The 112371-nt window shown below is 36.9% G+C and overlaps 1 protein-coding gene across 5 annotated transcripts; it reads right to left on the bottom strand.

Annotated features, from left to right (window-relative positions):
• Window positions 1–14666: 14666 nt before the first annotated feature.
• TEX15 (testis expressed 15, meiosis and synapsis associated) lies at window positions 14667–105980 on the bottom strand. Of its 5 annotated transcripts, none has more exons than XM_027600420.2 (11): window positions 105898–105980; window positions 92790–92865; window positions 72667–72817; window positions 61010–61175; window positions 45464–45701; window positions 40512–40658; window positions 39078–39240; window positions 25184–32532; window positions 22600–22658; window positions 18940–20174; window positions 14667–16155 (listed from the first exon to the last, which is right to left on the bottom strand). In XM_027600420.2, the coding sequence occupies exons 3-11, from the start codon at window positions 72803–72805 to the stop codon at window positions 16118–16120; spliced, it is 9534 nt and encodes a 3177-aa protein (XP_027456221.1). In that variant the 5' UTR covers window positions 72806–72817; window positions 92790–92865; window positions 105898–105980; the 3' UTR covers window positions 14667–16117. The 5 variants fall into 5 exon arrangements, with proteins under 5 accessions (XP_027456221.1, XP_027456223.1, XP_027456224.1 ...); XM_027600422.2 differs by lacking the exon at window positions 105898–105980 and adding an exon at window positions 104849–104861; XM_027600423.2 differs by lacking the exon at window positions 105898–105980 and adding an exon at window positions 104803–104843.
• Window positions 105981–112371: the final 6391 nt, after the last annotated feature.

Here is a 112371-nt window from a genome sequence, read left to right as displayed (position 1 = left end):
TCTGGGAACTTAGACCCACCTTGGTCTCCTGCAGTGCTATTTCAGCGCTCTGGAGAGGAATTGGCAACGTTGTCTCCCCAGAGTCTAGCACTCCTCCGTAGCAAGCCTTCAATAATACTGTTTATTTGGTGTATGAATTCTTTCTAGGCTTATCTCTGCCACTAACTAGCTGTGGACCCTAACATCTTGAAGCCTCCATTTCTTTTTCTTTCTTTCGTTCTTTCTTTCTTTCTTTCGTTCTTTCTTTTTTAAGATTTTATTTATTTGAGAAAGAGCAAGCGCTAGTGGGGGGAGGGGCAGAGGGAGAAGGACAAACAGACCCCGCGCCAGAGGGGAGCCTGAAGCCGGCCGGATCCCAGGACCCCGAGATCATGACCCCAGCCGAAGTCCCTTAGCCGACTGAACCCTCCCAGGCGCCCCTCTTTCATGATTTTTCTGTATAACAATCTGTGTCCCTTCCAGCTCCAGTATTCTTTGCTGCATTTTCTGCGGTGTTTACTGAGTTCCAATGATTTGTACACTCAACAAATATTTATTGAGCAACTGCTAACTGCCACGTCCCTTGTAGAGCAGATGCTAAGCACATACTACTGCCGCTCAACGCAGGTGAGAGGCAACATCCTCTGTCAGAAGGCAGGTCGTCTGATCTTGGCTTTGCCAGCTTCATAGCTGTGTCCTTGGGCAATCACTAAATCTCCCCCAACCTCAGATTCCTCATCTATTAAAAGGGCTCAGTAAGGCCTACCTTTTCAGGTTATGAAGAAACATTTTACAAGTGCCTATCCAATAGGACAGTATGAGAACAACATAGTAAATGCCTTATGCCTCTGGGCAACAGTTACAGAAAGCTTTAGGAAGGTGGCATTTGAACTGAATTTTGAACCTTCTTCCCAGGCAAAACCTTGAAACTGCCTGAAGAGGAAAAAAAGTTGCAAGGATTTTTTTTTTTTGTAAAGAACACATGTGTTAAATATTATGGTCTGAAAAGCTACTTCTATCAATAGAAATAGGTCATGTGGCTAGAAATGAGGCTGGAAGACATCCTGATATCAAGTGACTTGTAAATAGTACCAAACCAAGTGAAGGACAAACCATGAAAAGGTGATGAAGAGAAGGAGCACCTATATCATTTCAATAGATATTGCGGTCCTGGAGGATGTTAGTTTATAAAGGTTTAAAGGAGGTTGAATTTCAGCCAAACCTGGAAAGCTCACAATGCAAATGAGGATGGTATTTTCAACGTTCCTAGAGAAAATGGATTGAGAACAGTAAAAAATGCCTGGAGAAATGGGAACTGTGGATAGTGTTTGGGGAGGGAGGTCCTTGAGGTAGAAGCAAATGTGTTTGGAATTCATGTGACAGAATGTTCTTAGAGTTGGAGGTAGGGAAACAAGTTTGTGAAAATAGTGCATCTGAAAAGTTTAGTGGAGTTATACTGTCAAAAACGAATGCTTTTTTGAGTCTTTCCTAGATGCTACATGTTCTACTTGTATCTTCCTGTTTAATCCTTCAGTAATCCTATGACACAGGTACTACTATTTTCCTCTATTTTATAGATGAAGAAACAGACGTAGAGGGGTTTTATTTATTTTTAAAAAGATTTTATTTTATTTATTTGACAGAGAGACAAGGACAGAGGGAACACAAACAGGGGGAGTGGGAGAGGGAGAAGCAGGCTTCCCGCCAAGCAGGGAGCCCGATGCAGGGCTTGATCCCAGGACCCTGGGATCATGACCTGAGCCGACCGCAGACGCTTAACAACCGAGCCACCCAGGCGCCCTGTAGAGGGGTTTTAAAACACACCCAAGTCACACAGATAGTAACTGTGGAGTAGGAATGCACACCCAAGTCTGTCCCATGCTTTATGTTCTATGCTTTATGTTCTATGACCTCTGCAGTCTGATGGAAGTCGGGAAAGCTGAGGTTGGTAGAGCAGTCAAGGGACTTGGTGATTACATTATCAGTTTTTGGTATTTTGGTTGTAAAGTCATCTTACTTAAAAATAAAACCTATAATTCTTAAACATCTTTCTTTTTTCTTTGCTTCTGTCATGCATGTATATATGTGCATAACCATCTGAGCCACCCATTTTGAAGCCACCAGAAAAAAGCAAGAGGTTAAAGACCACATGTTAGGGATAGCTAAGAAGAAAGAGAAAAAGAACTTGGGTTCCTTATGGCGATATGAAACCAGAATAGCAGTCTGGACCGCTTACCTCCAAACTTATCATCAGGGGAAAAAACCTCTCATATCTGTTTAAGCTTCATCTGGGGGTTTTGTTACTTCTAAACACAAATCTGTCTGATACATCCAGATACTATTCATTGTATGCTTTGACTAAATGATAGGTGGGAAATCGAATGATATTTTGACAATTAGTGAGGTTGAGCAATTTTTCATATTTTTTTGACATTTAGATCATGTATGTGAATTGAGTGCTCATTATTTATTGTTTTTCACTTCCTTTTTTGGGGGGGTCACTTCCTTAGTACTGATTTATAGGCTGCCTGATATACACGTTTCAAATATTTTACACATTGTGTTACTTGGGTACAAAAGCATTTCATTTTATTTTTAAGAAAAAAGGATTTTATTTTTAAGATTTTATTTTTAAAAGATTATTTATTTGAGAGAGAGAGCACAGCAGGGAGGGGGAAGGGAAAGGGAGAGAGAGTCTTTTTTTTTTTTAAGATTTTATTTATTTGACAGAGAGAGACACAGCGAGAGAGGGAACACAAGCAGGGGGAGTGGGAGAGGGAGAAGCAGCCTCCCCACCGAGCAGGGAGCCCGAATGCAGGACTCGATCCCAGGACTCTGGGAATCATGACCTGAGCCGAAGGCAGACGCTTAACGACTGAGCCACCCAGGCGCCCCGGGAGAGAGAGTCTTAAGCAGACTAAGCTGATCACGGAACCCCACACGGGGCTTGATCCCACAACCCTGAGATCATGACCTGAGTGGAAACCAAGAGTCAGATACTAAACCGACTGCAGCACCCACGTGCCCCTTTTATTTATTTATTTTAATTAAAAAAAATTTAAAGTAATCTCTACACCTGACATGGGCCTTGAACTGACAACCCCAAGGCCCAGAGTCACATGCTCCACTGACTGAGCCAGCCAGGTGCCCTCATTATAACCATTTTTAGGCATACAATCCCATGGCACTAAGTACACTCACAACGTTAAGCAACTCTCACCGCTATCATCTCCAGAGCTTTTTCATCACCCCAAACAGAAACTCTGTACCAATTAAACAATAATCTCATTCCCCCTAATATACATATACTTTTTAACAAAAAAATATTCAGTTATTTATCTTAGAGAGTGTGCGTGCGCAAGTGGGGGAGGGGCAGAGGGAGAGAGAGAGAGAGAGAGAGAGAGAGAGAGAGAGAGAGGAAGCAGACTTCCCCCAGTCTCACAACCCTGAGATCAGGACCTGAGCCAAAACCAAGAGTCTGCGGCTTAACAGACTAAGACACCCAGGTGCCCCTACATATACTTTTATGTATTATTTATCATAAGCTTCAGGAGAGCCCTTTCTCTGACAGCCTAGGAACCTTTGGTGCTTATTCTAATACTCTTGAGTTATCTGGATTATTGCTTTAACTCTAATTTCCATTGATTCTAAGATACTGTGTGTGTGTGTTTTTAAAGATTTATTTATTTGAGAGGGAGAGAGAGCACAAGCAGGGGGAGTTGGCAGAAGGAGAGGGAGAAATAGGCTCCCCGCTGAGCAAGGAGCCTGATGCAGGGCTAGATCCCAGGACCCTGGGATCATGACCTGAGCTGAAGGCAGATGCCTAACCACTGACCTGTCCAGGTGCCCCTTGTTGTTGTGGTGGTTGTTTTACTTCATAGTGTAACATCTCTGAAATTGAGTCCCATCTTAATATCAGTGACATCTTAGATCAGTCAAATCCCTTTTAGAATGAGGGTTTATAGCCAAAGTGCTGTGTTCAAGTTATTTTGGTTTGGTCTCTCCCCACTCTTCATTTCAGTGTGGTTATTGTATTCATTTAACAAGTAATTTTAGGGGCGCCTGGGTGGCTCAGTCATTAAGCATCTGCCTTCGGCTCAGGTCATGATCCCAGGGTCCTGGGATTGAGCCCTGCATCAGGCTCCCTGCTGGGCTGGGAGCCTGCTTCTCCCTCTCCCACTCCCCCTGCTTGTGTTCCCTCTCTTGCTGTGTCTCTGTCAAATAAATAAAATCTTTAAAAAAAAAATCTTAAAAAAATAATTTAAATCCCCCAAAATATAAAATGTAAATATATTATTTGTAATTGCAAAACCTTGGCAATTACCTCAATGCCCAAACATTTAGGCATAGTTGAACAAATTATGTTACATACACCAGTAGAGGACTATGCCGTTGTAAACAGAACGAGGACAATCTATATGAACCAACAAGGAGTGTTTTCCTATGAAATATTACATTGAAAAAAGCAGGGTACAAGAGAGTATATTACCTTTCGCATAAGAAAGAAGGGGAAATATACATGAATATTTTTGCATAAAAGAACACTGGAAAAAGACAACAATGAAGCTGGTTACCACACAGAGAACTGGGTGAAAGGGATAAGGGAAAGAAGGACATTTTTCTGAATTCACTTTTTTGGATAAATGTTACTTTTGAAAGTTTATATTATGTTCTACATATGAAAAAGAAAATTAAATCAATAAGGATAGAAGTAACTTAAACTATATGCAAGCAGAAATAAAATTACTTTTTTTTTTTAAAGATTTTATTTATTTATTTGACAGAGAGAGACACAGCGAGAGAGGGAACACAAGCAGGGGGAGTGGGAGAGGGAGAAGCAGGCTTCCCGCCGAGCAGGGAGCCCGAGGTGGGGCTCGATCCCAGGATCCCGGGATCATGACCTGAGCCCAAGGCAGATGCTTAACGACTGAGCCACCCACGCGCCCCTTGGGGGATTTAAATTCTTGAAAGTAGGGCTACTGGGTCAGAGAGTAAAGTATGTAGTTTCATTAGATATTGACTTCTGCTCTGCAACCTAACACTCCCACAGTGTATGAGAGTGCCTGTTTCCCCAGACCTTCTCCAACAGAGTACACGGTCAAGCTTCTAAAATTGTGCTAATATGATAGGTGAGAAATGGAATCTCGATGTGTTTTTAATTTGCATTTGTCCTTTTTTCATTTTTCTCCCAAACTAGGTTACTATGACTGGCATAATTATGGATAATTCCCTAGGTCTGGAGCAGGGATGTATCTTCTGCCTATTTCAAGGGCTCTCCATGCAGTAGCTGAACAAAATTGGGGTTTAACAGCAAAGAAATGCATTTCTAACTAAGAATGACTGTTGAGTAGGCAAAGAACAGTCTGTCACAAACACAGAGGGTATATCTACTCAAATTTCACTTATGCATGTTTTCTCACATGAGCCTTCAAGGAAATTAAGATGCAAAAATCCAGTAATTAAGAAACATGCTGGTACATTTATTAGTGCTGATGCTGACAGGCAAGGTAGGGAGTAAATGTCGAGTTGGATGGGTTAGGTGTACCTGGGTGGCTCAGTTGGTTAAGCATCTGCCTTCAGCTCAGGTCATGATCCTAGGGTCCTGGGATCCAGCCCCGTGTCAGGCTCCCTGTTTGACAGGGCACCTGATTCTCTCTCTTCCCTGCTCGTGCTCTCACTCTCTCTCTCAAATAAATAAAATCTTAACAAAAACAATTGGATGGGTTATTTTTAAAAAATAATAAAATTATTTAAAAATTAGTGTTGAGATAAACTCTGAGTCAAGATCTGAAAGCTTTGAATGATTGGAAATTGGAAACTGGAGGTGCCTCAAGTAATCAAAAACCAAAGTACTGGGTACAAATAACCAAAAAAAGCCTGAAGTGGGGACAGTCTTGTGAAGGACTCTGCACTTCACTTGAGGGGTCTGTGCTAACACCATGTGGTGTCAGAATTGAAATGAATTGCAAAACATCCATTTAGTGTCATGGAATTAGTGACAGAACAGTGCAACACATTAACTTTTTATCTTAATACATCTTTTGACAGGTGAACTTATGACATTTACAGTCTTGGTTACAACTATATTTAGCTTATTGTCATCTTAACACTTTAAGAAATAAAGTTGCCATAGTTACATAATTTTTTAAGTTCATGGAAATAATTTATATCCTTTCATAGTTTGCTATGGAAATTAACTCCCCACTTTCTTTTGGTTCTCAGACGCACAGGTATACTTAATCCTCTTATTTAATGGCATATGGTCAACAAGTCTGCAAAATCCTCACTTTCCTCTTTCATCCTGGATACAGAATCTCATTTCTCTCCTTGAAAAGTATCCTTTAATGTATTTGACATATATCCTTAAATTAACCATGTAAAATATATAGTATTATGCCTCATATGCATAGAAATATATTGGTATTGTGCTATGCATTTATTTCTAACTTCACTAAATGGTGACCATTATTGTATTATTTAGCTTCTAACTTTTAATGTATGGTATTCCACTATATGAATCCACTATAGTTTATCTATTTCCCTAATGATATTATCTACCTTTATGATTTTTTTTTAAATTCTGAGGAGTATGAAGTGGTATTTCATTATAATTTGCATTTCTCCTCTACAAGTTAGTTTGAACATCTCATTATACATTTGTTGGCCATGTGGGCATCATCTTCTGGGATTTGCCTATTCAAATCACAGGAGGCTCAATATTCTTTGTTTGATTTCCAGCAGTAAGTTCTGTATGTCAATCCTTAGTTTTGCGTCAAGTAACTTTTCTCAGTCTGTCATCTCTCTGTGGAGTTCTTTGAATAGAAACTGTTGTTGCTGTCAAGTCCATTTTGTTTTCCTTTCTGTGATTTTTGGGTCTTAAATCATTTCAAGGCTACATTTTAGTTTATTAACTCTAAGTATAGGTTTGTTCACTATGAAAAGCAGGGGTCCAGATGAAGATGTAATCATGAGGAAACACCACACAAACTCAAACTGAAGGACATTGTATAAATTGTTTCAAATGTGTCAAGGTATTAAAATCAAGGAAAGACTGATGAGACATTCTAGACTAAAGAGAGCTGGCCATGAAATACAACATGTTTTTGTTTTTTAAGATTTTATTTATTGACAGAGAGAGACACAGCGAGAGAGGGAACACAAGCAGGGGGAGTGGGAAAGGGAGAAGCTGGCTTCCCGCAGAGCAGGGAGCCCGATGCGGAGCTCCATCCCAGGACTCTGGGAATCATGACCTGAGTGGAACGCAGACGCTTAACAACCGAGCCACCCAGGTGCCCCACAACATGTGGCTCTAATCTGGATCCTTTTGCTGTAAGGCCTACTCATGGGACAAATGGTGAAGATTACATGGGGTCTAAGGATTAGATGGTAGTAAGATACTGGTGTCAATTTCCTGATTTTGATGATTGTACCATTATGTAGGAGAATTTCCTTCTTTGTAGGAAACACACACTGAAGTATTCAGGAGTGGTGAGGCATCAGTTCACTAACTTACCCTTAAACGGTTCAAGAGTAAAAGTTTTTCCAACTTTTCTGTAAGTTTGTGACTGTTTAGAACACTTTGTTGTTGTTGTTGTTTGGATCCAAATAGAGGTAAAATCAGTAACCCTTACCTGAAAACAAGGTCATTCTGCATCAATAGGAGCCCATTTTCCAATTTTCTAAATGGGAAAAATTATAATGCACATGTCAACCCCAAATTTCCTAAAATGTAACAAAAACATGATAAATTACCCATGTACAAATAACAGGCTCTCATGTTTCAGTGTAAAATGCTTGAAACATAGATTTCTGATCACCAAACAATATGGTTTTAATAAACAGTAGCTTTGTATATCAGTTATCTTCTTGTCTATCTGCAATTTTCTTCAATGTGCTCTCATCCGGGATAGTACTCACAACATGTTCTAGACAAACTAAGGGCTACACATGAAAAATAAATGCGAAAAAAAAAAAGCCTTTAGGACAAACATGCAATAGTTGACAAAGGTTCACACTGAGTATTAGCTGTGATATCGAGATACTGATCCTATTTTTGATACCTGGGGCACTTCTAAAAATGTGATTCTAAATGGTCTATGCATTTGGAATGTCGTAAGACTTTTCTATACATCATGTTGTTAAACATTACATCGAGTTGGGGGACATATTTTTTCCAATATTAAACTGGCTGAAAAAAATATATATAATATGAATTTGGGGAGTTAAAAGCAAAATAGGAGCATTGGGGAAATGAAAATCAAAATTCAAAGATATATCATCTCATATCCATTAGGATGACTACTACGAAAAAACAAAAATAAAAAAAAGAAACAGTGGAGCACTTGGGTGGCTCGATCAGTTAAGCATCAGACTCTTGATTTTGGCTCAGGTCATGATCTGAGGCTCATGAGATGGAGCCCCATTGGGCTCTGGGCTCAGCAAGGAGTCTGCTTGGGATTCTCTCCTTCTCCCCCCCTTCCCCCCAGTGCTCACCCTCTCTCTCTTAGAAAAAAACTTAAATGATACAGCAATAACAAGTGTTGGTGAAGATGTGGAGAAATTGAAATCCTCTTGCACTGTTGGTGGGAATGTAAAATAGTGGAGCCACTATGGAAAACATTATGGTAGTTCCTTGAAAAATTAAAAATAGAATCACAATGTGATTTAGCCGTAACACTTCTGGGTATACATCCAAAATAATGAAAAGCAGTCTTGAAGAGATATCTGTGCACCAATATCCATAGCAGTATTATTCATAATAGCCTAAAAGTGGAAGCAACACAAATGTTCAAGGGATGGATGGATGAACAAAATGAGGTATATGTATACAATTGAACACTGTTCAGCCTTAAAAAGGAAAGAAATTGTGACACGTGCTACAACATGGATGGGCCTTGAGGCCATTATGCTAAGTGAAATAAGTCAGTCAAAAAAAGACAACTACTGTAGGAATCTGTTTCTGAGGTATCTAGAGGAGTCAAAATCAGAGACAAAGTAGAATGGTCGTTCCCAGGGACTGGAGAGAGGAAAAGGATTAATCGTTTAACAGGTTTAGTTTCAACTTCACAAAATGTAGAAGTTCTGGAGATGGGTGGCACTGTCTTCAAAATTGACTCTGTCCCCACTTATTCTCTTCAAATGCTATGCTGAAGCTTATTCTGCTCCATATCCCTTATGAGAGGCAGGCTCTCTACCTTCCTTCCCTCTCTCATTATCCCAAGACCATTTACTTCTGTGATAATTTCCTGGGCCTATACCCACCCTCTTAAACCTTTCTTACAGATAACAAGTAATGTTTCAAATATGTCATCTATTGAAAATGCACACATATAACCTGCTGAGCCAGCTATGTTACCTTTGTGATCTTCCACTAATTTTTCAGGGCAAAATATTGGGACAGACTAAAGACTAATTTTCTCACCCTGCTTTTTGGGGTCTTGATCTAGGAACCTACAATGATGAAAAAGTTTCTCCTATAACCTTCTGTGAGCATCCATCAAATGGCAAAGTAAAAACAATTTGTTAGCGAATATTTTATTCTGAGTGTTCCTTTTAGATGTCAGAGTAAAAAAAAAAAAAAAAAAAAAAAAATCCAAAAAAGATTTGAGGGTAGGAATGACAATAGTTTATTTTTGAAGACAAAATGAAAATCCATTCCACTCAGTATAAATATACTCCACGTTACAAACAGCAAATGTATATTAAGCATCTTCTATTGCTCAGCTCAGCAGTGGACATTTGGAATTGGAGAATCAGTGAGATATTTCTGGCTTGAAAGCAGCTCACAGTCTTTGTTAAGAGTGGGGCAGACAGGGGCGCCTGGGTGGCTCAGTCGTTAAGCGTCTGCCTTTGGCTCGGGTTGTGATCCCAGGGTCCTGGGATTGAGCCCTGCATCGAGCCCTGCATCGAGCCCTGCACCGGTCTTCCTGCTCGGCGGGAAGCCTGCTTCTCCCTCTCCCGCTCCCCCTGTTTGTGTTCCCTCTCTTTGTCTCTGTCAAATAAATAAAAAATCTTAAAAAAAAAAAAAGTGGGGCAGACATGCAAAAACCAGCCATTAAAACAAAGTGAGGTAAATACTGTGAGAGATGCTCCCACTTGCTGTTAATAGGTTTTAAAAGACGACTACATAATTCATCCTACTGGAATTTAGGAATACTTTTAAGAGTAAGGCAACCCTTAGCTGAGTCTTGAACAATCTTTTTTGAGTTATACTCATTGAAAAGTTGAGAGGTCTTTAGCTAGAGGAGCTAGAGGAGACACGTGATTAAAACCTAAAGCATTCCACTGACATTATGTGTCTGGGTGTATGTGTTATGGAGAAGTAAAAGGGATACACATCACACCCCATCTCCCACGGAATGATTTGAATTGATAAAGAGAAACAATAGACTTTATATCCTAGATAAGGTCTCAATGTAGCATAGTAACTTGGCATTATCCCTTGGCTGAACCCTTGGCTTAACACAGGAGTGAAAAGAAGGACCAGGACATCCCATAGAACATATCCCTGGCTAAAGTATTCCTGTTAGGATTCTTCTCTATTTTTTAAATTGTGAAATATACATAACAAAATTTACCACCCTATTCTTCAAGTTTACAGTTCAGTAGTATAATATTTTCATTAATATTCAGACATGGTTTCAAAACACCTTGGTTGGGAATCTGTGGATTAGGAGTCATTAGTTACTTGATTTAGAAGAACTCCCAATATGAAAAATACATTCACTTCTCAATACAACTAAAATAATCCTAGCCAAAGGACTAAAATTATTTGTATGCACAGGGCAATTATCTTTTAATCAAACATGCAAAAATCTCAAATTACTGTTTTTTGCATATTCTATAATTCAAATTTTAAAAGATTATGTATTAGGTACATAAACTGATGTCTGGAATTAAAAAAGCAAGTGACATGTCAAAGAAGAGAAACTTAAGACAGATCTTATATTCTTTTCAAACCAACAATACTGGAAACTATTAACTGATGTTCACAAAGATGAGCTGAGGAATAAAAATACCTTGTAGGGACTTCTGAATGAATGCATTATAAAATAAGCAAATAATGCTTCCCTTTATGGGGTTGATACAAAGATTAGTTGATGCACACGCAGAGAGAACAGCATACTTTTAGCACAGGTGAGATGTTCAATAATTGCTGCCTGAATGTAAGTGCAATCTTTTAACCAAATAAGCTCAATTGACTAGACTAGCTTTCTCAAAACAAAGATGTCCATAATTTAAAAAAAAATGAATCTGGGACGCCTGGGTGGCTCAGTCGTTAGGCATCTGCCTTCGGCTTGGGTCGTGATCCTGGGGTCCTGAGCTCGAGCCCCGCATCGGGCTCCTGCTTGGTGGGAAGCCTGCTTCTCCCTCTCCCACTCCCCTGCTTGTGTTCCCTCTCTCTGCTGTGTCTCTCTCTAATAAATAAAATCTTTAAAAAAATTAATCTGTCATAAATCTAAGTTATTCTTACCTAATAAAGGAACATAGCTTTTAAAAATGAAAAGTTACAAATCCCAAGATATATGCAGTTTCCTGTGACAAATTAGAATGCAGTGTATTATGAGATTAAGGGTTCCATAGAATATTTCAAAGGAAGCTTCTTACAAACACCAGAGGGATTCTTTAATGGTTACAAGATTCAGAAATAAGAAGGTAACAGTAAAGCAGGCAGCAGAGCTTACACCTCAAGAAATGAGGATTTTGGTCTCACAGAATTTTGTCTTAATCTTTCTTTTAATCTTACTTTCATATTGCATTACTAAGCAACCTCTTACTTTCTCAGTTTCTTTTCATTAGCTAGGAATCTCTAGTCACTGCTCTTACAATTGTACTCATCAGAATTTAAAAAGTGTTTGTTTTTCTGCAAAGAAGACATCCAAATGGCCAACAGACACATGAAAAAGTGCTTAACATCACTCGACATCAGGGAAATCCAAATCAAAACCTCAATGAGATACCACCTCACATGTCAGAATGGCTAAAATTAAGTCAGGAAACAACAGATGTTGGCGAGGATGTGGAGAAAGGGGAACCCTCCTACACTGCTGGGAATTCAAGCTGGTGCAGCCACCCTGGAAAACACTATGCAGGTTCCTCAAAAAGTTGAAAATAGAGATACCCTATGACCCAGCAATTGCACTACCAGGTATTTACCCCAAAGATACAAATGTAGTGATCTGAAGGGGCACGGGCACCCCAATGTTTATAGCAGTAATGTCCACAATAGCCAAACTGTGGAAAGAGCCTAAATGTCCATCGACAGATGAATGGATAAAGAAGATGTGGTGTAAATGGAATATTATGCAGCCATCAAAAGGAATGAGATCTTGCCATTTGCAACGACGTGGATGGAACTGGAGGGTGTTATGCTGAGTGAAATAAGTCAGAGAAAGACATGTATCATAATGACCTCACTGATATGAGGAATTCTTAATCTCAGGAACAAACTGAGGGTTGCTGGAGTGGTCGGGGGTGGGAGGGATGGGGTGGCTGGGTAATGGACATTGGGGAAGATATGTGCTACGGTGAGCGCTGTGAATTGTGTAAGACTGTTGAATCACAGATCTGTACTTCTGAAACAAATAACGCAACATATTTTAAGAAAAAAGAAAAAGAAGAAGATAGCAGGAGAGGAAGAATGAAGGGGAGTAAGTCAGAGGGGGAGACGAACCAGGAGAGATGATGGACTCTGAGAAACAAACTGAGGTTTCTGGAGGGGAGGAGGGTAGGGGGATGGGTTAGCCTGGTGATGGGTATTGAGGAGGGCACGTTCTGTATGGAGCACTGGGTGTTATGAACAAACAATGAATCATGGAACACTGCACCAAAACAAATCATGTAATATATGGTGATTAACATAACAATAAAAAATTAAAAAAAAAGATGTGGTGTATATATATACAATGGAATATTATGCAACCATAAAAAACCCGAAATCTTGCCATTTGCCATGACGTGGATGGAACTAGAGGGTATTACGCTAAGTGAAGTAAGTCAGAGAAAGACAAGTATCATATGATCTAACTGATACGAGGAATTCTTAATTTCAGGAAACAAACAGGATTGCTGGAGTGGTGGGGGGTGGGAGGAGTGGGGTGGCTGGGTGATATACCCTGGGGAGGGTGTGTGCTATGGTGAGCGCTGTGAATCATGTAAGACTGTTGAATCACAGATCTGTACCTCTAAAACAAATAATACAGTATATGTTAAAAAAAAAAAAAGAAGATAGTAGGAAGGGAAAAATGAAGGGGGGGAAATCGGAGGGGGAGATGGAACCGTGAGACTATGGACTCTGAGAAACAAACTGAGGATTTTAGAGGGGAGGGGGTGGGGGGATGGGTTAGCCCGGTGATGGGTATTAAAGAGGGCACGTACTGCATGGAGCACTATGTGTTATATACAAACAATGAATCATGGAACACTACACCAAAAACTAATGATGTAATGTATGGTGACTAACATAATAAAAATTAAAAAGAAAAAAAGAATTTTAAATATTTTTATATAACATACACTTGATATTTAAACATACCTCTGTATCCCTAAAAGTTTATATATTTAAATTCACTAAAAAACTGTTTTGGGAATCTTCTCATTGCGAAAATGGGGGATATAGCCTTTTATTTGGCTAGATTTAGAACTTAAGTTTTAAAGGCATTTCTATAATATATATATTATTGGAAGGCAGAGTGATATAATTAAAACGTAAGAATATAGAAGTTAGTTTGATTACCTCCCTGATTATCTCAGCTGATGTATCATCCAATCATTCTGTTCCATTACTTTATTTTGCTTTTTCCATATATTTCTCATGTTGTGAAATGAATTACTTACATGTATATTACTTACCCTCTTGAATGGCATGAGAATTGCATGAAGGCAGGGACTCTGGCTTGTCCTATGGAACTCCAGGAAGTAAGAAGTTTGTAGAGTGAGGGGGAAGGAAGGAAGGACATGAAAGCAAAACCAAACTGCATGGAAGGAGGGCTCCAGCAGTTTGTTTAGTCATCTAATTAAGTCAGTTCTTTGTGGGTTGTTTTTCATGTAATGGGTATGTGTAAACCTAGGACCAATCATATATTTGCTCATTAGTGAAGAAACACAAAAGGAAAAAAAAAAAAACAACTGAAACTAGAAGGAATTCAGTTTATTCAGGTAACTCTTTTAATTCCAAAACAGTAATATTTACATATAACCAGTTTTTTTTTTTTAAATAACGTTTGCCTAAATTTTAATTTGTTTTATTTTTACTTTTAGAACTAAAATACGTATTTGGGGGGACGGGAAGAAAATGCTCTAGTTTTTCATGTTCTGTTTCAAAGTGCAGATTTTAAAATGTAACTGAGTATTTAGGTAACATGTTTTTCATTTTTTTGGAAGAAATCAAAACTCATGAAATAAAATTATCACAAGACAGTATTAAGAGAATCTGAACGTTGTTTAAAGAAAGCATCCTTTTAACATTTAACTTTAACTTCTGGTTTACCTAATAAGAGGCATTTTTAATAATAAATTTGTAACATCTTTCCATAATTAAGCATAAACCAAATGACTCAAAGTCATTTTTTGAGTAACAGTATTACTGTTTTAATAGCTGTTCAGGAGTGCAGATTTTACAAACTATTTTCAAATAAAACAACTATATGGACAAACCCCCTATCCCACCCTCCCTCCATGTTATTTTGATATTGCTTAAATCCTATAGTCTTCGAATTCCTTAGTTCTTTCAGGTGCAGTTCTTTGCTCTTTTAAAGATCTGTTAGAGAAGAACCTTAAGTACTCTGAATTCCATCCTATTTGGTTGTGAGTAAAGAGGCTTATCCTGGGGGTTCTTAGTGTTTTTCTAAATTGAAAGATTGGTTATTCTACAATAAATTTGGCTGAATTGTACTCTTTTTGGAGGCCTATGCTAGATAACATAAAAAGTCTACTAACATAGAAACTTTGAGAAAACACTAAGGGCTCTGCTATCTGTATAGATTGAGCTAATGCAAATTTCTTGTCACATTTTTGGGCCCACTAGCACTTTTGAGAAAGGTCCATCCAGTTGTATGGGATCTTTCTAGCTGTAATTTTACAGAAAACAGGATTGGGTGTTGGTGGGCAGAGAGGGTGGCTCAAGACCATAGTTACACACTATAACCCCTGTTGTTCTATGATGATTATTTCTGAGACACTTTATACTTTTGTGGAAGGTTGGGGAAAAGGAAAAAAAAATCTATGACCACAGCATTAAAAAACTTCTATTTGTGCTGTTATTTTAATTACTAAAATGTGACTAAACATTTAGCATAAGCTAAAGAAATTGTTCCTTATTATTTAAATGCTACAAAATCATTTTTTAAAAAAGTTTGAATTGTGAAATACAAAAAAATAATCTTGTGGAAGAGGCTCCTGGGAAAACGTGTTAAATGTACTTTAATTTCAATACAATGATATAAAACTACTTCAAACATAAAAACTATAAAAATCTCTACTCAAGGACAAACACTGAAAATATACAAACCAAATTCCCTATTAAAACATATTTTGCAAGTAAAAAGTAGAAAATATTGAAATTAAAGGAGTTTGTCACATCAGATACAGAATTGTAAATTATATGAAATATCAAGAATTATAAAATTATTGGCCTGATTGAACAATCCAAGTAAAAAAAAAGTCCTTCTTTAAGCCAAATGGCACAATGCTACCATAAACAATATATAAAAAAATATCAGACAGAAAAATCTTATTTTAAAGATTTTACTACCATTGCTTAACTTTAATATTAAATGTTACATTTACTCTCCTTACTCCATTAGAATAATCTCAAAAGGATCTTTATATTAACAGCTGCGATGGAAACATTTCAAAATATGTTTCAAAATATTGTTAATGTTTCTGATGGATATTGAAAATAGCCTACTACCATTCACTAAAATATTGCATGGAAATAATTTTGGTATTTTAGATGTCAGGAACTGATTTCCAATTGCATTGTATGATACACTGTTGCATTTAAACATTTTATAAAGGGCTATATGGTTTCTATTTCCTACATTACATAATTTTAAAATGTAAAAATAAAAAAATTAAGTAAAAAATACTTGGAAAAACTTGTTAAACCCCTTTTATTTCAGTAGACAGAAGACTTTTTTCAATGTCCTGGCTGAAAAGGTTCTTGTTGCCATGGAACTGAAAGAAAAAAACCCACAAAGATTTGAGATAAGTTAACGATGCAGACTAACAGTACATAATGGTACAGTGGAAGACGTGAATTAAGTTAGAACTAAAAATATTAGAGTTCAAACTGCACATCTGCCCTTTAATAGCCATGGGATCTTAAAAGTTATTTAAGGCTCTCCATGGAGTACTTTCCTTATCTGTAAAAGAACAATAATCTCTACATCTCTCTCAGATATTCTGGGAGAGTTAAATGGAGTAAAGGATGTAATAATGTGCCTCGCACACAGGGCTCACTTAACCCCTTCTCTTAGTTCCTTTTATGGCACTGAATATAAGCATCAAGACCAAAACATCAAAAAATGGGTCACAGGGATTTTTCAGATGTTTAGAAGGATGTAGTTCCTTGAAGCATGAGAGGTGATCTCTATAGATTATTTGTATTCAGGAAAACTAAATGAGGTGCTTATTGCCTCGCAATATTTTTAGAGTTATTTTTGAATAATACAATAGGTAATTGTTTCTTTTCCTTTATTTTCACTTGACTAATATAACCAAGTAGGTTAACAATTAAAATTTTTGAGAATCAAAGCTGGATTTGATTCCAGAGATATCTTTTTAAGCATCACCAACAGCTTAATTATTAAAAACACGAGAAAGCTCAAACTCTGAGAACCTTTATGAAACAATTACATTCAAGATTTCCTATTTCAGAAATGCAAATTTCTAGTTTAATTCATAGGCTTGCCACATCTACTACGTTTGGTGTGTTTATTATAGCAGCAGCAGTGCGTCAAACTAATTGCAAAGGAAAAGCATAGTCATATACTTCCCCACTTCCACTATTTCTTTCTCCTCTCCTCTACCGTTTTTCTTCTGTTTTAGGTAAACAATTTCCAGTCCTGTTTAAACTCATTTGGTGGGCCACAATGGGAAGGGAAAGATACACAGATAATTACAATGCCATATAATACTCACATGCCTTATCATGTAAGAAAGGCACACAAAAAGTTCTATGGGAGTACGAGAGGAATTCTTACATGAGAGAACAGTGAGAAGTTCAATGTGGCTTGAATACAAAGTTGGAAGTGATGGGAGATGAGGCTACATAAACTGTGAAGGACCCTGCATTTCAAGCTAAAGTATCTGAATTTTATCCTATAAGACATAGTGTCAGTGGCAACTCCAATATAAAGGTGCTGTGATCAGATTTTTTAATTAGAAACAGAACTATGCTAACAAGCTGCTTCTTATCCAATTAGGACCAATGAAAGAATAAATGAACTCAATTTTTTCTACTTACTAATTTGTAAGAGAATCTATTGGGAAACAATTTTTTATTTTATTATTTTTAAAAGTTTATTTACTTTTAGTAATCTCTATACCCAATGTGGGGCTTGAACTCTCAATCCTAAATCAATCAAGAGTCACATGCTCTTCTAACTGAGCCAGGCAAGGGTTCCAGGAAACGACTTTTTAATTTGAAAGAGCTTATTCTCTTGCATTTCTCTAAGATCTTAAAAGATAGTTAACTTTACTTACAGTACATATTACCTCTGATGGTTGAATATTGGAGTGTTAATGGATAATTGTAGTTTTTGTAGGATTATTAATAATTGTTTTTGGATTTTGCTATATACTGGTAAATATACATTTCAATTTAATTTTAAAAATCTATGTTCTAATTATATTTTACAAATAGAATTGCACTTAAGAGAAAAAATTTCAACTTCTAGTGGCAAGTTACCAAGTTGTTCTTCTCACTTATGCCCAGATATTATATTAGAATACCAAGAGAAAGGTGGCTTTATCGGATTGAAGTTTCTTTTTCAAACTTGGTTTTTCACTCTATTTTTTCTCCATTTATCAAAATAATGTATTTTCATAGTAGGAAATCTAGAAAATATTAAAAACTCTCTCCACAATCCCCCAATTTTATTACCCAGAGGCAGACTAGTTAAAATGTTGTGTATTTCATTTCAGTATTTCTAGGCATTTATTTATACAGTAAATTTATATGGCATAGTTTTAAAAACCGTTATTAAAAACTTATTTAGGGGCGCCTGGGTGGCTTAGTCGGTTAAGCGTCTGCCTTCGGCTCGGGTCATGATCCCAGGGTCTTAGGATCGAGCCCCGCATCGGGCTCCCTGCTCAGCAGGAAGCCTGCTTCTCCCTCTCCCACTCCCCCTGCTTGTGTTGCCTCTCTCACTGTGTCTCTGTCAAATAAATAAATAAAATCTTTAAAAAAAAAACAAACAAAAAACTTATTTAAGGGGTGCCTGGATGGCTCAGTCAGTTAAGCATCTGCCTTCAGCTCAGGTCATGATCCCAGGGGTCCAGCCTGGGATCCTGGGATCCAGCCCCACATCGATCGGGCTGGCTCCCTGCTCAGTGGGGAGGCTGCTTCTCCCTCTCCCTCTGCATCTCCCCCTGCTTGTGCTCTCTGTCAAATAAATTTTAAAAATCTTGAAAAAAACCCACAAAATTATTTAAACCCTGTGATTGTTGCACCGTATTTTGTGGTATGGATTAACTATAATTTACTTGATTACTCCCCAAAGTTGGGTTTTGTTGAAGGACGTATTAGTGATATTACCAATTCTTGTTTCAATCTCTGACAACCAGATTCCAATGTGACAACATAATTCAACTCTGCCTAAGATCTGAACAATTCTGCAAGTCTGCACAGAATAATGACTGCTATAGATCACCTGCTATAAGTTTCATTTACATAAATGGACAAAGAGAGAAAAGTAAAAACTAAATAAAGTGAGCACTAAAACTTATAAAACTCACCATAAGTCCAAGGAACTTCTGGAAGTACACCTGAATCATCAGGAGGGTAAGGGTATACAGCTTGTGGGAATGGTTGATGGGGAGCATACTGTGAAAAAATCGGCTGCTGAAAATTGTAAGAAACAGGCATTTGAGATTGAAAATACCCATTCACTGGCACAAAGTCATTTGCTTGTGGCTCCCTAGCAAAGGAGCCAAAGTATTGAGAGTATAAAATATTAGAATGTGTATTTTGAACAGTGCTTGCAATTGCAGTCAACATCCCAGAAGGAGGTGGCTGTATCCCACCATATGTCTGGGTAAGGGAACTGCCGCCGCTGCTGCTGTAATGATAAACACACCAAGCGTAGTAAGGATATGCAGTTCCAAATGAATGTGCAGAAGAATTATATACTGGGGTACATGCAGACTGCGGAAGTTCATTCCAATATGCAGCAGCATTCTGAGTTAGGACTTTTGAATTTTCATTATTCTGTTCAGAAACAGAGTACTCTGTTTGATTTACATTACAGGTTATGTTCCCAGATGCTCCAAGAGGTACAGTACTAGGACTCAAGGTATCCTTCATGTATTTTTCTTTTAACTCAGTTTTTGCAGGCTGTGTTTTTACTTGCAGAATAGGAGACTTGTTCTGGATAAATTTGGATTCTGAAGAATTGGTGCATGCAGAATTTTTAATAGATGAATTTAATATTTCATTATCTTGAAGTTCAAAGACAGTGTCATTCATTTCTAAATTGGCAGGGATGTCCCTAACAAAACGGAAAATAGGCTTTGAGAGCACTGATGCAGCAGGCAGAGGAGAAGCATCAGTTCCTGGTTTTATGTCTGAGGGAAAAGATTTCTCTGCAGGATTAAGAAATCTCTGTGAAGGCATCTTGTAGTCTTTTGGAAATATGCCATCTACACTTCTTTGTTCACAAATTGCAAAAGAACAATCTTTCTTATCACTCTTTGTTTCAGTAGCACTAAAATTCACATTGTTTTTCTTCATGCTATTTAAGTTTCCCTGTTGTCCAGTGAAGTCTTCCGAAGTATCAGATGAAATATTAGTTAGATCTATTTTGCCCTCTGACTTTGATGTGCAAGTGTCTTTTAAGTTCTTTAAAGGTAATAGTGAGCCAGGTAGTGATCTTTCCACCTCAACCATTTTTGGAGATACATGGTTTCTTTTCAGATTGTCAGATGAAGTTGGTCCTATTACACTTTCACTTTCAGGATGAGATCTTGTAGTCCTATTAAGTATAACACATACATAAAAACAACTTTATATGTATGGAGTCCCCAAAACTTAATATAAACATGTATTTGAAGTTTTTATTTAGGAGAATTCTTAACATTTACATTTTCTCTATCAGTAGTATATATGTGTAACTTATTTCCCCAGTTTTATTCCCTTGCTTTGAATTGAGATACTTTCCCTGCTGAATGTGATACACTCCACATTTCAAATGTATTTCCAATACATTTAGAAATATATACAGTGTGGTCAATATTGTAATTATTTTATGCATTGGACATTTCCTAACAGAGGCTTTTAGAAGGAGGAAACTACATCCAATTTTTTACTATAGTTTTGCATTCATACACTTCCATGATCTTCTTTACTTGTAAATGGCTATATATAACTGACAAAATTACCAAGCTCTGCCCTGCCCCTGCCAAAAGGTCATCTTCTTTTATCAGGAACTACTAAGATATTTTGTCCGTTCAAGGTTGAGAAGAGGAAACACAGACCTCCAAAATATTATGCCAATTATTTATTTGACAAGAGAGAGAGAGGGAACACAAGCAAGGGGAGTGGGAAAAGGAAAAGCAGGCTTCCTGTCCCGCCAAGTAGGGAGCCCGATGCAGGGCTCAATCCCAGGACCCTGGGATCATGACCTGAGCCAAAAGCAGACGCTTAATGACTGAGCCACCCTATCATGCCAATTTAATATCCTTGACATTCCTACCTAAATTTAGAGAGTCTCAACCAGGCTGAAGGAAGCATCCACTATGGAAATGTCTAGAGCCAGAGAGTTATAGGTCTCCAGGATGATTATATTTTTTGGTGTCTCATCAAATTCTTTAAATTACGAGTGGAAAAGAACATGTTGAAAAGAAAAAAAGTAATCACTCCTCCCCAGGCAAGAGATATTAATCTTTGGCCTGGAATTTATATATATTTAGTTTCAACTCATGAAACTAAAAGCCCCGTATTTTAATTAATCCAGCCTCTCTAAAAGGTATTTTAAGCTTTTTTTTAAATTAAAGATCTTATTTATTTGAGAGAGTGAGAGAGAGAGATGAGAGAGCACACAGAGGGAGAAACAGGCTACCCACTGAGCAGGGAGCCTGACATGGGAGTCCATCTTAGGACCCTGGAATCATGACCCGAGCCGAAGGCAGACTCCTAACCGACTGAGCCCAGACACCCCTCTAAAAGGCATTTTAGTGACAACCAACAGCATCATCATCCAATCCTGTACAATACTTTGACATTTTGCAGAAAGTACAATTTTGACTCTATCACATTTCCAATGATGTTTCAGTGATGTCTCAACCCTACACATTGACAGCTGCCTATAGGGTCACTTTTTTATGCATTCTCTTAGAGAATATTCTTCCATGTATCCTGTATTAATCTTATATTTGGATTCATTCTCCTGATATGTGAGCAGGAAAGTTTGATTCTTTGAGTAGCAAATACCACCTATATTTAGTTACCAAAACTAAGATGATTATAGAACTGGTTTATCCCTTTAAAAGCCTATTCATCTTGGTGCCACTAACACAACTATTCAAAGAGTCTAGAAAAGGATTTTAGAAATGCAGTAAATAAAATGTATAATTAAAGAAGCAGAACCAAGTAAGACAGAAATGAGAATCTTTTTTCTATATTACCCATTTTTTCATAAAATGGAAAAAATTGGACAAAATGAAGCTTGTCATAAATTGAAAATCTTAGAGAGCTAAATGAAATGAGATGGTCAAAATGTCCAGTGGTGCCACTTCATGTCAGAATGAAAAAATACAAACCATGTAGGAAGTTTTTCATAAAAATAATCCAGTTTAAAGAACCAGCCTTTATTTTGAAATCATGTTCCTCCTATATCACGTTGTTAAACATCCTTTTATGAAACTGTAGTATATTTATAATACATGGATGTTGATGAATAAGTCTCCATTTAGTAATATAAGTTAGCAATTTCTATCTTTTTAACCAATTTTGAAATCTGACTGGTCTATAGTACCAAGTTTAAAAAAACTCAATCTAATCACTTGTCATATTATCTCCTTTTTAGCAAACCAGTTAATCCCCATGAATTCTTTCAACAATGTCTGTCAAATATGAATTTTACTTTATTCTATAAAACATCACTATTCTCTAACTTAGTACTACTTCTACCTCTACTCAGAATCTCCTTATCCTTTAAATCATTGAAAAAACACATTTTACACGATTATACCTTCAATACTTACAGAACGAAGTTCAAATTCCTTAAACCTTAAAGCACTGCATAATCTGAAACCTTACTCTCCCCCTAACCTTACTCTTGTCCTCTAAATTACATGTATGATCCAACAGAGGTATATAAATAAATGTTAGTATTGTTCCTTAATATGTGCTTAATTTTGTTTAGTTTGTCTTCAGATAGGGCTGATGGCAACTCTTACCTTGGATGCTTGAATGCTGCCTCTTCTCTGTTGGTTTTTGTGACATCTTTCATGTCAACCTATGTTTAAAAGTTACAAAGAAAACCTACATTGGTAATGGCATAAAATACAATATAAATATTATTTTCACATCACATCAGATACAATTGCTTGTTGTATCATCATCTAAAATGCTCGGTCTAAAGCTACATTCATTGGGCGCCTGGGTGGCTTAGTTGGTTAAGCGTCGGCCTTGGGCTCAGGTCATGATCCCGGAGTCCCGGGATCCAGTCCCAATACCTTGGGCTCCCTGCTCAGCAGGGAGTCTGCTTCTCCTCCTGCCCTTCACCCTGCTTGTGTTCTCTCTTGCGCGCTCTCTCTCAAATAAATATAAAAAAAACCCTACATTTATTAATTCTCCCCCCTTCTAAAATCAGTGACTCTGCTGGACTTCCCATATGTCACAAGTGTTTGGAGAGACTTATCTAAAAAGGTATTTTGCAATATTATTTCTATCCTCATCTTTTATAACAAATCTTGGGAGTCCATTTATGACTGCTCTTTTATATACTCTTTTTAGTAAACCAGTCATTAAGTCCCACTTTTAAATAATTGTCAAATATGGACTTTCTTTTCTTATTCTGTAAAACAGCACCCTCTTCTAAGCCCTGGATGACTTGCTACTTCTAATTGTACTCAATCTCTACCCTTTAAATCACTGAAAAAACACATTTCACAGGACATTACCTTCAGTATATGCAGAATAAAGTTCAAAGTCCTTGGGCCTATATTTAAGACATTTTTATAATCTGAAACAATATTCCTCTCTATCCTTAGCTTACTGGTATTGTCCACTAAATTAAATTCTTGTTCTAGACTTAATTTTAAACTCATTTCTCAAATAATGTCAATAAACACTGTGTCTTTGTTCATATATTTTCCATAACTTAGATACCCCCTCTTTATTTTAACCTTCATCGGACAACATTTTTTCCCAATTTAAGGCAAAGCTTTGGTCTGTGCTTTTCACTGAAATTAAAAAATAAACCTTTAATTTTTTTTTTTACTTTTCAATACTTACAACACCTTTTTTTTTTTTTAAGATATTTATTTATTTGACAGAGAGAGAGAAACAGCGAGAAAGGGAACACAAGCAGGGGGAGTGGGAGAGGGAGAAGCAGGCTTCCCGCAGAGCAGGGAGCCTGAAGCGGGGCTCCATCCCAGGACCCTGGGACCATGACCTGAGCTGAAGGCAGAGGCTTAACAACTGAGCCACCCAGGTGCCCTTTACAACACCTTTTTAAGTATTATCCTCATTTTACTCTTGATGTGGCGTACACAACTTGTATTCTTATTGGAAGTATGCTTACAAACTGCTTGTTTAGTAAGCATTTTTCTATAAACAGTGAAATAAATGATTGGTTTCCTGGTCTCCAGAACTAGTTTAACAAATACAATTACAGTAACCCAAGAAAAAATTCCTACTTTTCATTTTGCATATAGGATTCTCTTTACTTCTGAGCTGAGAATTTCTCAGAAAATTTTAAGAGAAGCCTCTGAGAGTAGGTTAGGTTAGTATGGGCTCTGGAGCTAGACTCCCTGGTTTTACATCTGGGCTCACCCATTTACTAACTCTGTGACCCTGGTAAAGTTATTTAACCTTTCTATACTGTTTTATACCTTTAAATAAGATAATAATTGTACCTACATCATAAAGATTTTGTGAAAGATCAAGAAGTTAATATTTGTGCAATCATTAGAACAGTGCCAGGTACAAAATAAATGTTTTCTATAATTTGTTAAATAAAATGTGTTTATGTAGGACTTCTTGTAACTCCTTCATAATCATCTATTTAAAAATATCTGTCCTAGGGCGCCTGGGTGGCTCAGTTGGTTAAGCGACTGCCTTCGGCTCAGGTCATGATCCTGGAGTCCCAGAATCAAGTCCCACATCGGGCTCCCTGCTGAGCAGGGAGTCTGCTTCTCCCTCTGATCCTCTTCCCTCTCGTGCTCTCTTATCTCTCAAATAAATAAATAAATAAAATCTTTAAAAAAAATAAAAATAACTGTACTATTTTTCCGTGTGGATGATAATGGTCAAGAACACAGGCTCCATTAGCCAGTTTTAAATATTCACTACATTAAGTATAGCCTTGTTATATAGAAGCTACTTAATAAATTACTAACTTACTCACATTCACATGAATTGGACTATCCCTTAAGAAGTTATATAAATTTATATCCTTCCAAGAAATATCTTCTAAATTAAATTTTTAGTTTAAAAATAGACATTTGCAAGGTGTTTCTCATATATAGAATCCTATCACTTTATAGATAATAGGAATTATTTAATCCAATTCTTTTTTTTAAAGTAAGCTCTACATGCATCGTGGGGCTTAAACTCATGACCCCAAAATCAAGAGCTGCATGCTCCACTGACTAAGCCAGCCAGGTACCCCCCCAATCCAATTCTTTAGTTAGTAAATTCATTTTGCAAGGCAATATTCAAAGCATTTCCAATTTTTACCAATGTGCAAACTGTTTGAAGAGTAGACTTGTTCTCAAAAGTAATACTTACATAGGTTTTGTTTCAAACATTTGTTACCTTTTGTTTTTTACAGCTGGAAACAGTAGTGTTTTTCTCTTGTTCCTGAGAGTCTTCACATTTGTCTGCAGTGATAGATCGTTTTTTAGAGGAATTTGAAACATTTTTCATTAGGCACTCTGAAATGGAGGGCACCTTCATAAAAGTACTAGATTTACTGATACTCTTCCTAGGTTTTACATGCATATTCATTTTTTCTTCTCTCTTCAGTTGGAAAGTCTTCTTTCTGTTATGTAGCATTTGGCACAGAATAAAGGAAATGGTTAATTCAGCATTTTTAGCACATATTATCTTCATATGTTCAATAGTTTTCATGACTTTCATAATATGAGCCATTTTCCCTAAATCTTTCTGAGGGGCATCCATTATATTTTTGAGCAGTGTAGAAAACTGATTGTAGTTGTATTCTAACTCCATCATAGTGCTTCCATAATTTATGGATGCTATACATGGCACAAAGTCAATGTATGTAGAAATGGAATATTCAGACTTCTTTATAAGTTTTTTTATTTCGGAAAGTTCTTCAAGTTCTCTTGAGAGCAAATGAAGAGCATATGAGCAATTAACTGCTTCACTATATTTGTAAATAATATCCAGATCTTTCTTAAGTTCAGAAATAGCAGTCTCTATGACCTTCCAAAGGCAATCTGTTGAGTTATCTTTAAGAAATGAAAAAGAAGCCATTTTTTCTTGGCAGCAAACCAGCTCAGGAAGAAGTGACAAATCAAACCAAAGCATACCTCGAAACCTCTGTTTGTCTAGTTTCTTTGCCATTTTGTTTTTAAGAAAGTGAACGGTTTCTGAAAGCATGACAATTTCAATATAGGTTTCAATGGCTGCAGGTTTTAAAATTATGGCCCCATGGTTGTGGTTTTTCACCATGTCCAAAACATTTTCTTCTGTGATAAAAATATTATCAATGTTCTCTTCTTGAAGCATCTGAAAATATTTTCTTAAAATTTCTAGGTGTTCAGTACATCTCAAAGTGAGTTCCTGTAATTTCTCAGAGTCTGCAGATTCAGCCTGATCCAATATTTCACTAATACAACAGATATCTGGGTGCGAAAGCAAAGTACTGTTAAACCTACAGTCTTCTATGTTAACTGTAGCTTTGTTTATTAGATCATCTGTCTTTCTGGAAGCAATTTCAGTATTCTCAAGCCCAATACTGGAAATTTGTTCACTGCTTAAATCTTTAGACAACATATCATATATCTTTTTCAACTTAGAAAAAGCATACTGATTCATTTTGAGTGGCATTTCTTTATCCTTCCTTCCTGAGTATTTTTTGCTGAAAGACTGTCTCCTCTCTTTCCAAACAAGACTTTTTGCAGCATCAAAAAAGATATGTTCCAGACCATAAAGAGATATTTTAATACTTACTGCCTCACTGTTCTTAATAAAATTAACTTTTGAGGAGATCATTTCTATGATAATCCATAAATGGTCTTGTTTTCCTGGATAGGAATCTTTAGGAGAGTCCCCATACATATCAATCAGCTTTAAAGTACTTTTTCTTAAGGTTTCTAGGTCTCCCAAACTATCCCCAATGTTAACTCCACAGGTAAATGGAACAGAAAGAGAAAAGTCAAAGCAATCAGAACAACGTTTCATTATTGCTTCACACTCATTAATCTGTCGTTTGTATTTTAAGAATGCATAGTATGAATTGTTTTCCCTTTTGGTTTCTTCAAACAATTCAATTAATTGATCATGATAGTTTTGCAACTCACAGAACGCATTATATTTTAACCTTCCTTGAAAAGCAGGATAGAAATTGGGTTGTTGTTGAAATCCACGCGGTCTACCAAGCAGCTCACCATACAATGTTTCATCATACCAAAGCAAGCTTCGGAATGTTGGTTCACCTCCTAAGAGCCTTTTTTTGTTTTCAATGAATTGAATAGTTTCCATCATCATTTGGAGTTCTACCAAGGAGTCAACAGCACATGGTTTTAATTTGTGTTTGTAATTATTCCACAGGTGTTGTTCTGCCAATAGTTCTCTTGAAATCAGGATTTGTTCATGAGAACATTCCTGCTCTCTTTCAAAAGCTTCAACAAATAAAGGGAGAATATTTTGACAAGCCTTAGTTTCTTCCTGTAGAATCCGCAAAGATGATGTTTCATCTGCCCTTCTCAAAATTTGAGCTAGCCTAGCTATAAAAGCTGAATGATTAGCTGAGCAATGTTTTTCTTTTAATCCATTCATGTTTGCTGTAGGCTTCTCCTGAGGAGTAGAGGCTTCAGAGGTTTGAGAGTGTATATGTAAAACAGGCCTATGATTCGCTCCTATAATGCCTGGTTGGGAATTACAGGCTATTTCTGAATGCAATGCAGAGTCAGAGTTATTACTAACTTTAACTCCCCCTTCTTTCTCTCTTTTGCTAAGATGATTAGAAACTGGGTTATTCAAAGAGACTGCCTCAGTAATATCTTCAATGCTTGGATGTGAATCAATCACATTATTTTTAATTCTTTTCTCACTTAAGTAGGAGGATTCTTCTAAGATCTTATTCTTTTGAATTTTGTTCTCAGTAGCAACGGATCCTTCAGTCATGCTTTTTTTGTGAAGTGAATCTTTTGCTTTTTCTGCTTGTTTAACTTTCCACATTTTTCTGTCCTGAATGTCTTTCTTTGCCATATGTTTTTTTGAAGAAGAACCCTTTATATTATCTTTTAAGAGCAAAGAACTACCATTGGAAAATAGATTCTTCATTGCATTTTTCCTACAGCTTTTACTTTCTTCAGTTACTAATTTGAGACCCAACTCAGAATTCTCAAGAACATTTGATTCATTCGCATCTATATAGAAGCAATTACTTGAAGAGCATTGTTCTTTTAGAAGTTCCCTTCCACCACATCCTGGCTGACACTGTGGCACATTGGTGGATGTTGCAAAACAATCTATAGAAAAAGTTCTCTGTTTATCCAAGTAAGATTTTGAAGATTCTCCTTCACTATCTGTTATTGTAGTGGTTGGTAACAATTGAGGAACACTGTTACACTTTTTGTGGGTTATAAGAGTTGGATTTAATGGGTCCATAAGGATGTCTCCTGAAATAATGCCTGGTTTGGAGCTCTGAGTGGGAGCTGTCCATTCTTCTATAGGACAATTTACTTCCAGGTTTCTTTTATAACCAGATAAAATAAGGTTATCTGGTTTATAGATATCAACATTTAAAAAGTGCTTCACATTTGATTCTAAAACTGAAATAACTATGTCAGTTGTTACCTTTGTGTGCGTTATACAAGTTGCATCATAATTTTTGTCTCTGCTAAAACTTATGTTGTTTTCTTTTATGCAATTTAAAGATAACGAATTACTCTTATTTATTATTTTATTAGTCTCAGAATTACTTTCTTTCATTGCATCCTTAATTTTATTATTTGCTGAATGGTTCTCAGGCTTTTCATATTTACTAATGTTAGATAAAAACTTTGTGCCAATTCGATTTTCTTTTTTAGTTAGTTTCTCATCTGGGCAGGATGGGGAAAACAGACACCCGGTTTTTCCAGAAAATGGCTGAAGTTCTGATGATCTTAGACTTTTCATACTACTCTTCTTATAAGCTGATAGACTTGTACTTTGGGCTGTAGAGCACAGGGCTAACTGTGATTCAGGATACTCTTGATCACAAAATTCTCTCACATGAATAGCGGTATGAATTCTGGAGACACTGCTGGCCATATTTTTCTTAGAAAGGCACTCTGTGATTCTCTCTCTCTTTGCTTTGTAAGACTTGTGCTTTGAAACATGAGTTAATGATTTATCCACTTCAAATCCCAAAGCTCTTTTCTCTCCTAGCTTGTCATATTTTCTTTTTGACAAAAAATGTTTAGTGGAATAATATCTTCTTTCAGACACAGAGCTATAACCTTGAAGGTCACAACTTTCCCAGAAATTATTGCGTATTATGGCATATGATTTTGGTAATGGGCCCTTCCTTTTTTCTCCTACTTTAGCTATAAGTTGCAAAGACGTGTGAACTCTCCTATGAGCTTTTTTTAAGTGAAGAACGGCTCTGTCAAGTTTTTTGGAAAGGCGTTTGCTTTTGCATAAAGATGCTTCACTATTTAGAATATCTAGGACACTCCTAATGTGTTTTTCTGACTTTGAAAAGGTTTTAATTCGTCCTTGGGATAATGAAGAAAAACATTCAGATGAGTCTTGACTGGTTAGCCTCCTCTTCTTTCCATAAATTTCATGATGCCTTAAATCCTTATGTGGCGTGTTCTCATCCCTAAAAGGTATATTTGGTTTTCTTTTGCTAATTCTTGATTCTGTGTCCTTTTTACTTTTAGTATTGTTACCATCAGTTTTTGACTTTGTCAAGGAACAACTTCTTTCATTATTTAATGCTGTGACATTAGAGGGTTCAGTAAACAAAGGTCCACTGTTTTGTTTTTCAGAAGCATGATTACCTTGTGTATTATGATTCACATCAAGAGAAAGTGAGATTTCAGATTTACTCACTAGTCCTGATTCTTGCCTTGTATTACCAAAATCATCTTCACATGGATAATGTGAATTTTCACCAGAACACTGGGAATACATTTCAAATCCTGGCACTTCCCCCTCATCTGTTTCTGGTTCTGTGGCTTTAGTTATGTTTTTGCAAAAATTATCTTTCAATGCAGGGGATTCAAAAGTGGGACTGAATCCTGGCATAAATATATTAGTGATTTTCACTTGTAAATCTGGAAGTAAAATTGGATTGAAGAGCTCTTTGTCTTTTTGTGTAGAGGAGTAAGAACAATTACTTTCCTCAGAGTAATGTTGATCATTATTCTCCCTTCCTCTGGAGGTTTTCAAAACTTCCCTCTCCCCATTATTGCCTCCCAACAGACCTTCCCAATCAATACGAGACTTTAGAGCCTCATATAAGGCCCCAAATTCTTCATACAGAACATTTCTATGGCCAGGAGTATCTTGTTCAATTAGAAAAACATCACCACACTGTTCTGATCCCACTTCAATATTATTTTCCAATTCAAAACTATGAAGAACTGAGCTGTCACTTACTGACTGATGAAATGAGTCACGTAATTTATTGTTATCCATATCCATTTCACAATCAGAAACCTTATGTTGTACTAACAAACCAAAATCTAGACTCTCAGAACAAGTTTGTTTAATCTGGTATCTTTGGTGATCTTCATGATTTGTGCCTAATGTAGGCATCACATCACCAGCTATCTGTACTGCAGCATTTGAGGCTACATGCACTGAAGATGCTACAATTTGGGGAGATGTTGTGGGAGCCAAATGCTCTACACTTCTACCTGTATTTTGAGTATCTTTTTGTTTTATGGCAGTGATAGTATCTTCATTTTCTAAAAATGTAGTTTCTGTTGATACATATCTTTTCCCCCAAGTCAAATTAAATGTACAAAATTCTTCAGAACTCAGCATTTCTACGTTGTTGTAATTTTTGTTTTCCCTTCTTTCATCTATATTGGCATAATTTTTGTTTGTATTAAAACCCTGCTTCTCATCTTCATATATATATACTCTGTTTTCTGTAGACAAAGCAATGTCTTCCTCTTTAGGCTCATTTTCATTTTCTTTATCATTATCTCCTTGTTCTTTGAGATCAGTATTCAGGTGTGTATCATTGTACAACTCTGCACTACAGAACAGAGTATGACCTTGACCTTTATCAGCATCTTGAAAAGTTTCTCTGCAGTCTCTTTGCATGTTCTCCAATGACACTGGATCATTCTCATTTTTCCTATGGACACATATATGTTCTCCAGCTATGCTGCAATCTGAATTGTCACGAGTTGTTTCAATGTCATGAGATGAAGTAACTCTATCAATTGGCAGTTCTTTGGCCTGGGGAATGTCATTTTCTTCCTGGAAAGCATTAGTCATAATGCTAACAGAGTTTTGATTTGGTTTTTCCAATTTTAGTTCCATTAGTTTTTGAGAAACTGCAAAACTTGTATGAATGTTATCTTCATACTCCAAAGAGGGTTGAGGATGCTTTTGTGAAATTTCCACTCTTGGAGTAAGATTGCTTTGTAATTCCAATGCTAGATGATCTAGCTCATATTTATCCTTTGTGGTAGATGCGGAAGATTTTGGTATTTCTAATTCTTGGGTAATTGATATTTGATCACAATTTTTTCCAAAAGAATACAGACTCTCATTCTCTTTGTATTCTTGGCACAAAGAAATGTAATTATCTACTGGACTGATTTTTGCTTCATTAGTAAAATCAATTTCTTTCCACAAAATTTGCTTTTCTCCATGTTTGGAATTATCTTCTGGGCCAGTGAAGTCTCTCATTTTTCCAATATTTTGAATGTACCCATGTATGCTTTCTTTCCTTTGGAGAGGAAAAACTGTAGACATTTGCTGACCAGTCTGATATACAGTTTCTAAATTAGAAGACCATGATTCCTGAGAAATGTGACTACTGTATCCTTTTGTACAAGTATTCACTGATTCAGAAGAGTTATGTGGTTCACCTTTTTCTTCAGTTGAAAGTGGGATGTTGCTTCTCTGTTGGGATCTCTGGACTTCTTCCTCACTGTGTTTTTGGTTCTCAACTTCTGAAACTACATTTGGCAAACATATTGGAAAGGAAAAATTGTCTTGGCCTTTACACTGTCCTGCCATGGTAACTTTATTGGGAGTTGTATAATCATTGTTCTTAGAGCCCAAGTTGTGAGCCTGTGACTGTGAATCATCAAAAGAAATTTTGAAGCAAGGGGCGTCCAAACAATTAGTAAGAATAGAATGATCACCAGGCACAACTTCAGATGAGGAAGCAGAATTATTTGGCATAGATGATAGGTTTATTTCTAAACTCTTCTCAAGTGGCAAAATCTCATTTAAGCCTGTACTATTACTATGTTTTCCTATGCTTTCTTCTCTCCTCATCAGTCTTGGATCTTTAATGAGTTTTGAAGTAATAACTGTGCTTGAGCCAGTATTGTTATGAAGGGGAAAAGCAGCAGAAAGACCATTTAAAACATTTTTAAGCTGTGTCAAATTTAACATGAGGTCCCCATTAACACTTTTTCTGGTATCACTGGGAAAAAATGAAAGACCTGAATCATATATATGTACTTGAGAAGTGTCTCTACATTCTGCTAAATTGTGCTCCATCTGTCCACTGTATGTTTCATGTACAGAAATGTTTCCATTTTGCACATTTCCATAGGAATTAGAAATATTTGCATTGGAAGGATTTATCTCTGAATTTAGGGCCCTGCAAGAACAGTTTTCCTGAACAAATGGATCTACAGGTTTCCTGAAATGCTCAAAGATGACAGTAGCATCTTTTCCTTTTCCAATTCTTTTGGCCACTGTACAGTTATTCAGAGAGCATGTTCTTTCTGTGGAAATAATAAAAAAAATAAGAAAAAAATAGGAAGGAAAAGGGTTTCTACATTGAACTCTTAATATAAGTAAGCTGTGTCACAACTGGTTTTAGCTGAAAGTTCATTATGATTATGATTAAAGTAGGTCTCATCAGAAAAAGGAGAGAAGAGGATGAGTGATAAACCAATAAAATAGAAATGATGCAACATGGAACTCTGTCCTGGACCCCTTAATAAAAAAAGTATTTACCATAAAAATTTGAATTCTGACAAATACAAAGAAAGAGAAAAATTAAAAAGGAGTAAAAGCATGTTGCTGAAAGACATTTCTTATATTAATTCCCTATATTCATATACTTAATAACAGAATCTACATATTAATAGGCAAAAGTGTTTCCCTTTTATCTACTGTTACCTTGCTTCTTTTCTCTGTCAGGAGACAACAAAAACAGAAAGAAAAGGGGAACGAGTTGGGAAACAGAGGAGAAAAGTACAAAAAGGTTCCATAAAATCCTTCTCAGGAGCAAAGCAAAGCACTACCCTTGCTCCATAGTGAAGTATTCCTGCAAATAATATATATAAATAAAAATCTGGAAAATGAAAACAAATTTTCTTTTATAATTTATAGGAATTTATTCCTACAATTTCATAAAGAACTAAATGTAATAACAAAGGAACTTATAAAAAATGTGTATTTACCAAATAAAATGCTCACAAAACATTCATAGGTAATACCAAAAAATAACTTTATTAAAACATATTAATGATGAGAAATTGATGGTGATTTATGCTGGGTATGAAACTATAATCGTATTATTGGGATGTACCATGAGATTCTTTATCACAATATTTTGAAAGATAGCTTTGTTGAAGACTTCCTAATTTTATAGCCACATGTAATTATACTTTTTAATTATAGTAAGCTGTAGTGGAAATATGACAATAGAGATGTAGTTCTTGAGAGTAGGAGATGCAGTGGACAGACAAAAAATGGTGGATCCCTATACAGCTTATACCAAAATAAAATAAAATTCATTGAAAAAAACCCCATAAAAGTATTAGAAGAAAAGATGGAGAGAGGGTTTTATAATCCTGAGATAGAAACTAAGTACTTTTAAGATAAAAAACTGGATATCAGAAAACCAGAAATTAAAAAATGATGCCAATTACATGTAAATACCTTAACAGGTCAAAACTCATGATAAACAAAACTTGGACAAACTGGTGAAAAGTATTTCCTGAATTAGCAAGCTTAGTACATAATTACACATATGTTGGAGTACGTAGAGCATACGGACATCTTCAAAAGATTAATATATGAACAAGAAAATCACAAAAATTGTGAACACAAAAGGATGTCCAACTCCACTAAATAAATAATAAGAGTTGTATTAAAAAACTGCTTAGATTGGCAAAGACTCTGAAGGATATCCTGAAGATGTAAGCACTCATACTGTTCATGGGAGTATAAACTGGTACTAATTTCCTGGAAAGTAAATCTATAGTTTTCAGCAAAATGTAATGTATAATCATCTATACCCAGTAAATCTACTTTTATGCAAGGATTTTTAGTACAATAATCCAAGACTGCTGAAAGCTAGAAACCTAACTATCAATATCAGACTGGTTAAGATTTCAAAATATACTACAATGCTATAGTAATCAAAATAGTATGGTACTGGCACAAAAAGCAAAACCTTCCAGTTATGAAATGAGTAAGTCATGGGAATAAAAGGCATAGCATATGAAGTGCAGTCAATGATATTCTAAGAGTGTCGTATGGTGACAGATGGTAGCTACGCTTGTGGAGAGCACAGCACACTACAGAGAAGTTGGATCACTATGTTGTATACTTGAAACTAATGTAACATCATATGTCAACTATACTCAAATAAAACAATTTAAAAAATGAGACTGGTTAAATAAATATATCCTATCATAATATATATATCATAATATATATAATATAAAAGTACTATATTTATGTGCTATAACAAATGCCTAGAAACATAATGTTATGCAGCTATTACAAATATTAAGATAAATTAATACAAGCCAACATGGGAAAAGAAACCTAAATCACTTGTTTGTTTAATGATCTGAATTTCATAAATATATGGTAAATGTATATTAATATATATATATAATGTTAACTAACAAAGTATTTAATGTGGATGGCAGGTATGGTTTTTCTGAGTGCCTTATGCACATTAATTCATTTAATCTTCACAACATTCCCATTTTATTGATAAGAAAGTGAAGAGTAATTTGCCCAGGATCACAAATTATAAGGAGTAGAACCTTAATCACTAGGTTACATTTTTGCTTAAACTTAATAAGGGCACTTTAAATTTATTCCCATTTTTGGCAATCCCATCACATAACATATGAAAAATGGAGAACCCAGCACCCTCAATAATATAAGAAACTATAAGAAAATGAAATTACAGTCAACAAAGCAAACTACCAAATAGTTATTAGCATCATGTCATTCTGTGGTGATGGAAATGTTCTTTATCTATGCTATCCAATACAGTAGCCAATTGCCACATGTAGTTACTGACTTGAAAGGTGGGCAAGTATATAAACAAGGGGTGGTGTGAATAAGGAATTGAAATTTTAATTTAATTTTAACTAATTTAAGTTTAAATAGACATATGTGACTAATGGCTACTATACTGGATAGCACAGGTCTGCAGTACTCTAAAGGGAGATGAATATGCTAATAGTCAACACATGTGGTCTTGACCCTGGGCATAATACAGGTATTCCTCAAAATTTATTACCCTGAAAGGTATCATTGTTTATTGTTTTTTTTTTCCAAATGAGGTATAATTGACATACAAATTATATTAGTTTCAGGTGTGCAACATAGTTATTCGACACTGAATACATTGCAAACTAATCACCACAGTAAGACTAGTTATTACCCATCATTCTTTGATTAAAATAATTAGCATAAGATTGTGGATGGGTAGGAGTAAAAGTAAGGAAAATCCTTATTTTACTGTCTCCATTTTAAGTCTTCTGGCTGAGGAATAATGTAGAGAGAATGACTAGGGAAAAGATCATCAGGAAAACAGAAAATTGAGCAAACTATAAAATTGAGCAAACTATCAACTAGACCTAACAGACATTTACTGAACTCTCTACCCAACAAAACCAAAATTTCCATTCTTCTAATAGTGCACACAAAACATTCTTCAGGACAAACCACATGATAGGCTCAATAAATTTAAAAGGATAAAGATAGTACAAATTATATTCTCCAACTACAATGGAATAAAATTAGAAATCAGTAACAGAAAAAACTCCAGGAAATTCACATACACACAGAAGTTAAATAACACATTTCTAAAAAAACCCAATGGGTCAAATAAGAAATCAAAAGGGAAATTGGAAAATAATTTGAGATGAATGAAAATAAAGACACAAAATACCTAAACTTACAGGATAGAGCTAAAAACAGTACTTCAGGGAAATTTATAACTGTAAAGAAGATCTCAAATCAATAACCCAAACTTCCAGCTTAAGACACCAGAAAAAGAACAAACTAAACCTGAAGCAAAAAGGAGGAAAATAAGACCAAAGAGGAAATTAATAAAATAGAAAACAGAAAGATAGAAAAAAATTAATGAAATCAAAGTTGGTTCCTTGAAAAGATCAACAAAATTGACAAACCTTCAGCCAGGCTGACCAAGAAAATAAAGAGGGAAGACTAAAATTAGCAGAATGACAACTGAAAGAGAAAATATTACTACAGGCTTTACAAAAAGAAAAAGGACTGTAAAGAAATACTATGAACAACATGACACAACTAAATTAGATAAGTTTGATGAAATGGACAAATTCCTACAAAGACACAAACCACTAAAACTGATTCAAGAAGAAACAGAAAACCTGGATAGAGATATAGTAAGTGAAGAAATTGAATTAGTTAATAAACAACCTACTCAACAAAAAAAAAAAGGCCCGAATGGCCTTTTAAAATTTTTTTAAAAAGATTTTATTTGAGTTAGAGCATGAGCAGTGGGAGGGGCAGAGGAAGAGGGAGAAGGAGACTCCCTGCTGAGATGGCAGCCTGACATGGGGCTCTACCCCAGTTCTCCAAGATCATGACGCAGTCATGCTGAAGTCAGACACTTACCTGACTGAGCCACCCAGGTGCTCCCTGAATGGCTTTAATAGTGAAGTCTACCAAATGTTTAAGGAAGTATTAAGGTTAATTCTTCACAAACTCCAAAAAAATGGAAAAGGAAGAAACCTTTCAAACTATTACTCTGATACCAAAACCAAAGACATCAGAAGAAAGCTACAGATCAATGTATCTTATAAATGTATCTTATAAATAAAGACACAGAAATCTTCAAAAAAATTTGTAGTAAACCGATTCCACCAACATGTAATAGAAATTACATACCCGACTAAATGGGATTTGTCTGAGCAATGCAGTTTACTTAACATCTGAAAATCAATTAGTGTGATACAGCACAGTAAACGGAGTGAAGACTAAAAATCACATGATCATCTCTACAGATGCAGCAAAAGCATGTGACAAAATCCAATACCCTCTCATGATAAAAACACTCAACAAACTAGGAACAGAAAGGAACTTCTTCAACATGATAAAGGATGTCAAAAAACCCCATAGCTAACATCATACTTACTGGTGAAGGATAAATGCTTGCCCCTAAGTTCAGGAACAAGACAGGATGTCTATCCACTCTTACCACTTCTATTAAACATTCAACTGGAAGTCCTAGCCAGGGCAATTAGACAAGAAAAAGAAATAAAAAGCATCCAGATTGGGAAGGAAGAAATAAAACTAACTCTATTTGTAGGTGACCTGGTTTTGTATATAGAAAATCCTAAGGAAATCGCTAAAAAAACCAGAATAATGAGATCAGTAAGGTTACAGGATATAAGACCAATACACAAAAATCAACAATAGTTCTATATACTTAAATGAAGAATACAGAAATGTGATTGAGAAAACTCTACTTACAAAGGTATCCAAAAATATAACCTTGGGAGTAAATTTAACAAAAGAGCATAAAACTTAAACCCTGAAAACCTTTACCTCACATCTACTGTGGTGGCTATAAACAAAAGTCAGATAGTAACACAGGAAGTGGAAAATCCCAACACTCATACACTGCTGGTGTGCATGTAAATGGTGCAGCCATTCTGGAAAAACAGTTTGGCAGTTCCTCAAATGACTAACACAGTGCCGTCGTATAACCCAGCAATTCCACTCCTAGCTATCTACCCAAGAGACATGAGAACACGTCTGCACCAAACTTGTACGAGAACAATCACAGCAGAATTATTCATAATTGCCAAAAGGTGAAAGCAACCCAAACATCTTTCAACTGATGAATAGAGTATATCTATTCAATATTATTCCATAAAAAAGAATGAAATATTAATACGTTACAACATGTGAGAACCTTGAAAATACTGTTAAGTGAAAGTCACTAGTCATGAAAGGCCATGTCACTTCACATATTTACGACTTCCCTTATATGAAATGCCCAGAATAGGCAAATACAGTTGATCCTTAAACGATACAGGTTTGAACTGTGTGGGTCCACTCATACATGGATTTTTTTCTATTAATATATTGGAAAACTTTTGGAGATTTGCCACAATTTTAAAAAAACTCACAGATGACCCACATAGCCTAGAAATGCCAATAAAGATTAAGAAAAAGTTAGGTATTATTGTTAAGAATACAGTATATCAAATATATAAGATACAAAGTAGATGTTAATCAACAGTCTATGTTCTGGGTAAGGCTTCCAGTCAACACAAGCTATTAGTAGTTAGGTTTTTCAGGGAGTCAAAAGTTATACATGGATTATTTTTGACTGCAAGGGGGTTGACATCTCTAACTTCATGTTCAAGGTTCAGCGATACATAGAGACAGAAAGTAGGTTAGTGACTGCTTAGGGGCAAGGACCTGAGAGGAAAGGGATATGACAACTTTCCAAGGGTACATAGTTTCTTTTTGAGGTGATGATGATAATAGTAAGCTGGAAAAAAAAGACATTTTTTTAAAAAAGTTTATGTGTTGGCAAGGATATAAAGTAATTATGTAACCTGATACAACTGCTTTTGAAAACTGGTTGATATCCTCTTTGAATTAAGTTGCACGTTTCTATGTAGATATATAATATTCTACACAAAAACTTGCACATATGCACTGAGACACATAAAGGTTTAAAACAGCAATGTTTGCAATATGAAGAAAACTGGCAAGTATCCAAATATCCCCAGAGGAATAGTGTGTAATCAACAAATGGAATAATGTGTGTGAATACATATATAAGAATGAAAAAACTACAGGTGTTCTTATCAGCATAGAAGAATCACACAAACATAATACTGAGCAAAAGGAGTCACAAAATATCTGCATTATAATTCTAGATACACAAAATAAAAAATAGATTAAAGCACAACTATTTTGCTTACAGATTCATAATGTATTAGAAAATAATACTCAGAAGTTCTAAGACTAGCACAAATGCCACTGAAGCAGAGTAATATATGTATCTTACCAGCCCTCTTAGGAAATCCAGTTGAGAGGAATCTCAAAGATGTCATAAGGTGTCCATTATCTACTTTTTGACCAATAAATTTTACTGTTAATATTGCATATGGAAGACACTGCCTAGGTTTATCTACTGGCTTTGAAAGTACATTGTATTCATAGAAGTATACCTGAAAGATAAAGAAGGGAGAAAAAAACATTTTAAGCTAATTAGTGTTAGCAGAATTGAATAAGCTCATATTTTAAAAAGCTATGTAACTGCATGATGTTATTTATTCACTGGCTTCCATTTACCCACCCCTTCTCCCCATTCTTCAACCCTAGTTTGTTTTTTAAAGTATAAATTTTTCCCCCAACCACATGTATTTTCCTTGGCAGGGTATCAATGTGGGCAGCAGCAGAAACAATCTGTTTTTAAACAAAGAAGTATTTTTCCATTAAAAGTTCAATGTTTTGTATATGCTATGAACACTCGTACTGTTTCAGTTGGAAGAAAAAGTTAATTATGAAAATAATAATAGCACAATACATTTACATGTGGGAACATATACTTCTAGAAAATTTATCTTCATTTAAACATATATATGATGATATTCAATGTTTATTACACATAATTTAAAGTCTACTGTTTTAGCAATTTATGATAGAAAATTAATGTTTCACATGTAATGAACACATAAGCCTTTCTCCTGTTGCAAAGTAGAGAATATCAGTAACATTATTTCAAAATAGCTTGTTATTAAAAAGTTGGCATGTTTTGCAAGTTAGGAACTAATCTACGGAACAACTAAATAAAAGAAAGCATCCACTGTATTCTGAACACAGTTAAATGCAAATTTGGAAACTTCTTTACTAACATTCCTAGATCACAAATATTAAAGCAGCTTTCATTATTTATTTAAGGTTTTATTATATTGAATAAATTAAGAGATTTAAAAAAAATTTATTATGTTAATCACCATACATCACATTAGTTTTATTATATGTATTTTATTTATTTTATTATGTTATGTTAATCACATTATTACATCATTAGTTTTTGATGTAGTGTTCCACAATTCATTGTTTGCGTATAACACCCAGTGCTCCATTCAATATGTGCCCTCTTTAATACCCATCGCCAGGCTAACCCATCCCCCCACCCCCTCACCCTCTAGAACCCTCAGTTTGTTTCTCAGAGTCCATAGTCTCTCATGGTTCGTCTCCCCCTCCGATTCCCCGCTTCATTTCCCCCTTCCTACTATCTTCTTCTTTTTTTAACATATAATGTATTATTTGTTTCAGAGATACAGGTCTGTGATTCAACAGTCCTGCACAATTTACAGCGCTGTGAATTAAGAGATTTTCATTTAATATTTTGAGAAGCTGTTTTAAGTCATGTATCATACAGTGTGAAGCATGTCACTTCCAAATAGTCAAACGGTCCAAAAAGTTAACATACCGCTGAATTGTAGGCTTGTAACTCAATGGTATCTTTCAGAGAAGGTATGTTTCTTGACATATGGCAATCAAAATTAGGAGAAGGATCCAAAGAAACTTTGTTTTTATCCACCGAAGGCTGAATTTTCTTCACTTTTCCAAAGAGAACCTAAAAAAAAAAAAGGCAAAAAGGTCCATAAAAATACACCAGAACATTTTAAACTCCCATGCTAGAACATAGAGTAAGGCTAACTCTTTTTTAAAGAAACAAATACAAATGGAGAGATAATCCATGTCCCAGAGGAGTAGGGTGACTTATTATAATCATGCCAATTCTTTCTAAATTAAACTCTATGGCTATAGTAATTGTAATTAAAATTTTAGGAAATCTATTTGTAGAAATGAATTTTAGTCTAAAAACTTATCTGGAAGACTAAACAAACAAGAATAGCCCAAAAAATTTTGAAAAAATTTTTTTAGAAAAAAATGTTGGGTCAGAGATAAGAGACTGATGGAACAGGGCAGGTGACTTGAACTTCCAAGGTATTAAATGTTTTTGTTTTTTTAATTTTTAGAGAGAGGGAGAGAGAGAAAGTGATATCAGGGGAGGGGCAGAGACAGAGGGAGAGAATCCCAAGCAGGCTCCACGCCCAGCACAGAGCTTGATGCAGGGCTCGATCTCTGGACACCGAGATCATTACCTGAGCCAAAATCAAGAGTCAGACACTCAGCTGACCGAGCCACTCCAGAGCCCCAAATGTTTTTTAAAAGGATGGTACTACCACAAAAAAAGGCAGAGGGGGGAAAATGAACAAAATAAAAAGCCCCAGATAAATCCAAGCATCTATAAAAATATAGTATAATGTTAAAAGTACCATTTGAGATAAGTGAAGCAAAAACAATAAATGGTGTAAGACAACTGAAAAAATTAAATTCCCTTAATATATAGATCAAAATAAATGCCAAACAAGTTAAATATTTAAGTAATGCAAACACTGTAGAAAGAAATGTCACTATCTAATTTCAAAGTGAGAATTCTTTTCTAAGCGTATATGCCATGAACCCATAAATCAAAAACATAAAGCTATAAAATATTCCAAAACATTTATTTATACATCAAAAACAAATAGGTATACTAAAAGACAAGCTACTGATTGGGAGAAAATGTTTGCAAATGACATATCCAACAAAGAGTTAGTATCCAAAATATATAAAGAACTTAAAGCAAACTGATACAGCCACTGTGGGAGACAGTATGAAGTTTCCGCAAAAAAATTAAAAAGAGAACTACTCTATAACCCAACCATTGCACTACTGGGTATTTACCCAAAGAATACAAAAACACTAATTCAAAGGGATATATGCACCCCTCTGTTTATTGCAACACGATTTACAACAGCGAAACTATGGAAGCAGCCCAAGTGTCCAACGACAGATGAATAAAGATTTGGTGTATATATACAACTATTATTCAGCCATAAAAAAGAATGAAATCTTGCCATTTACAATGGATGGATCTAGAGTGTATAATGCTAAGTGAAATAAGCCAAAGAAAGACAAATACCACAGAACTTCACCCATATGTACAATTTAAGAAACGGACAAAGGAAAATGAAAGAGAGACAGGAACGCTTGGCTGGCTCAGTTGGTACAACTTGCGACTCTTGATCTCAGGGTTGTGAGTTCAAGCCCCATATTGGGTGTAGAGTCTACTTAAGAAAAAAAAAAAAAGAGAGAGATAAACCAAAGGACAGACTCTGAACTACAGAAAACAAACAGATGGTTATTGGTGAGGGGGAGTGGGTGAAATAGGTAAAGGGGATTAAGAGTAGCCATCTTTTTTTGGGTGGGAGACGTGTGGTGCCCAAATACAGGGCTGGAACTCACCACCCTCAGATCAAGACCTGAGCTGAAATTAAGAATCAGATGCTTAACCAACTGAGCCACCCAGGTGCCCCGTGAGTACATTTATCTTGATAAGCACTAAGTAATATATGGAACTTATGAATCACTATATTGTACACCTGAAACTAAAATAACACTGTATGTTAACTATACTGGAATTAAAAAAATAAAAAAACAATGAAATAAGATGTGTCATATATATATTAATATATTAATTTGGATCAGAGTGAAGATACTGGCATTGAATAGGATATACCAAGAACACTTATGTGGCTGTGTATGGAAAACAAAACAAGGGGAGCCTGGGTGGCTCAGTTAAGCGTCTGCCTTTGGCTCAGGTCATGATCCTGGGGTCCTGGGATCCAGCCCCATGTTGGCTCTGTGCTCAGCACAGAGTCTGCTTCTCCCTCTCCTTCTGCCCCTCCCACTCCCCGTTTGTGCATGCTCTCTCTCTCTCAAATAAATAAAATCTTTAAAAAATACCAGGAACATAATTAACTGATAAAAGGTGGAAGAAAGTACAATTAATAGGACAAGTACACATTTTATTTAAAGTCAGCAATTCTATTACTGTTATTTTTCAATATAATAATACATTCATTCGAAATTAAAAACAATACTAAATGTAATGTGGTATCCTGCATTTGGGTACTAGAAGAGAAAAAATAGTAGAAAAACAGCCAAAATCCAAATATAATTTAGTTAATGGTATGGGTACCAATGTTAGTCTCTTCATTTTATTATTTTTATTTTCTTCCTGAAATATAACTGACATATACAATGCTAGTTTCTTAGTTTTGACAAAAGTGCCACAGTGATGTGAAATGCTAACATTAGGGGGACAGTGAGTGAAATGTATACAGGAACTTTCTGTACTATCTTTGTAACTTTTCTGTAAATTTAAATTTATTCCAAAATGAAAAGTTTATTTTTTAAAAAGGAAAACATTAAGTGATAAAGTATAATTGAAAGTATATTCAAAATATACTTTGATGAACTGATAATGTTTACAAATCAACTAGAAAAAAAGAAAAAAAAACCAAGTTGGCAAAGGATATATATCGGTAACTATTGTTTTTTTATTTAAAAAATTTTTTTATGTTTAAGTAGGCTCCATGCCCAATGTAGGCTTTGAACTCAAAACCCTAAGGTCAAGAGTCACATGCTCCACCTGAGCCAGCCAAGTACCCCTCACTAAATATTGTTAATAAATATATGCAGAATATTTAAACTCAGTAGTAACTATGTAAAAATATTGTACCAACAATGAGAAACTGTTGCATATAAGACTGACAAAGATTAAAAAAAAAAGTATAATATATAGAGTGAGGGCGTGAGATAACACACATTCTTACACATTGTGGATAGAAATGTCAATTAAAGGGTGCCTGGGTGTCTCAGTCAGTTAAACGTCTGCCTTTGGCTCAGGTCATGATCCCAGGGTCCTGGATGGAGTCCCGCATTGGGCTCCCTGCTCGCACAGAGCCTGCTTCTCCATCTTCTTCCTGCTCATGCTCTCTCACTATCTCTGTCCCTATCTCCGTCTCTTTCTCTCAAATAAATAAATAAAATCTTAAAAAAAAAAAAGAAATGTCAGTTAACATAACCCTTCTCAGGACAACTGGGCATTACATATCCAAAGCTGTGAAAGTATACATAGCTTTGGCTCCTAATCTGATTTCTCGGGAGGAATTAACCAATTAATTCTTAGCAAATAATCACAGGTGTGTGTAAAAATACACTCACATAAGGATGATCAAAATAATAATTAAAAGTACAAAACAAAAAACCGAGTAATTTATATCCCTAAATTAAAAAATGTGTCATGCAAATTTATGATAGAGCTATATAGTCGAATACTATGTAGTTAGTTATTCAAAAGGCTATTAGAAGGGTGCCCGGCTGGCTCAGCTGGTAGAGTATGCGACTCTTGATCTTGGTGTTGTAAGTTCGAGCTCCATGTTGGGTGTAAAAATTTTACTTAAAAAAAAAAAAAAACTTAAAAAGGCTATTAGAGAAGAATAATGCAATGAAAAATCTGTCTTATAATCAATGAAAAAAGTTATGTATATAAAGAATATATTTTAATTACCATTATACATGCATATCTGTATAAATAAGCAAAACTACAGATATAAAAAAAATTAACTGTGGTTATTGATGGGCTTTTTGGAACCTCTTAGTATGCACCAAAATTCCTAAAATCAGTATGTATTACTTTTTAATATAAAAATTGTGCTTTATGAATTTGATATTTGAGGCTTAAACACATAAGGAATTATTCCAAGGGAAGCACTGGTTTTATATGTACCCATATGTTACAAACCTGAGGATCCTGCCTACCTAGTGTGATTTTAATAGTCCTGGCAAAGCTACAATTAACTATAAAAGTGTATCTTAACCAGTTTGTTGATGCTTAAGATTTGGTAAGACTTATTTCCTTTCAATTTTCAGTAATTTTAGACTTTCAGAAAAGTTGGGAAACTAGTTCAGAGGTCCTATATACTTGTATCCATTTTTCCTAAAGTTAACATCTTATATAAGCATGGCAAAATTATGAAAACTAAGAAACATTGTTATGTTGTAACCTGAAACTAATGTGACATATAATGTATGTCAACTAGACTTCAATAAAAAGTTAAAAAAAAATAACATTGTATAATACTATTAACTAAAATAAAGACTAAGAGTTTAGTAACTAGTTTAAGCTAGAATTACTATAACCTATGTTTTGGAGAAAAACACTTAAAGCACTGTGGTATTAACTATGGTCTGAACAAGAAAGAGAGAGAAGGGTCATTTAAGACAGAAAAAAATATAAATTGGAAAGACAAAGATGATACAAGCTGTGTTTGCTTACTTGGGAGTTTTGTTTTATGCTACATACCCAACTAAAGTCAGAAATAGGGGAAAATTTCAAATGACGATGATGATGAAAGTAACATATATATTATTTATTTCATATAATGCAACTTAAAAAAACTAATAATTCATACTGAAAGGAAAATACGCTCAGATCAATTTAAAGCAACTGAATATAATATTTAGTAATTGTTTTCTGCTACCTACCTTAAAAATTACAATACTTTCTACAGTAATGCTTCTACTATGAGCATAATTCAAAGCAACATCAACATGTCTAAATACATAAATTCCAAGAAGAGGATTTCCTAATATCTTCAATGTAGATGTTCTAGTACTTATCCCATTTTGATATATTTCAGCCACATCATTCTGAGGAAGTGCTAAAAAGCAGAAATGTTCTTCAAGTTCTCTGCCATGTCTTCCACTCTCACGCATCTCTGACCTAAAGCAAAACAAACTGTGTGTAGTTAAATGAGAATATTGACTGAATTTTCAAGAAGATAAATATTTCAGCTTCCTACAGTTAGAAAGACAATTACTCATAACATTCAGAAACATCACTATCCTATGGTAACAAGTTAGGCTGAAAATCATCTAAGGAAAGAACTGAAGTAGATAACTACTCATCCAGAATTATGGACTACATTCTTTATAGGCCAGTGATAATAAGGGCTAACATTTCTCGAATGCTACTGATATACCCAGCATGCTAAGACTTACCCTTTATAAGCATTTCTGTAAAATTTTCCCGAGTTTTCCAATAATTGATTGCTATTATTATTTTATTGTTTTTATATCCATTTTTTCCTCATCCCCCCTCGCTTCTGTTACACTCATTTTTAAAATGAGGAATACGAAGTTCAGAGAGTTAAACTCACCAAAATAGCAAGGTGACAAGAGTTGGAATTATTTATGTGAACTCTTGTCCACTAAGTTCCAGAGCTCAAGTTTTCACTTACTTGTCTATGGATGAAAGAACAGGCATTTTCTTAAATAAATATATAGAGAAATACATATGGTAAATTATTAGGGACATTCTCCATTTTTCAGGGATCCAGACAGCAGGTGGAAGAAACAAGCTAGGATTTGATTAGAGTACTCCTATCATAGAAGTAAAATTATAAATCATCCTCAGAAAAGATAATCTGAAGTACACACACTTAAAATTTTGACTATACTCCACAACAAGAACGACTTAACTGGGGGTGCTAGAATGGCTCAGTCGGTTAAGTGTCTGCCTTTGGCTCAGGTCATGGTTCCAGGGTCCTGGGATCAAGCCCTGCATCAGGCTCCTTGCTCAGTGGGGAGTATGCGTTTCCCTCTCCATCTGCTCCTCCCCCAGCTCATGCTCTCTCTTGCTCTCAAATAAATTAATCTTTTTTTTTTTTTTTTAAAGAACCACTTAATCATATAGACAGGCAATCTATCTGGCTTGCTCAAGTGTAGTAGCTGCAACAACTGCCACACTAGGTGATACAGTAAAGAGGTCCGATTGCCAGAATAGGACAGAGGTGTGATTCCAAACCATCATCAGCAGTGGAGAACCTCAGAACTTAGAAAGTAATGTGTATACTACAAAAGGAAAATTTTTCTTGAATACCACATGCTACCAATATTCGTTATTTCCTGGAACACCACTCACAGAGTTTGTATAAAGTATACTAAGCACATTAGCATATTAGTATTTATTTGCATGAATAACTTACTGTTTACAGTACAAAGGGCCACAAACCACATGGCAACAGTTACAAGCAAAACTAACTGATTAGATCGTGACCACTTTGTCCTAGTTCCTGGAAATGTCAACTCCACATATCATCATCTCCTGCTCTTGCTTGCAACTTGACATCAGTAGATTCTATGACCCACTAAGATCTCATGTAGGTAACATTTAAAATTCACAGAATTAGAGTACTTTTTTGTTTTCCCAATTTCTCAACTCGTTTTTCCTAGAATCTGGAAAAGCATTAATTTTCTGAGCATGCCTAGGAGTTCCCACATGGGAGTACTAACAACAATAGCACAAAGCATGGGAGGAAGGAACGAAGATGTTCATTGTTGTGAGGTTCTTATACTACATATGAATATAACATTATGTGAAGGTACACTGTGTAAACCCTAGAGCAGTGTTTCTCAACACTGGCACACACCATTGATATTGCGGGCCAAATAATTCTTTGTGTTACCTAGTCACCTTACTGGCTTAACATTATATTCTCTTAAAGGACTAAAATGTAAAAATATAACTTGATATTTGACCCAGAGCCCCCAAAACTTTTACAAATTAAAGTAGAAAATATTCCTTGAGTTTCATATTAGTAATAATACTGAATACTGTTTTCAATGTATGTTTTCAGAATAACATTTGAAAAACATTTAGAACTAAATATGATTTAGACAAAAGTGAGCAATAAAAAATTACTCTAGAAGTTTAAAAAATTTTTTAATTCCAGTGTAATTAACATATAGTGTTATATTAGTTTCTGTTGTGTAAGATAGTGATTCAACAATTCCATACATTACTCAGTGCTTGTCAAGTAAGTGTACTCTTAATCCTCCTTGCTTATTTCACCCATCCCTCCCCACCTCCCCTTTGGTAACCATCTCTTCATTCTCTATAGTTCAGAGTCTGTTTTTTCTCTCCCCCCTTGTCCTTTTGTCTCTTAAATTGCACATATGAGTGAAATTCTATGGTATTTGTCTTTCTCTGACTGGCTTATTTCACTTAGCATTACTCTCTAGATCCATCCATGTTGTTGCAAATGGTAAGACTTCCTTCTTTTTTACAGCAGAATTAATATTCCATTGTGTGTGTGTGTGTGTGTGTGTGTGTGTGTGTGTGTGTGTGTGTACACATCTTCTTTATCCATTTAATCTGTCGATGGACACCTGGGCTGCTTCCATCATTTGGCTGTTGTAAATAATGCTGCAATAAACAGGGGTGCATATATCGCTTTGAATTAGTGTTTTTGTATTCTTTGGGTAAATACCTAGTAGTGCAATGGCTGGATCGTAGGGTAGTTCTATTTTTAATTTTCTGAAGAACCTCCATACTGTTCTCCAGAGGGCCTACATTAGTTTGCATTCCCACCAACAGTGCAAGAGGGTTCCCCTCTCTCCACATCCTCAACCAATACCTGTTGTTTCTTGTGTTGTTGATTTTAACCATTTTGACAGGTGTGAGGTGAGATCTCACTGTAGTTTTGATTTGCATTTCCCTGAAGATGAGTGATGTTTAACATTTTTTCATCTGTCTGTTGGCCATCTGTTAAATGTCTGCTTATGTCTTCTGCCCATTTTTAAATTGGATTATTTGTTTTTTTGGTGTCTTTAAGAAGTTATTTTTAAAAAGGTTGGCTCTTCAGAGTTATCAGACACTAGGATCTATGTTAACTTATTAAAATGACTGAAGCTCTGAGTCTCAAGACTTCTATTTCAGATATCACAGGTAAAATGAATTTGAATAGTCTTTTGTGTTTGTAGGGACATGTAATCAAGTAAGAATATAAAGACCTAGTACATACAAAGTGACCAATTACTGAGAGAGGAAAGCTGAAGAGACTCCGTTTTTAGAAAGTCTCCTTCTCTGCTGCTCTTCTGCTAGGCCCCACTTCCTCATGTTCTATATTTTGCATCTGAGTAAACCAAAGAAGCTATGTTCCCACCCTAAGTGGGAAACAAGAAAGTTAATCATTCTTAGTTTTGTCCTAGGCCCCCAAACAACAGATAACATCTAAGAGCTGGATCCCAAACACGTTCCAGGCTATTTAGCTTCAAACAAACCTCAGCCAGTGCTGGCATCAATAACCCCTACCTTCGATGATTTATAAAATACACCTATTATTCACCTGTTACTTGCCTTTGACTGGACTCTACCCCAGATTCCTCAACCCCTTTCCAATATAATTGCCTAGCCCCAAACGATGAGACTCATTCTCCTTTCCTTTCTGAATCTCCCAGATATTCTGTCTGCTACTCTGCCTGTCACTTACGCTATTCAACAAACTCTGTTTTCACTTCCTGGCTTGCACTTGATTTCTATCGGGTGCAAAGTCAAGGACCATCCTGGATGGTCCTGTGGGACCCCTCTCTGTGTCCAAGAACCCAGCCTATCTGCATTATTACCAAGAAACATTAATGCCAATCAGATTCTATGCTAACAGAATATTTATATTATCTTAAATATAAAAAAACAAATAATAGTTAAGAATAATTTTTCAGAAATATTTACTCATGTCTTTATGCAATAATACTAATAAGGAATAAGTATCACAATCTGTCGGCCCCTGTACCTTAAACATACTTTAAGCTCTGGAGTGGAAAGTTCGAAATCAACCGAGCACGCAAGTGTTAAACCTGTAGATATACTCTTGGTGGTGGGTTAGTCATTATTTTTTTTAACCACTATTTTATTAAACCTTAACTAAATAAATGTAAAAATTTAAATAAGAAAATTCCTATGGACAGAAAAGTTATGTATAAGTTAACACAGCACAACAAATGAGAGGTAGAAACAAGATTAGAATCCTGGATATCTTTTGGAAGACCATGAACTTAGAATTGACTGTGTGCTACTCTGATGCTTACCTACTGAAACCAACTACAACAAAGTGTAAGTGCCTCAGATGGAATGCCCATGTAATAATTAATTACATTACACAGGATAGATTTCCAAGATACCTTGTATATAATAGGTAGTGAATAATTTTTTGTTGAGTAATGAAACACTTTCAGTGTATCTCAAAGTTTAACTGGAAAAAAAAAAGAACTATTTAGCTACTGGGGTGTGTGGAGGAGAGAATACAAGTATTCAGTTAAGTATGTTTTTTGTAAAATAATTAAAGAAAATGAAGTAATTGGCTTTGGAGAGCTGGAAAAAGAATTTAATTGTTTTCAAATCCATCAGACTGCTGATAAGTGATCAATCTCTAGTTGGCACGAAGTATAATATATGAAAAGCAGTATAAATAAGGTAAGAAAAATTGGGATTTAACTAAGTTTACAGAACAAGTAAATTGCTTTAAAAAAAAAAAGGTTTTGGGCGCCTGGGTGGCTCAGTTGGTTAAGCGACTGCCTTCGGCTTAGGTCATGATCCTGGAGTCCCTAGATTGAGTCTCGCATCGGGCTCCCTGCTCGGCAGGGAGTCTGCTTCTCCCTCTGACCCTACCCCCATCTCATGTGCTTTCTCTCTCTCTCATTCTCTCTCTCTCTCTCAAATAAATAAATACAATCTTTAAAAAAAAGGTTTTATTTATTTGACAGAGAGACAGAGCACAAGCAGGTGGAGTGGCAGACAGAGGGAGAGGGAGAAACAGACTCCCCACTGAGTAGAGAGCTGGACGTTGGGCTCGATCCCTGGACCGTGGGATCATGACCTGAGCTGAAGGCAGAAGCTTAACTGACTGAGCCACCCAGGCACCCTGTAAATTTCTTTTTCTTTCTTTCCTTTTTTTAGAGAGGGGGAGAGAGAGAAAGTGGGGACAAGGGGGGGGCAGAGGGTGAAGGAGAGAGAGAATCCCAAGCCCAGCACGGAGGCCAACATGGGGCTTGACCCCACAACCCCAAGGTCATGACCCAAGTTGAAATCAAGAGACAGATGCTTAACCGACTGAGGCACCCAGGCACCCCAGAAGAGGTACATTTTTGATTCAAGGGTAGTGATGTCACAAGGCAGAGTAGCAGAACCCACCCTCTGGCCCCCTAGCAAAGATCAACCATTAGATAGCTACCTATAAACAAAAAGAGCTCTGAGAGAGCTTTGGAGTACACTTAAGAAACTTCAGCAATACAGTGGCATAAAAAGCCAGAGAGTAACTGCACAGAAAGGACGGATGAACGGTTTCAATTTTCCTGTACCATCCCACACATTGGGCTGGCATTGCTCAGTGCCAAGAAGAATCTCTCTAGATAGAAAGAGTTCCCTTCACCAGGAAAAGTGAGAGTGAGGTAACCAGTTTCCCCAGCCCTCTGGGGCACTAACATGAAGGATCAAGGATCTGCTTTGGTTCTGCCCCAACCAGAGGATGGCAAAGCTGACACAAAGAGACTGGTAGGAATAAGGAAGAAAAGCAGAGGCTACCAACAGGAGCTATACAGCAGGAGCAACTACCATCCCACTGACTGCTCAGCAAACATCAGTAGCTTTCACTACTGAAGAAACCAACAACCAGTGTGGCTGCAGCATACCTCTGCAAATTTCACTAGTTTCCAACCCACAGGTATTTATATTTGTTGACACCAGCCACCTGAGTCTCCCCACCCGCCTTCCACCAGAAGTCAGCCAAAGACTCTCTGGCTTCAAGAGTGCAACAACCAACTTAGATTCCTGCAGCTGACACCAACATGCAGGTGCTCAGGGCTAGCTCCTCCAGCTGCATACTTATATGCTGTTGGCTAAACACCTGTCACCAGCCTAAACTGCTGTGGGCACACGATGGCAAGATCCTGCAGCCACATTAGGCCACACCCATAGCGAAGGCCCCTACAGCTTCATGTGGGCCCAGATCAAGCCCTATCTTATGTCACTGGCCTATATCACTAGGGTCACCTGCAGCTAGCCACTCCAGCTATACACCTGAATACCCTCTGGCCCAATCCCCATCATTAACCCCCACACTGTTATGTGTCCAGGGCAAGATACAGCTAACACAGTAATGTAAATAGCCAGGAACCCCACAGCTGCCAGTGCACATGCCGTTGGCTGGCCCTTGTTGCCTGCCCTGGTACCCACCACTACATGTGTGTTAGCCACTGGACCCTGCCACAACATAGGCACCTGCAACTGAGTGTGTGCATATGACAGTCTCAGGCCTCTACCGCTGCTTACTCTGGTCTCTAGTTGGTGGACCAGCAGGAGATGCTGAGAACCCCAACAGCCCTTGCAGCTTATGTGAATGCCTGGCAGCACTCACCAAAGACCACACAACTGTCAATAATGTACAGGCCAAGGCCTGATCCAGTGAGTTGTCATCCACCCCCCTAGACCTGAAGCAACTACATGCCCTGCACTTGGCACCCTGTACCATAGCACACTCTAACATGACCCTATCTGCAGGTGAAGGTCTATACTTGTCAAAGTTCAGTGTATAAAGTCTGGGAGGGAAAACCACTTCTTCAAATTTATAGACACCTATGCAAAGCTATGAAGATTATGAAGAATCAGGGAAATATGACTCTACCAAAGGCATACAGTAAACCTCCAGTAACGTGCGCAAAGAAATGGAGATACAGGATTTTTCCTACTAAGAATTCAAACTTGCTCTAAACATTCAAAATATTGAAGTCCTATCTAGAAGAATTAGGCAAGAAAAACAGATAAAAGGCAACCAAATTGGAAACGAAGAAGCAAATACAATCCCTATTTGCAGATGACTCTGATATTACACACACAAAATCTAAAGACTTCACCAAAAAACTCTTAAGAGTAAATGAATTTAGTAAAGCTTCAGCATACAAAATCAATATACAGAAAATTGTTACATTTCTATACACTGAAAAGATCAGAAAGAGAAATTCAGAAAATCCCATTTGCAACAAATTGAAAAGAATAAAATACCTAGAAATAAATTTAACCAAGAAGGGGGAAAGACCTGTACACTGAAAACTGACACTGATGGATGAAACTGAAGAGGACACAGATAAAAAGATATTCTGTGCTCGTGAATTGGAAAAATTAACGTTTTTTAAATGTCCATACAACCCAAGGCAATCTATAATTCAATGCAATCCCTACCGACATTCCAATGGCATTTTTCATAGAAATGGAATAAATAATCCTAAATTTGTATGGAACCACAAAGACCACGAACAGCCAAAGCAATCTTGAGAAAGAAGAACAAAGTTGGAAGCACAATGCTCTCTGATTTCATTTTTTTTTAAAGATTTTATTTATTTATTTGAGAGAGAGAGAGAGAAACAGCATGAGAGGGGAGAAGGTCAGAGGGAGAAGCAGGCTCCCCGCTGAGCTGGGAGCCCGATGTGGGACTCGATCCCGGGACTCCGGGATCATGACCTGAGCCGAAGGCAGTCGCCTAACCAACTGAGCCACCCAGGCGCCCAATGCTCTCTGATTTCAAATTACAGTTTAAAGGTATAAAAATCAAAACAGCATGGTACTAGCATAAAAATAGACACACAGAGCAATGGGACAGAATAAAGAGCCCAGAAATAAACTCAGGCATATGCAGTCAGTTAATTTATGACAAGGAAGCCAAGACTATACAGTAGGAAAAGACAGTCTCTTCAATAAATGGGGTTGGGAAACTGGACAGACACAGGCAAAAGAGTGAAACTAGATCACTTTTTTACACCATACACAAAAATTAACTCAAAATGGATAAAAGACTTGAATGTAAGACCTGAAACAATGATCTCCTAGAAGGAAACATAGGCAATAAGCTCCTGTACATTGGTCTTGGCAATGATTTTTTGGATCTGACTCTAAAAGCAAAGGCAACAAAAGCAAAAATAGCAAGTGGTACTATATCAAACTAAAATACTTCTGCACAGCAAAAAGAATCAACAAAAGGAAAAGTCAACCTATGGAGTGGGAGAAAATTTTTACAAACCATATATCTGATAAGGGGTTAATACCCAAAATACATAAGGAGCATACAATTCAAAAGCAAAAACACAATCTGATTTAAAAATGGCAGAGAACTTTAATGAACATTTTTCCAAAGAAAATGCACAAATGGCCAACAAGTATATGACAAAGTGCTCAACATCACTAGTCATCAGGGAAATGCATATCAAAACCATAATGAGAGATCATTTCATACCTGTCAGAACGGCTATTCTCAAAAAGACATGGTAAAGAGTGGTGGTGAGGATATAGGGAAAAGGGAACCCTGGTGCATTGTTAATTGGAATATAAATTGGTGCACCACTGTGGAAAACAGTATAGAGATTCCTGAAAACATTAAAAATAGAACTACTATACGATCAAGTAATCCCGCTTCTGGGTATGTATCTGAAGTAGATGAAACTGCTATCTCAGAGAGATATCTGCACCAACCATGTTCATTGCAGCATTACTTGCAATAGCTAAGACACAGAAACAACTTAAGTATCCATCAACAAATGAACTGATTAAAGAAAATGTGGTACACACACACAATGGAATATTATTCAGCAATAAAAATGAAGGAAATCCTTCAGTCTGCAACAAAATGAATGAACCTTGAGAGTATTACAGTACAAGGTCAGAGAGAGACAAATACCATATAATCTCACTTACACGTGGAATCTAAAAACATCAAATTCATAAAAACAGAGTAGAATCATGGTTGCCAGGCCTGGAGAGTGGCAGAAATGGGGAGATGCTGGTCAAGGGTACAAACTTTCAGTTATAAGATGAGTAAGTTCAGAGGATCTATGGGACAGCATGGTAACTGCAGTTAATAATACTGTATCATATACTTGAAAGTTTCTATAAGAAGAGAGCTTTGGGACACCTGGGTGGCTCATTTGGTTAAGTGTCTGTCTTCCGCTCAGGTCATGATCCCAGGGTCAAGTCCCGCATCAGGTTCCTTGCTCGGCGGGGAGCCTGCTTCTCCTCTGCCTGCTACTCCCCCTGCTTGTGCTTGTGCTCTCAATAAAATCTTAAAAAAAAAGTTAGCTTAAAAAAAATAGAACAGAGCTTTAATGTTCTCACCATAACAACAAAATTGTTAATTATGTGAAGTAAAAGATGAATTAACTAACGTTATCGTAGTAGACATTTCATAATATATATTATACACCTTAAACTTACACAGTATTATATGTTAATCATATTTCAATAAAGCTGGAGGGAAAAAATTTTCTAACTCACACAAGAAATCTAGAGATAAGGCGGTATTAGTTTTCTATTGCTGCTGTAACAAATTCCCACAGACTTAAGTGGATTGAAACAAATCAAGTTGTTTTTTTTTCCCCCCCAAGATGTATTTATTTTAGAGAGTGCGAGCTAGGGGAGGGGCAGAGAGAGAGGGAGAGGGAGAATCCCAGAGCACACTTGTGGCTTAGGGGAGCCTGACAAGGGGCTCCATCCCAGGACTCCAAGATCATGACCTGAGCCGAAACCAAGAACTCAGCCGCTTAACCAATTGAGCCACCCAGGTGCCCCAACAAATCAAGTTTATTATCTTACAGCTAAGCAGGACATAAGTACAATATAGGTCTCATCGTGTTAAAATAAAGGTGTCATTTGGATTGTGTTCCTGTCTCAAGGTCTGGGGGAATATCTCTTCACTAGTTAGCAAAATTTATTTACTTTCAGATGGAGGACTAACATACCATTTCCTTTCTAGCTGTTAGCTGTAGGCTGCTCCCAGGTTCTAGAAGTTACCCGAATTCCTTGAGTCATAACACCTTTCTAAAGCCAGGAAAAACAGGGGGCGCCTGGGTGGCTCAGTCATTAAGCGTCTGACTTCGGCTCAGGTCATGATCCCAGCGTCCTGAAATTGAGCCCTACCTCGGGCTCCCTGCTCTGCGGGAAGCCTGTTCCTCCCTCTCCCACTCCCTCTGCTTGTGTTCCCTCTCTCACTGTGTCTCTCTCTGTCAAATAAATAAATAAAATCTTTAAAAAAATAAATAAATAAAAAAGCCAGGAAAAGCAGGCTGAATCACTCTGAAATTTTTCTTCTGTCTCCTCTCTCTGACCCTCTTACATTTCTAAGAGCTCATATCCTGAGTTCACTCACTCATATTGGGCCCACTCAGGTAACCCAAGATAATCACCACCTGCAGGTTTGTGATGTCAACGAGATCTGAAGAGTCCTTTTTGTTATGTAAAGTAACATATTCACAGATTCTAAGAATCAGGATGTGGGCATCTTTTGGGGGTGCACTATGCTGCCTACTGCAGGCAGATTCTGAATTTATTCAGTTCCCCAACAGTATTAAGAATTTAAGTTTCTTTGCCTTGATTCCCCACACTGCTTTCCACAGCTTTTATCTTTGTCTGGCTCCTCTAAGTCTTAAGAAGGCTGCCAAGCAGCAGCTAGATCTATAAGCTTCCTTGCTTGCAGTCCTTAATAGAGACCCTTGACTTCATCTCAGGATTTCCAGGAAAATCTCATGCCGTGTTCTAAGGAGCCATACAGACTAGGCTCGTACATTAGCAAACCAATAAAAGAGAATAGGACAAAGAATAGTTTAAATTATGTAAGATGACTTAGAATTGTTAGAGAGACTATAGTCTACTAACTTGATTATCCTATACATCCTTCTTCCAACCTATATACTTTAAAAAGCACTCATGCTCACACAAAACACTTTCGATCCACCTTGCAAAAAGGGAACCGCCCAAAGTGTCATCCAGTTACTGCATCTAACTTCAGATCCATGTTGGGAGTAATATGCCTTCATTTCTAACAGGTCTGGATATAGACCTATATAGTTAAACATCCATTTAGGCAATATATAGCTACAAGATTAAGTTATCTACACCCAAAAATACATTGGTAAAGTGAAAAAATAGGATAACTACTATTAAATTCAAAAAAGTGAAAAATGACACAATAATGGTGTTAGCTGGCCCTGAACAACAGTACATCCTTTTGAAAAGCAGCAGCTAGGATTCTCTATCCTCAAAATTCCGAAGGCTAGTAACCATAGCAAGATCATGTTTAGACAATGGTTGCAATTAGGACTTTCAGTCTCCTGGCAACAAGCCTCTGAAACCTTTGCATCCTCCAAGGCTCTGAATTTGAAATGGCCTTTAGCTACTGCATTCCAATTCGAAACTATCCATTTCTTCCCCCAAATTGCATTTAAAATATATCTTTATTGTATAAACCTGAGTACTTTCCATTTACCTGATAGAAAATACTTAAAAGGAGGTATTGGGAAAGTTGAAGGCAACAGACTTGTGCTTTGCAGCATACTTATTTCCTGTTAAATCTTCTTAAACCCAAATTCAAACTAACTTCTGAAAAGATGAATTCTTTACCTCAAGCTAATCTTATGAAGCTGATCTGTGATACCAGATCATAAGAATAAAGGATCTTTCTTATGAAGTCTTAATTTTAAAGGCCTTTTGCATCTAAGACATGGCCGAGGCACTTTAACATCCTGAATTTTCTGTATAATTTCCCCCAAAACCAAAACCTCATGAAACAAATGGCTGTGCCCAAGGTATAAAGGATTATCACCAACTTCTCAAGTTGGCACCCTTACTGCCCAATCTCCAAGTTAAATCCATAGTGTAGAATCTATTTGCCAGTACCCCTTTGCAGTATGAAATTCACTATCAGCTGGAATATGGTTGACTTCAAGTATAAAAACTTGCTCAGTTTGGCTTAAAAATAAGCTGACTTCTTATAACAAGAAATGCAGAAGTCAGGCAGCATTTATCAGGGTTGACAGATGCCATGGCTCCAGATGTCATCAAGGATCCAGGTTTTTTCCATCTCTTTGTCCTTCTGTCCTCAGCTTTAGGGTCATCCTAACACTAGTCTTTTTATTACCTCACAAGGGTGCTATCAGTAACTTAAACATGCTTCCTTGGTTCACATCCAAATGGCTTCTCTTTCCCAGAGACCCCCAAGACAATCCATCTTGAGTGTGTTACTGACCCAAACTGATTTATTTCTGCCCACCCTTGGAACCAATCATGATAAAGTAAATGAAATTAACCACAGATGGCTCAGACTACATCTGGAGTGAAACATAAACAGATCTCAAGTACTAATTCAACCACAACATTTAGCCGGGTACTGACAATCTTTAAAATGATATCCTTTCATATAAATTTGAAATTTTTATTTTTATTTTTTTAAAAGATTTTATTTATTTGACAGAGAGAGACAAAGAGAGAGGGAACACAAATAAGGGGAGTGGGAAAAAGAGAAGCAAGCTTCCCACCAAGTAGGGAGCCCGATGCGGGGCTCGATCCCAGGACCCTGGGATCATGACCTGAGCCAAAGGCAGACACTTAACAACTGAGCCACCCAGGCGCCCCAAATTTGAAATTTTTAAAAGTAATTTTAAAACAAAAAGGGTCAAACTGATACAAATAAGCAATGGACTTAAGAATAACTCAGTTTCAGTTTCTCTTTTACCCATTAAGACCAGCTCAAGTTTCTTAACTCTTCAAAGCATCTCTCAAAACTCTTAAGATCAGTCCCTCATATGTGTACCTATATCTTTATTATAACATTATATTTTATATTTACTTCTAAACTAGAATGTGAACTCTTTTAGACAGGAAAAAACATTCATTGTTCTTTGAAGGTTATCAAATATAGTGTCTGACATAGTAAGTACTCAAATGTTTAATGAATGATTGAATACACAGATGTTTAGTTTTTTTTTTTAAAGATTTTATTTATTTATTTAACACAGAGATAACAGTGAGAGAGGGAACACAAACAGGGGGAGTGGGAGAGGGAGAAGCAGGCTTCCCGCTGAGCAGGGAGCCTGATGCGGGGCTCATCCCAGAACCCTGGGATCATGACCTGAGCCAAAGGCAGATGCTTAACGACTGAGTCACCCAGGCACCCTGATGTTTAGATTTTTAATGCTTTTGCTGATTTCAGACTTAAGAAGTGGTAGATGGAATGTAGATAAGAAGTAGAAATTGGTATCCTTTTGGAAATACTTGTTTTTGCTGGGCCCATAGATATAATAACTCCTCTAAAGGGAGTGACAGAAAGAAAAGCCAAGGGGCACCTGGGTGACTTAGTCAGTTGAGCGTCCAACTCTTGGTTTCAGCTCAGGTCATGATCTCAGGGTTGTGAGGTAGAGTCCCGCATCAGGCTCAGTGGGGAGTCTGCTTGAGATTCTCTTCCTCTCCCTCTGCCCCTCCCCCTACTCTCTCTAAAAAATAAAATCTTGAAAAAAGAAAGAAGAAAGAAAGAAAAGCCAGAGACAGTCAATGTTACTAATACATTTTCTTTTCATTCTATTATTTTCTTCTAACCATTTTTTTTTTAAAGATTTTATTTATTTATTTGACAGAGACACAGCGAGAGAGAGAACACAAGCAGGGGCACAGGGAGAGGGAGAAGCAGGCTTTCAGCTGAGTAGGGAGCCCGATGCGGGGCTTGATCCCAGGACCCTGGGATCATGACCTGAGCCGAAGGCAGACGCTTAATGACTGAGCCACCCAGGTGCCCCTAACCATTTTTTTAATTTTTTTAATTTTCTTTTCCACCTGTGTCTTAAGGCTAATTAAGGGCACTTTATAGCATCACCGGTTTTTAAAAAATGAAATAAAAATTTAACAATTAAGTGCCCACTGTGTTGCCAGCTTCATACTATGGACATAAAAACAAAGAAGATAAAACTCACAATGCAGGAGAATCAGACGAAACCAACATATGGTAGTAAGACCTATAAAATGAGTATAAAGTACTATGGGAAACAAATGAGTTTGTCTAATTGGCAAATAACTAAGAAATCAATAAATCCTACACCTGTTGGTTATTTGCAATGTTCTAACATGTCATGTATTGTTGGGTAGTTGTTCTAATTTCTCTAAAATCAATAGGTTGTAAATTAAGTGTTGGGCAGGGGAACAATACAAAAAAGGACAAAATTTTAAAATGCCTAAAAGAACTAAAACCAAAGAACAATACCAGGAATTAATTTTTGATCAAACTCTTATTTCAATCTGGAAGTTGCGGGATATAGCCAGTCCACTGCACTTTTGCTCAAAACTGTTGTTTTCTAGATGACAGAATATGCTATCAACTAAATCTGTCATTCCTACCAATTCTCTCAAAGTGACATCAGGGGTAAGTATGTTTAAGTCAAGAGGAATGAATTCTAAAGCAAAAAAAGAAACAAAAAACATTCCAAAATGAGTTCTAAGTGTGGGTCCTTGATCAAGCTACAGTTAGGTTTTAAGTTAATTGTCAATTAGTGAGGAGGAAAAATCAGAAAATGAAAAAGGTAAACTGTGTTCACCTAAGATCTAGATCTATAAACACAAAATGTTTACAATGAGAACTTTGCATATGCTTTTCTTCTTTCTTATGAAAACAAAATAATGGACTACGCCTTCCCAAAAAGTACAAGTAGTACTCAAAAAAAAATTAAAATGAAACTAATTTAACACTCTATGTTAACTATATTCAAATAAAAAAAATTTTAAAAGAAAAAATAGGGGGTGCCTGGGTGGCTCAGTCGTTAACCGTCTGCCTTCGGCTCAGGTCCTGGGATCAAGCCCTGCATCGGGCTCCCTGCTCTGAGGGAAGCCTGCTTCTCCCTCTCCCACTCCTCCTGCTTGTGTTCTCTCTCTCACTGTGTCTCTCTCTCTCTGTCAAATAAATAAATCTTAAAAAAAAAATAAAAATAAGAGAAAAAAAATAGTGGCTCTAGAATAGCTGGAAATAGCCAGATACAATCTTGCCAAATTGAAACATCAACTAAGTCTCTGAACAACTGAATCAAGGAAAAAAAGTTATTTTCTGGATAACTGCTGTTTTATATATGCAGGATGCACGAGGGATCTGTAAAATGGGTGCTTAATAAACGTGCTGATGTATGCTTCTCAAAAAATTTATCAAGATTAAAAAATTACAAGTGTGTGAAATCTGGCTACATTAACCTGTAAAACTTTATTAATCAAAATCTTACACTTAGCTCTTCACTATTACACAAGGCTATGAGAAGCCAACAAAATAATAAACAATCTCTGTACTTATTTTCTTAGTAATACTTACCAAATCTCAAATGGTAGAAATTACTCATTCATATGACTTCATAGTAAAGACAAAAAAACCCCAAAATCTCAACCTTCTTTAGGTCGTAGTAACTTACCTCTTAGAAGTAAAATTTTTTTCCAGATCCTCATTGTGAACCAATTTTGTATCCCCAAACTGCCATGCTGATTGCAGATCACAGCCTACATCAAGCTGGCACTGGTTAAGAGTATCATGTATGAAACTATACTCTCTAGTATTGGTGCAACAAGGTGACAAGTAGACTAAAGACAAAGAAAAGGGAAATGGTTATTTGACTTTAAAATTCTATCTTTGTACATCTACAGAATAACATTAATAACTATAATATCAAAACCAGAAAAATGACATTGGTAAAATCCACAGATGTTAAGATTTTAACAGTTTTACATGCACTTGTATGTGTATAGTTCTGCACACTTTTGTCATATGTATAGATTCATGGCAACCACTATAATCAAGATACACAAGTGTTCCATCCCACAAAGATCTCCCTTAAGCTGTTTTAAAAATAGAATAGTACTGACAACTGTATTCTCCTTCTCTGCCTCTAAGTCTTGAAAACTACTAATCTATTCTCCATCTCTATACTTTTGCCATTTCAAGAATGTTTTGTAAGTAGAACTTTGTAGTTGTGATCTGTGGACATTGGCTTTTTTCATTCAGGATAATCCCTTTGAGATCCAACTAAGTTGTTATTTCAATAAATGGTTTCTTTTTATTGATGAATAAGTACTCTATGATATGGATGTACCATAATTTAACCATTCACTAGTTATAAACCAAGGTGGTTGCCAATTTTTGGCTATACAAATAAAGCTGCTATGAACATTTGTGTATAGGTTTTTGGGTGGATGTACGTTTTCATTTCTCTGGGATAAATGCCCCAAAGTGCAGTTCCTGGGTTATACGGTAGTTGCATGTTTAGTTTTTAAAGAAACTATTAAACTGTTTTTCAAAGAGTGGCTCAGCTTTCTGGTTTCCGCTGGTTGTATGACCGATCTGGTTTCTCTGTATCACTGCTAACATTTGGCATTGTTATTCTTTTAATTTTAGCTGTTTTAACAAATGAGTAGTGATATCTCATTGTGGTTTCCATTTCCGTAATGGCTATGATGTTGAACATCTTTTTTTGTGCTCATTTGCCATCTGTACATCCTCTTTGGTGAAATGTCTGTTCATGTCTTTTCCCTTACTAATTGGATTGTCTCACCTCCCTTTTTTTTTGCTTACTAATGAGTTTTGAAAGCACTTTATATGTTCTGAATATGAGTTCATTTCATATACATGATTTACAAATGTTGGTGAGGATGTAGAGAAAAAAGTACCCTTGTGCACTATTGGTGGAAATGGAAGTTCTTCAAAAAATTAAAAATATAAATACCATATGATTCAGTAATTCCACTACTGGGTTATTACCCAAAGAAAATAAAAACACAAATGTGAAAAGATACATGCATCCCTATGTTTACTGCAGCATTATTTATAGTAGCTAAGATATGGAAGCAGCCCAAGTGTTCAACATAGATGTATAAAGAAGATGTGATACACACACACACATATATATACCCATGCATATACATACACACAATGGAGTATTACTCAACCATTAAAAAGTTGAAATCTTGCCATTTGCAACAACATGGATGGACCTAGAGGATATCATGCTAAATAAGTCCGAGAGAGAAAGACAAATACCATATGATTCCACCTACATGTGGAAAATGAAAAAACAAATGAATAAACAAAAAGCAGAATCAGACCTATACATAGAAAAACTGATGGTTGCCTGAGGGAAGTGGGGTGGGAGAATGGGCAAAATGGGTAAAGGGGAATGGGAGATACAGGCTTCTAGTTATGGAATGAATAAGTCAAGGGGAGAAAAGGTACAGAGTAGGGAATATTGTATTGTAATGGTATTTTAATAGTATTGTATGGTAACAGATGGGAGCTACACTAGTGGTGAGCACAGCATACAGAATTGCTGAATCACTACGTTGTACACCTGAAAATAACGTAACATTGTGTGTAAACTATACCCCCCAAAAAACCGCAAATCCCCATTTTCTTCCACTCTAAGTTTTCTTTTCATTTACCTAACAGTCTTTCAGAAAATAAATTTTTAATTGTGATGAAGCCAATTTACCAATTTTTTTAAAAAGTTATTTATTTTACTAATCTTTACACCCCACATGGGGCTTGAACTCACAACCCCAAGATCAAGAGTTGCATGCTCTACCAACTGAGCCAGCCAGGGGCCCACCCATGATTTATTTTGAGTTATTTTTTTTTTTGTGTAGGGGGAAGTTCCTTTTCTTGCTTATGGATGTTGTCCAATTGCTCCAGCAACATCTGATGAAAAGACTACCTTTCCTCGACTGAATATACCTTCGTAAAAATTAATTGAAAGAAAATCAAATGAGCATATTAATGTGGGTCTATTTCTGGAATCTCTATTCTGTTCCACTAATCTATCTCTCTGCCAATGCTACACTATCTTGATTACTGTAGCTACAAAGTAAGCCTTAGTATGGAGCAGAGTAATTAGAGTTTCTTTTTCTATTTCAAAATTGTTTAAAGCTATTCTACTTTTTTTGCCTTTTCATGTAAATTTGAGAATAAATTTGTTTATTTAGAAAAAGACTTGCCAGGATTTTGAGAAAAATTACAATAAATCTAAAGATAAATTTGTGGAAAACTGGTATCTTTATCATGTTGAATTTCCTAAACTATAAGTATACCTCCCTAAATAACAGATTCTCCTTGATTTCTTTCAGCAGCATTTGCAATTTATTTATTTATTGAGAGAGAGTGCTCGTGCAAGCAGGGTGAGGGAGGAGCAGAGGGAGAGGGTGAGAGAGAATCTTAAGCAGGTACTTGATCTCAGGACCCCAAGGTCATGACCTGAGCAGAAATCTAGAGTCCAACGCTTTTTTTATTTTTTTTTAAAGATTTTATTTATTTATTCATGAAAGACAGAGGAGGAGAGAGAGAGAGGGAGAGACAGAAGCAGAGGGAGAAGCAGGCTCCCAAGGAGCAGGGAGCCCGATGCAGGACTCGATCCCAGGACCCTGGGATCATGATCTGAGCCGAAGGCAGACGCTTAACCATCTGAGCCACCCAGGCGCCCCCAACGCTTTTTTAAAAAAAACGATTTTATTTTTTAGAGAGAGAGTGCACACTTGAGAGACAGCATGAGTGGGGGAGGGTTGTGGGGAGGAGAGGGACAGAGGGAGAGGGTGAAGTATTTCCCTGCTGAGCAGGGAGCCATATGTGGGGTTCCATCTCAGGACCCTGGGATCACGACCTGAGCTGAAGGTGGATGATCAACCGACTGAGCCACCCAGGTACCCCCTCAAGAGTCTGATGTTTATGAGCTACCTAGGTGCCCTAGCATTTGCACTTTAAAGCATAAAAACACTGTACATGTTTTGTTAGATTCATACATATGTATTTCAAGTTTTGAGCTATTATAAATGGCATCATGTTTAATATTTTGATTTTCATGTATTCTTTGCTAATATATAGGAATTCAATTGATTTTTCTATTTTTTCTTTTTTAAGCTGAAACATAGTTGACATACAATGTTATATTAGTTTCAGGTATACAACATAGTGATTCAATAATTATATTCATTACAAAATGCTCACCACAGTAAGTGTAGTTACCATCCGTCACCATACAAAATTACAATATTACTGACTATCCCCAGGCTGTACTTATCATCCCCATGACTTATTTATTTTATAAATGGAAGTTTGTACCTCCCTCTCCTCTGGCAACTCCTACTTTCTTTCCTGTATTTATGGAGTTTATTTCTGCTTTTTGTTGGTTTGTTCACTTGTTTTTTTAGAATTCATATGTAAATGAAATCATATGGTATTTGTATTTTTGACTTATTTCACATAGTATAATACCCTTTTATGTCCATCCATGTTGTCACAAATGGCAAGATTTTATTCTTTTTTATAGCTGAGTAATATTCTTTGTGTGTGTGTGTTTGTGTGTGTGTGTGTGTGTGTATACATACACATACAACATCTTTATCCATCCATCCATCCATGGACACTTAGGTTGCTTCTACGATTTTTCTATTTTGATCTCGCACCCAGTGACCTTGCTGAACTTATTAGAGAATTTTTTTCTTTTTTTGTAGATTCCTTGGGATTTCCTATGTAGACCATCATGTGATCTTCAAATAGAAACAGTTTTATTTCTCCTTTTCCAATCTCTGTTTTTAAGTTAAATTCATTCTTTCTTGCACTGGCTACAATTTCCAGTACTATGTTGATAAGAATGGTAAAAGAGAATGTTCTTGCCATCTTCTCTTATTGAGAAAGCTTCAGTTGTTCATCATTAAGTGATGTTAGCTACAGGTATTTTTTAATATACTCTTTATGAAGTTGAGGAAATTCCCCTGTTCTTAGTTTGCTGGGTCTCTATCCTGAGTGTTGAATTTAGTTGAATGCTTATTTTGCATTAATTAATATGATCATGTAATTGTTCTTTATCCTTCAAATACAGATTCACTTTCAAATATAAAACCAAGCTTGCATTCCTGAAATAAAACTCCTTTGGAGGTAGTATAAAATGCATTTTATATACAGTACTGCTGAATTCCATTTATATAAGATTTCCGCATCAATGTTCATGATGGATATTGGTATGTATTGTTCTTTTTTTGTATTACATTTGTCTGGTTTTAATAACAGGGTAATAGTGGCCTCATAAAATTATTTTCTATGTTCTGGAGGAGGTTCCGTAGAATTTGTATTAACTCTTTCTAAATGTTTAGAATTCTCCTGTAAAACCATCTGGGTCTAGAGATTTCTTTCCAACCATATTTTCAATTATGAATTCAATTTCTGTAATGATTATAAAAAAGGGTATTTGAATAATCTATTTAGTATTGTGTGTTTTGTTACTTTGTACTTTTTGACAAACTGGTCCATTTCATCAAAGTTGTCAAGTTTATGTAAGCAGATCTGTTCATAGTATTCCCTTTTTAAACTTTCAATGCCATGGGTCAGAAATGATTTCCGTTTCATTCCTGATAGTGGTAATTTGCGGCATTTGTATCTTCTGTCAGTCTTGTTAAAGGTTTGTCAATTTATTGATCTTTTCAATCAACCAGCTTTTTTGTTTCATTGATTTTCCTTCTTCTGCTTGTTTTACGTTTGTTATTTTCTATTTTCTTAAGGTGGAAGCTAAGATTACAGTTATGAAATCCTTCCTATTTTTAAAAATTTAATTCCAGTACAGTTTACATACAGTGTTATATTAGTTTCAGGTGTACAATATAGTGATTCAATAATTCTATACATTATACTTAGTGTTCATCATGATAAGTGTACTCTTAATCCCCCTAACCCACCTCCCTCTGGTAATCATAAGCTTGTTCTGTATAGTGAAGAGTCTGGTTTTGGTTTGTCTCTTTTTTTGTTCATTTCCTTAAATTCAACATACGAGTGAAATCATACGGTATTTGTTTTTCTCTGACTTATTTTGCTTAGCATTAGACTTTCTAGATCCATCCATGTTGTTGCAAATGGCAAGATTTCATTTTTTATGTTTGATTAATATTCCATTGTGTGTGCGCATTTGCGTGTATACCACATCTTCTTTATCCATTCATCTATCAGTGGACACTTGGGCTGCTTCCATAATATGGCCATTGTGAATAAGACTGCAGTAAACATAGAGGTGCATAGATCTTTTGAATTAGTGTTTTTGTATTCTTTGGGTAAGTACCCAGTGGTGATATTACTGGATGATATGAAATCCTATTTTTTTTTTAAGATTTTATTTGACAGAGACAATAGCAAGAGAGGGAACACAAGCAGGTGGGAGTGGGAGAGAGAGAAGCAGGCTTCCTGAGGAGCACGGAGCCCGATGCAGGGCTTGATCCCAGGACCCTGGGACCATGACCTGAGCCGAAGGCAGACGCTTAACGACTGAGCCACCCAGGCGCCCAAAATCCCTATTTTCTAATGTAAGGATTTAGTGCTATAAATGTTAGCAATGCTTTAGCTGTGTCCCTCAAATTTGATATTACATTTTAATGTTTATTTGTATTTTTATTTCCCTTGAAATCTCATGAGTATTTAGAAATGTGTTATTTTCCATATGTTTGTAGACTTACATAATACTTTATATTAATTTTTACTTTATACATGACCCCAAAACACATTCTGTATGACTCCAATTCTTTTAAATATGTTGAGATGTGTTTTGTGGCCCAATAGATGTCTATCCTGATGGGTGTCAAATCAGGACTTGAAAAGAATGTCTATTCTGCTGTTGGGTGAAGTCACGTACAAAAGTCAATTAGATTCTGTTGCTTGACAGTATTAAGTTCTTCCATATTTTTGCTGATTTTCTGTCTTGACATGGGGCTTAAACTCCTGGGGCTTGAACTCATGACTCTGAGATAAAGACCTGAGCAAAGATCAAGAGTTGGACGCTCAATCAACTGAGGCACTCAGGCACCCTAACTGCTGATTTTCTGTCTTAATAGTTCTATCAATTTTTTTTTAAATTTAAATTCAAGTTAGTTAACATATAACTGTAGTATTGGTTTCAGGAGTAGAGTTCGGTGATCATCACTTACTTAAAATACCCGGTGCTCATCCCAACAAATGCCCTCCTTAATGCCCATCCCCCATTTGGCCCATTCCTCCACTGGCTCACCCATCCCTCAACCCCCCGTTTGATCTCTATAGTTAAGAGTCTCTTGTGGTTTGCCTCCCTCTCTTATTTTTCCTTCCCTCCCCTATGTTCATCTGTCTTGTTTCTTAAATTCCACATGTAAGTGAAATCATGTAATATTTGACTTTCTCTGACTTCTTTTGGTTAGCATAATACACTCCATCTAGTTCCATCCACATTGTTGTAAATGGCAGGATTTCATTCTTTTTGATTGCTGAATAATATTCCATTGTGTGTGTGTGTGTGTGTGTGTGTGTGTGTGTGTGTGTGTGTGTGTGTGTGTGTGTGTGTGTATCATATCTTCTTTATCATCAGTCAATGGACATTTGGATTCCTTTCCATAATTTGGCTATTGTTGATGCTGCTATAAACATCGAAATGCATGTGCCCCTTCGAATCAGCTTCTCTGTATCCTTTGGATAAATACCTAGTAGTGCAAGTGCTGAGTCACAGAGTAGTTCTATTTTTAACTTTTTGAGGAACCTCCACACTGTATTCCAGAGTGGCTATACCACTTTACATTCCCACCAACAGTGTAAGAGGATTTCCCTTTCTCTACATCCTTGCCAACATCTGTCGTTTCCCAAATTATTCATTTTAGCCATTCTGAGAGGTATGAGGTGGTATCTCATTGTGGTTTTGATTTGTATTTCCCTGATGATGAGTGAGGCTGAGCATCTTTTCATGTGTCTGTTAGCCATCTGGATGTCTTCTTTGGAAAAATGTCTATTCATGTCTTCTGCCCATTTCTTAACTGAATTGTTTTTTTGGGTGTTGAGTTTGATAAGTTCGTTATAGATTTTGGGTACTAACCCTTTAGCAGAAACGTCATTTGTAAATATCTTCTCCCATTCCAAAGGTTACCTTTTCGTTTTATTGTTTCCTTTGCCCTGCAAAAGCTTTTTATATTGATGACTGCTGAGGCTAGAACTTGCAGTACTATGTTGAACAACAGTAGTGAGAGTGGACATCCCTGTTGTGTTCCTGACCCTAGAGGAAAAGCTCTGATTTTTTTCTCCATTAAGGATGGTATTAGCTGTTGGTTTTTCATATATGGCCTTTATGATGTTGAGATATGTTCCTTCTATCCCAACTTTCTTGAAGATTTTTATCAAGAAAGGATACTGTATTTTGTCAAATGCTTTTTCTGCATCTATTGAGAGGATCATATGGTTCTTATCCTTTCTTTTATTAATTTGGTGTATCAAGTTGATTTGCAGATATTGAACCACCTCTACAGCCCAGGAATAAATCCCACTTGATCGTGATGAATAATCCTTTTAATGTACTGTTGGATTAAATTAGCCAGTATCTTGTGGAGAATTTGTGCATCCATGTTCATCCGGAATATTGGTCTGTAATTCTCTTTTTTATCGGGGTCTTTGGTTTTAGTTCTATCAATTGTTGAGAGAGGTGCGCTAAAGTCTCCAACTATAATTCTGGATTTGTTCATTTCTTCTTTCAGTTCTAACAATTTTGCTTCATGAATACTGAATACACATTAAGGGTTGCTATGTCTTCTTGGTAGACTGAACTTTTCAACATTATGTAATCTCTCTCTTTGTTCCTGGTAATTTTCTTTCCACAGAAGTCTACTTTATTGGATATTAATAAAGCTACTCCCACTTTATTTTTAGTGTTTGCATGGCCTATCTTTCTGCTTATGTTTATTTTCAAAAAATGTGTATCACTATATCTGAAGTGAATTTATCAACAGTATATACTTGAGTCATGTTTTTTAATATATTGTGCCAACTTCTGTTTTTTTTTAAAATTATTTATTTATCTGACAGAGAGAGACATAGTGAGAGAGGGAACACAAGCAGGGGGAGTGGGAGAGGAAGAAGCAGGCTTCCTGCTGAGCAGCGAGCCCAATGCAGGGCTCTAACCCAGGACCTTGGGATCATGACCTGAGCCAAAGGCTGATGATTAACGACTGAGCCACCCAGGTGCCCCTCAACTTCTGTTTTTTAATTGGTCTATTTGGAACATTTACACTTAATATAACTGATATGTTAGGGCTTACGCCTGCCATTTATCTGTTTATTTTATTTTTTCCTTCATTGTTCAATTCTCTATTTCAGTTTCCTGACTACCTATGGGTTACTCGGACATTTAAAAAATTCATTTTGATCTATTTTTATAAAAACGTTTAATTCTGAGGTTAACTGTAGATTCACATGTAGTTGTAATATACAACAGAGAGAGCCTGTACCCATTCACCCAGTTCCCTCCAAAGGTAATATCTCACTTTATAATTATTTCCTCTATATTCCCTGAGAATCACATTAGAGAATTATAATTTTTCTCCAACTGTCAAATACAATTAGAAAACTCAAGAGGGGGTGCCTAGTGGCTCAGTTGGTTAGGCATCTGCCTTTGGTTTGGGTCATGATCCTGGGGGTCCTGGGATCAAGCCCCACATTGGACTCTCTGCTTGGCGGGAAGGCTGCTTCTCCCTCTCCCTTTGCAGTTCCTCCTGCTTGGGCTCTCTCTCTTTTTTTCTCTCTCAAATAAATAAGTGAAAAAAAATTTTTTAAGATTTTATTTGTTTGAAAGAGAGACAGAGAGGGAACACAAGCAGGGGGAGTAGGAGAGGGAGACGCAAGCTTCCCACTGAGCAGGGAGCCCGATGCGGGGCTTGATCCCAGAACCCTGGGATCATGACCCAAGCTGACGGCAGATGCTTAATGACTGAGCCACCCAGGCGCCCCAAATAACTGAAATCTTAAAAAGAATACTCAAGAAAACGATGGCCCATTAAATTTCCCTATATTTTGAAACTCTTCCTATTGTTCTTTCTTCATTCCTAGCGTTCCCAGCTTCTTTCTTTTGTCATTTTCTGTTTAGGGAACTTCATTTAGCCATCCTTTCAGGGTGCTGATGTAAAATTTTTAGTCTACTTCATCTGACAATGTTTACTTCTATTCTTGAAGGATATTTCTGCTAGGGACAGAACTCTGGGTCGACAGTTTTCTTTCTACACTTGAAAAATGTGCCAATTCCTTTGGACTCCATGGTTTCTAATGAGAAATCTGTCATTAAAAAAAAATTTTCCCCTATAGGGGTACCTGGCTGGTTCACAGTTTGTACAGCATGTGACTCTTGATCTTGGAGTCATGAGCTCAAGCCCCTATTGGGTATAGGGCTTCCTTTAAAAACATTTTTTCCCCCAGAGGAGCCTGGGCAGCTCAGTTGGTTGGGTGGCTGACTTTTGGTTTTCAGCTCAGGTAATGATCTCGGGGTCCTGGGACTGAGCCCTGTGTCGGACTCTGCACTCAGCGAGAAGTCTGCTTGAGGCTTTTCTCCCTCTACCCCTTCCTCCGCATGCTCTCTAAAAAAAAATAAATCTTAAAAAAATTTTTCCCCCTATAGATATATGGTTGCTCTAGTTGCTTTCAAGAATTTTCTGTCCTTAGTTTTCAGAAGTTTGATTATGATGTGCTGTAGCATGGGCTTTTTTGGGGTTTATCTTATTTATTAAAGCTTATTCAGCCCCTTGACTATATAGGTTTATGCCCTTTGCCAAATTTGGGAAATTTTTCGCCAATATTTCTTCAAATACTTTTCCATACTCTTTCTCTTTTACTTTGGGGACACTGAAGACAAAGATGTTTAATCGTTTACTATTGTTCCACATATCCCTGAAGCTCTTCCAACTTTTTTTCTGTGTTGTTCATGCTGAGTAATTTCTATTGTTATCTTCAAATTCACAGACTCTTCCCAATGTCTTCTCAATTCATCTCTGGAACCCATCCACTGAGTTATTTCAATTATTGCATTTTTCAGTTCCAAAATTTCTACTTGGTTCTTCATTACATTTTCCATTTCTTTGCTGAGATTTTCTATTTTTCTTTTGTTTCCAGAGTGTTCATAATTGCTTACTGAAACATCATTATAATGGCTGCTTTAAAAGTCTTGCCAGATAAATCCAACTTCTGTTTCATCAGAGTATTGGCATTTCTGGATTATCTTTTCTCATTTAAACTGAGATTTTCCTGATTGGTGGTAAATGAATGATTTCAAAAAATTATATCTTGGTCATTTTGGATGTTAAGAGTAAGAGACTCTGGATCATATTTAATCTTGGGTTTTAGCAAGCTTCTACTGAAACTGAGCAAGCAGGGGAATCTGCCAGTAGGGAAAGGGCGGGGGTACCGATTCTTTACTACCAGGTGGGACTGAAGTCCTGGCTCTCCACAGGGTCTCCAATGACACTGTGGGGGGATGATTTGTTACCACAAGGAAGGAGTGGAAGTCACTGCTCCTGACTCAGCCTCCACTGACAAAGTGGGAGAGGGACGGGTGCTTTGTAGGTGTCACAGAAGTCCAGGCTCCTTACTTGGTCTTTATTGGCTCTACTCCAAATGAGAAGGGGTGGCTCATCACAGGGCAGGGTGGAAACCATGGACACTGCAGGGGCAGGGGATGGCAGGGAGGGGAACTTGTTACTGCCATGAAGGTGAAAGGCATTTAGTGGAACTCTAAGTCCTCCGCTTAAGTCTTTGCTAACAAAGGTGTACAGGTTATATTTTCACCCCTAATTTTTTGTAGGAGTAAGGTATTTATTGTCAACCAGGTTTCTATTTTTCTAGGATGTGCCTTTCCCAGTCCTTGGCAAAGGAGAACAGACTTTTTCTTGGGGCTTTCTGTGTCTGTTTCAGATGGCATTCCTGGACTGTTGGCATCCAATCTAAGACATGGAGGAAACAAACAAAAAAACCCAGAGAACTTACTGCAATAACATTCCTTGATTCCCAGGGTCCTTAGCTGGTCCATTTTCTCTAAATCTTTCCAAGTCTTCTAATATTTGTTTTATGTATGATATACAGAATTTTCAGGTGTACTTAAGAGACACGTCTGTTCTATGTACCTTTGTGTGGATACATGTGTGTTTAAGGAATTAAAGGCATGATTTAACCTAATTTTATATAGTCAAAACAGAAGACAAACATAAACTAAGAATCAGAGAAATGCAGTAATAGTTATGAAATAAACTCATCTTCCATGGAGATAGTAAATATTACCTTTCCCAGCTGTCCTCCTGATCTTGGGAATAGTGAATTTTTTCAGAGGATTGACTTCTACACCAGTGACTAATAAAGGTTCACTGGTTGAGTTCATCTTCCACAGTGTCTTGTGTTTAGCAATCTCTTTCATTTCCATTTTGTTGGTGGCCTAAAATCAATCCCAAGTTATTAAGCAAAAGGTCAATAAACACATAAAAGGCAATGGCAGTGAAACGGTTTAAAAATTCTTACATGGAATTGAATATATATTATTGGTCACATTCACAACAGATTCCAATCTCAATTTGCCAGGTTACCCAAAATAAAAAATGAATTAACAGCTTTAGCTTTTATGTAATTTTTTGAATATTTATCTTGTAGTTTCTAATAGATCTTTTCTGTATAATTTATGTAACTATAATTGGGTAACCAGAAGTCTGTGTTCCTGAAAAGCTTAGTAACTTACAATTATTAACATTTAGTAAAATTCTTGCCAAATACTATATTTTTAAAAGCATTTTGCCGACACATTTCTGTGAATAGAATGATATTCTTGAAATCAGAATCTCTGCCTTTGGAAGAAACTTATTAAAGTTGTAAACCAACTGCTGCACAACTATCCCTACGATTGCCTAAACAATCACCCATTGCCTATTGTTCCATAGTATCATTCTATAAATGGATTAAGACCTCATATATTGTCATACTAGTAACAGATTTCTTTCCTTCCCTCCTCCTTTCTCTCTCCAGCCTTCCCTCTCCCCCCACCCAACACAATGATTCTTAACCTTTCAAGTAGAACTCATATTAGGTATTGAAGGAGAGTAATGGAGCCTACACAAAGAGAAATATATGTAGACATGGATTTTTCATACCATTTCATAATATGATTCATGGGCCTCCTGATAGCTATCAACTGCTTAGTTCAAACTTAGATCATAATCTACATTAAGAGTTGCCAAAATTCTACAGAAGGATCACAAAGGAGAAGATTCTACAGAAAGTTCACAAAAGATCTTGCCCTCAATCTCCACTCCACCCTTTATGAAAGATAATCTTACAGCCTCCCAATCAATGGATCATGGATCAGAATAGGGAATGGACAGAGACCTCTGGAAATAGAAGAAAATCAGTCTTTTTCTCATCCAGCCTCACTGATAGACACCAGTAGTGTTGCCTCCTAACAAGAATACCCTTAAGATACACTAGCTTGAGCCAGAGTGCCTGGCTGGCTCAGTTGGTAGAGCACATGACTCTTGATCTTGGGGTTGTGAGTTTGAGCCCATGTTGGAAGGGAAGAATAACTTATTTAATGACTTAAATTACAAAAAAAAAAAAAAAAAACCAAAACCTCTTCAATTAATCATACCTACCCTCTGACCCAGCAATTGCACTCCTGGGTATTTACCCCAAAGATATAGATGTAGTGAAACGAAGGGGCATATGCACCCCAACGTTCATAGCAGCGAAGTCCACAACAGCCAAACTGTGGAAGGAGCAGAGATGCCCCTCAACAGATGAATGGATAAAGAACATGTGGTTCATATATACAATGGAATGTTACTCAGCCATCAGAAAAGATGAATACCCACCATTTGCATCGACATGGATGGAACTGGAGGGGATTTTGCTAAGTGAAATAAGTCAAGCAGAGAAAGTCAATTATCATATGGTTTCACTTATCTGTGGAACATAATGAATAGCATGGAGGACATTAGGAGAAGGAAGGGAAAAATGAAGGGGGGGGAAGTCAGAGGGGGTGATGAACCAGGAGAGACTATGGGCTCTGGGAAACAATCTGAGGGTTTCAGAGGGGAGGGGGGTGGAAGGATGGGTTAGCCCGGTGATGGGTATTAAGGAGGGCACATGTTGTAATGAGCACTGGGTGTTATACGCAAATAATGAATCATGGAACAACATCAAAAACTTACGATGTACTGCATGGTGACTAACATAATAATAAAAAGAAGAAAGAAAAATCAATTCTAAAAACTTCATGAATAGTTAATGCACAGGGCACGGCACATATTAGGTCCTTAACAGTCGAATGAATGACTGACTGAATGAATGAATGAAAAAGATCAAACAAATCAAAAGGAGAAAGGTTCCCTAACAACTAAAACATATATTCATATAGGACTTGTATATTATGAGCAGATTTAAGCTAATACATTTAAGGATTATACAAGGGGCACCTGGGTGGCTCAGTCATTTAAGCATCTGACTCCTGATTTCAGCTCAGGTCATGATCTCAGGGTTGTGAGATCCAGCCCTGAGTTGGGCTCCATGCTCAGCACAGAGTCTGCTCGAAATTCTCTCTCCCTCTCTGTCCTTCCCCCTGTTTGCGCTCTCTCTAAATGATTAAAATCATTAAAAAAAGGATTATACAAAATAATACATTCTAAGAAAAACTTATTAAAACTGGGTTAGCCTGGTGATGGGTATTAAAGAGGGCATGTATTAAATGGAGCACTGGAGTGCTCCATTAAATGGAGTGTTATACACTCAAACAATGAATCATGGAACACTGCACCAAAAACTAATGATGTAATATATGGTGATTAACATAACAATAAAAAAATTAAAAAAAAAACTAATGCACTGAATGGAGCACTGGGTGTTATATGCAAACAATGAATCATGAACACTACATCAAAAACTAATGATGTAATGTATGGTGATTAACATAATGAAAATAAAAAAACTGATTCAAAGAAGAAATTAAATGAATTCATCATCTTAATACTATTAAGAAGAAATTAAATTAGTAGTTACAAATGGATTCAAAAAATAAAAATGATATTAATGTATCACAAACAAGTGGAGTTCATCCCAGAAACGAGGGAGATTTAGCAATAGGAAATATGTACATTTCATTTACTACATAAACCTTTTAAAAAAGAAAAATCAAGTGATTATCTCAATAGATGCAGAAAAGCATCTAATCAAATTCAAAATTCACTTATATATATGTATTTTAAAGATTTTATTTATTTTGACAGAGAGAGACAGTGAGAGAGGGAACACAAGCAGGGGGAGTGGGAGAGGAAGAAACAGGCTTCCTGCTGAGCAGCAAGCCCAATGCAGGGCTCGATCTCAGGACCCTGGGATCATGACCTGAGCCAAAGGCTGATGCTTAACCACTGAACCATCCAGGCACCCCAAAATTCACTTATATTTTTAAAAATGTTTAGTAAAGAGGAATTGACAAACATTCATAATTTGATGAGTATCTACCAAAAATTTACAGCAAATTGCTAAATATCAGAAGTACTTTTTTTTTAAAGATTTTATTTATTCATTTGAGACACAGAGAGAGAGAGCATGAGCAGGGGGGAGAGGCAGAGGCAGAGGGAGAAGCAGGCTCCCCACTGAGCCAGGAGCCTGATGTGGGGCTCGATCCCAGGACCCTGGGATCATGACCTGAGCTGAAGGCAGAAGCTTAACCATCTGAGCCACCCAGGCGCCCCCAGAAGCACTACGTTTTAAATTAAGAGTGGTGGGGGGTGGGAGGGATGGGGTGATAGACACTGGGGAGGGTATGTGCTATGGTGAGCACTGTGAATTGTGTAAGACTTTTGAATCACAGACCTGTACCTCTGAAACAAATAGTACGTTATATGTTAAAAAAAAGAAGATAGTAGGAAGGGAAAAATGAAGGGGAGGAATCGGAGGAGGAGATGAACCATATGAGAGATTATGGAACCTGAGAAACACACTGAGGGTTCTAGAGGGGAGAGGGGTAGGAGGATGGGTTAGCCTGGTGATGGGTATTAAAGAGGGCACGTATTGAATGGAGCACTGGATGTTATATGCAAACAATGAATCATGGAAGACTACACCAAAAACTATTAATGTAATGTATGGTGACTAACATATCAATAAAATAAAAAAATGAACCAAAAAAAAAGAGAATAAAACAAAAATAGCTTTGTTTCCCTTATCTCTGCTTCCTTTTAACAGTAGGCTGTTACGATTTTTTGCCTAAGTAAAATTCATTCTTCACCTGTCTAAAACTTCATCCAAGTTTTCTCCTTCAAGCTGAGACTCATACTCTTTCAGTCCTAGAAATTCCCAAGCCCTTTTCCTTTCCTCTTTAGCTTGCCTCTATACCTTTTATTTCACAGGGGCAAATGGCAAGAAAGGCAAAAAAATCATAATGCTTTAAATTTTGGTTCTACCATTAATTAATATTATGTTAGGCAAAAATGCCTAACTTCTCTGAGGCTAGAAATAGTATTAATACCTCACATGGAGGTCTAAGTCTATTTTATTTTATTATTTTTTAAAAGATTTTATTTATTTATTTGAGAGAGAGAATGAGATAGAGAGCATGAGACGGGGGAGGGTCAGAGGGAGAAGCAGACTCCCCGCCGAGCAGGGAGCCCGACGCGGGACCCGGGACCCGATCCTGGGACTCCAGGATCATGATCCGAGCCCAAGGCAGCCACCCAACCAACTGAGGTCTAAGTCTATTTTAAAAGAATACTTGGGGGTGCCTTGGTGGCTCAGTTAAGCGTCTGCCTTCGGCTCAGGTCATGATCCCAAGGTCCTGCGATCGAACCCCACGTTGGGCTCTTGGCTCAGTGGGAAGCAGCCTGCTTTTCCCTCTCCCTCTCCCTGCCGCTCCCCTGCTTGTGCTGTCAAATAAATAAAATCTTAAAAAAATAATATTTGTACTGAGTTTCCTAAGACCATCGCCAAACATTAAGGACTTGAATGCTTGGGAGATTAGGGATTACTGAATAAACCTCCAAAATCTTTTATCTGATTACTGTCAGAGTCTTAATAACAGAATTAGGTGTTTCAACTGAAAAACTTAAGAGAGCCCTAGAGTTTAGTAAGTTTCAACTATCACTGATGTAAAGGTTTCCTAACATAAAGTAACTGATGATAACTGCAGATACACAAAGCATTAATGAGAAGGTTTTTTTTCAGTTCTCCTTCAAACTTTTATGAGTCAGCTTGTTTTTAACTTTAAAATCTCTAAAAGTTTGCTGATCTCTCTTTAACAACAAAAAATGACTCAGTTTCAGAATTTTCTGGCAAATAATACTGTTCTATTTTATTTTTACAATTACCTTTTATTTGTGCCAATACTGATTTTCTATTCATTTTCCATCCAAAATATACTTAAGTAAAAAAATAAGTATTTTAGAATATTACAGTAATTATTGTAATGATGATATGTAATGATGATACAGCAAAGATCATTCATTCCTCTTCTAGTAATCTCAGGACAGAGTTCCTGATGAACAAATAAATGATGAATAAGCAATATTCTCAGAACTTTAGTCACAAAAGTAAATTCTGTGTTCTTCTGTAGAGTGCTAAATGGTTCAGACTAAGAATTACTTCTGATAAACAAATGGTTAAATCAGATCATACATATGATAAACTACATATACACTTAGTGAAATTAAGCCAAGAATCCCTCAATTAAGACTACACAGTGCAGACGTGAAATATATTTTTGTCCTATTTTTCATTTTACAGATCAGGGATTGGCAAATTATGGCTATTAGTTTTCATAGGAACTACAAGCTAAATGACTGAAAAAATTGAGAATAGTATTTCATGTCACTTAAAAAATTATATGAAATTCAAAGGTAAGGGTCCATAGTAAGTTTTACTGGGACAGCCACACCCATTCATCTATCTATCCTCTACAGCTGCTTTAGTATTAGAAAAGCATAGCTGAGGGGCACCTGGGTGGCTCGGTCGTTAAGCATCTGCCTTCGGCTCAGGTCATGACCCCAGGATCCTGGGATCGAGCCTGCATCGGGCTCCCTGCTCAGCGGGAAGCCTGCTTCTCCCTCTCCCACTCCCCCTGCTTGTGTTCGCTCTCTTGCTGTGTCTCTCTCTGTCAAATAAATAAATAAATAAAATCTTAAAAAGAAAAGAAAAGAAAAGCATAGCTGAGTAAATGTGACAGAGACCCTACAGCCTACAAACACTAAAATGTTTACTATCCGGCCCTTTACAGAAAGTCTGCCAACCCATTAGAGATGAAGCAATACAACTAAATATCAAAGAATTGGGGCAATAAAACCAGGTCTCATGATTTCTCCATTTCAAGGCTCTTTTTCCTATTCTCTCTCTGCTGTATTCTGAATTTCATCCCTACTCACTACTTTCTTGGCATCCTGCCCAAAATCATTTAAAACAAGCTCCAACCTGACCATTTTAAAAACAAAACAATCTGCCAGGATCATATTTGTCCTTATCTAGATCACTTCCCACTTCCTCCTCAATCTATTTCGATTTCCAACTCCACCTCAATAGCAATCTTCAGTCACCAGTGATTTTTCACATCAGTATCTCACTCATGTAAAGTACACTCTGGCTCATAACTTACTTGGCCTCTCTACATTTAATACTCTTGACCAATCTGGTCCTGAAATAATATACTCTTTCCCTGACTTCTGTGACTTCTTAACCCTGATTTCAGGTGGTGCTTTCTCAGTCTTTTAATAATTCATCTTTATTTGGATTTTATTATTGTTTTAATTAATTTTTACTTATATAAGGGAAATAGAATATTCTCTTCAGATTTTTTAGTATTTTATCAAGCTAATTTTAGTCAACAAAAACAGAATCTTGTGGTTTTAATTTGCATTTCTTTCATTACTAGTGAGGTTGAATAATTTTATTTTTTTCTATCACTTGTTCCCATCTTTTTCTCCATTTTTTCTTTTTATAGGTTAAGATGGTTTTTAAATGATTTGTAAGGACTCTATATACAGAGAAATTAGTTTTTGTCTGTCATGAGTTTTGCAATATTTTCGTCTTAGTTTCATTTATGGTATTTGCCTCCCATGGCCAAATTTTAATTTTTGTGTAGTTTTAAGATTTTTATTTATTCATGAGAGACAGAGAGAAAGAGAGGCAGAGGGAGAAACAGGCTCCCTGCTGAGCAGGGAGCCCAATGTGGAACTCGATCCCAGGACCCTGGGATCATGACCTGAGCCGAAGGCAGATGCTTAACCATTTGAGCCACTCAGGCGCCCTGTGTAGTTTAATTTCCCAATCTATTATTATACTGGATTTTATCCTATTACCAGCAGTGTGTTACATATCCTCACCGCATTTGATATTGGCAGACTTTAATTTCTGCCAATCTTATATTTGCAAATGCCATCTCACTATGGTTGGTTTGCATTTGTTTGATTTTTGAGGAGACTGAGTATATTTATTGGTCATTTGTGTTTTCAAACCTGGGATGTGCCTGTTCAATTTTTTTTACCCACTTTTCTATGAGGCTGTTCATTCTATGTATTTGCAAAAAATCTTTTTGAGATACTAGCTCTTCACCAATCATACTTGTTGCAAATAATTTCCCCTCACTTTTTATTTTAAAATATTTTATTTATTTATTTGACAGAGAGAGACACAGCGAGAGAGGGAACACAAGCAGGGGGAGTGGGAGAGGGAGAAGCGGGCTTCCCGCGGAGCAGGGAGCCCGATGCGGGGCTCCATCCCAGGACCCTGGGATCATGACCTGAGCCCAAGGCAGATGCTTAACGACTGAGCCACCCAGGCGCCCCTCCCCTCACTTTTTAAACAAAACTATTTAATGTAGTTGAAATTATGAATTTCTGGGGCGCCTGGGTGGCTCAGTCATTAAGCATCTGCCTTCAGCTCAGGTCATGATCCCATGGTCTGGGATCGAGCCCTCCATCGGGCTCCTGCTCCGCGGGAGGACTACTTCTCCCTCTCCCACTCCCCCTGCTTGTGTTCCCTCTCTCACTGTCTCTGTGTCAAATAAATAAAAACTTAAAAAAAATTATGAATTTTTTCCTTTATATTTGTGTTTTTGCTTTTGATCAAATTTAAGAAATGATTCTCCCCAAGGTTTAAAGATAATCCCCTTGGGGCGCCTGGGTGGCTCAGTTGTTAAGCGTCTGCCTTTGACTCAGGTCATGATCCTGGAGTCCTGGGATTGAGCCCTGTATCGAGCCCCAAATTGGGGTCCCTGCTCAGTGGGAAGTCTGCTTCTCCCTCTCCCCCACTTGTGTTCCCTCTCTTGCTGTGTCTCTCTCTGTCAAATAAATAAATAAAATCTTTAAAGATAATCCCTTCTATTTTCTTCTAAAAGTTTTATAGTTTTGCCTTTTACCTTTTAAACCTTTAAATCACCTGAAATTCATTTTGGTCTGAGGAAAGAAGGGCTCAATTTTTCCATATGAGTATCAAATCATGCTAGCATTTATTTGAAAAATCTTTCCCTATTTATCTATGCTTCTCTAACATAAATCAACTTTCCATATGTGCATGAATTCTAGGTTCTCAGATCTGTTTTACTGGTTGGTGTCTTTCTGTATTCCTACACCAACATGATACCACAGTAATTGATATATGTTTGGACATAACCGAAAGAAAAGAAAAAACAAATCTTGTTCTTCTGAAGCACCTTTGCTTTTACATACATATTTTAAAAGGTTTGTCTAATAAGAAATCTTGTTTAGGTTTTAAATGAAAATTTACTGAAGCTACCACTGGATCAAGGACATTGTTTTACTAGTCTTCCTATCTTAAACACAGGCTATCACCCCACTTAGTCATATCATTAATATCTTTCAATAAAGCCTTATTTTTTCCATGAGGGTCTAACATGTTTTAAAGAATTTATTCTAAGTTCTTCATAATTTTAAAATTACTACACGTGATCTTTTAAAAAAAGTTTTATTTATTCACTGCTAATGTTTAAAATGGCATTTGGGATGATAGTAATAATGACTAACATTCATCTGTAACACTTATTAGGAATTAGACACTTATCTAAGTGCTTTAAATATATATTGACCCATTTAATCATCGTATCCCTATGAAATACGCTTATTTTATTTTTTAAAGATTTATTTATTTATTTGAGAGAGCGAGAATGAGAGAGAGTAAATGAGAGGGGGGAGGACTACAGGGAGAAGCAGGCTCCTCGCTGAGCAGGGAGCCTGACGTGGGACTCCATCCTGGGACTCCAGGATCATGACCTGAGCCGAAGGCAGTCACTTAACCAACTGAGCCACCCAGGCGCCCCAAGATACCCTTATTTTAAATTAATGTGCCCAAGGACACATAGCTAGGAAATGTTTGTTGAATCTGGAATTCAAAGCCAGGCAGTCCGGCATCAGAGTAAATGCACTCAAACACTAGGCAAAATGACCTTCAGTGAAATTGGTTTCTACACATTGACTACCCAGAAACCTTGTTAAGCTCCTATTAATTCTAATAACTTGTCTTCATAAACAACCATATCCTCTCCAAATGATGAAGGGCATATAATAACGATTTTCAGTTTATTTCTTTTTTCCCAATTACTGTAACATTTTTTTATTTCTTATGTCTGCCTTACTGGGCAGGCTGGGAGTTCTAACGTATGTCAAATATAAATGATAATGTCAGGTGCCTTGGTCTTTTCCCTGAACTTAAAGGGAATGTTTTAAATCTTTACAACTAAATGATAAATTCTATTTTTTTGAAAGACCTGCTGTATCTGGTTAAATTTTCCTGGGTATAAAATTCTAGACTGACTGCCATTTTCTCTCAGCACTCTTAAGATATCATCCCACTACTTAATACCATCCACTGCTCCTATTAAGAAACCGCCTATCTAATTGTCACTCATTTACTGGCAAATCTTTTTTCTCTGACAGCTTTTAAAAATCTTTGTCTCTGGTGTTCTGCCTTTTCTTTCTTTTTTTAAAAAATGTTTTATTTATTTATTCATGAGAGTCAGAGAGAGAGAGAGAGGGAGAGGGAGAGGGAGAAGCAGGCTCCCCACTGAGCAGGGAGCCTGATGCGCGGCTCGATCCTAGGGCCCTGGGATCATGACCTGAGCCGAAGGCAGACGCTTAACCATCTGAGCCACTCACGCGCCCCTGCATTTTCATTATAACATTCTAGTGTTAGTATATCATGGGCTTCTTGTATTTAAGGTGTGGTATATCTTTGACACGTATGTGAAATTCTCTGCAACTTTATCTTTGAATATTGTGGCACTGTTCTATTTCCTTAGAACTTCTAGTTACCTATGTGCAAACTTCTACCTTTATTCTTCATGTTTCTTAACCTCTAATTCATGTATTTCATCTTTTTCCTAGGTTGAATTCTCAATAAAGTTGATTTAAAATATTTAACACACACATACACACACATTTAAAAAAGAGTGATAGCGTATCTGAGTTGTCTGCTTTAAAATTATCCAGTTTATAAATGCTGAACTTTGAAAATGGGTACCTGGGGTTCATTATAGTATTCTATTTTCATATATGTTAGAATTTTCCATGATAAAAATAGAAGTATAAGAGTGTTTGGCTAAATATGCATAAATTATTTTTAAAAGATAACATTAGCTGTCTATGGAGAAAGGAATACTAGGTGGTTTACAAATGGGGAGGAGAGAGATTTATCAGTTTATATCTTTATTACCTTAATTTTTATCTTCACAAATTTATAAACTCTTCATAATGAAAATAATCTGCTCACTATTGCAACAAAAAATATGAAATACCTAAGAATAAAGTTAAGAAATGGTCTGGGCTGATACGAAGACTTCTAAAAAACTGAGGGTCATAAAAGATTTGTTTAAGGAGGGAACAGGCATAATTTATTATTGAGAAGGACTAGTTATTATTGTGAAATGCAAAATCTTCCTACATTAAGTCCCAAAAGTTGATTCAATCCTGAAGTTGGCAAAAATAATACTAAAGGTTATATGGAAAAAGAAACATAATCAAGGAAATTTGAGAAAGTAACTGGAGGAAGAAAACTGGCACTATTAAATATTATAATTTAATAATTACAGCAATTTTAATTAGCTGGGTATACGATCACTCAATTAAATTTAGGTTTTATTAATAAGAAAGAGGACAGTAATAGGCAACTTTAAAACTATGATTATTGAGACAAAAATAAACAATGGAACACCACAGTCAGAAAAAACACCAAAAAATCCCCAGAATTTTGAAGATGTTAATACTGGTATTTCAGATCAGTGGGGAATCTATGGTATTTAAACAGTACCTAGTCATATGGAAAACAAGAACACAAAAGTTAAAACTACAATGAAGTGTATTTTTTCCATACCTCTCAGATCAGAAAATATTAAAGTCTGACAATATCAAATGCTAAAAAAGGTGCAGAGCAACCAGAACTCTCATATACTTCTGGTGATTGTGTAAACTGGTAGTCACTTTAGAAAACAATTAGGCATTATCTTGTAAAGTTGATGTGCATTACCTTCTGACCTAGCAACTCCATTCTCTAGGTATAAATACTCAAGCATCAATTCACAAAGTGTGATCTGAAAATTTCTGAGGGTCCCCAAGAGCATTTCGAAGTATCAGCAAGGACCGCTTTTCCAACTATGTATCTGTGAGGTCATATTTCTTCATATTTTTCAACCAAAACAACAAAAACTGCAGAAGCAGGTGTTGGAATTCACCTGACTCTATTAAGCCTAATTTGCAATAATGGAAAACAACAGCACTCTTCTTTGGGAAATAGTTATTTTTCTTTAAAACATTATTTATAGTAACATGTGATGAATGTGTTATTTCTAAATGAAAAATTAATACGTTAAAACATTTCTTGGTTTTAACTTGGTACAGTAAACATTAAGAGATGTAATCCTCATTAACAAAAGTTCATTAGGTCTTAAATTTGAAGGGTGATGAAAGGGACCATGTATAAAGAATATATTTGGTTTTGTCTTGGCAAAGAGCTTCAAAAACCCTTGGAATTTCCTGAATGACAGGAGTGATTTTGTTATGCTGAAAGGTGACCCTTCATAGCTTCAGAATGGGGGCTGGTCACCAGAAAGACCACATATGTGATTAGAGAGTTGGAACTTTCAGTTGCTCCACCTGGGAAAAGGGCAGGAGAATGAGTTCAGTCATATGTCCAATGATTTAATTAACTGTGCCTCCTTAATGGAACCCCAATAAACACTAAACACTAAAGCTCAATGATACTTATTGATTGGTGAACACACTAATGTGCTGGAAGGCTGATGCTTCCAGACTCCATGGAGAGAGGACATGGAAGCTGTGTTCAGAAACCTCCCAGACCTCACTCTATGTATGTCCCTGTAATAAAACTGTAATTGTAAGTACAGTGCTTTCCTGAGTTGTGTGTTATTCCAGTGAATTACTGAAACTGAGGGGTTCACGGGAGCCCTTGAATTTTTAACCAGTTGGTCACAGGTGTGGATGGCTTGGGAAACACTTGTGACTGGCATCTGAAGTAAGGGCAGTTTTGTGGAAGACTAAGCTCTTAACTTGTGGAGTCTGCCACTAAGTCCAGGTGGTTGGGGGTGGGGTGTGTTATGTGTGTTTAGAGAGGGGGAAGAGAGAGTGAGTGAAAGAGAGAGACAGAGAGAGAAAGAAGGGAGGTAGGGGCAGAGGGAGAGAGAAAGAATCCCAAGCAGACTCCAGGTCCAATGCAGAGCCCAATGTGGGGCTTGATTTCACAGTCCTGAGATCACGAGCTGAGCCAAAATCAAGAGTCAGATGATTAACCAACTAAGTCATCCAGATGCTGGTGGTTAGTGTTTGAACTGGATTGCATTACACTGCAGTTAGGGTGGAAACAGCAAATTTAAAAACCCAAATCTCTGAGAACAATTACCCCAAAGAAGCTCTTGTACGTGTATACTTAAAGGCAAATAGAGGAGTGTTCAATGCAGCACTGTTACTGAACAACTGAAATGTCCATCACTGACCAGCAAAGTGGAAAAACTGTAGTATACAACATGTCTGGAAATACAACATGAATGAAAATGAACTACAGCTATATGAAACATAATGTCAAAACAAGTTGTGAAAGATTAAAGTATGATGCCATTTATATAGAGTTAAAAAAATGTAAAACTGAACAATTTAGAAAAGAAGAAATAGGAGCTCCTGAGTGGCACAGTCGATTAAGCATCTGACTCTTGGTTTTGGCTCAGGTTGTGATCTCAGGGTCATGGGATGGAGCCCCATGTCGGGCTCCACTCTCAGCATGGAGTCTGCTTAAGATTCTCTCTCCCTCTTCCTTTGCCCCTCCCCCCTGCACTCTAAAGTAGATAAATAAATCTTAAAAAAAAGAAGAAGAAGAAGAAATGTGAGAGCAGGCAAGTCATCAGCTTGGTGTATAGCAACCTTGGTTAGTTTCAACAGAAAACTTTCAATTCTATACCAGATGAACTAAGTGAGGCTAGAAAAAAAAATACAAACAGAAGGGTTTAGACAAATTTGTGCTTAACAGATCTACAGTAATATCCTCCCTCTTTCTTACCACTCATTCATGGGGCTTCATTATATACACATGATCGATGACTGATAAAATTATTGTATTATATCATTTCTAGGAAACATATTTTTTCCAAATTTCAATGTTGCTCAATCAGGACATTTGTCAAAATCAATATGAATTTTAATATACTATTATCGCCCCCACCAAAGATTACTAAGTTGATAGATCTTATAACAAATGGCAATCTACAACAGAAAAAAAACAGACGTTATACAACTGAGTGGCAGCTGAATATTGTCCAAAAAATGTGACCACCAAAATTTTACTATTTTTCAATAATCCTAATACTTTCCATTTACCATTCCATACTGTAACTATGTTTATAAACTATGTTTATAAATTTCCTAAAGTATCATACTGGCACTCATCCTGACCTAATACCTAGCCCATTACTAACAAAGAAAACAGGCCTTCATGTTTCAGGAGGAACTTGAACAACCAAAATTATATTATTATATTAAAATTTGGCTTTAAATGATTTAAGCGAGTTTAACATTTTTTTATCAATCTGAATTCTTAACTTTATTAAAAAAGTAACCATAAATTTAAAAACAGTATTAAATAGACTCTGTTCATCCTAACTGGAACCATCTCAGTATTCTAAAACTCATTGATCTCGTGAAATGTAGAGGTGGTGAGATCAAATCTCTAATTATACCACTGTTACTGGATTATATGATAACCTAATCAATAAACAAAGGATACTTCGATCAAATATTGTTTTTGATAGTTTTGGCTATAGTCACCGCTGAATATGAAATTGGTATAAATAGAGACGGGGATTGTGTAACCAGAATGCCACTGTTCTTACTGGTAAGATAGAAGTTTCACAACTCAGGTAACACCAGGAAAAAGAGGGCTGGGGTAGAAAGTTACAGAATCCTTAGCTCTTTTACGCTGCTTGGATTGCATAATATCGGTACTTCGGTAAGAGAAAGTCATTTGCACGAATGCAAGGTCTAAGATACTTGTATATATTTAACATATACCCTTTCTTAGAAAGCTACTGGAAGATGTGCTTTGGCGAAGAAAAAAAAAAGACTGAATCTAAAATGGGATAAAAAAAATGAATGGATCCAACACAGGACAAGTGACCCTAGGACGGATGAAAGTAGCACACAATTTATAGGAAATCATCAGTCTAGACTGATGCAGGGAAATGGAGGGCTCTAAAACAGAATTCTCCATACACCTGAAACTAATATAACATTGTATATCAACTATACTTCAATTAAAAAAGAGAATTCTCCAGGTTAAAAAGAAAAAGGAACTTATATATCTTAGCACCCAAAAATCCATTAATGACAAGTACTAGCACATTTGCAGAAAAAAATATAAAATTTATACAAAAGCAGGCTAAAAAAGCAATTATTAATTCTAAGGGAAAAAGTTACAGTCACAGATTTATCTATTTATTTTAGAGAGAGAGTATGCACATGCAAGAGCAGGAGGCACAGAGGGAGAGGGAGGAGAATCTCAAGCAGACTCAGAACTAAGCACAGAGCCCAACGCAGGGCTTGATCTCATGACCCTGAAATTACCTTGACCGAAACCAAGAGTTGGATGCTTAACCAACAGCACCACCCAGGTGCTCCTCATGGAAATGATTTTGAATGTGTTCCCTCTATTCCATTATTTGTAAGATTTTGATAAAGATTGTCATTATTTTTTTTAAATGTTTGGTAGAATTCACCAATGAAAGCACATGGTCTTGGGCTTTTCTATGCTAGGAGATTTTTGATTCTCAATTCAACTTTCATTCTTGTTATTGTTCTAAGAAGATATCCTATCTCTTGGATTCAAGATTCATGATTCAGTCATGGTAATTTGTGCATTTTTAGGAATTAACTGTTTTTTTTTCCCTAAGTTATATGATTTGTTAGCATATAATTGTTTTTTTGTTTTTAAAGCTTTTAATTTTTTTAGTAATCTCTATACCCAATGCAGGGCTCGAATTCACAATCTTGAGATCAAGAGTCGTACACTCTTATGGGGCGCCTGGGTGGCTCAGTCATTAAGCGTCTGCCTTCGGCTCGGGTCGTGATCCCAGGGTCCTGGGATTGAGGCCCGCATCGGGCTCCCTGCTCCACGGGAAGCCTGCTTCTCCTCTCTCACTCCCCCTGCTTGTGTTCCCTCTCTCGTTGTGTCTCTCTGTCAAATAAATAACATCTTAAAAAAAAAAAAAAAAAGTTGTACGCTCTTCTGAGCCAGTCAGGTGCCCCAGTATATAATTGTTTATAGTAACGTTATCACACTATGTATTATCTGTTGTGTTGTTTTCTCTTCCATTTCTCATATTGGTTTTTTAATCTTCTCTCTGTGATTTTTTAGATTTTATTTTTAAGTAATCTCTATACCCAACTTGGAGCTCAAACTTACAACCCAGAGATCAAGAGTCGCATTCTCTACTGAGCCAGCCAGGCACTCCTTTCTTAGTTAATACAGTTAAAGCACTGCCAATTTTATTTTTTTTTAAAAAAACTGGTCATTACTTTCAATGTTATGTTGTTATTTATTTCTGACTTTTCTTTGTTATTTCCTTCTTCTACTAAATTAGAGCAAAATTTCTTCTTTCCCTAGTTCCTTTTAAATGGTGCCAACATAAATGGTTATATACTTGAAATGAAATAAGATCCTGAGAACATAATATAAAATTTCAAGTTGGATATGAATATACAGTATAATCATTCATGACACGCTCTAGCAATACTGGGCATTTCAGGGGAAAGGAAATCTAGAACCTTAGGAAAATTATTAATGAAATAAGTGACTAGGAGCAAATTTAGCTTCAATCCTGATACAAAGTATGCCAAAAGAAGCTGGTAAAAAGGACACCTGGGTGGTTCAGTTGGTTAAGCGCCTGCCTTCGGCTCAGGTCATGATCTTGGAGTCCCGGGATCGAGTTCCGCATTGGGCTCCCTGCTCGGCGGGGAGTCTGCTTCTCCCTCTGACCCTCTTCCCTCTCGTGCTCTCTATCTCTCATTCTCTCTCTCTCAAATAAATAAATAAAATCATGTGCTCGCTTCGGCAGCACATATACTAAAATCAAATAAATAAATAAAATCTTTAAAAAAAAAGCTGGTAAAAAAAATACAATGGTTAAAGAGAAATAGATTACAATGAAGCTAAAAAAGCACAATAGGAAAGATGGAATGGGAGGCACACTGAGGGATTGCAGTCAAAAAGATAAAGAGGGGTGCCTGGGTGGCTCAGTCAGTTGAGCGTCTGACTCTTGATCTCAGCTCAGGTCTTGATCTCGGGGTCATCAGTTCAAGCCCTGCGTTAGGCTCCATGCTGGGCATGGAGACTACTTAAAAAAAAAAAAAAAAGTTTAAAGAGAGTGTCTGCAACACTAGCACAGTGACCAGTACTGGTTTCTGGTAATGAAGAGTTTCCAAGTGGAAATGAAGCATTACACTGAGGAGGTCAAGAGCAGAAAGGTCGAGACCCATGAAAAGGAATGGGGTAGTGACAGAAAACTGGAAGGAAAAATTCCTTCTGATGTCATAATAAACAAATAGAACACTCAGAGTGAAAATATGAATACTGGAGGAATTTTCAAAGCTCTCCAATAGGTTAGGCTGAACTAACATAAAAGAGCAAGGTCATAATCAGAAGGATAGTGATCTGTATCATGAGAAGAAAAAAAGCTCATACCAAAAAAAACCATGTAGTATAATGAACACCTAACTTTACACAAACCGATTTTCAATAAATGTTAAATTAGGGAGGGGGGACTGAAGAGGTAAAGTTAAACAATACATTGTTTTTCATGGACTAGAAGCCTGTAACCCCTTGAAGGAGCAGAGAATACCTCTAAGCTGTTATCAGTAAAATCTATTAAGTAATTCTTTTGTTTCACTTACAGAATGTTGTTGACTTTTGTCTATCAATTTGGGCAGCAGCATCTGGCTGATCATCAGATCATTTCTTCTTATTGATTTCAGATGCAACATCTATGTAGCCTTACTTGCAACACATATCCCATTAGATAAATTTATAAGTTATCCAAAGGTTTACATGTCAACACTTTATGAACACATACATTTATTTTTTATTATTTTATTTTATGTTTTGAGAGACAGCAGGCATGAGTTTGGGGGTGGCGAGGAAGAGGGAGAGAGAGAAACCTAAGCAGGCTCCACAATCAGCATGGATTCTGATGTAGGGCTCGATCCCGCAACCCCAAGACCGTTGACCTGAGCCTAAACCAAGAGTAGGATGCCCAACCGACTGAGCCACCCAGGTGCCCATACACTTCGTGAACACATACATTTAAAGAAAGTTCAATTTCATCACCGTAGTGACTCAGGAAATTCTATCCTTAACTCTTTCAAGTTCTTGAGGTTTGGCTTAGGAGGAGAGAGGGGCATTGGGAATGCCTAAATGGAGAAAAATGATAATCACAAGTTGCTTTTTTTTTTTTAAACTGCCCCTTAGGGGCACCTGGCTGGCTCAGTGGGTGGAACATGCGGCTCTAGATCTTGGGTCATGAGTTTGAGCCCCATCTTGGGTGTAGAGATTGCTTAAGTAAATTTAAAAAAAACAAACAAACCTGCCCCTAAGTCTTACACACAAAAGGTAGAAATTATTAAACAAAAGACGTTTCTAGATCATCTCCATCTTCTTCATATAAAATTAATGGAAAACTTTAACAAAGGAAGCTCAAGTAGTTTTATTATACTTTTAATTTTATTTAAGATGGACATTAGGACTATCTTATTTCTTTTCTGATCATCTTGTTTATTCTGCCACTGCCAAATTTCAGAATCTTTTAGAAAGAGCACCATGTGGAGATTTGCAAATCCTTTTGGAAAAGATGAGCCATCTGTTGAGTCCTACTTCCCTTGAGGCCATTACTGTGAATCACAGAGAAGGGTTTATAATAACTACACAGTAATTCCAGTAGCTACATGGACTCACTACAGCAAGTAACAAGATTTAAAAAAAAAAAAAAAAGGAAAGAAAAAAGAAAAAAATCCAACATAATTCCCAAGAGAATAGGTCTACTCTGTTGATGCTTGTTTTACTGAGGTTTAGAAGATTTAGGCAAGAAGAACCTGTGAGCTTCTGAAAAACAGTGCGCATATCAACCACTTCTCTAGAAAGATGTGCCGTATCAAAAGAAAATGTCATACATAGAATGCAGTATTTATCTATACTCCTGGAGATTTATAGTAAAATTATACTAATTTGGATTACTAGGGTAGAATAAAATCTTACTACCTGGGGGTGAATGTAATAAATATATTATGAAATGTTAACAAATAAAAATCTGAGAATTATCAAATAAAAATTAAGAGAAGCTCTCAGATTTGTTTTGAAGGCCTTGCTAAGATTGAACAAGCAATTTTTTCCCCAAATGCAAAAAAAATCTGGAACTGATCACAGTGATTAGTTAAAATATTCACAGAAAAACATCTTAAATTCTCAGGCCCAGTTACAACTAGCTGAGGCTCACCTAGCTACAGAGTTCAAACTCCTGCAACTTAACAATCCAACTTCTCACTTTCCTTCTAAATTGTCTTTATGAAATTAGCTTGAAAAAGAATGTTTTTCAAGTATTTATGATATAGTAAAGAAAGGACTCTATACAAGACAGCAGACATGGGTTTCTTGTCCTGATTCTGCCACTGACAAAAATGTGTGCTCCTAAGCTTTACTCATCTGTGTTTCAGTAAGGCTTAAAGCTGTATTATAAACTATAAAATGTTTTGCTTCCTCCTATACCTATCCCTCTCTCTACCACTTCCAGGCTCTATTTGTTTACAATTTTACATTTGTTTACACACATGCATATGCAAAAAATAGTACAGTGTATGCAAGCTGATATCATAAAAGTGTGACAGCTTTGTAAGTTAAAGAGCCTCAATACCTCTCCTTTTATTTTAAGTATTTTTTTTTAAGATTTTTATTTATTTATTTGACAGAGAGCAAGCACAAGCAGGGGGAGCTGCAGAGGGAGAGGGAGAAACAGGCTCCCCACTGAGTGAGAAGTCTGATGCAGGACTCCATCCCAGGACCCTGAGATCAGGACCTGAGCTGAAGGCAGATGCTTAACTGAGCCACCTGGGGACCCCTGCTAACTTTTAAACTACTTAAAAAACTTATTTCCTTAGAGTACTTCTGTCTATGATTATGGCACTTTTATTTTTTAGTATATGTGCTGCCAAAACGAGCACGGCACTTTTATTTTTTAACGTCAACAGTTGGTCTAATTTCCATCCTCTGAGATGTTTTAGAATCAAGCAATATAATTTAAAACCCATCTGATTAATATGTGGGTGACCAAATGTAACAATATCACTTTTTTTTGTAGTTTTATGGTTTTATTAACACAAATAAGACATGCACACAATAACACTTTTGATTAAAAATGGAGCAGTGAAAAAAATCTGGCTCCAAAATAACTAAGTTTCTTATTCTGTTTAAGTACTAGTTCAAAGGCAATTCCAAACCTCAAAGAACACTAATGTTCTAAGCACTATCTGCATATTGCCCTGACTTTCCAATTAAATTATTCAAAAATTGAATACTTATGGTAAATTAAAGTCAATTTTCTATGGGCCAATGTTCTCCACTGGACTATAATTTACCCATTTTCGATCTCCAGCACCAATCACAGATCCTCATAAAATAAGTACCCAATAAATATTTACTGCAAAAGATACTTTAAAAAGTATTCCTCCAATGTGTGAAAAAATACACATATTCCTCACATATCTTTTTTATGGCCAAATTATTTGTAAGTCAATTATAAAGTAGATTACTGATAGTGAGTTGAAAAAAATCAATACAGTATTATAAATAACAGCAGTAGTAAAATCATTATTTGAAATACTTACCACTCCTCAATGGAATCTACCATCATACAGTTATGATCAGGATTCAGTCCATACATGAAAAATGACAAAGGAATACCTACAAAGAAAGAAAAAGGAAGACATGAAGAGAATTATGGTCAGAAGCTCCCTCCAGAATAAGCACTTTATTGTCCTCTCCATTTTTTCCCTCCTGATTTCTGCTTTCCTTTTAGTCCTGTTTCATTTGCCACATGTCTCAGTGCCTTCTCTATCACACCCTTGCATTCTTTCTCCTTCTCTTTTCTCCCTGCTCATTCTCTCTCTCAAATAAATATACAAAATCTTTTTAAAAAATTAAAATGCTACACATTCTTTAAGAAAAAGTATTTTCTTTATTAGTGAAACATCCAGCAAAACTTTGGACTGACTCTAAATTCTAGAGTTCTTCTTTTCTCCAAGTTAAGCATTCAAGAAAATTAAAAATATATTATTTTTAAAGATTTTATTTATTTAAGAGACAGAGTGCATGCACAAGTGGGGGGGCAAAGGGAGAGGGAGAAGCAGACTCCCCACTGAGCAGGGAGCCCGGATCCCAGGACCCCAAGATCATGACCTGAGCCGAAGGCAGATACTTAACCAACAGAGCCACCCAGGTGCCCTGAAAAAGGTATTTAAAATAGACATTGGAGATATACTTTTGAAAAGAAAATGTTACTACTACCCATTTTAAAACTCTGTAAAAACAAAAGAACATGTTACCCTTTACTGATTATTTTGCCTATGTTTTAAGTCAAGTGCTTTAATGAACTGTCATTGCCAAAGAGACCCAAAGGAATAAAAGTAGAGAATATAAAGAAACAATCAGGGCTAAGTATAATCAAGGTAACAAAGAGACTGATATGAAAATATAATGCCAGATAATTTGGAAACTAAAAATTCTTTTTTAAAAAAGATTTTATGTATTTATTTGACAGAGAGAGTGAACACAAATAGGGGGAGTAGCAGGGAGATGGAGAGGGAGAAGGCGGCTCCCAGAGCAGGGAGCCTGACTCAGGCTCGATCCGAGCCAAAGGTAGAGCTTAACCGCCTGAGCCACCCAGGCGCCTTAGAAACTGAAAGCTCTGAGAATTTAATAGTGATGGTCTATCACTCACAAATTCCCATGATGAGAGCTGGCATTCACACAAGAATATCAATAATGGTATGAAATATTTAGTAATAATTATATGGATAATATGTACATTTGGAAATTGATGATTTGTGGCATTTCCATGTCTACTGTAATTGTAGTAAGTTAAAGGATACTTTTTAAGTCAGTACATTAATAATAATCTGAAATAAACTTGTAAATTAACACAACTGGCGTGTATAAAAAACAAATATTTATAAGGATGTAAAAGTTACCAATACTTTTTTTAAAATTTGATCATGAAAGTCGCTCAAGAAAGGATAGTAACACAAAAACACTTGCACAGAGCTGTTTCAGACTTTCAGAAATGGCAAAACAGTGGCAAACCCCTGAAAATAGGGAGAAATACTGGCTACAGGGACACTGAAATTACAGAGCAACACTAACTACAGATTTAACGAAGAAGGTACTGATTTGGTAAGCCCTTCCATAAATTCATGGGAGACATTCCATTAAAAGAAAAAAACTGTCTTCTAGACCTTTCTCTACTAGAACCTACTGAGTACGGTAACTCTGAATTTAATCTGCAGAGGAATGTACATGTTTGTATGGGTATGGTTGAAAATATTCAACTAAAGTTTCTATCAAACATGAGAGTTCTATATTCACTGATATATTTCAGATTTTCTTTAGAACTATCCATTTAGCAATAAAAAAAGGCTTATAAAAGAGTTGGGGGGAAGCCTCAGTTTCACCTCATTTTAATGTTTTAGGAGATGCTAAGAATGTATTATATGTAAGAATTGAAGTGACAAGGAGTCAAATCTCAAAACTGTTGTGAGGAAAAAAATCCACAAGAAATGTCAGCTTTCCCATTCTTTAAGAACTTGTATTTAAGTACAGAAAATACAGAAGCAGATCAACTTAAAAAGATAAACAAGCAACATGTATAATTAAAATTATATTGGAAATTAAGTAAGCTTGCTATGAATTTGTCAAATTAACACTTGTTAGGTGGAGCACGGAATGTTGGAATGGTGAGCCAAGGTTCAACAACAGACCACAAGAGGAACTGAAGAGAAATTTCTTACAGGTCCTGGAAGAAGTACCTGACATGCCTCAAGGGACCACAGGGGGAGATCAAGGCAGAATGCAAACAGAGAGGCAAGACCTGGGCACATGCCTTTATTAGGGTCTATGAGTGGAGTGTTTTGGGGTTCCTGGGCTAAGCTGGATTGTTCAACTCAAACCAAAAGAGCAGAATTTTGCTAAACTATGCTGGGGTCTTACTAAGTGTGCTTACGGGAAAGGCAATGGGAGACAGGAGAGACTGCTGATTCAAAGGGCTGCTGGGGAAGTCATTTCAGAAACTTCCATTTGCTTGTGACTCTGAGGGCTAATATCTAGGGCATGCATTTGCATGAGGGGGCTAGTGTCATTTTAAGGTCACCAAAAGCTGCCTGGCCAAACAAAATGATTGCTGAGGCAGCAATACCATGGAGTAGCTTAGCTAAACTCAGCGAAGCTTGAGGTGAAAAGAAGCAGAGAAATGATCAGTGTGGCAAGTTTTGGGTAAAGAATCTATTCCTCTCAAATTCAATTAGTTAAGTGGCTGAGTTTTGAATCAGTTTTTAAAGAAGTCTGAAAAAAGTCTTGTGTTGAAAAAGATTTTAACAGATACCTCTAAAAAATATCATTAAGTTTGTTACCCAGTTATATATTATACTTTCCAATTATAGATCACTGGCTACACAAGCACCAGGAACTAACATTCACATTCAGGAAATTACCTATATTTCTGGTCTCAGTTAACCAAGGGCAGTGCTTCTCAGATTGTGGTCCCGGGACAGCAGCATCCCTATCACTTGGGAACTTGTTGGCTTTGCAAATCTTCTGGCCCAATCTAGACTTATTGAATCAGAAACTCTAGGAGTGCCTGGGTGGCTCAGTCGGTTAAGTGTCTGTCTTTGGCTTAGGTCATGATCTCAGGGTTCTGGGATGGAGCCCCGCGTTGGGCTCCCTGCTCAGGGTGGAGTCGGTTTGTCCATCTCCCTCTGCCCCTCCCCTGCTCATGCGCTCTCTCTCTCTCTCTCAAATAAAATCTTAAAAAAAAAAAAGCCTCTAAGAATTAGGCCCAGCAATCTGTGATCTGACAAGTTCTCCAGGTGATTCTGATGTAAGCTAGGTTTGAGATCTGGTAGATCTGAGGAAAGCGTCCAATCAGCTACATAAGAACGGTTTCTTTTTTTTCCCTTCTTTTGCATTTTTAGTATTAATAATATCTTTCAACCAGTGTCATTATTAGGAAAAAGAAATGTCCTTAAGTGGAAACCATTTTCAGTCTTTTTTTTTTTTTTAAAGATTTATTTATTTTAACAGAGAGAGAGAGCAAGCACAAGCAGAGGGAGTGGGAGAGGGAGAAGCAGGCTCCCCCTGAGCAGGGAGCCCAATGTGGGGCTTGATCCCAGGACCCCAGGATCATGACCCGACCAGAAGGCAGATGCTTAACTGATTGAGCCACCCAGGCGCCCAAACCACTTTCAGTATTAATGTTCCCTCAAAGGAAGAATTCAAAAGAAATGAAAACAAGAATGTGGTTTTCCTCTTTTGGGGTGGGAAGGAAGGCAGGCAATTGGTTCATTTAACAAGTATTCATCAAGAAGCTACACTGTTCCAGGTACTCAGCAAGAAGAAAAGACAAGGAAGTAAAAAGAACTCCAACAATTTTAATTTGGGTACCATTCAACATAACACAATGTAATTAACAACATAATTGCCTATTCCTGGTGTACACATAACCAGTAATACCACATAAGTAATAATTGTATGTACACTGAAGCAACAGACTAGCAAAGCAAAAAAACATATGGTCCATCCCTGATGATCTAGGATTAGTGGTTCTCAAACTTTGACATGTATCAGAATCACCTGGAGGGCTTATTAAAACACAGATTACTGGGTCCCACCCTCCAGATTTTCTGATTCAGTATGTCTGAGCAGAAGCCCAAGAATTTTTTTTCTAATAAATTCCCAGATGATGCTGATGGTCCAGGGACCACATTTTGATAACCACCAATCCAGATTATCGGGCATCATAAAATCTGGGCACTCCAGGAAAAAAAGGTCTAAGAATTACCAGTTCATTTCTCATGCCCTTTTTATGTACATTTGTTGCTGAGATTTAGTCTGTTGTCATGACAGCAAAGAGAGTAGGGAACAGAGGGATTATCTTTTAAACTATGTGGTTTAACTATTTTATCACAACCCATGTTCAGTTGTCTATGTTGCCTCAACCAACCTCCAGTACGAGGGGTTTCCTAAACTAGAAGCAAAAGCTAGTACTCAGACATTTCCATGATTATGTTGTGACTCAGAACTCCTAAATTTTGTTTTAATGTCCTATACTGTATGAATGGATTTCTCTAAAAATTTGGAGAAGGCTCTCCCTTCAGGGCCCAAGAAGGATCCTGTATCTATTTAATTACACATAGTCAAATGAGAGTAAAGTTAAAAGTAATTTATATTGTTTTAAAAGACTATCCCAAGAGCCTAGGCTATGGGAAAGAGTACTTCTAGTCCAGCTGCCTTCCATCAGGGCAATAATTAAAGTTAAGGGGCCCCCAAGGATTTAGGACTCCCTGGTTTCTTTCCCTTTGGAGTTTAGGAGCTTTGGTAAAAATAGATCAGGTTCCACAAAGAGGCCCAGGGTCATCCTGGCCACACAGAAAGGTGAGAAAACAGTTCAACTCTTACTAACTCAATCCTCCAGTCCCAGCTCTTCCTTCAACCTTCTCAAGTGCCCAAGTTCTGACTGGCTACAGCAAAACAGAACTACTCTACCATGAAGTAAACTAGCAAAGGATCATTTGCACCCCATTGTACAGCATGGAGGAAACCCTGGATTACCTATCCTTCTCCTATGCACCAACCTGTTTTATAATTTATAGATGAACACACTGAAAGATTACTACTACTTAGTGAGCCCAATTGTTAAATACAAACAATGCCTTCCTCCAAGTTAATGTATTGAAAACTAGTGAAAAGCAAATGAAGTATCAAGAAAGTCACCACCTTGCCAGCCTAAAGCCACTTCTTTCCTCCCTATGCAAATATAAACAGAGAAACGATAGCCTGGAAATCAGATGTATTGCCAGAAGGATGTAAAATATGGATGTTAATTATGCTACCAGGCTGGGAAAGATGAAGAATAGATCAATGAATCGAATTCCAAACTGAGCTTATTCTCTATGTAGGAGAAAATTACATACAAAAGGAGTTAGGGAATTGTTGTAAAAGCACAGGAATAAGATTAGTAGCTAATCTATTACCACTATGAGATTTTTAAAAAGACTTTAGGGAAATACAAAGAAATAATCAGATTATTAAAGATAATGACATACAATTTTCAAGGGAATTAACCCCCTGAAACTCTTGAAAGAGAAAGAATAAAGAGCTCATTTAACCCTTGTAGAAAATTTATCAGTTATATTCTCCAACAACAAAGTAATCTCTAAAATTAGTCTTATCTAAAAACCCACAAAATTCATTCTTATTAATGTATACAGATTATACATGAAACATTGTTTGATAAATTTCTCACTAGGATTGACCAACACCGAATCAACTTTTCCTCTTGCACTGGATGTTTTCTAATTAAAAACCAACAGTATTCCTCAGATTGCCCTTTAATGTCAGTGAATGGTGCACTGAATCATTCTTGCTATTCAAGGTGTTCATTTTAAAATACTAAGTTATCTTTCTGTGTTGGTCCAAAGAATTCAATAGCAGTTTCCTTTCTACACATCTTGTATAGAAAATGTAGCCACCAATCATTAGTCATCTATTCCAGGAAATGCATGGCTGAGGCCAGAAAGATAAGGTAAAATATTTTTTTTAAAAGAGTAACTATTTAATATTGGATCACGCATATCTGTAATGGAGTCATACCCAAAACACACTAATATGCAATTATAATCCTAAATAAATTTATCTAATTGTATATCCTAATACAAGAATCAGGGTGTGCATTTAAAAGTTCCTTTTTTCGTATTTAAGTTAAATTTGAGAAGATAACAACTGGCAATAATAATGTGCATCCTTGCTAATATTCTTATCAAGAATAGACTTTAAAATAATTTGTCAATTTCTAACATCATATTCATTTTAAGATTCTACCTGACTGTACTAACAAGCAGACTTTTCCAAAAATTCCATAGAAGCAGTTTAATAATGCACTAAGGGGCACCTGTGTAGTTCAGTGGGTTAAGCATCTGACTCTTGAAATCTGCTCAGGTCATGATCTCGAGGACTTGAAATGGAGTCCTGCATCGAGCTCCGCCTCAGGCTCCACACTGGGCACGGAGCTTACTTAAGATACTCTCTCTCCCTCCTCACACACCCCTCCCCCGCCGCCCTCCCACCTGCCTTTCTCTCTCTGCTTCCCTCTCTTAAAAAAAAAAACTGACATAAACCTGGTGGGGACTATACCAAGTAGTCTGTAGACTTCAAAGGAACTTGTAGTCAAAACTTGAGTATTATCGAGTCTCTAGAAGCAAACTAACTAGAACACTGATTATAGCACTCTAGGTAGAGAAATGAACTAAGATTATTTTTCTTGGCTTTTCTTATGCTAGTCTTCTGTTAGACTAAAAATTTTAGTACCACTTTTAGATAGTCTATAAATATAAGGTGAACAAAACAGAACAATCTGCCATTAGTTTTTCAGACTCAGAAAATTTGCAATTAATTTTCCTAAAAAAATTAAGTATAAGTGGTTCAGATAAATGGTTTTTAAAAGAAAATTATTTGACTCATTCATGCCATAGATCAGAGATAAATATTTTTGATGGCAGTTTGGTAAAACCAGATCAACTAGTTCCAAATCCTGTTCTGCCCCTTTCTAACTGTGCAACTCCAGGCTAGTGATCTAATCTCTCTGTGCTTCAGTTTCTTTATATATTAAAAATAGGAACATTAACAAATATCTACTCAAGTTAATTCAATCAATACTCTCCTGCTGTATGATTAACTAAATTAATATGTACAATACATACGACACTAACGACAAAGTGCTGAGTGTTGGCTATTATTATTAGTGCGTGTTTAATTACGTAAGGAGATATAATTTTTAAATTCTTAGAGTTTAATGTTAATCATCTAACATTCATCCTTTATTCAAGTAGTTTTTTATTGACCTGTGAAGCCCTATTCTCTTTTTAGCTTTAAGAGAGAACAAAAATATATAAAGTGCATGTATTTGTATTTGCTAAATACCTCAGATGGGCAGTCACATAATAAACCTGGAAAAAATACAATACTAGGTTTAGCTGATTGAAATGGGCTTGAAAGACAAATGCAAAAACAAAAGGTTGGGTTTTTGAGAAAGAAAGAGGGATTTGTGGAACTTTTCTTTAAAATCTGTCCTTTTGCTATTTGCTGAAGTTGCTTCCTATTCCTTGCCTAAATATGTCATCATATACAATAAACCCCACAGAATATAAAGGATATATAAACCTGGAGAGTGTTCTGCTGGGCAGGGTGGGTCAGCTGGAGAGGGACGATGCTGTGCAGTTTCACTCACATGTGGAAATTAGGAGATAGAACAGACAAGCAAGGGGGTCAAGGGGAAGGGTGGCAGACCAAGAAATAGACTCTTGGCTGTGGAGAGGAAATTGGTGGGGAGCGGGAAATGGGTGATGGGGATTGCTGTGGTGGGCACTGGGTGTTGTGTGGAGGTGCTGAATCACTATGTTGTACACCTGAAACTGGTGTTGCATTGTTTTAGTAACTGGAATTTGAATAGAAACTTAAAAAAAAAAGTATAAACCCAAGGTCAAGGGCTTACGGACTTCCCTGACCACTATTACAATATGTAATTCTAACAAAGAATTTGATTGTATAAAAGTTTTTTCCCTTTTGGATTTGTTCTTTTAAAATATTGGCACAAAACTGTGGCAATGTTTTCATCTATTTATATTAGGAAATATTTGTTCATATCTTCCTTTACATATAATCCATTTTTTGCTCATAGTTCCTGTTAAGACCTGTCATTAAAATGCTTACATGACATGTCTCTCTAAAAGCTTTACTTGTAAGCCACACAGTACCGAAGACTGGCCTATCAAAAAAGAGGTCATTACAAGGTGCCATAACTGTGCACTAATGAAAGCAGCAAAGGATTGACAGTCAAAAATTTAAGTTTGAGTCCTAGTTATGCTAATATCTAGCTATTTCAGCTTATAAAATTGGTAATGTGTTCCTGTAGAACCACCTCAAGTTTATTACTACTAAATCTGTTTTGAGGGAGAGGGACTCACACCTTTTAGAGTCTGATGAAGCCACATGTGTTCACCTCAGCAAAAATTAACACAATCCACACATTTTTTGCAAACAATCAGGGGCTTCAAGTAACCGCTGAAGTCCACGTATCCTAAGAACCTCTAGACAAGAGGATTACAATGGTCCCTGCTGATTTAATATAAAAAAAAATGCCATTCACTCATTCCCCTCCTCTTCCCTCCTCTTTCTCACTCATACACTTTGCAGTTTCGCTGTTCTACCTATAAACGTACCAGTGCTAACAAGCTTATGCTTATAAAAGTGAAAAAGAAATTAAGTTTTACCTTCACTGGCAAAAAGTATTTCTCCCCTTGACGTGTGTGCGCAGGTTTCACAACTGTATCCTGACAAACTAGGTACAACAGTGATTTTCTCTATGCAATACTGTCCTCCAAATCCTCGTTGAGTTACAGTAGCTTAAAAAACTTGTCAGAAAAAACTAAAAATCAAAATATTTTTATATACCTAGCATCTAATAAGCACTACCAAAGACCTCCAATACGAAAATTATGTTCTGATAAGGATTTAATTGTTCACATATATCCACAGCCATACCAGTGAAAGCAGTAGCTGCAGCTTTGCCAAAGTCTCAGCTGTTGTAATTGAAGACAGACTCTCAGGAGCAACTATCATTAGTTTCAAACAGCAATAATTACAAAGGCTTTGCATTATGTGGATTATACATTCCAAGGATATAGAGTTGCTACCAGACTTCAGGGACCATCTTAACAGGCAAAATTGCTCATTAAAGCAATCATCAAATTTATTCTATATAGGAGTTTAAAATTTTCTGAAGTTTGCTAAGCTTGCTATGCAACTTTACTTCACCTTGTAAAAGAGCTATTCCTAAAAAGTTAATTTCTAACAATCTAAGCATACACCTGGACTAACCTTATAAAACTGAAAGTATTACAAAGTAAAAACCAATCAGCCTATCACTTATAAACACAAAAAAATCAATGACTAAAACACTGGTATTCTGGAAGTATTTGTTAAACAAAAAAGTTCCTTTTTGATAAAAATAAGTAACAAATATTAATAGAAAAAAGGTAAGAGTTAAAGGAAAACTAATCCCAACTGTGCAACACATTCACAGTTTGCAGTTCATCAGATTCCATCACATCTAACAGGATAACATGCAGGCACTTCAAATCCCCTAAATCCTCCTTGGTGAAAGCAAAAGTCTTTAGAAATAAATGAGAGAAAAAACAGGAACACAGCAAAAGCAGACCAAAATAACACATCTATCAGAAAACATAATTGCCGGGGCGCCTGGGTGGCTCAGATGGTTAAGCATCTATCTGCCTTTGGCTCAGGTCATGATCCTGGGGTCCTGGGATCGAGTCCCGCATCGGGCTCCCTGCTCCCTGGGAGCCTGCTTCTCCCTCTGCTTCTCTCTCTCTCTCTCTCCCCCTCCCTCTGTCTCTCATGAATAAATAAATAAAATCTTAAAAAAATATTTAAAAAAACATAATTGCCAATTTTCTAAAATTAATCTTCAGGTATTATGAAAACGGTGATTGTTTTCTCTAATTTAAAAATTCTGCAATGCAAGTACAGTGTATCATCCTTCAATATAATAAAAAATAACTTTATAAAAGTGCCCTAGTAGTTGATGTACTCAGAGAGAAAGTAATCCTCAAGTCACTTGCAATTGAGTAAAGAACCATGATATATTTTATTAATAAAAATACTATATTTTACTGGTTGTACAAAACATTCAAAAAATTTAAATATAGGGTGCCTGGGTGGCTCAGTTGGTTAAGCGACTGCCTTCGGCTCAGGTCATGATCCTGGGGTCCCAGGATCGAGTCCCGCATCAGGCTCCCTGCTCAGCAGGGAGTCTGCTTCTCCCTCTGACCTTCCTCCATCTCATGCTCTCTCTCTACCATTCTCTCTCTCTCTCAATAAATAAATAAAAATCTTTAAAAAAAAAGATGTTAAAAAAATTTAAATATAAACAACATATAACATTTTACTAGTTTCAGGTGTATAACGTAATGATCTCATATGTACATACTGCAAAATAATAGAACATTTTTAATGTATTAAACTATAAAAATATGGCTGAGAGACATACTAAAATTAAAATTATCACTAGCCATTAGAATTAAAATTTCAGAAAATGTAAATAAAAGTTATATTATTTTTCATGCTGGTTAACAGCTCACCTCTAAAAAGAATTCCAATTTTTCCCTAGTCATAGGATTTCTTCATTCGGTGTTTTAAAGTTTTATGTAAGTAATCTCTACACCCAACATGGGGCTCAAATTCATGACCCTGAGATCAAGAGTCAGATGCTTCTCTAACTGAGCCAGTCAGGGGCCCCGAATTTTTCAACAAAAATTTAAAAAGAAAATGTGCATGACTGTTTAATACACTTAGGCACTGTCTCCAGAATTTTGACATCTTTTTGATTAGGTTCAGATTTTAAAATATCTGGGCAATAAGATATAAAGACAGTTTGGGTGAGTTTCTGTTTAAATTAGAAGCTTTTAACAAAATGAGCAATGACAGAACCCTGAAAATATCTATAAATAATGATTTCACTCCTCCAGTACGCTTGGCCTCTAATGTTAAAATGTACCGTCCTTTCCAAAACGACATATTTTGAATGCAGCCTAAGGCCTTTTTAGACTAATAAAATTAACTATTTTTAAAATGTGAATTCAATGACCCTTTTTTAAAAGCTTGTACCATTTCTATTCCCTCTACACATACACACTTAACACAATTGTCAAACAGCAAATTTAAAAACTTAAGCGAATTATAATTTTGTGTTACTTCCACTTTATACTTCGGAATAGTCCCACATTCAGCTCTCACCCGAAAAGGCAAACAATGCACTTACGGTGTTGGGGTCCTTTACTTTGCACTTGGAGCCCACGATTTTTTAAATTTTTTATTGTTATGTTAATCACCATACATTACATCATTTGTTTTGATGTAGTGTTCCATGATTCATTGTTTGTTCATAACACCCAGTGCTCCACGCAGAATGTGCCCTCTTTAATACCCATCACCAGGCTAACCCATCCCCCTACCCTCCTCCCCTCTAGAAACCTGTTTGTTTTTCAGAGTCCATCATCTCTCCTGGTTCGTCTCCCCCTCTGACTTACTCCAAACTTGAAGGGAACTGTGTTCTCTTTTAAAGCCTTGGAGTTACCAATAACCCTCGACCTTTCCACTTTCTGTAACATCATGACTCAACAGTGTTTTCCACCCGGCCACCAGAGCGGCCGCGTACCTACCTGAAGCTGAGCATTCCAAATAAATTCAATCTTCAGTGGAAATGATGGAAATTGTCTTAAAACATCTGAGTAGGAATGGGCTTAGGTAGTGGCTCATACTCAACTACCTGACGGTCAGGAGACTTTTTCTGCACCCACACCACTGTGGGACCCGAGAAGTTTCAGTATGTTCAAAGAGATGAACCAAGAAGTCAAGAACTATCAAGGCGAAGCAGTCTCGCAAAACCTCCGCTCAGCCCTTACAACCGCCAAAGCGCCACGGACACGCGGCGGCCGCCTCTCCGGGCGCGTAGGGCTGCCCGCCCGCCAGGCCGGTCGGCCGTCGGGGGATGCTCACCTCGGGCTCACCCTGCACGCCCGCCTCCCGAGCCGCCCTCGCCTACCCGAGCGCCCCCACGTCCACCGGCTCCTGCAGCGAGACAGCGGGCGGCCGGCACCGGCGGGCATCGTCCGAGCGCGGGCTCTGCTCCGCCGCGAAGCGGCTCGCGGAGGGCCCGGGTGGCCCGGGCGGTTCAGCGCCTCGCGGCGGCGCCAGAACAGCAGTCACCCGGGCTGCGTTCGGCGTTCCCCGCTGCCAAGCTCGAGAGTCGCTGGGTCGTGCGTGGGTGCGAAGTTGCGGACGGAGTGGGCGGCGGCCCCGGCGAAGCCCCGCCTCCGAGAGCGGTCCCGTCCCGCCCCCGCGAAAGTGCACCTGGCCGGGGGGCCGAGGCCCAAAACGAAGGCTAAGGGAACGCTTGACGCGCCCGGCTCCGCGCTGAGGCACGCAGGATTCGCACTGCTCCCTTCCATCTTCTGGGACCGAGAATCGAGGGGGCCGGAATCCTGGCCACGCCCAAGCTATAGAGTTCCTCCCTCCCCCCCCCCCAGTGCCTCATCTTCTCCACCTGCTAAGGGAGGCGCTGAGCTACCTCAGTGGCTCTCTTCACAGGAGCAAAGAGGGCGCGAGCGTGTTAGTAGCTCATCTGAGGGAAGCTAGTACTTTACACTCAGTACCAGGCCGCCCAAGCCCGAATCTCTGAACTTCAGGGCACCTGGCTGGCTTAGTGGGTGGGGCCTGTGACTCGATCTTGGGGTTGTAAATTCAAGCCCCACCTTGAGTGTAGAGATGACTTAAAAAAATAAAAATCTTTTTCGGGCGCCTGGGTGGCTCAGTTGGTTAAGCGACTGCCTTCGGCTCAGGTCATGATCCCGGAGTCCCGGAATCGAGTCTCACGTCGGGCTCCCTGCTCAGCAGGGAGTCTGCTTCTCCACCTGACCCCCTTCCCTCTCGTGCTCTCTCATTTTCTCTCTCTCAAATAAAATCTTAAAAAAAAAAAAAATCTTTTAGAAAAAAAAGCCCTGAGCTTCGTGATAATTAACATTCTTTCCTTTTCTAATTCACCAAGAACCTTGCCAGCTTCTAAACCGCCTCGCCACCACATTCCCCACAAACCTTAGGCAGCCTTGTCTGTCCAGTCAGTTCCTCAGAATCTAAATCTTCACTGCGAAACAAAACTGCTCGCACCTCCTTCCTAGGAAACTTCAGGAACAAAGTGGTACTTGGAAGGCACGTGGGCACGTGCGCACGCACGCGCAGAGACTTCTGGAGGGGTTAGGTAGCTTCTACGCCTGCGCAGTGGGCGGAGCAAGAGGGCCTGTCTGGAGAGTTCTGAAGGGCTGGGGGCTGGGGGCTGAGTAGGGATGGACTTCATAGAACGGTTCTGTGAAACGCGTTTTAAGTGCGTAGTCCATTTGCACATAGTAGGCTCTCAACAAACATTTGTTGAATGACTACATGAAAGGAGTATGCCTGCTACTGGCATCCTTTCCACTCAGATGGAAGCATGGGTTCTCTTCCCTAAATTGAACAGAATGAGCCTTGCTTACGTAACCCTCCAGGCATCCTCAGTTCTTATGAAGGGGCCATTCTGGTACATTTTTGGTTGACTTTATAATTTAAAAATTTTGGAAGGACTTTATATGTTCCATGGGTAATGGCCAACTGTCTTAGCTAGGGTTTGAGCCTGGAGGTAGCAAACACATCACAAGTTTGGGGGACCTAAAATATCAAGATTTTTAGAACTCCTTGCATCCAGAAAATTAATTCTTTGTAGCATGGCTCTTACAGCCCTATTCAAGGATTGTGTAGACCAGAGAATCCAGGTACTCCAGTATGGTAACTTGGATTAAATTTCGCAGTTGAACACCTAAAGCATCCTGTAGTATTTATGGGTAAAGGCAAGGAACCAGAATGATGCGACTTTTCATTTTCCAATAGTCACTTATTATAAGGCAAATTTTAAAGGTACTTTAAAACCTGAATGTAGCATGTCATGAGACAGATATTTTTTTAAAGAAATCAGAACACAGCAAGGTTTTTGTTCCTTCATTTTAATTTGGATGAAGAGGGAGCTTCAGGGATCCATGAATACACTAAAGCAGTATGAAATGTTTAACTTCAATTTAGTGGGAAAAGGTTCTGTAACTTTTATCAGACTCTCAGATATGTGACTCTCCCCAAAGTAATAAGAACTGCTCCTTGTTTATGTGCCTATGAAATGTTAGTATTTAAAAAAATTTTTTTTTAAGTTTCAGTATTACTCCATGTGTGAAATAAAATATTGTTCCTCTTAATCATCTGTTTTGAGGGGCGCCTTGGTAGCTCAGTTGGTTAAGCCACAGACTCTTGGTTTTGGTTCAGGTAAGGATCTCAGGGCAGTGAGATTGATCTAGTTCTCATTTTCTCCTCCATTGACCCTTATCCTTCCTTTTGTTTTATTTTAAGTAATCTCTACACACAACAAGAGGTTCGAACTCAGGACCCTGAGATTAAGAATGGCAAGCTCTACCAACTGAGCCAGCCAGGTACCCCTTTATCCTTCCTTTTACGCTTAAATATTAGGGTACCAGGAGCCCCTGAGTGGCTTATTTGGTTAAGCTTTGGACTCTTGATCTCAGCTCAGGTCTTGATTTCAGGGTTGTGAGTTCAAGTCCCACATTGGACTCCACGCTGGGCATGGAGCCTACTTAAAAATAAAAATTAAAAAAAAAAAAATTAGGGCACCCAGCAATTATACTTCTAGGAATTTGCACCCAAGGGATATGTATAAGAATTTCATACCAACACTATTCATAAGAGCCAAATACTGGAAACAGCCCAAATATCTATCAACAAAAATGGTGGTTATTCATCCACTGGTATATTTAACAGCAATGAAAACAAACTTACTTATATGGAAATACACAATGGTGTACATTAGGAAATACACAATGGTGAGGGAAAGAAACAAGCAGAAAAGAATACATATTGTGAGTTGCCGTTTATATACAGTTCAAAAATAAGCAAACTAAGCTCATTTAGGGGTGCATACTTGCATGGTTAAAATATACAGGAAAGCAAAAAGTGATTTCCAAGAAAGCCAGTGTTTTCAGGGTTATAGGTGATTTTTATCTTCTTTGTGTTTTTCTGTAACTTTAAAATTTCTTACAGTGGACATATGTCATCAGTAGGAAAAAAATAGATGTTATTTTTTACAATTGACCTATAGTTAACATATTTTAGTTTCAGGTGTACAACATACTGATTTGACAATTATATGCATTATGAAATGCTCACCACAGTAAATGTAGTTATCATCTGTCACCAAAGTTATTATAATATTATTGATTATATTTCCTATGCTGTACTTTTCATCCTTGTGATTTATTTTATAAGCAGAATTTTATACCTCTTAATCAATTTCAACTGTTTCACCTATCCCCCCTCCCCTCCCCTCTGGCAACCACTAGTTTGCTCTCTGTATAGAAAGGTCAAAGGTAAAATGTCATGACAAAACTGAGCAAAAGAAGGGCGCCTGGGTGGCTTAGTTGATTACGTGTCTGCCTTCCACTCAGGTCATGATCCTGGGGTCCTGGGATCAAGCCCTGCATTGGGCTCACTGCTCAGTGGGGAACCTGCTTGTCCCTCTCCCTCTGCTGCTCACCCTGCTTGTGCTTTCTCTTGTTCTTTCTCCTGCTCTGTCAAATAAATGAAATCTTTAAAAAATAAAAGAAAGAAACCGAGCAAAAGAATTATCTTGTGAACACCACCAAACCTACAACATTGTACCTATTTCCTCTATTCCCATTTTTGTTTCCTTTTGAAATTCTGGAAAAAAAAATCTACCATATATTTTCCATTATCTAGAAAATTTTTGTTTTATTCTTTATTATTTCCTTAGATATACTTCATTTTTTATTTTTATTTTTTTAAAAGATTTTATTTATTTGACAGAGAGAGACACAGTGAGAGAGGGAATACAAGCAGGGGGAATGGGAGAGGGAGAAGCAGGCTTCCTGCGGAGGAGGGAGCCTGATGGGGGCTCGATTCCAGGACCCTGGGATCATGACCTGAGCCGAAGGCAGACGCTTAATGACTGAGCCACCCAGGCGCCCCAATATACTTCATTTTTTATTAACTTCTTGGTTGGTTACTTTATTTTCATCTTTTTCATATTAAGAAAACATTTGTAAGACTCTGAGTTCTGCCTTTGAGGTCCTACATTGGCTATGAATTTTATATTTAGTATTTTCATTATTGTTATTTTCTAAAGAATTTGTATTTATATTTTTAATTTCCTCTTTATGTCAAGAGTTATTTTGGAAAAACCTTTTTAATTTCTGAGTAATTTAGATGTTGTATTTTCTGTTCTTATTTCCCAGTTTAATTACAATATAATCAGAAAATGTGTTCTGTGCAATTTTGCTTTATTGAAGTTTTTATGTAGCCTAAAGTGTGTTGATATTTATAAAGTTCCCATTGCTGTTTTCTATAGTGTATAAAGTTTAGCATACACACATTATATCTGTCTTACTACTCACATTATTCAGACTGTTCAAATCTTTTTTTTTCTGCTTAATGTTTTGCCTTTTGATCTTTCCAAGAAATTAGAGAAACGTGCACTCAGAGAAATGTGTTTCTATCAATCTCTCCTCAGATTTATGGCTGCTTTTTCCTCATGTGTGTAGAGCTATATTATTTAGTACGTAAAGCTTTATGAAGGTTATATTTTTGTGTATATTAGATCTTTTATCAATGTAGATTAATCTCCTTATAACATTTAAAAAATTTTTCAGATTTTACTTATTTATTTGGGAGAGAGAGAGTGAGCAAGAGACAGAGCACGAGCAGGGGAGAGGGGCAGAGGGAGAAGCAGACTCCCCACTGAGCAGGGAGCCCCAGGGCTGGATCCCACCTGGGCTCATGACCTGAGCCAAAGGCAGATGCTAAACCGAGGCACCCAGGTGCTCCATTTTTTAAAGTTTTAATTTTAATTCCAATTAGTTAGCATATAGTTTTATATTAGTTTCAGGTATACAATATATTGATTCAACACTCCATACAGCACCAGGTGCTCATCAAAAGTGCACTCCTTAATCCTCATCACCTATTTCACCTGTCCCCCGTCCGCTTTATGAGATTTAATGTTTTTTTTCCTCCTTTGAATTCTACTTTAAACTGGTACTATTATTGCTACCCCTTCTTTCTGTTTACATTTGCATCCTGTTTCTTTGTCCAACCTTTTACTTTTCTGTGCTATTTGGTTTACCTGCATTTTTAATAAACAATGTATAATTAGATTTTATTTCATTTTTTTAAAGATTTTATTCATTTATTTAATTGACACAGAGAGAGAGACAGCGAGAGAGGGAACACAAGCAGGGGGAGTGGGAGAGGGAGAAGCAGGCTTCCCGCCGAGCAGGGAGCCCGATGTGGTGCTCGATCCCAGGACCCTAGGGTCATGACCTGAGCTGAAGGCAGACGCTTAACGACTGAGCCACCCAGGCGCCCCTATTTCATTTTTTTTTTAAGTAATCGCTACACCCAGTTTGGGGCTTGAACTCACAACCCTGAGATCCAGAGTCCCACGCTCTACCAACTAAGCCAGCCAGACACCCTTGCTTTTTTATTTCTTTTTTAAAAGGGGATGCAAACCCTTTCCAGGTATAACTGACATCAATCATCTTGTTTTATATTACTTTTCATGCATCTTTGTTGTTTCTTGTTTTATGTCTTTTGATACATGGACTACATATATATTTTTAAATATTTTATTTATTTATTTTATAGATAGCACAAGTGCGAGGCTGGGGGTGGGGGTGAGCAGAGGAAGAGGGACAAGCAGACTGTGCTGAGAGCAGAGCCCGACAGGGGCCTTGATTTCATGACTCTGAGATCATGATCTAAGTGTAAATCAAGAGTCGGATGCTCTACCTATTGAGCCACCCAGCACCGCTGGGACTATATTTTCTTTTGTTTTCCTATAGTGCTTTGGCGGGTATAAATACTTTTGTTAACTAAATACTAGTAGAAGCTATGCTCTTTAATGAAACAGTATCAAATGAAACAGTATCTATTGATTTCCCTATTCATTAGTTAAGGATATTAACATAACTTTCTTCCCAATCATTGATATCATCTGGAATTTTAGACCCTGAGTTTATGTGTTAAATAATTTATTACATTTTTCATTTTCAATAGTTTTTACTTTCTTCTGTTTTTAATTATAGTTAAAACTGTTATTCAGAATTAATTCCATATTTTTACATCTTTCACAATGTTTGAATATTAGTCTTTTAAAACTTAATTTTGGGGGCGCTGGGTGGCTCAGTCGTTAAGCGTCTGCTTAACATAATAATGTGTTCATAGATAGATATCCTGATAAAGCAAATCTATCAAAACATTAATAATCGGTGAATCCAGGTAAAAATAGATAGAAGTTCCTTGTATTCTTCCTGAGATTTTCTGAGTTTTGAAAATGTTTTTTCAAAATAGGAAATTCAAAATAAAATAAAATAAAAACTGAATTAGTGACATGTAGGACAAATTAGAAAAGATCTCACAGATAGCAGAAAAAAGGAACAAAGAAAGGAAAAATGATAAACAGGAAGCTAATAAAAATGAAGGTCAAAGAACAAAAACACATTTGCATATCTGTTTTCCTGAAGAAGAACAAACGTTATATTCTACATGCTATAATGAATGCTGTTATAGAAAAAAACTTTGCTAATTGCAGGAAAGCCAGTCTGCAAGCAAAAGAGTCCATCAATTACCAGCAAAATTAAGTTTTATTTATTTATTTAAAAAAGATTTTATTTATTTGACAGAGAGAGACACAGCGAGAGAGGGAACACAAGCAGGGGGAGTGGGAGAGGGAGAAGCAGGCTCCCCGCGGGGCAGGGAGCCCAATGTGGGGCTCGATCCCAGGACCCCGGGATCATGACCTGAGCCAAAGGCAGACGCTCAACCAGCTGAGCCACCCAGGCACCCCGGTCTTTAGTTTCCTTAAACCTAGAATGCTTTCTCAGCTTTGCTTTGTATTTCATGACTGACATTTTTGAGATGTACAGGCCAGTTGTTTTGTAGTGTCTCTCAATTTGGGTTTGCTATAATTAGAATCAGGTTATTTAGTTCTGGCAGGAACACCACGTGCCTGATGGTCCTTCTCAGGCTATCACATCAAGAAGAACATTATATCCATTTGTCCTATTACTGGTGATTTTAACTTTGATCACTCATTTAAGGTGGTGTCCACCAGATTTCTTCACTATAAAGTTACTTTTTTTCTTTACAATTAATATGTCATTTGAGACTGTATATACCTTGAGACTGTATACATTTCCTGTTCCCCATCAAACTTTTACCTAATAATTTTGGTATCCATTGTTTTTTTTTTTTGTCTGAATCAACTTTTACTGTGATGATCACAAAGTAGTGATTTTTCTAACTCTGCCATTCCTTCTACTTGGCACCTAATTTAATTTCTGTTTCTACCTGCTTCCTTTTTATCACAGTCTACTGATTTATAATCTCATCTTTCATCCCTGGGTTTATTTATATTTTCTGAGTTTTCCAAGTACAAAGATGCTTTATAAAATTATGTGTTTC

The sequence above is a fragment of the Zalophus californianus genome, chromosome 2, assembly GCF_009762305.2.
Source record: "Zalophus californianus isolate mZalCal1 chromosome 2, mZalCal1.pri.v2, whole genome shotgun sequence".
Lineage (NCBI taxonomy): Eukaryota > Metazoa > Chordata > Mammalia > Carnivora > Otariidae > Zalophus > Zalophus californianus.
Note: the sequence above shows the minus strand (reverse complement) of the source record. Positions and strands in the feature narration are given on the sequence as shown.

What these genes read in the sequence shown, in the direction of transcription:
- TEX15 (XM_027600419.2), bottom strand. An exon ending in TACAAGCCTACAATTCAGCG is followed by an intron (nt 39,241 to 40,511) that starts GTATGTTAACTT and finishes TTTATCTTTCAG; the next exon opens with GTATACTTCTATGAATACAA. An exon ending in AGAAGTTCCTTGGACTTATG is followed by an intron (nt 16,156 to 18,939) that starts GTGAGTTTTATA and finishes TTTTTCTTTCAG; the next exon opens with TTCCATGGCAACAAGAACCT.